The sequence below is a fragment of the Prionailurus viverrinus genome, chromosome B1 (genome assembly GCF_022837055.1).
Source record: "Prionailurus viverrinus isolate Anna chromosome B1, UM_Priviv_1.0, whole genome shotgun sequence".
In the NCBI taxonomy this organism is placed as follows: Eukaryota; Metazoa; Chordata; class Mammalia; order Carnivora; family Felidae; genus Prionailurus; species Prionailurus viverrinus.
This window is the reverse complement of record NC_062564.1, coordinates 60,187,119-60,331,297: the sequence shown is the minus strand read 5'-3', so window position 1 is coordinate 60,331,297 and position 144,179 is coordinate 60,187,119. Positions and strand designations below refer to the sequence as shown.

Here is a 144,179-nt window from a genome sequence, read left to right as displayed (position 1 = left end):
GGCTGCCCACGTTCTACCCGTGGCTCTGTCACTTAACATTGTATGAGTTTGGGAAAGTTCATCTCTCTTTGCCTCAATTCAGTAGGTAAAATAATACTACTTACATCACAGGATTTTTCTGAAGAGTCAATAGCTTTATAGCTGGAAATTGTTTAGAACAACTGCCCATAGTAAACATTAAAATAGCAATAGATGTTATAATTTTATGTATAGCGATCTGTCCAATGTAATTATTCATATCTAAGATTGATACCAATTTCGTATTCTTTTTTAATCTTTGCTTTATTATAAAATATAACATTCAATAAACTGTAGAAAATATAGACTCTCGTATTAACAAAGTGATATTCAGATTAACAAAGCAACATCCCCATAAATCAAGATAAATGTTCCCAGCACCTCAGAAATCTATATTATAATAGCCCCCTTCTTTGAAATTTGTGTTGCTTTAAAAAAATTATGTCTCGGGCCGCCTGGGTGGCTCAGTCGGTTGAGCGTCCGACTTTGGCTCAGGTCATGATCTCACAGCTTGTGGGTTCAAGCCCTGCGTCAGGCTAGGTGCTGACAGCTCGGAGCCGGGAGCCTGCTTCAGATGCTGTGTCTCCCTCTCTCTCGCCGCCCCTAACCCACTCGCATCCTGTCTCTGCCTCTCTCAAAAATAAATAAACTTAAAAAAAAAATTATGTCTCCTTTTTCATTACATTTCTCTCCATATACGTATGTGTGTGTGTATGCAGAAAAAAAACCACAAGTTGATTTTGCCAGTTTTGTAAGTTTTTTATAATTGGAATTGCATAGAATGTGTTCTTTTGTGTCTAGCTTCCTTTGCTCAATATAATGTTACAATTATTCTGTGTTGTTGGGGCGACTGAGTGGCTCAGTTGGCTGAGACTGTGACTCTTGATTTCAGCTCAGGTCATGATCGCTGGGTAGTGGGATCCCAGGCCCACGTTGGGCCCCATGCTGAGCATGGAGCCTGCTTAAGATTCTCTCCCTCTCCCTGTGCCTCTTTTCCCCACTTGTTCTCTCTCTCTTTCTTTCTAAATAAATAAATAATTCATTAATTAAAACCACAATTATTCTATGCTGTGCTAATTTAATTGTCTTACTCGTCTCATTTTTGAAGATCTTAAATCTTATTGTTCTGGTCCTAGGGTACATAATCAGAACTGGAATTCCTTGTTCATCAAATATCGCCATCTTCATCAGATTTTGTCAGAACGATTTCCAAAGCAGCACCCGCCGGCAGCCGAGGAGTTTTCCTGCTGCTTTCCTTCCTCTGTAACACCCGATACTGTCAGATTCTAATTTTTACTGATCTGGTGGAGGTATCTCATTGTGATTTTAATTTGTATTTCAGGAGAATTCCTTTTCAGAAATGTATTGGACACTTGGAAATCTTTTGTGAGTAACTTTTCCCTTCATTATTTGAAGGAAATTTTTACATACTTTGAATGAGAGTTCTTGGACCGTTATAAGTTACAAATACCTTCCACTCGGTGCCTTGTCATTTCATGATCTTAATGAAATATTTTTTTTTTAATTTTTTTTTTCAACATTTTTATTTATTTTTGGGACAGAGAGAGACAGAGCATGAACGGGGGAGGGGCAGAGAGAGAGGGAGACCCAGAATCGGAAACAGGCTCCAGGCTCTGAGCCATCAGCCCAGAGCCTGACGCGGGGCTCGAACTCCCAGACCGTGAGATCGTGACCTGGCTGAAGTCGGACGCTTAACCGACTGCGCCACCCAGGCGCCCCTTAATGAAATATTTTGATGAATAAAAATTCTGAATTCTAATATAGTCAAATTGGCTAACCTATTTTTCATAGTTTGTGCTTTACAGGTCTTGTTTAAGAGATCTTTCCTGGGGCGCCTGGGTGGCTCAGCAGGTTAAGTGTCCAACTCTTGATACAGGCGAGGTCATGATCTCACAGTTTGTGAGATGGAGCTCCTATGTCAGGCTCTGCACTGACAACACAGAATCTGCTTGGGATTCTCTCTCCCTCTCTCTCTGTCTCTCTGCCCCTCCCCCATGATGTCTTTCAAAAACAAAGAGATCTTTACTCCTAAGAAGTGACGATTTCTCTTCAGATATTATATTCTAATTTTTAATGCTTTTTTTTTTAAGAAAGAGAAAAGAGTGGGGGCGGGGGGAGGGCAGAGAGAAAGGGCGACATAGAATCTGAAGCAGGTCCAGGCTCTGAGCTGTTAGCACAGAAAGCAACGCAGGGCTCAAATCACAAACAGTGAGATCATAACCTGAGCCAAAGTTGGACGCGTAACCAACTGAGCCACCCAGGTACCCCCAGATATTGTATTCTAGAGTTTCATTCACTTATTTTTCACATTTATGCTTTTCAACCATGTAGGTTTGATTTTTGTATATGATGTGAAGAAGTGATCTAATTTTATTTGTTTTTCATATGGATTCCCAATTTTTCCAATACCCTTTGCAATGTCACTTTTGTCTTAAATAAAATGTGTGGTTCTGTTTCTGGGTTCTCTGGCTCATTTTGTCTATATGTTTATCTCTGGTTTCAGTAGACACTGTCTTGATTATCACAGGTCTATAATAAATCCTGATACCTGATACAGCAAGTTTGTTCAACCTGATCTTCTTTTTCAAAGAGTATCTTCGCTACTTTGGTTCTTTCGTGTTTTTAGGTAAATTTCAGAATCAGGTAATCAACTTCTCCCTCCCATCGGGCCTACCCACCCCCACCCACAACATGGAAAGACAAGGGAAAAAAATGTGGAAGATTTTATTGTTATTGTACTGAATCTATACAACAATTTGGGGGCCTAATATGTGTGTCTAAACTGAGCTAAAAATTCAGGCAACTATAATCATAATATTGAATTTTCCAATAGAAAAACATGGACTATTCCTCTCTGTATCTGTATTTAAATACTTTTATTCTTTTTAAAAATATATATATTTAAATATCACTTGGTAAAGTTTAAAGATGTCTTTATAAAAGGCTTGCACATGTTTTGAAAGATTTATTCCAGACTACTTCATATATTTTATGCTATTATAAGTGCTACTGAGAATGCTTGCTTATCTCATTGCCTCAACATGTATTGCAACCATGAAAATCCCTTATTAATTTGAACTGCACAGGATAAAAAATATAAGACTAATTCTTGACCTAATGCAACTATGCTAGAAATACAAAATCAAAAGATAGTTTAAAGAAAAAGTAACTTTGGAAATTAGGAAATATAGTTCTTAAATACACAGTGGACCAAAAATAAATCATGATAGAAATTAAAAGACATTTTAAACTGAATGATTAAAAAATTAAATACTTCAAGTGTGGCTAATGCAGTAATTGAATATTAATAGATAACCTTCAACACCTGTATTAGAAAAGAACTAAGAAGTAATATTCAAATTACATATCATCTTTCTAAATTTGCAACCTGCCTATTTGTTTACTTGTTTAGTCTATTTTTTGTTTGTTTGCTTCTTTCTATTTTGTTTTTTTTAATTACTTCCTAATAGAATTAATCAAACTAATGCAGACTGAGAGTATAACGCATCTTAAACCAACAAACAGAAAAAACATGTCTAATTATAGCTGGTAATAAGTAAATATCAATATACCTGTTAATATACCTGGTAATAAGTAAAGAGGAAAGTATCCCTTAAAAGATAGCCAGTTCAGTGTGATAAAAGTTCTCTAGCTGAAAGAAAGAAAGAAAAAAATTTATATTTGCTAATTGGTCATTGGTGCGTCCACTGATTTCTGGGATCCTTTTTTTCTGCTCCTGTTACTCTTAATCTAGAATTTTCTCTCTCACCCTGATTCCCAACTGCTTCCAGACTTACCTTTTACCACCAGTATATAGAGACAGTCCCTCCATAATTAAATTAATATTTATTTTAATTGCCATCCATAGGAATGCCATCTTTATTTAAATATATAAGCTACAGGAGCGCCTGGGTGGCTCAGTTGGTTAAGCGACCGACTTCGGCTCAGGTCATGATCTCACGGTCCGTGAGTTCAAGCCCCTTGTTGGGCTCTGTGCTGACAGCTCAGAGCCTGGAGCCTGTTTCAGATTCTGTGTCTCCCTCTCTCTGACCCTCCCCCGTTCATGCTCTGTCTCTCTCTGTCTCAAAAATAAACATTAAAAAAAATTTTTTTTAAAAGTTTAAAAAACAAATATATAAGCTACATATTTTTATATACAAAAAAAATCTTTAGCTGGGGTAATGGCATTGAAAGGTAGCATACCCCATAAAATATGATGTATCTCATTCTTTTTGCCAGTTTTGTTTACTCTTGTGATAACAAGAGTATTTCCAAAACTGAGGCACTGTCACCAATAGCTGTTTTTAAAGAATAGAGAAATATTGGTTTGTTTTAAAAAAAAAATTAAAAATAAAAAACTTAAGTTTTCTAAACACTAAACATTTAAACATTAATAAAATACTTTAGACAGAACATGCATATTGACATTTCCATTAAAACAACCATCTCCTTTGTGAGAAAATGTAATGAATTTGTGTAATAGATGCATGTTGCCACTGATACATTCAAAAGGAGTTAAGCTTATTTCATTAATAAATATTCTTGCACATAGGACATTGGGAATATTAGATCATCACAATTTGAAACCGTCACCATTAGAGGAAGCTGCTTACTCGTGTTGAAACGTCAGATAAGGAAAACATTCTACTTTGTATAGAAAATATAATTATTTGAAGGGTACCTAGGTGGCTCAGTCTGTTAAGGATCCAGCTCTGGCTCAGGTCATGATCTCACTGTTCGTGGGTTCAAGTCCCGCATCAGGCTCTGTGCTGACAGCTCTGTGTTTCTCTCTTGGTCTGCCCCTGCCACACTCACATTCTCTCTCTCTCTCTCTCTCTCTCTCTCTCAAAAATAAATAAAACATTAAAAGAAAATATAATTACTTGAAAGTTGACCAAATTATTAAGAAAAATCTTATAAATAATCCATTCAAATATAATTGTCAGGGTGATTGTGAATTTAATTTATCCCTATAGTAAAGCCTTTAAGTGTATAATGGAGTGCGATAATATGTGTTATTATCCATTACATGTACATGTCTGTGACGTACCTGACAACTCAAGGTGTCATGACACTAATCTTTTGTAGAAACTCCACACACCACTAATCCTTTGCGTAGCCCTTTGGTAAATAAATTACAGACAGTTTCTACCACTTGATTAACAAGAGCCTTAAGTCCTAAAATATACAATCTGCTCTTCAATAATTATTGACAAGACTGCAAAACATTGCTTAAAGTGAACTAATGTCTGGAACAATTTTCATGCAAAAACAGTGCAGTACCAAGTTTATATAACTCTTTCCTAATAAAAGAATTACAGTTGACCTTTGAACAACATAGGTTTGTGCAGGTCCACTTATAGGCAGAGTTTTTTTTTTTAGTAAATACAGTGCCATATTGTAAATGTGCTACCTTTTCCTCATGATTTTCTTAATAACACTTTTCTCTCTAGCTTACTTTATTATAGGAGCATAGTATTTAATAAGTTTAACATACAAAATATGTATTAATCAATGGTTTATGTTATCTGTCAACATTATGCTATCAGCAGTTAAGGTTTGGGGAGTCAAAACTTATATTTGGATTTTTGACTGCACAGAGTGGTGGGGGTGACAGTGCACCTAATCCCTGTGTTGTTCAAGGGTCAACTGTATTTTTCACCTAAATGGTTCCCACTGGTTCCATTTTAAAGTTTTCCTAATGTATAATATATCACCCAATGCTTATTGATGTTATAGCCAGAAACAATGAACAAACAATCTATGCCATATAAATGTGATATATTTGTACAGGTGAAATCAGATGATTATTTTTTATTAAAAAATCAAATAAGCCATCCAGCGATGGACACATTACTTAATTTCACTAAGCCTCAGTTTCCTCATCTGTAAAGTGAGAAAAATGGGTCATACAATAGAGATGACCCTTTCCGACATTAGCAATCTGAATCTGTCTTCTCAGTGCATCTCTAAGGCCTGCAGTTCAGGGTTCTCATATGGAAAGAGAGAAGAAAGAACACCCTGAGTCCCTTCTAGATGAAGAGAAAAGTTCTGATTTAGCCAAGAGCTTCCAGACTCTTTTATACAGTAGCCGCAAAGGAAGAAACCTATTGCAATAATCAGGGGCAATTTCACAGAGCATATCGAACCCCAGCAAGGGCAAAACTGAGACAGGCTTCTGCCTCTCCCTCTTTCTCTCATGAACTTGTCTATGCTCTCTTAAGTCATGTAATCCTGGCACAGACATCGAATGGTTTCCTTTAGCATAATTGTCAAAAGTGTCAAATCTTGTCTTTTAATAACTTGGACCTAGAGAGTTTTAAGCAATAAAATGAATATAAGGTAAGTGTGAATGGTTCCAATTATTGATCATTGTTTACATCCAGACAATGTATTAGATGCTTTACATACATTTCACTTAATGATTAGAAAACAGCATAGAGTAAATATTCTTATCCCCTTTTGCAGGTGAAGAAACTAAGGTAAGACACTGGCTCGAGGTCCCAAGCACATAAGCACTCACATCCATGACAGCAATGCCGGAGCCTATAGACTGTGGTACCTCCCTATGACTGAGGACACAAACTACAGTTGAGGAAAATTACTGTGAGATATGCAGTGTCACACGGACACAACGCCTCCGTAGGGGCAACATAAACAACTACCCCTTCGCCGCCCTCTCTCACGATTTTCTCCATGCAGTAGTATGAAGCAGAAAGCTTTCCCTGATGAAGTCAGAACAACAATCACAGCCGATTCATTTTTTTTAATGTTTATTTATTTTGAGAAAGAGAGGGAGAACACACATGCATGAGCAGAGGAGGGTCAGAGAGACAGACAGAAAGAGAATCCAAAGCAGGCCCCATGCTATCAGCACAGAGCCCAATGCAGGGCTTGAACTCACAAACCATGAGATCATGACCTGAGCCAAAATCAAGAGTTGCATGCTCAACTGACTGAGCTACCCAGTCACCCCACAGCGGATTCATTATTATCTACAATGTCGAGAAGCTCCCTCTAGATAAGAAAAAAAATCACAATTTTTTTGAAAATACATATTTAATGTCAAATTTAGTTTGACATCAACTGTATTTAAGGTAAATTAGTGTTCAAGGTTCGTTCTGAGGGGCGCCTGGGTGGCGCAGTCGGTTAAGCGTCCGACTTCAGCCAGGTCACGATCTCGCGGTCCGTGAGTTCGAGCCCCCCGTCGGGCTCTGGGCTGATGGCTCAGAGCCTGGAGCCTGTTTCCGATTCTGTGTCTCCCTCTCTCTCTGCCCCTTCCCCATTCATGCTCTGTCTCTCTCTGTCCCAAAAATAAGTAAACCTTGAAAAAAAAATTTTTTTAATTTAGGAAACAATGTGCTATTATAGAAGTATACTTAATAGCACAGAAAAAGAGTGCTCATTATATATTGATAGGTGGAGAAACAGGTTAAAATATAGAAAGGGATTTTCATAATTTTAAAAAATATTTTAAAGTTTATTTATTTATTTTGAGAGAGACAAAGACAGTTTGAGTGGGAGAGGGGCAGAAAGAGGAGAGAGAGGATCCCAAGCCCACAGCACAGAGCCCAATGGGGCTCAGATTCATGAAACCAGGAGATCATAACCTGAGCTGAAACCAAGAGTCAGACGCCTAACTGACTGAGCCACCCAGGCGCCTCTAGAAAAGGATTTTCTTGTAAAAAAAAATACACTATATGAACAAAAATGACTGAAAGATTATATGCCAAAATTTTAATAGTGATTATCTGTGGGAGGTGAGTATAGACTTTTCTTCTTTGTCTTATCTATTTTTCCATATTTCAAAAGGAAATAAGCAAATAATAGCATGGCCAGATGATAGATTACACAGTTACAAAATTGTTTTAAGAGATTTTTTTTTTTTTTTAATTTTTGGGACAGAGAGAGACAGAGCATGAATGGGGGAGGGGCAGAGAGAGAGGGAGACACAGAATCGGAAACAGGCTCCAGGCTCTGAGCCATCAGCCCAGAGCCCGACGCGGGGCTCGAACTCACGGACCGCGAGATCGTGACCTGGCTGAAGTCGGACGCTTAACCGACTGCGCCACCCAGGGGCCCCTAAGAGATTTTTAATAATACAAAAGGGAAAATGACTACAAAGAAATGCACCAATATGTTAACAGCACTTAACTCTGTGAAGATCCTATTAGTAGGTTTTTCCTCATTACACATTTATTCATTTTACAATTATTCCAAAAGGAGAATAAATTATTTTATCTTTGTAATTCATGGATGGTATTTAGAGCATACTTGATTTGTAGCTATTAATTTTTTTAGGAAAATTAGTTTTTCCTTCTCTGAACACAAGATTATCAATGTGTACAATGCTGGATATTGTTAAGGAAGATCTTGCAGGGAAAGGGTCTTAGGACCCCCACCTGACTAAGCCCTGCTAATCAAGAATGTACCTGGTATTTTCTCGTCTTCCGCACAGAATTTTCTGGAGGTGGCAGACTTCTTTCTCTTAAAATCCTTACTGATCTGTTACCTCCTATCAAAGAGTTTCCAAAGATGTAATAGAAATGATGTAATTTCTGGATTTCTCGTCGTCCTCTGGCATCTTAGGATTTAGCTGTAGGAAATAAATAAATAATTAAAATATGCTGACAATGCTATTTATGAGTCTCATTCAGAGAACATTCATAAAAAAGATTTTGCAGATACCCTTACAACTCATATTACCCTAATTATAAACATGTTAGAGATTGAGATATAGAAACTGAAATTATTTGAGCCATATTTAAATATCTTGGAAGGATCTAAATCAGCATCTGTTATTTGTATTTTCACTTTATTACAATCAGCAGGGCATTATGGGTACATCCCATAGAATAAGTCCGTGGTGAGCTTATGCCCTTCTTTTCTTCCAGGGCATCAAAACCACCAGAGAAAACACCAGCTAGCTTCTTGGCATTGTTGATGACAAGTGGCATAAACTCAAGAACAAAGTACATGAACAGTCTGTTAAGACCATTGGATTTAGAAACAGAATCTCTGGGGTGCCTGGGTGGCGCAGTCGGTTAAGCATCCGACTTCAGCCAGGTCACGATCTCACGGTCCGTGAGTTCGAGCCCCGCGTCGGGCTCTGGGCTGATGGCTCAGAGCCTGGAGCCTGTTTCCGATTCTGTGTCTCCCTCTCTCTCTGCCCCTCCCCCGTTCATGCTCTGTCTCTCTCTGTCGCAAAAATAAATAAACGTTGAAAAAAAAAAATTTAGAAACAGAATCTCTGAAAACCACCCCAGAATTAAGGCAGAAATAACTGTCTAAAAGAATTTAATCAAATTCCAGTTATTATCATAGAATGGACTCTGGAAACAAGGCATTATCAATTTTCAGAACCACTCTTAGTCTGCAGCAATACTGTACACAACCAAAAGGACTATATCCTTTTTCCACATTGATGTCAAAGCAGTTCTTTAAAAATGTAAACCTGATCATGTCTCTCATGTGGTTTGAACATTTCAGTGGCTTCCTGTTGCTCTTCGGTTATTCAAAATCCTCACTAAGGCCTACAGAAACCTGCATGATCCAGACTCATCTCACATCACTCTCTGTACCCCAAGCTCGTTGACCACTTCCTGTCATGGTGTCCCTCTCCTGCCCCACCCCTCGCTACCACACACCCAACTAATCAGCTTCATCTTTCAGATGTGGCTTGAAAATGCCCCAGTCCTTCTAGCCAACCCTTTTCACACCCTTTGCATTAAATTGTAGTATTCATAATTTTAAAGAAGTATCTCTGTATTGGTTTGTTTAATATCTGCTTTGCTAGACTGTGAGCATTGCAAGAGCAAGAATGTATCTTTCATGTTCCCTGTTGTATTCCCAGAACCCAACACAAAGCTGGGCACATAGTAGGTCTCAATGTCTGGGTTAGATGTTGAATGAGTGTGTCAGAGACCTGCAATACCAAGCTGGCTGCCACTTGCCAAGCTATAAGAAATCCTAATTGGGTGCAACTGATTTTTAATTTTTCCTACACTGATTTTCCTGCACCAGTTTGAAATCCAAGAAGATAACAAGATGACACAACTATACTGGCCCATGATAACTTACTGACAAAATAATTATTAGATTATTTGAACATTTGAAACTTATTTCACTTAATAAATACCATTACTAGACAATATTTTAGAGCAAATAACTAATGTAATTAGAAATTGGGGCAAACAATGAAGGTGTTGGTCTTATATAGTAATACAACAGGAATTTTTCGCCAAGAAAAACAAAGAACTAAAAGGAACTTTAGTTCTAACATGTAAAGTAATTTGTTGTAGCAATCTAAGAAAAAAAAAGCTAACGATCTCACCTAGGCAAAACAGTTTTTACTCTAATAGATCGATTGAAATTTCATTTTTCGTACTATAGAAACTAGGTTCTCCCCAGTTCTGCTGTGAAAGGTGTTGGGACTGTGTATGGTGGCAGAGAGAGAGAAGAGTATAAATTAGACTTCATTAATGTCAGATGAGTCATTCTTTTCTTATACATATAATTCTATAATAAATAAGAATGGTGAAAATGTTTACTAGAAATTAGTTATATTTACCACCACTGTTGTGCTTAGTCCTTTCAAAATCATCACTGAGAGGTCTAGAGGAATTCCAGTGTGCAAGTTAACCAAATTCTTCCTTCTTAAAAAAAGATAGAGGCACCTGGGTGCCTTAGTCAGGTAAGCACCTGGCTCTTGATACAGGTTCAGGTCATGATCTCACGATCATGAGATCAGGCCTGCATTGGGCTCCACAGTGAGCATAGAGCCTGCTTGTGATTCTCTCTCCTTCTCTATCTGCCCCTCCCCCCCCTCCGAAATAAATAAATAAAAACTTTAAAAGAAAAAGAGAATAAAATTAGCTGGGTCATCACTGAGGGAAAAAAACCAAAAAGCATACAGTATAACACACATGTAATTTTTTTTAGTCTAATCTATGAACTTATTTAATGGGTCTCTATCCTTAATTTTATAATTATGAATAATTTATAATTATTAAAAAGCAAAACATGTTTTTAAAAAACTTAATGCACCTCTTGAAGAAATAAGAAGTGGCCGGAATATCTGTAGAATTGTCTCTGTGGTAAAAAAAAGCGCGTATTAAGAATTTATTTGTGTGTGGGACTGAAGTAGGTACCAAATAATGTTGAAGAGTATATAGCCCCACCCATAAAATATCATATTTCTGACACTGAGAGACCCTTCTTGATTATTTTAGCTTGCTTATTGGTGGGAGTTTGTGTGTGTGTGTTTGTAAAATATTTCAAGCACAGAGAAAAGATTAGAGAATAAATGATACCTGTGAACCTACTATTCACTCATTCCAAGCTATTTATTGAATGCCCGCTATGTGCCACGTACTCTTCCAGACTCCGAATACGTCAGTGAACAAAACAGATTAAAAAAATTTTTTAATGTCTTTGTGAAGTTTATTTACTAACAAAAACTTACAGAAGACAAAGAAATATAAAGACAAATATATTCTATTCCAGATGATAAAGCATGAAGGAAAAAAAATAAAGCAGGGAGATAGGATAGTGAGTTCTGGGATGCACAGATGGTATCATTCTAAGCAAGATGGTCAGGAAAAGCCTTGCTAAGAAAGTATTTGAGCAATGGGTTAAAGGTTGTTTGAGTCAGAACGTTTCGGACAAATATAGCAGCAAGTAGAAAGGTTGAGAGGTAGGAGAGCAACTGTTGTTTTCAAGAAATGCAACGGCCAAGAGATGGAAAAAACTTAAGTGTCCATCAACAGATGAATGAAAAAGAAAATGCAGCGCATACATACAGTAGAATATTATTCAGTCATAAAAAAGAAGGAAATCCTGCCATTTGTGACAACATGGTTAGACCTTGAGACTAATATGATCAGTGAAATAAGCCAAAGACAAAAACAAAAAACAAACAAAAAACAAGCTCATAGAAACAGAGCAGAATGGTGGTTGCTGGGGGTGGCTAAGGGATGGAAAAAGTGGAAAGATGTTGGTCAAAGTGTACAAACTTCTAGATTTAAGATGAATATGTTCTGGGGATCTAACATACGTCTTGGTAACTACAGTTAACAATACTGTATTGTATACTCGAAAGTGGTTAGAAGAGTGGGTCTTAAAGACTCTCACCACAAAAGGTAATTACGAGGTAATAGATGTGTTAACTAACTTATTACAGTGATCCTTTTGCAGTATATACGTGCATCCCATCATCAGGTTTTACACCTAAAACTTGTACAAAGTCATATGTCAATTATATCCTAAGAAGCGTGGGAGTGGGGGTGGAGGTGGGGACAAAACAGAAAGGAGGCCAGCATGGACAGAGCCAGAGACCTTGGGAGAGATTAGTAGGAAATGAGGCCTAAGAAGTAAAGGAGAGTAGGTTGGAGCATAGAGAGCAAAAGATCCCAGTGGTCCTTTTGTTCTGACTGACTTGAAACTCCTTGGAAGGCTTTGAGCAAAGGAGAGAAATAATCTGAATTTCCTTCTATGGCATTACTCTGGCTGCTGTGTTGAGAGCATAGGAAGGAGACCAAGGCAGAAGTTAAAAAGCCAATTAGGGGCTACTGCAATAATCGAGAAATGATGGTAGATTGTACAGGATATGAAGGGTAGGCAAAAGCAAGAAAAGGAAATACTCTGTGTGAATTTTGGAGGAGGAGAAATGAGGTTGGCTGAAAGACTGGGTGTGGTATGCGAAATATAAAAAGGATTCAAGGATGATTCCAAGAATTCAGGCCTGAGAAACTGGAAGAAAAGAGAAGATGAAGATAGAAAACACTGAGGGATGACCAGGTTCCCACAAGAAGTTCACGAGTTTGGCATTTACACATTGAGTTTGGGATGTCTATGAGATATCCAATTAAAATCAGGAGTTCAAGGGGTGCCTGGGGAGATTTTGACTCCGGTCATGAGTGAGCAGTTCATGGGTTCGAGCCCCGTGCCGGTTCAGTGCTGGCAGTGCAGAGCCTGCTTTGGATTCTCTCTCTCTGCCCCTTCCAAGCTCACGCTCTCTTGCTCTCTCTAAAAATAAATAAATAAACTTAAAAAAAAATTAAAAGAATCAGGAGTTCAAAAGTCTGAGTCAACAATTTGGGGAATTTACAGCAAAAAATCTGGAGATATGAATTCAAGACTTGCTGATATGACAGCAAAAAAAAAAAAAAAGATACTTAAACCATGACATTAGGTGACCCATGGGATGACCACTGGCTTTGTCAAATGTTAATAGTTTTCTAGGTTTACTTCAGATCTTCTTTGTTTTAAAGAAATAAATATTGCAGATATATTTTAAGCCTCCTAGCTACCTCTGAGAAACCCTTTCTTCTCTCTTCTAAAAAGGAATAGCCATCTTGTATTTATCATGTCCGTGCATATTTACATATCGCTGCTAAATAGACTGCACATAAATGGCATCATAACAGGTACATTATTCTCTAAATTTCCGTGTGGCATTAACCATATGATTTTGAGATTCATACATTTGATATCTGTGTGCAGTTATTTATTTTACTGTGCAGTGTTTCACTGTATTAATTTCCCACAATTTTCTTCTCATTACCCTCCTGCTGGATATCTAGTTTACTTCAACAAAGAATGCTGCAACGATTATTAGTGCAACTTTTCCTTATTTAAATATACAAGAGTTTCTCTAGTTAAACTGCAGGTTGTAGAGAATGCACATCTTTAACTACACTAAGTTTTACCAATTTCTATTCCCAGGTCAATGTTTAAACAATGTTTCTATTGCTTCCCTACATTGTTTCCATTGCCACACATCCTTGGCATCACTAAGTCAGAACTTTTACCAAAATGAAGGATGTTGAATAACAACCAAATGTAACTGTAATCTTAATTAAATTTAATTTCCTTGATTAACAATGAAGCTAAACATCTTTTCACAGTTTTACTGGCTATTACCACACTTGCTTTTCTATTAGTTAATTGTTTCTATTCTTTTGCCCTTTTTCTTCTGTCTCATTCATCATTTTCTTATGAATTTTAGGAATTCTTTGCACTAAGTCCTTTATAGTAATCTCATGCTGACTATATACAATTTTAATATCTCCTAATTTTTTGTATTAAAGTATTTAATATTAATAATGTCAAATGTATCACATTTTTCTTAATGATGAAAATTTTATATAGCATTTGAATGCTGTGAATACCTCTACCCTGAGGTCATAAAAATATTTTCCTATATTTTCTTCCACTAATGCAACTATTGTCTTTCACACTTAGATTTCTATCAACTTAAAACTTATGTTGTTACATGGTGTCATGTAGGAATATACTTTCATTTTTAAAAAGAAAAGATGTAATATTTGCAAAATAATGTGTTATTTTCACAGTGATTAATTTTGTCATGTCTGCCATATATATGCAACTGATAGGATTGAGTTTGCTTACAAATGCACCAATCTCCTTGTGAGACCACTAATGTCCACACTGTCTCTGCACGATGCACATTTCAGCCTTCCTTGTCTCATCACCATCAACTGCTTGAAAGACCCATTCCCTAGAATAATGGTTAATATTTGGACTACCTAAACCACCTTTAAAACTAGTTCCATGAGGACGGACTTCTCTGTTCATCTCATTCTTCACCCAACACTTACACTTACAAGGTTACCATCCATTATTACCAGACTCTAATGTTCCTATGACTCTACTTCTATAACCTCACTAAACCTTTCACCGTATCTTCTAGACTTTGGAGACTGCCATCAGTAATTCCTTCTATGCATAAATTATTCTTTGAATATTCCCTTTGCCCAACTTTTCTTGACTAAAATCTGACTCTTGGGGCACCTGTGTGGCTCACTTCGTTAAGCATCAACTTTGGCTCAGGTCATGGTTTCATGGTTCATGGGTTTGAGCCCTGTGTTGGGCTCTGTGCTGACAGCTCAGAGCTTGGAGCCTGCTTCAGATTCTGTGTCTCCCTCTCTCTCTGCCTCTTCCCTGCTCACTCTCTGTGTCTCTCTCTCTCACGCTCCCCAAAATAAATAAACATTAATTTTTTTTTAAACCTGACTCTTTCCTGGGGAACTGCTTGCTTCCTTTGCTTCTTCTTCAAGTCTGGCTAGTTTTTCTTCATTTCCTCCCTTACTATTGGGCCCAGAGGCAATTTAATCCACTCCTTTCTCCTCCTTTCTGTTTTAGGACTGCTATTTCCCTTTCCATTTCATTGAAATATATGCCTCTGATAATTCCCAATACGTTTGGCAAATAAAAATGTAGGACACATTTGAATTTCAGATAAAGAGTGGATACATTTTAGCATAAATATCTCTCATACAGCCTTACTCCAGTGTGGACTCCAACAACTCTTCCTTGCTGAATTATCCTCCTCACTACTCCCTTTCTTTCACTAAAGATATAAACCTAACTTAATGTCTTTCTCTTATTTTCTTCTCTCATTGTTCCTGATGATTTTAGATGCACATTGATGATTCATTTCACATCTAGCTTTTAAATTCTATATCTTGGCTACCACCATGCCTCAGCCACTCACTCCCTTTAATTATTCCCTTAACTTCTCATACCCATTATTGAGAATAAAGGTAAAAGAAATATCTCTATATGTGAGGGATAACAGAAAGTTGTTTAAAGAAATCTTTAATGTTTTTAAAATCATAATAATCAATTTTGTATAAAGTAAAATTCACCAAAATTGTGATTAAAACTTATCTTCCAATGTGAATTTTAATCATGCATGTACAATATATACAAGAAATCCAGCTCATTATACCCAGTGATATATAAGATAAATATCACAAACAAGGCAGTTTTTCTACAAAACTTGCTTAGAAAAGGTAGTTCTGACAAAATATCTCCAGCATAATCTTGTATAATTTCACCTTTCAGGGAAATGAGTTCTGATTAATCATTTTCTTGATTTTATACTGGTAGTACTTAGAAATACAATTAATATTTGAACACAAAACTCTAATAATAATTTACCATTGTGATGCAAATGTTTCTTAGATTTTTTTTAAATGTTTGGTTTTTTTTAATTTATTTTGAGATATAGAGCAAGCACAGGGCAAGGGCAGAGAGAGAAAAGGGAGAGAAAGTCCCAAGCAGGCTCCATGTTATCAGTGTACAGCCCAACACAGGGTTTGATCTCACAAAGGTGCCCCACGATGCAAGTGTTTCTAAAAGAACAAAGTTGGGGTTCCTGGGTGGCTCAGTCAGTTAAGCGTCCGACTTCAGCCTAGGTCATGATCTCTCGGTTTGTGGGTTTGAGCCCTGCGTCGGGCTCTGTGCTGAGAGTTCAGAGCCTGGAGCCTGCTTCTGATTCTGTCTCCCTCTCTCTCTCCCCCTCCCCCACTCATGCTCTGTCTCTCTCTGTCTCAAAAATAAATAAACGTTAAAAAAAATTTTTTAATAAATAAATAAATAAAATGGTGGAGGATGGTTACCCATCGAAGGCATGTCTACTATGTATTTATTTATTCATTTATTTACAGTCTATGTATTTATTATGATGTATTTATTTACAATCTCAAAGCAGCAATAAAAGGAGGGTGATAAAGCTTCGTATTGTCACAACTGTTTCAATATGGAAGACTAGGACTGAGTAGGAGATATAATCTGTATACTAGCAGAAACAAACAAAAAAACAAACAAAAATTTGGGTTTGTATCCCAACTCTGCCATCAATTAGCTGTTTGACTCCTATTCATCTATAAAGCAGAACAACAAGACCATCTAACGTGCCAAATGGCCGTAAAGATTAATGATAATGTGAATAAAGTATCTGGTATTAACATATAATAAAGACTCAATAAAAGTTAAGGTTATTAATAGTAACATCCCCATTATAATTGGTCTTCTTAACAGAAAAAAATGGGTTCTGAGCAACAGAGTACATGTATCTTAATCACCACCATAATTGCTGCCTCCAGTAACACTCCTCCCCAACAGCTTTTATAAAAGCTAAATCTCCTGTGGGATGTTACCACCTATGTCTTGAAACTGGCCTATGAAATTTCAGCATCAATGATAATCAGCTGACTCAAGAATAAAATGATATTTATTGTTTGGTCAGGGAATAAAGAGGTGACAAGATCACCACAGGAAAAAAATCTTAACTTGTTTTGAAAAGAGCCCTACATGCTTTCATTAGAATATGATCAATATAGTTACCTCAATGCTTATTGATCAAACATGTAACAAACACATATTATCTGTTTAATGATGAGAGTACACCTATGGCTCATATTCATAAGCACTGTCACATGTTTAAAAGTAAAATTAGATACTAATTTTTGAAAAAATGAAAGAAGAAAGAAAGAAAGAAAGAAAGAAAGAAGAAAGAAAAGAAAAGGAGGGCTGGAAGGAGGGAGGAAGGAAGGAAAGAAGGAAGGAAGAAAAAGAATCTCACCTGTGTGTTATGATTTTTGGTGCATGTATTTAAGCTTTCATGGTCTTGTGCATCATATAACATTTTTTTACACAGTTTTGGTATCACAAGAGCATGAAACAGCATGACATTTATGTCAGCTCCTTCTGGCCAGAGACTCTGAAGCAAGGAAAAAGTTTGATATATCTGCAATAAAATATATCTTAAAGTCCTAGTGATTATAAGACATGGTATTCAAAGCTTAAGTGATATTTAATCCTAGAAAAAGGAGTTTTTTCCCAGTAAAAATATCAATATTAAAATTTAATCTTTAAAAAATTTTAAAGAAAATTTTGAAGAAATGCCTAAGAAGTGAACAGTTGGAAAATGTTAATGGAAATGAGAATGCACTGCATTTAACTAGATTCTAAGTGCCATTTTAATATTAACAATTTCTCCTCCTGATCTGTATACTCACTAACAAATCTGGATAAGCCATGCCCAGTTTGCAAGTCTCTGAATGATTAACCTATAAATTCTTTAGTGCTATCAGGTCAGACATTTTTCAGTGGCCACTGAAGCAAATGAGATAAATACCATGTATTTAGCCAATGTTCAACAGCTATCTTCTTGTGGGTTGGTAATTATGAACTACTACTACTAAAAATTATTATCACTACAATGTCTGTACTTTGGGGAAAGTTGGGAAAGAGCAAGAAATTGAAAAGTTCAGCAAGATAATGAGACAATAGAGGGAGGTAGCCATACAGACTTAAGACAGTTTGCTCAGTCTTTGGCAGGGTATCACAGTCTCAGACAAAAACTTTGCTTCTCCTAAAAACTTAAGATGTCAATTAGACATATCACTTAACATCATTCATTCATTATAAAATGGTTTTTTAGTGTCTACATATTATGTAGGGTTTATATGAATTTTATTCTAAGCTTGATTAACACATTTCCATAGAGTTTTGAGTAGAGTGGTAACAAGACATTATATTTATGCTTTAAAAGATCACTCTGATTACTGTCTAGAAAGTAAATCATAGGAGATCAAGAACAGAAGCAGAAATACAAGTAGGTTAATGTATGTTAGCCTATTGCATTTTTCCATGCATGAGATGACAGAGTCTTAAAGTCACAGTAATGGAGATGGTGAAAAGGTGGCAGGTGCAAGATACATAGTGACAGGATTTACTGGTGGATGGCATGTGGGGTATGAGGAAAAGAGTGAAGTCAAGGACACCTCCAAGGTGTTTGTCTAGATAGCTATAAGAATAGAGATGCCATTAACTGACATGGGGAACACTTCAATGGAATCGGTTTTGGGTAAGGGTCTGTTTAAGCCACAGTAAGCTTGTAGTGCCTATTAAAATCCACATGGAGATGTCTGATATAGGAGAAACTAAGTATGTTGCTTGTAAGCATATTGACTCCAGAGTCATATGACCCTGACTGCATCATCCCATCATACCTACTCTTCCAAAAAGAATGATCTGTTGAAAGGAAAACAATGTCAGATAGTATGTTTCAAGAAACCGGAAGGGTAAAATAACCATTGACTTAGGTCATATTCTTCATGAGAGATTACCAAAGAATCAATTGTTTAAGTTCAATTTACTAGCTGCATAGATATTTTTCCTCTTCAGAATACTGGAAAAGTCCTGTCTTCTTGGGATAAAATTCCTTGTGGTCATCCATATATTTTGAGATCTTATAATTATCATAGTCATTGTCTTCAATTTTACTGTGTATTTTATACTAAGTGGTTTTTTGGGATTTTTTTGTTTGTTTGTTTTTTGCAGAAAATGATTAGGGTCTTGTAATCAATAAATTTAGCAAGATTCTTTCTACCACAGAGCTATGCGCCTTGATGGAGAACACATCCCAAAGATGTAAGTTTATGTAATCAGTAAGAACATGAAAGCCAGGAAGGAAATGTCTGTCTTCTAGATGGAACAAATCATTAAAAGTACATTACCAAATGCTGAACTTTAGTAATTCAAAATAAATGTGTTATTACCTGTTTCTGCGTGTCTCCCAAGTTTAGTTTCAAATAACCATACAGAACTATTTCTATTTCCTGTGACTTCTGGAAGTAATCTATTATGTAGGCAAACAAGGCATGTTGCAGTTGTTTCTCATTCTCAAAAATGATACACACAAGTAAATCTTCTGGTTCAACTAAAAATGCATATTACAAACCTCTAGTTAAAATAAATACGAGGTGGAAAGTAATGTTCATGGTCATTTGGCTGCAGAAAAAAGAATCAGTTAATTCAAGTTAAAATAGACTTTCACCCCTTTTGCTTGGACTGTTCGTTGCTGGGATTATTCACATATAAGAAGAAAATTTTAAATGCATTTATTTCTAACAAAACCAGCCATTAAGAAATTACTGGTCTTAGTAGTAGTATAATTGCTTTGTATTTCCCCACACTGGCCTCTTATGTATTAAGAAAGAAAAGGGAGATGGTGAAGAAAGGAGAGACTGAAGACTTAAACTATTGGTTCTCTGGTTAATTTTTCACATATTATATCTTTCATCTCTTCTGGGAGATTTACCCTAACTTAACCATTTCAAAAAAACGTTGGTGAACATAACAACTTGAGGCACAGTATCCATGAATTGGGTTTTTTCCCCATAGTATCCATGAATTCTAAGGACATCTGACTCTATTCCCAAAGGCTGTAGAATATTTATTTTCTTCTAAAAAGCATGAATGATAAAAACATTTAAAAAGTCTGTTTGACAAGGTGTTATACCCCTTTCAGAGACAATTAAGAAATAAGGATAATATTCTGTAAGAAATATCTCCCATTCTGGTGACAGACAATTGGAAAATTCTGTATGAATACTGACATCAGTGCTGTGTCCTAAATGTTGAATCAACGTAGTACCAAGTGCCAGAAGTTCAGGGTAATTAAAATATATATTTTCTGCATCCTGCAGGAAAAGAAAGTCAATGTTAATCTTAGAGATAAAAATACAGTAATCAGTGATTTTTCTAAAGATTACAATTGTGTACAATTGTCATATTAAAATAATACAAACAGTTAAGAATTTCAATATGTTAAAATATATTTTTCTGCTATATATATTTTTCTATAGAAATGTTAGATAAATACTCATTAGCTAATTTCCTATTGATAATACTTGTTATTATTCCTATTAGTAGAGATTTTAATTGTAATCTAAAGAAGCAAAATATCTAGAAAAGCAATAATTGATGAAATTTTAAAATTATTGAATATTTTTTCTCACGTTCTACGAGAGGAGAATTTCATAGGCTTTACAAAATAAATTTAATTGTTACCTTAAAAAGTCTATTATAAATTTGGCTTCTTTTGAATGAAATCATGCAATAATTTTCCACAATATAGAAATAAAGATTTTGCCCTTTCTAGAAGTTGACATTGAAAGCACAAGTGATGAATAATGAATTTCCATCAATCAAAAAAATTCAAGACTCAACAAACTTTAAGCAAATCTTACTATGATGAATAAAAATACAAAATACATAACACAATTATAAAACTAATAGCAGCTTAAAAGAAATTCCACAGTTCAATTGGTTATACAAACTTTCTTCTAACCTAAGAAAAAAATGTAAAGAACTAACCACAGTCAAGGAGCCAAGATGGCAGAGCAACATGAATATTCTCTGCTTCTCTCATCCCTGAAATGTGACTACATTAACAACAATTTTCCACACCTAGAAAATTTATCTGAGGATTAACACAAAAATCTGCATAACTTGAGCCATAGAACTCTACAGGTATGTGCCATGGAGAGATGAACTGGGGGAGAGAGAAGCCGTGGAGGGTAGGGAGTTGTTTTTGTTTGCAGATAGAGGACAGAGATGGGGAGAGAGTACAGGAAAAGCACTCCCCCTGAAAGCAGCTAGAGAGAAAGAGAAAGAGTGGACAGGGTTTCAATACCATTAGGACTCTATAAACAGGGGAGTGCAGAGTAAGAAATTCTGCAGCTTGATACCAGGCAGTCCTCCGGTGGGAAGAGCAAATCCCCAGGAGCAGATAGCAAGGTCCAAGGGGTCCTCCGGTCACGTGGGGAGAGGCAGTTCCCCTGATGGGAGGCCATTTGGTAGAGACCCTGAGGCCTTCCCATGGGAAAAGGTCCCATGGACACTGGAGAGCAGCCATGTTTGCTGGTGTTGGAACAAGGACTCTAGGGTGTGGTGAAACATGGCACCAGTTGTGTGTTGTGATTTGCCATCATGATCACATGAATTTTTCTGGGGTGGGCTGGCACCCAGACACAGTCTCTGAGCCTCTGCAGCAGTGTGGTCATGCAAATGTTCCCCAGGAGCAAGCCAGCACCTGGACATTGCTCAGGAAGACCCTCCCCCAGAAGTCAGAGTGGGCCCAAGCCACAGGCCCTAAGAAGTGAATGGTTTGGAAACACAGCCCCATCTGAGATAAAATTCAGGAGAGAGGTGATGACTAGCAGGCTTACAGCTTGGTCATGGACATTGTAGAAACAGGGAGTGGATGGAGGCCAGGGACAAAGAAGGGGTGCCTGATGGCCAGCTGGTGAGAGCACAGAGTTCAGATGCTAGAGACTGGGAAGCTGGGTGACACCATTTTTGCCTCTCCCACACCTGCATGTACACGCACATGAAGACCACACTGATCCACCCCAATAAACTGAGCAGCACCATCTAGTGCAGAACAGAGCCATTATACCAAGCCCCATCCAACTGTGCCAACCAAGCACTGGAGAATGACCACATGTCTCTCCACCTGCTTAGTATATGGACTATAAAGTGCTTCACAGTTTGACTTCTAGAGGAAACAATGTAATTGCATTCAGATTTCATTCTGTTCTCTGGTCCATCTACTCATTTTTTTTCTTTTTCTTTTCTTATTCGTGGATACAGAAAGAGAAAACAAAATATTTTTATTTTCTGCTTGTATAAAAAATTTAATTCTTTTACTATAGTTTTTATGTTTTTATAAATTTTTATTCTATTTTACTTCATATTATTTTATTCTATTTTTAGTATACCTTTTTAAATTTTTTAATGTTTTTTTACTTTCTTTTTCTATTTTTTCTTTTCTTTTCTTTCCCTTTTTTCTCTATTCTATCAAGCTTCTTTCAACAACCAGACCAAAACATGCCTAGGATCTAGCTTCTTTTATTTGATTGTTTGTGTTGTTCTTAATTTTTCAATTTTTATTTTTATTTTATTTCATCCAAAATGACAAAAAGAAGGAATTCACCCCAAAAGAAAGAACAGGAAGAATGACAGTCAATGATTTAATCAACACAGATATAAGCAAGATGTCTGGACTAGAATATAGAATCACGATGATAAGAATACTAGCTGGGGTGGAAAGAAGAATAGAATCCCTTTCTGCAGAGATAAAAGAAGTAAAATCTACCCAGGATGAAATTAAAAATGCTATAACTGAGATGAAGGCTTGAATGCTTGCCATGGTAGTAAGGATGGAAAAAGCAGAGCAGTGAGTCAGTGATATAGAAGACAAAATTTTGGACAAAAAAATGAAGCAGAAAAAAAGAGGGAGACTAAGGCAAAAGAGCACGATATAAGAATTAGAGAACTCAATTACTCATTAAAAATGAATAACATCCAAATCATAGGAGGACTCAGAAGATGAAGAGAGAGAAAAAGGGGTAGCAGGTTTATGAGAGGAAATCATAACAGAAACCTTTCCTAACCTGGGGGAAAACACAGACATTAAAATCCAAGAGGCACAGAGAACTCCCATTAGATTCAACAAAAACTGACAATCAACAAGGCATATCATACCCAAATTCACAAACTACACAGGCAAGGAAAGCATTATGAAAGCAGGAAGGGGAAAAAAGTCCTTAACCTGTAAGGAAAGGCAGATCAAGTTTGCAGCAGACCTATCCACAGAAACTTGGCAGGTCAGAAAGGAGTGGCAGGATATATTCAACATGCTGAATTAGAAAAATATGCAGCCAAGAATTCTTTATCCAGCAAGGCTGTCATTCAAAATAGAAGGAGAGACAAAGAGTTTCCCAGCCAAACAAAAACTAAAGGAGTTTGTGACCACTAAACCAGCCCTGTAAGAAATTTTAAAGGGGACTCTGAGGGGAGAAATGATGAAATAAAACAAAAACAACCAAAAGCGACAAAGACTAGAAAGGACCAGAGAACACCACCAGACACTCCAACTCTCCAGGCAACACAATGGCAATAAATTCATATCTTTCAGTACTCATTCTAAATGTCAATGGACTAACGCTCCAATCAAAAGACATAGGGTAACAGAATGGATAAGAAAACAATATCTATCTATATGCTGTTTACAAGAGAACCATTTTAGACCTAAAGACACCTTCAGATTGAAAGTAAGGGGATGGAGAAACATCTGTCATGCTAATGGTCACCAGAAGAAAGCCAGAGTAGCCATACTTATATCAGAAAACCTAGATTTTAAAATAAGGACTGTGACAAGAAATGAATAAGGGCATTGTATCATAATTAAGGGGTCTATCCACCAAGATCTAACAATTGTAAACATTTACACCCCCAGGGAACTCCAAAATATATAAATCAATTAATCACAAACATAAAGAAACTCATTGACAATAATAACATAATAGTAGGGGACTTCAACACCCCACTTACAGCAATAGACATATCATCTAAACAGAAAATCAACAAGGAAACAATGACTTTGAATGACACACTGGACCAGATGGACTTAACAGATATATTCAGAACATTTCATCCTAAAGCAACAGAATACATATTCTTCCCAAGTGCACATGAAACATTCTCCAGAACACATCATGTATTGGGACACAAATCAGCCCTCAACAAGTACAAAATGATTGAGATCATACCGTGCATATTTTCAGACCACAATGCTATGAAACTTGAAATCAGCTGTAAGAAAAAATTTGGAAAGAAAACAAATACTTGGAGATTAAAGTACATCTTACTAAAGAATGAATGGGTTAACTGACAAGTTAAAGAGGAAATTAAAAAGTACATGGAAGCCAATGAAAATGATAACACCACAAACGAAAACCTCTGGGATGCAGCAAAGGTAGTTACAAGAGGGAAGTATACAACAATCCAAGCCTTCCGAAAAAAGGAAGAAAGGTCTAAGATATACAACCTAATCTTACACCTTAAAGAGCAAGAAAAAGAAGAGCAAATAAAATCCAAAATGAGCAGAAGACGGGAAATCAATGCTATTGAAACCAAAAACAACAATAACAACAACAAAAAGAGCAAAAACAACAACAACAACACAACAACAACAACAACAACAACAACAACAAACCAGTAGAACAGATCAATGAAACCAGAAGCTGGTTTTTTGAAAGAATTAACAAAATTGATAAACCCTAGCCAGTTTAATCAAAAAGAAAAAGGCAAGGACCCAAATAAAATCAAGAAGGAAAGAGGAGAAACCACAACCAACACTGCAGAAATATAAACAATAATAAGAGAATATTATGAAAAATTATAGGCCAACAAATTGGTCAATCTGGAAGAAATGGACAAATTCCTAGAAACATATACACGACCAAAATTGAAACAGGAAGAAATAGAAAATTTGAACAGACCCATAACCAGTAAAGACATTGAATTAGTAACCAAAAATCTCCCAACAAACAAGAGTGCAGGGCCAGATGGCTTTCTAGGGGAATTCTATCAAGCATTTAAAAAATAGTTAACACATATCCTTGTGAAGCTATTCTAAAAAATAGAAATGGAAGGAAAACTTCCAAACTCATTCTATGAAGCCATCATTATCTTGATTCCAAAAAGAACTACAGATCAATTTCCTTGATTAACATGGATGCAAAAATTCCCAAGATACCAGCGAACTGGATTCAACTATACATTAAAAGAATTATTCACCATGATCAAGAGAGATTTATACCTGGGATGAAAGGCTGGTTCAAGATCCACAAATCAATGAATGTGATACATCATATTAATAAAAGATAAGAATAAATAAATAAATAAATAAATAAACAAAAGGACAAGAACCACATGATCTTCTCAATAGATGCAGAGAAAGTATTTGATAAAATACAGCATCTTTCTTGATACAAACCCTCTAGAAAGTAGGAATAGAAGGATAATACCTCAAGATCATAAAAGACATATACAAAAGACCCACTGCTAATATCCTCAATGGGGAAAACCTGAGAGCTTTCCCCCTAAGGTCAGGAACACAACAGGGATGTCCACTCTTGCCACTGTTATTCAACAAAGTATTGGAAATCCTAGCCTCAACAATAAGACAACACAAAGAAATAAAAGGCATCCAAATTGGCAAGGAGGAAGTCAAACTTTCTCTCTCTGCAGACGACATTATCCTCTATATGGAAAACCCAAAGGATTCCACCAAAAAACCATTAGAACTGATCCATGAATTCAGCAAAGTCTCAGGATATAAAATCAATGCCCAGAAATTGGTTGCATTTCTATAAACCAATAATCAAGCAGCAGAAAAAGACATCAATGGTGCAATGGTGCAAGAAATTGCACCCAAAGCCATAAAATACTTAGGAATAAACCTAACCAAAGAGGTGAAAGTCTATACAATGGAAACTATAGAAAGCTTATGGCAGAAAAATTTTTAATGTTTACTTTTGAGAGAGAGAGAGAAACAGAATACAAGTGGGGGAGGGGCAGAAAGAGAGGGAAACACAAAATCTAAAGCAGGCTGCAGGCTCTGAGCTGTCAGCACAGAGCCTGACGCGGGGCTTGAACTCATGAATCACGAGATCATGACCTGAGCACATGCTGGACACTTAAGCAACTGAGCCACCCAAGCTCCCCTCATGAAAGAAATTGAAGAAGACACACACAAAAAAAAGGAAAACTATTCCATGCTCATGGATTGGAAGAGCAAATATTGTTAAAATGTCCATACTACCCAAAGCAATCTACATATTCAATGCAATCATTATCAAAATAACATCAGCATTCTTCACAGAGCTAGAAAAAAATATCCTACAACTTTTATGGAACCAGAAAAGACCTTGAATAGCCAAAGCAATCCTGAAAAAAGATCAAAGCCAGAGGCATCACAATTCCAGACTTCAAAACAGTATGGTACTGGCACAAAAGCAGACACTTATATCAATGGAATAGCATACAGAACCCAGAAATGGGCCTACAAATGTATGCCAATTAATCTTTGACAAAACAGGAAAGAATATCCAATGGAATACAGTCTCTTCAGCAAATGACGTTGACAAAACTGGACAACAACATGCAGAATATTGAATCTGGACGACTTTCTTACACCATACACAAAAATAAACTCAAAATTGATGAATGTCCTAAATGTAAGACAGGATGCCATCAAAATCCTAGAGGAGAAAGCAGGCAGAAACCTCTTTGACCTTGACCTCAGCAACTTCTTACCCAAAACATCTCTGGAGGCAAGGGAAACAAAAGCAAAAATGAAATATTGGGACCTCACCAAGATTAAAAGCTTCTGCACAGTGAAGGAAACAATCAGCAAAACTAAAAGGCAACTGACAGAATGGGAGAAGATATTTGCAAAGGACATATCAGATAAAGGGTTAGTATCCAAAATCTATAAAGAACTTATCAAACTCAACACCTAAAAAATAAATAATCCAGTGAAGAAATGGGCAAAAGACATGGATAGACACTTTTTCAAAGAACACATCCAGATGGCTAACAGACACATGAAAAAATGATCAACATCACTCATCATCAGGGAAATACAAATCAAAATCATGAGATACTACCTCACCCCTGTAAGCCACCCAGGCACCCCTACATTACATTTTTTTAAAATAACCAAACTGGTACTGGGAAGTCTTAACATGTTTAAAATATATGAATTCAATCTAAAGGCACCATTTTGACATTAACCTCTAATGGGTCTTAATTTGTTTTCTAATAAAATATTTTCTCTGCAGACACAAACCACCACCACTATTCTGCCCTAAGTCTAACCTTCAAGTTTAACTTAGCTCTTTGTAGTCAGTTTTTTTTTCTTACATGGTCCCTAAACATATGCACTCATGTTTTTTTTTCCTCATCACTTCATCTCTGTACAAGTACAAGACCGTCTTCTACTTATGATCTGTGGTTTCTTTTTACAATCTAGCCCCCAGCAACAGTCACAAGATGGTAGAGTGAGAAGACCTAGAAAGGCAGACAGGTACACTACTCCCCTGATGGAACCACTGGTAGCAGCCTCTCTACACGTCTGATTCCTACCAGAAATGTTGCTGAAACAACTGTTTCAATATACTCCAAATTAAATCAATAACTTTAGTTCCTCAAATATTTGTCTGATATATCTGACATAGTTTAATGGCATCCTAATCCATTCGGCCAACCAGATGAGAAGCCTACCTCCTCTCCTACAAGATTCATACTGAATTCATTATCGGGTCTTGTCAATTGTATCTCCTAAATATCGTTCATATCCATCTCTTCTTTCTACACTTAGCATCCCTGCCTTTGTTAAGGATTTTGTTTTATCACTTCTGACTTGACTATTTTCAGGGGCTCCCAACTAGTCTGTGTCTCCAGTATTACTTTTTACTCCAGCCACTACATAATTGAAAGTTTCATTCCAAAAGAGAAATCTAGACTTTTTACCCACTTGCTTTACTGCTTCTGATGGATCTCCACTAAGTAGTTGATAAAGTTCAACTGCCTATGTGGTATCTTCCTCAATAATTCTAAATACATATAACTGCCACCTCCATGTTCACAAAGACTATTGTATTATATATATTTATCTCACAAGGATGCTTTAAGAATTAAATGATATATTACCTGTAAGACATTTAGCACAGTACCTAGCATATTATAAGTTCCCAATAAAAATTGTTATTATTATTGTCAGTTGGAAGTATAGTATGGCAGTTAAGAGAGTGCCTTTTCAAGAGAGACTGCTTGAGTTCAAATTCCTCAAAAAAAAAAAAAAAAGAGCTTTATACTTAGTAGCTGAATGATCTTGGGCAACTTATCTAATTTCTCTGGGTCTAATTTCTACATCTATACAATGCAAATAACAATGACATCTATCTCAGAGGCTTATTTTAGTAATTAAAGGAAATAATTTCTATAAAGTACTTAGCACACACCAAGGATAAACTTGTAACTAGTTTTTACTGTACTCCTCCTTTAATGTAAATATCTACTTATCTCAATCTTCCCACTTGACCAGTGCTTCCTGCTGTGCATGGCATATAGTGAGCATTCAACCAGGATGTACTGAGTTGAAGTATGAATATATGAGAGAATGAATGCAGGAAGGAAGAAAGGAAGGAAGTATTTAGGAGCTTAATTGGACAGTTACATATACGTTTGTCCATTAGACAAGAACTTGGAATGTAAATTTTTAAATGTATTCAAATAGGGGCATCTGGGTGGCTCAGTTGGTTGAGCATCCAACTCTTAATTTCAGCTCAGGTCAGGATACCAGGGTTGTGGGATAGAGCCCTGCATCAGGTTCCGCACTGGAGTCTGCTTAAGATTCTCTCTCTCCCTCTACCCTTCTCCCCCTACACGTGCTCTCTCTCTGTCTCTCTAAAATAAAATAAAATAAAATAAAATAAAATAAAATAAAATAAAATAAAAGCATTCTAATAATCCAATAGCATAGACCCGGGCAAGTATGGTAGATAGAAAAATAAAATAAATTTGAGAGACCCTGTGAAGGCTACATCAATAATATGTTAGTATTGTTTGTATAAAGAGGTGGAAAATTCACTGAAACATATCATAACAAAGTGAAAGATATAAAAGCTCTACAGAAAATCTCATGTTGTAATTTCCTTCTATTGTTATATCATACATGATTTGAAAAAAAATGGAACAGCTCCGGCCTTTCAGTACTATGCTGTAGAAACACTAGTGGCAGTTTACTTATAAAACTCATATTTTCTAGTGAAGGTAGAATTGTTACACGGTACAGAGCTAAGAATGCACCACATGCATGCACACACACACACACATTCTCTCTCTCTGTAATGTACTAAGGCAATACTTCCTCATATTTTCTTTTTCCCTTATGCTTTATATTCATCAATTCACTTCATAACAAACCTGAAAAGTTATGTAGAGATTTCTTTCATGGAAAAATATCAGAAGCCATGGAGGCTAAGGAGAAAAGAAGCCAGAGCTGATGACTGTAACAACTTATGGTTCAGAAGCTAGGAGAAAAACAATAAAAATCTGAAATATTTAATATATGAACCCAGCAAAAAGAGCCAACACTAGCTAAATATATCATTTGTTAAACTGAGTTTTATTTTTTCTTCAGTGTTCATTGACTGCATATCCAAACCGCATAAAATCAGCTAAGGTCAGGGCATGATCATACATTCTTTTATAGGGGACTAAATATGTATGTAGAATTTTGTGAAGAAGGCAAGTCATTACAATGAAATTCTGCCTTCTTTGGTTTCTAGGACACTGTTCATCTGCACTAGCTACAATAAAGGCTTGTTATCAACTCCAGCATCACAAGGGTATGTGGTACAAGCATTATCGATCTATTTGTTAAGTAGGAAGTTAGATTTGGTTTCATATTGGTACATGCACATAAATAAGAACTCATTTGGCTTTACAACCTAATAAGGACTTTGACCCTTTGCAATATTATGAAGATGATAGAGTTAGAGCCTTCATTCAACAGGAAGATATAACAAAGATCAAGATGGATATTGAGAAAAGCAAAAACTGGCTTTCAGAAAATTCTCAGGCTACGGAAGCCTTGCCCACCTGCCATGAGACTTCCTGAACCACACACAAATCACTGTTGAAATCATAACGTTAAGTTATGAAGAGGTGAACATTTCCCTTAACCCAGTTACTGATTCAAGTAAAAATTACAGACCCAAACATTTCCCAAGATGTCCGTATCTTCCTTTCTTTTAATAAAAATCCAAGACAGGGTAGCCCCATTCCTCCCAGGTCTTCCTTTTTGCAACAAAAACACCTAGACATAACACAAAAAACAAGAATAGGAAACTTGAGACTTGAGAAATGACATGACAATGAGTTCCCTGAGTTTTCTTGTTGTCTCTTTTCTATTCAAAGGAGATGAGGAGGGGCTAATCACCACTGCACTTCACCCTCTCCAGGTGTCATTGGGCTTCTAACTGCCCTCTGACCTAGTGTCAATAAGAATAAATAAGGCAGTGTGTGAGATGGAGCTGATCAGAACCCTGCCTTCACCCCCTTCCCTGGTGTGTGTGTATCAGGGAGCCGGGGGTGCTGAATCTCTACCCTCAACCCACATTAGTAAGAAGGAATTAATTGGGGCAAGAGAGAACTAATCACCTCTGTCTACAAACATTTCCCGTGACAGCTGAGCTTCCATCCTCACCCTAAAACAACAGAACAGTGTGAATCAGCCCTGTTTCTCTTCTCCCTGGTATCAACATGGCCCAGCGGGAAGCTCAGTATACACCCCCATTCAAAGGTAAGGAACAAGACCATGAAGGCACAGTTCCACTTTTACCAGGAAGACGTCACAACGACTGCTGCCAGGGAAGCTGAACTTCAACAATGTTGCTACCTGCATGGAGGCAATGTCAGCTTGTGCTCCTTTAGCTAGAGTGATGCCAACAGGTCTAAAAGAAAGCTGAACCCCCACCCACCTCATCATGCTCTACACTTCAACTCATCGTCTAAAAAAGATTAAACAGGATCTAGAGTCTCATAGCAAATTATATAAAATGTCCAAATGTCCAAAGGATACAATAAAAAATCATTGATCATATCAATAATTAGGGAAATCAAAACTTGAATGAGAAAAAAACACTGATGCCAATACCAAAGTAAAGCTGATGTTGAAATTAAGTGACAAGGATTTTAAAGCATCTGTCATTAAAATTTTCCAACAAGCAAATGCACATCCTCTTGAAACAAATAAAAAATGGAAAATCCCAACAGAGACATAGAAGTTACAAAAAATGAAATGGGAATTATAGAATGGAAAAATTCAATAAAAGAAACTTTTAAAAATTGCTGGATGAGTTTAATGGTAGAGCAGAGATGACATATGATGGAATCAGTGAACTTTACAACAGATAAATAGAATTTATGAATCTGGGGGCGCCTGGGTGGCGCAGTCGGTTAAGCGTCCGACTTCAGCCAGGTCACGATCTCGCGGTCCGTGAGTTCGAGCCCTGCGTCAGGCTCTGGGCTGATGGCTCAGAGCCTGGAGCCTGTTTCCGATTCTGTGTCTCCTTCTCTCTCTGCCCCTCCCCCGTTCATGCTCTGTCTCTCTCTGTCCCAAAAATAAATAAACGTTGAAAAAAAAAATTTTTTTTTAAATAAAAAAAAAAAAAAGAATTTATGAATCTGAAAAACAAAAAGAAAGTAGTCTGAAAAAAAAATGAACAGAGTTTTAGGGACCTGTGAAGCAATGCAAAAAAGTTAACATTCATATAATTGGAGTCTCAAAGGAGAGGAAACCTGGGTAGGGCTGAGAATATACTCAAAGAAATAATGGCTGAAACCTTCCCAAATTTAGAGAAAGGGTATACCTACAGAGTGAAAAACGTAAGTGGACCCTAAATTTTAAAAAACATGCAAAGAAAACACCATAATTAAATTCCTAAAAACTAAAGACAAAGAAAAAAAATCTTGAAAGCAAACAGAAAGAAACAACACATAACCAATAGCAGAATACCAATTCAAATTACACTGGGTTTCTCATCTGAAACCATGAAGGCCAGAAGTGGCACACTTTTCAAGAACTGACAATTTTAAAAACCTGCCAATCATAAATTCTACATCTAGTGAAGATATTTTTTAGAAATGAGGAGAAAATAAAAACTGTCCACTGAAGCAAAATTAAGATAATTTTCACTAGCAAATCTATCCTTCAAGAATGGGTAAAGGAAGAGGCACCTGGGTGGCTCAGTCGGTTAAGTGTCTGACTTTGGCTCAGGTCATGATCTCACAGTTCATGAGTTCAAATCCCACATCAGGCTCTGTGCTCTCCACACAGAGCTTGAAGCCTGCTTTGAGTTCTGTGTCTCCCTCTCTCTCTGCCCCTCTGCATGCTCATGCATGTTCTCTCTCAAAAATAAACATTAAAAAAATTAGAAAAAGAAAAGAATGGTAAAGAAAGTCTTTTTTAAACAGAAAGGAAAGGATTATAAAAGAAAGCCTGCACCTTCAAAAAAGAAAAAAATAAAATCAGAATGGGTAAAAATAGAGTTAAATATAATAATTCTTCTCATGAGATTCTTACATCATATTTAATGATTAAAACAGAAATTTTAACATTCTGATGTGGTGCTCGATGTATGTAGACAAACATCTAAGATAGCTATATTCAAAAAGGAGGAAGACTAAAAGGGATCTAGGTAAAAGTAGCATAGTAAAATTTGATACCAGTAGACTGTGATAAGTCATCCACGTATATTGCAACCGCTAAGAAAATTGTGCAAAGTGATATACTCAAAACCACTATAAGTAAATCAATATGGAATCCAAAGATTTTTAGGTAATTCACAGGAAGGAAAAAAAAAAGAGAGAAACAGAACAAGAAACAGAGGAAATATAAATATTAATAGCAGCTTTACTTCTAATAGCCAAAAGCTGGAAACAACCCAAATGTCCTTCAGTGGGTTAAATGGTTAAACAAACTGGTACAACCAACCATACTATGGAATACTATTCAGCAATGAAAAGGAACACACTATCGACACATGTAACAACCTGGATTAATCTCAAGGTAATTATGCTGAGTGAAAAAAGCCAATCTCAAAAGGTTACGTTGTAAGATTCCACTTCTACAGGTCTTGAAATACAAAAATTATGGAATTAGAGAACAGTTGGAGGTTGGTGGAGGTTACAGTTGGGGGCAGGAGTGTGGAATTAGATGGGACTCAGGGAGAAGCAGGAGGGAGTTGAGAGGGGAGTGGTTTTGATTATAAAAGAGCAGGAAGATTCCTTTTGGTAACGGAAGTGTTCTGTATCTCGCTGTAATGCTGGTCACACAAAACTACACATGCAATAAAACTGCTTAGAACTAAATACACAGGAATGAGTGCATGTAAAACTGATGTAATCTGAATAATGGGTTATATTTATATCAGTTTCCTAATTTTGATATTGTACTATAATTATGCAAAATGTTACCATTTAGGAAACTAGGTAAAGGCTGCATAGGATCTCTCTGTATTATTTCTTTTTTTATTGAGATATAATTGACACAATATATTAGTATACCTAAATGTTTTGGTATTTGTATATTTTGTGTGTATTTGTATATTTGTGAAATGATCACAATAAATCTAGTTAACATCCATCACCATACATAATTACAAATTTCTTTCTTGTGATGAGAACTTTTAAGATTTACTCTCTTGGCAACTTTCAAATATACAATATAGCATTATTAACTATAATCGCCATGCTTTACATTATATCCTATGATTTATTTTTTTTAATGTTTATTTATTTTTGGAGAGACAGAGCGTGAGCAGGGGAGGAGCAGAGAGAGGGAGGCAGACACAGAGTCTGAAGCAAGCTCCAGGCTCCAAGCTGTCAGCACAGAGCCTGACACAAGGATCAAACTCACAAACTGCAAGATCATGACCTGAGCTGAAGTCAGATGCCTAACCAACTGAGCCACCCAGGCACCCCTATCCTATAACTTACTTATTCTACAAGTGAAAGTTTGTAACTTTTTACCCCCTTTACCCATTTTACCCACCCCACCTCCCACTTCTGGTAACAACCAATCTCTTCACTGCTATGAGTTCAATTTTTGTTTTATTTTATAGATTCAACGTATAAGTGAGATCATATGGTCTTTGTTTTTCTCCGACTTATTTGACTTAGCATAATGACTGACCTGAAGTTCCATCCGTGTTGTGGCCAATGACAAAATCTCATTCATTTTTATAGCTGAATAATATTCATATATATATCTCACATTTTTACTTATCCATCAACGGACACTTAGATTCCATCCATGTCTTGGTTATTGTAAATAATGCTTCAGTGAACATCAGAGTGCATATATCTTCTTCAGTTAGCATTTTCATTTCCTTCAGATAAATGTTCAGAAATGAGATTCCTGGGTCATATGGTAGTTCTATTTTTTATTTTGTGAGGGACTCCCATAGTATTTTCCACAGTGGCTGCACCATTCCCAAAATAGTGCACAGGGGTTCCTTATTCTCCACATCTGCCAACACTTGAATAACCATTTTCCCAGACATGAGGTGATACCTCTTGTAGTTTTGATTTGCATTTCCCTGCTGATAAGTGATGTTTAGCATCTTCTCATGTGTCTGTTGACCATCTGTATGTGTTCTTTGGATAAATGTCTATTCAGGTCATCTGCCCATTTTAATTGGATTATTTGGAGGGTTTTGGGTGTTGAGTTGCATGAATTCCTTATACATTTTGGATATTAACCCCTTACCTGATTTATCCTTTGCAAATATTTTTTCTTCATTGGCATGTTGCCTTTTTATTTTGTTGATGGTCTACATTGCTGTGCAGAAGCTTTTTAACTTTATATAGTCCCACCTGTTTATTTTGCTTTTGTTGCCTTTGCTCTTGGTGTCAAATCCAAAATATCATTGTCAATATCAATGTTGTCAAGGAACTCGCCTAGTTTTCTTCAAGGATTTTTATGGGTTCATCTTATTGTTATGTCTTTACTCCATTTTGAATTAATTTTTGTGTATGGTGTCAGATATTGGTCCAGTTTCATTCTTTGGCATGATGCTGTCCATTTTTCCCAGCAACATTTATTGTAGAGATATTCCCTTCACCATTGTCTATTCTTGGCTCCTTTGTCATAAATGAATTAACCATATATGCACAGGTATATACATATATTTTTAATATGGAATAGTTCACAAATTTGCATGTTATCCAGGAGCATGTGCTAATCTTCTCTGTATCCTTCCTGTTTCAGTGTATGTGCTGCTGAAGTGAGCATGGTATATTATTTCCAGCATTTGCATCTTTTTCTCAACATAAAAATTTTTACAAGTGGCTCTTCCAGAAGACCCTTTATAGACCTAATGCCAATATGTTTTCCTCTCATGGGATAAAAATGGGAATAAATTACGGTGGTAATAATGATTCTCCAGTAAATCTTATCAGGGTGTCTATACATATTTCTCAGAAAGAAAAATTTCACATTATCACAAGAAATGGAACATAAAATGTTTTCAGAGTTCCTATATAAATTCTCTTTTCAAAAGTTGCTCCACGTTACTTTTTAGAGTTATTGCTAAAAGTCAAAAAGGAAGCAAAGGAAGCTGACCATTAGACCTACCTTAAAGGGGTTAGGTATAACTTCCTCTTTTACTAGAATGCCAGTTTATAGGAAATAATCTTAGTCTATCCCTAAAACTTAGGGAGCCAGTTTGGTTCAGTCATGGAAAAAAAATCTTCATGTATTCATCAGACTTATGAAACCACAAGTGAGAGGTGGAAACCAATGTGACAATTTATTAATATTGTGTATCAGTGTTTCTAGGAGAGATCAGTAGTGGTCTACTGACCATTGAGTGGTCAATAGAAACGGCTTTGGTTCCTATGTATGTTGGTGTCCAGAAATTGTTACATTGCAAGTTTTAAATAATGTGAATGGGTCTAAACCAAGGAAACTAGAGACCCCTAACATGGCACATGCAATAATGGGACATGTCCAGGTAACAGAGTATTCTTTTATCTCCAGACAAAATGAAGCACAGGTGTTTTTCTAAACCAATGTAATATATGTATAAATAATTTCATACAAAAGATCATCTTCAGTAAGACATCTGGATAGAAGGAGAGAACAGACCTTTTGCTCTGAGGATAAAATACTCAAGTTTAGGGTCTAAAATAGTTTCTAAAACTGTGATCTGAGGCTTAAGGCTAGGAAGTGAAAGTGATTATATGTGAACTATTTATTATATACAAAATGTATATGTGTGTGCAAATAGTTTGAAAGATGCATAGACTTAACACAAAGAGACCAATGGTAAGTTGACTACACCCATTTTATTTCTTTGTGGTTTTTCAGTCATTTATATACAATTAAAATCAAGCCAAATCACAAGCTAAGTTTGTTTTAAAACATCACAGGATTCATGCCAGAACTCTCATTTATATTTTTTAAAAAAGTAGTTCAAGTTTACTACAAGCCACCATTTTAAAGACCATATATATAAGTCATGTAATCACATTTAAATTAATTAAAGAAAATATATTTCAACTTCAGTGTACTGTAGTAGCTTATTCTAGCCTTAATAGACTTTTATAAACTATGACATTGAGGCAAAAAATGTTGAGAACGTAATATTTGTTTAGGCCTCACAGAGTAAAAATTGTTCTTCAGTCACAAACAAAATGTACGCATTTTCTCAATCAATCCACAAACTAGCTGAAACATAGGCATTATTATTCAACTATATAAAGAAGCCAAGAGTCAAAGACATTAAATAACTTTTCCAAGGGTACTCATGAAAGACATGCCGAGTTTGATTGTAATTCTGACTCCAAATTGTTACTTCCACTTCATTATATATGTATTTATGACCAAAAATATGAGGATCACAAAATATGACTTGAAAAATGCTCACGGAAATATTTTAAGTGATCTGGATAGTCTTTGTTTTTAAACTTGGTTAAGTTTTTCAAAAAAGGTTTCACTCAATTGTTCAAATGCTAAGACCACATTGTCATCTTCATTTTCACATAGTTCACGCAAGGAAACACTGTAAATGGAAATACACAGCATTTTAGTGAGAGTCAGTACTATAAGAAGGACTTTCTCCATGTGGGAAGAATTAAGAAAATCCCATTACATGATGAAATGTTAGAAAAATATGAAGAATGATGATAAAAAACATGTTTATCTTAAAAAAAAACTTGAATGGAAAAAATAACAAAATAAAGATAACAAAACAGTTCCCGTACAGTTCCTCTTCACGTCAATTACCAAGAGGATTTTAAAGGCCAACAAATTTCATGTAAACCTATCCCTCTTCCCTTCAAAAGCAACAACACAAATTCCCCTCCTTTCTCCATACACCTCTTTAGAGGCTATCTTGTGATTTTTTTTTTTTGGCTACCGTGTCCAATATATACTGAAACCCACAAGTAACTACCGCTAAGAAGGGCAAAATATTACTTCCTTTACCTAGATATGTAAGAAAATTAAAAAGAAAAAAATAATGGTCTTCCAGAGATATTTATGTTCTAATCCTCAGAAATCTAGGACCATGTTAGTTTACATGGCAATGGAGAATTAAGGTTGCAGATGGAATTGAAGTTGCTGATCAGGTGACTTTGAGATAGAAAAATTATTCTGGATTTTCTGGGTTAGCCCATTATAGTCTCAAAGGTTCTTGTAAGCGGGAGAGGGAGGCAAGAGAGAGCTCATCTCAATGTAAGACTTTCCCCACCATTGCTGGCTTTGAAGAGGGAAGGGGACCATGATAAAAATAATGCCAGCAGCCTCTGGAGCCCGGAAAAGACAATAGAGCAGATTGTCCTAAAACCTCCAGAAAGAAATGAGCTTTGCCAACATCTTGATTTTAACCCAGTTAGACCCATTTTGGATTTCAGGCTTCCAGAACTGTAAGATAATAAATTTGTGCTGGTTTAAACCACTAAATTTGTGGTAATTTGTTATAGCAGCAATAAGAAATGAATATGCAGGTGAAAAGAAAGGAGAGAGGAAATCCACAAATGAACCGTGCAGCTGCAGTGATAAAGTACTGAACACAATCAGGATCTTTTTATCAACCTATTGTAATTCCTATTACCTTGGTTTCACTAGAGTTCCAGAATTTTTCCTAGTGTCTTCATTGACCTACTACAAATGATGACCAGATCTGTATCTGTAACACTGAATTTCCTCCTAGTTACAGACCTATAATTATGACACCGACCATTTCCTCTTGAATGATTTCCCACAGATATTATGTGACATATATAAATTCTAACTCACTATTTTTGGTTCTTATTCCTCCTCCAACCTCATCCTCACTTTTATGTTTCTTATGTATCATTAACTAAAATAGAAACCTTGTTATCTTCACCAACTACATGGCCTTTATTGACAGTTTCTTTGAATACTATCTCATAAATACTTCTCTAATCATCATTAGTTCTATTTCCTTAATTCAGACCCACACCCACTCTCACCTGCATGGCTGTTATAGCCTTTGAGTTTCTGCCACATATATAAGCCATACACATCTCTGTCACACATATAAACCATAGACCCATATCATACTCATGTCTATGCACTGTCTACACATTATTCAAAATATTAAGCCCAAACTCCATAATATGAGAATTAAGACCCTTCTCAAGGTATCCAAATTGTCTTTAAAGCTCCTTTAAGCAACTCAGCATCTTCCCCCATCCCTATCACAACTCCCATATTCCCCATGCCACTATAGTGAGATCGAAGCCAATACCTGACATATCAGGCCCTTTCTCATTTCTGTACTTTGAAAACACTATTTCCTCCACCCCCTTAATACACCTTAAGACTTAGTGAAAAAAATTACTTCATTTGAAAATCTTTCTCTGAATCCAAGGTCAAGTTAGTTGCCCCCTTATCTGTCACCCTAGCACTTATTACCTTTTTAATATCTACAAGTAAGTTTCCTCACACTACACTGTAAGATTATGTTTAAAGAAGGGATAGATTTAATGATTATCTGTATCTTAAATGCTTAAACATATTCCTCAAATCAGTAATGTTTCAATAATTTTTAAAGAAAAAAATGAATGATATTTCTAGGATCAGATTTTGAGACAGCTCCAAAGTCTCTGGAGTTTCTTGAGATGCTCTTGAATAACTATGAGCTACTCAAGAAATACACTACATAGAGATACCCAAGAAACTAGAGCAGTTCCCTCTGCTCTAGCATCCTCATAGTTTCATTCTCTGTATAAAACATCCAAACAGGTCTGACTAGTCTTGTATCAAAAAAATAAAAAAAAAACAATGACCTCATTAGCAACAACTTCATGAAGATGAAGAGATTCATGGCAAATTACATGTATTCATATATGTGAAGAAATATAATTTTTAAAGCAAGTGATAGAAAAGGGAAAACCCATAAAGTATTAAGGTACATGCAGAACAGAGGCTTTAGGAAGATGTATATTTAACCAGGAAATACATGATGGGCTTAAGGATGGATCTTCTAATAGAGCCTTAGGATGGGGGTATCCATATAAAGTTTGGAATTGTTTGGGTCCCCACAGAGCTCTGTTAAAGATGAAAACAGGAAGCCAATATGAGAGATTAGTGTCAGATGAAGCCTGGGCAAAACACTGTATAAAGCAAGAGAATCCAGAATATGTAAATTGATATATAACCAGGGACCAATGGAGCCCTAAGGGGCCCTGTGAAGTATCATGTATCTGACAAACACTGGTTATGAAAACAGAATACTAGCATCTAGGAATTCCTGAGGTTTTGGAATATCATCCTATTATGCAGTGCCTGAGGCTAGGGTTCTGGTCTGAATTAAACCTTATGTCAAATGGGCTTTGGAATTAATTCTATTATAGAACCAGTGCAACAGGGTGTTGAAGAGAAGCTCTGCAAATTGTTTGGGGAATTGAAAGGCATGACATCTAAGAAGCTCAGTGTCACTTCTAAGTATAAGGTCAACAGGGGTGCCTGGGTGGCTCAGTCAGTTAAGGATCTGACTCTTGATTTCAGCTCAGATGGCGATCTCATGGTTCATGAGTCTGAGCCCTGCATGGGCTCTGCACTGACAATGCAAAGCCTGCTTGGGATTCTCTCTCTCCTTCTCTCTCTGCTCCTCCCCTACTCATGCTCAAGCACTCTCTCTCTCAAATTAAATAAATTTAAAAAAAAAGTATGAGGTCAACAAACTCAATTTAATTACCATTAAAATTTTGGAAAATATGAAATCAATACTTAAAGTATATAACATACCTGATAGATCGAATGGTGAGTGCAAAATCTTTCAACAACTCATAAGCAGTTCCTTCATTCATCCTAAACAAAATATCATTTTGAAAATTAATAGTATAAAAACATTAAAGAACTTATTTGATACTGAAATTTTGGCTTTGTCAATAAGAGATTACTTTCATCTGTCAAGACATGTTTATTAGAATGCCACAATCCTAAAGGATAATTCAATCAACAGGAGTGATAATTATGAATTCAAATATCACAAGTACAATACACATAGGAGACTGACCATTTCAGGAGAAAACCAAAGTAGGAAAGTTAAGCTCAGAAGAGTGAATGGGGGCTGCAGAATCAAAAGGGAAGAATCAGACTATTTACTAATGTCACAACTACTTTTATTCATGACAATGAGTCATATTTTTAAAAATATTTAAATATTTAAAAATATTTTTAAAAATGACCAGAAATACATCCGAGGGGGAAGAAGGCAGCAGGGTAGGAAGACCCGAAGCCTGCTTCATCCCATGAATACACCTAGATAACTATCAAAACATCCTAAATACACCAGAATAAACCTGAAGACTGACAAAACAAATTCCACAACTAAAGGTAGACAAGAGGCCACATCAAAAAAGGTAAGAAGCACAGAGACATGGTTTGGGAGAGAAACATACTGTGGCTGCTGCAATGGGGAGGGAGCCACAGGCATGGAGAAGGGCAAGAGACAGACTAGCACATAGGGGATTGTACAAGGAGATGTTTCCCCATACCAACTGGCTTGGAAAAAGAGATGGTCCAAATTTCATGAGTTCTTACAACCAGCAGGGCCTAAATAAAGCCTGAAGTTTTTTAAAGGTCAGTAGGTGTGGCTCAGATAGAGCCCAAAAGCATCGAGGCTGCTCTTGGAGAGAAGACAGGGCAAACAGCCCACAGATGCACAGCATGAAAAGAACTACCTGAAGAGTGGCTGCGGCACACAGTGGGGAGGTTATTTGCTCTTCTCAGAGTATGTTTCAGAGAGGCAGTGTTCACAAGAGACCCCTCTGGGAACAAAGAAACTGGCCAGCATAATTTCCTCCCCCATCCCTCAGCATACGCACAGGGCCACCTGCAGGAACCAGCACCATGCTAACAGCTGACAATTGCTACCTAACTTGCTCACACCAAGCCTCATTCCCACACACACTCTGTTGGAACCACCCTTCCCAGTCATTCTTGCCTCAGTCCCAGTGCTGCAGGTACCCTCCCAAAGAAAACCAGCCCAAACCTGTGCCTATACCATGTCTACCAACATAGGAGCTCTTCTACATAAGGCCATTACCGTAAAAAACAGGGGAAGTAGCTGAGTTTCCTAACATAGAGCAGGCACAGAGACTTAGACAAAATGAGAAGAGAGAGGAATTTGTCCCAAATTAAAGAACAGGACAAGGCCATGGCCTTGAAACAGATATAAGTAACATGTCTGATAGAGAATTTAAAGAAATGATCCTAAAGATACCCATTGGACTTAAGAATGGAAGACGTGAGTGAGAACCTTAACACAGAGATAAGTTATAATATATCAGAGATAAAGGGCTCAATAAACAAAAACACAAACATGCATGATGGAATGAACAGCAGGATGGAAGAAGCAGAGGAACAAATTAATGACCTAGAAAACACAGTGTTAGGGGCGCCTGGGTGGCGCAGTCGGTTGAGCGTCCGACTTCAGCCAGGTCACGATCTCGCGGTCCGTGAGTTCGAGCCCCGCGTCGGGCTCTGGGCTGATGGCTCAGAGCCTGGAGCCTGTTTCCGATTCTGTGTCTCCCTGTCTCTCTGCCCCTCCCCCGTTCATGCTCTGTCTCTCTCTGTCCCAAAAATAAATAAATGTTGAAAAAAAAAATTAAAAAAAAAAAAAGAAAACACAGTATTAGAAAGTAATCAAGCTGAACAAAAGAAAAAAAAAGAATTATGCAAAACAAGAACAGACTTGGGGAACTCAGTGACTCTATAAAACATAAAAACATTCATATTATAGAAGTCCCAGGAGAAAGAAAAGGAGACAAATGATTTATTTAAAGAAATAATAGCTGAAAACCTCCCTAATCAGGGGAATTAAATAGATATCCAGATCCAAGAGGCACAAAGAACTCCCAACAAAATCAACAAAAGCAGATAAACACCAAGACACAACTAAAATGGCAAAATATAGTGATAAGGAAAACAATTTAAAAGCAGCAAAACAAGACAGTTACATACAAGGGAAATCCCATTAGGCTATCAGTGTCTTTTTCAGCAGAAACTTTCCAAGCAAGAAGGGAGTGGCATGATATATTCAAAATGCTGAATAGGAAAAATCTGTAGTCAAGGATACTCTATCCAGCAAGTCTATCATTCAAAATAGAAGAAGAAATAAAGAGTTTCCTAGACAAAAACTAAAGCAGTTCATGACCATTAAACCAGCCCTCCAAGAAATATTAAAGAGGATGCTAAGGAAAAATGAAACACCAAAATTGACAGTATGAAGGTGGGAAACACAAAATCAGTATAAATGAATCTTTTTTGTAAAATACCAGCCAAAGAACTCACAAAATTAAAGTACGAAAATAAGACACCATGTACCTAAAACATGGGGAGGAGAGGAGTAAAGAATGGGTTCAAATTAACTGACCGTCTACTTAAGATAGATGGCTATATTCAGAAGATATAACCTAATGGTAACCAAAAATCAAAACCACTAATTAATATGCAAATAATAAAGAGAAAGAAAGCCAAATATATCACTAAAGAAATCCATCAAATCATGAAAAAGAAAATGACAAGAAAGAACCAGAGAAAATTTTCAGAAAGAACCACAAAACAAGTAATACAATATCAATAAATATATATCTATCAATAATTACACTGAATGTAAATGGACTAAATACTTGAATCAATGACACAGGGTGACAGAATGGATTTTTCTTAGAAAAAGACTCATCTATACACTGCTTATAAGAGCATTTTTAGTCCTGAAGATACCTGCAGATTGAAAGTGAGAAGATGGACATTTATCATACAAATGAATATCAAAAGAAAGCCAGAGTAGCAATACTTATAATGAATAAACTCAACTTTAAAACAAAGACTGAGCCTGTTTCCGATTCTGTGTCTCCCTCTCTCTCTGCCCCTCGCCCGTTCATGCTCTGTCTCTCTCTGTCCCAAAAATAAATAAACGCTGAAAAAAAAATTAAAAAAAAAAAGGGAGCGCCTGGGTGGCACAGTCGGTTGAGCGTCCGACTTCAGCCAGGTCACGATCTCGCGGTCCGTGAGTTCAAGCCCCGCGTCAGGCTCTGGGCTGATGGCTCAGAGCCTGGAGCCTGTTTCCCATTCTGTGTCTCCCTCTCTCTCTGCCCCTCCCCCGTTCATGCTCTGTCTCTCTCTGTCCCAAAAATAAATAAACGTTGAAAAAAAATTAAAACAAAGACTGTAACAAGAAGTAAAGCACCCAAATACATAAAACAGTTAATAATGAACATAAAGGAATTAATTGATAACAACACAATAAGAGTAGGGGGCATTAACACACCCACTTACATCAATGGACAGATCAACTAAACAGAAAATTGGCAAGGAAATAATGGCTTTGAATTACGCACTGGATCAGCTGAACTTAACAGATATATCTAGAACATTCTATCCTAAAACATCAGAATACACATTCCTTTCAAGTACACATGGAACATTCTGGAGAATAGATCATGTATTAGGCCATAAAACAAGCCTCAACTAATTAAAAAAAGATTAAATCGTACCATACATCTTTTCTGACCTCAATGTTATGAAACTAGAAATAAACCACAAGAAAAAATTTGCAATGACCGCAAAGAGATGGAGGTTAAGTAACATACTACTACACACTGAATGTGTCAAATAGGAAATCAAAGAAGAAATAAAAAATACATGGAAACAAATGAAAATGAAAATACAAAGGTCTAAAACCTTTGGGATGCAGCTAAAGCAGTCCTAAGAGGGAAGTTTATAGAAAAACAGGCCTACTCAAGAAGAAAGAAAAATCTAAATAAAAAACCCAAAAAACAAAAAACTAATCTTACACTCAAGGGAGTTAAAAAAAAAAAAAGAACAATAAGCAAAACCTAAAGCCAGCAGAAGGAAGGATATAATAAAGATTAGAGCATAAATAGATGATATAGAAACTAAAAAAAAAAAAAAATAGGTCGATGAAATCAGAAGCTGGGTCTTTGAAAAAGACTTATCAAAAAAAGGAGAAAGGACACAACTGATAAAAATCACAAATGAGCGGGGAGAAATAAAAACCAACACTAACAAAAATACAAATAATTATAACAGTATATTATGAAAAACTATATGCCAGCAAATTAGACAACCTAGAGGAAATGAATAAATTCCTAGAAACATGAAACCTACCAAAACCAAAACAGGAAGAAACAGAAAATATGAGCAGACTGACTACCAGTAACAAAATTAAATCAGTGATCAAAAAACTCCCAACAAACCAAAGTCCAATACCAGATGTCTTCACAGGCAAATTGTACCAAAAATTTGAAGAAGAGTTAAAACCTATTCATCTCAAACTATTCCAAAAAAATGCAAGAGTAAGGAAAACTCCTAAATTCACTCTATGAGGCCAGCATTACTGTCATACCAAAAACAAGTAGAGACACCACAAAAAAAAGGCCAATATCTCTAATGAATATGGATCAAAAAAACCTTCAACAAACTACCAGCAAACTAAATCCAACAATACATTTAAAATAAATTTCATATTAAAAATAAATAAAATAAAATTTTAAGATTAAAAAAAAATAAATAAATGTAAAAAAATATATAAAAAAAGCAATACATTAAAGAATTTTTCACCATGAAAAAAAATAAAAAATAAAAAACCATTAACCACAATCAAGTGTGATTTATTCCTGAGTTGCAAGTGTGGTTCAATATTTATAAATCAACCATATGACATATCACATCAATAAGAGAAAGAATAAGAACCATATGATCATTTCAATAGACACACAAAAAAAGCATTTGACAAAGTACAACATCCATTCATAATAAAAACCCTGAACAAAGTAGGTTTAGAGGGAACGTACCTCAACATAATAAAGTCTATTTAGGAAAAACCCACAGCTAACATCCTCAAAAGGGAAAAACTGAGAGCTTGTCCTCTATGGTCAGGAACAAGACAGAATGCCCACTTTCACCGCTTTTATTCAATATAGTCCTGGAAGTCCTATCCACAGCAGACAACGAAAATAAACAAAAGGCATACAAATTGGTATGGAAGGAGTAAAACTTTCACTATTTGTATATCGTATGACACTATATATAGAAAACCAGAAAGATTCCACTAAAAATCAGCTAGAGCTGATAAATGAATTCAGTAAAGTCACAAGATACAAAAATCACCATACAGAAATCTGTTGCATTTCTATACACAGGGAGGAAGCAGCAGACAGAGAAATTAATAAATCAACCCCATTTAGAATTGCACCAGAAAACAATAAGATACCTAGAAATAAACATAACCAAAGAGGTAAAAGACCTATATTCTGAAAACTATAAAATGTTAATGAAAGAAATTGAAGACGACACAAAGAAGTGGAAAGACATTCCATACTTGTGGACTGGAAAAACACATATAGTTAAAATGTCTTTACTACCCAAAGTAAGCTAAACATTTAAAGAAATCCCTATCAAAATACCACCAGCATTTTAACGGAGTTAGAACAGACAATCCTAAAATTAGTATGGAACCATGAGAGACCCTGAATAGCCAAAGCAAACTTGAAAAAGAAAAGCAAAACTAGAGGCATCATAATTCCAGACTTCAGGTTATATTACAAAGCTGTGGTAATCAACACAGTATGGTACTGGTACAAAAGTAGATCAATAGAACAGAATAGAAATCCCATCAACAAATCCATAATTGTATGATCAATTAGTCTTCAACAAAGCAGGAAAGAATATCCAATGGAAAAACAATGGTCTCCTCAACAAATGGATAACAAATGATGTTGGGAAAACTAGACAGCAATATGCAGAAGAACGAAACTGGAAAACTTTATTACACCATATACAAAAGTAAATTCAAGATGGATTAAAGACCTAAATATGAGACCTGAAACCATAAAAATCCTAGAAGAGAACACAAGCAATAACTTCTTTGACATTGGCCATAGCAACTTTTTTCTAGATAGGTCCCCTGAGGCAAGGGAAACAAAAACAAACATAAATCATTAGGACTACATCAAAAATAAGTAGCTTCAGGGTGTCTGGATGGCTCAGTCAGTAGAGTGTGAGACTTTTGGTCTCAGGGTCATGAGATCAAGCCCCACACTGGACATGAAGCCTACTTCAAAAAAAAAAGTAGTTTTTGCACAGTGAAGGAATCAACAAAACTGAAAGGCAACCTATAAAATGGGAGAAGATATTTGCAGATGACATATCCCATAATGGATTGTATCCAAAATATATAAAGAACTTACAAAAATCAACACACACACACACACACACACACACACACACACACACACAAATCCAATTAAAAATGGCAGAAGACATAACGGACATTTCTCCAAGGAGGACATACAGATGGCCAAAAGACAAACGAGGAGATGCTCATCATCCCTTGCCATCAGGGAAATGCAAATCAAAACTACAATGGGATATAACCTCACACCTGTCAGAATGGCTACAATCAAAAGCACAAAAAACAAGTGTTGTCAAGGATGTGAAAAAAGGGGAAGCTTCTTACACTGTTGGTGGGAATATGAACTGATGCAGCCACTGTGAAAAACTGTATGGAAGCTCCTCAAAACGTTAAAAGTAGAACTACGCTGCAATGCAGCAATTGCTTTACTGGGTATTTATCCAAAGCATACAAAAACACTAATTCAAAGGGATACATGCACTCCTATGTTTATAGCAGTATTATTTACAATAGCCAAGATATGGAAACAGCCCAGGTGTCCATCAATTGATGCATGGATAAAGAAGTGGTTTATATATATATATATATATATATATATATATATATATATATAATGGAACATTATTCAGCCATAAAAAAGAATTAAAAATGACATTTGTGATGACATGGGTGGAGCTCAAGAGTAGAATACTAAGTGAAATAAGTCATCCAGAGAAAGACAAATACCACATGATTTTACTCATCTGAGTAATTTAATAACAAAACAAATAAGCATAGGGAAAAAGAGAGAGGCAAATCAAGAAGCAGACTCTTAACTACAGAGAACAAGCAGATGTTATCAGAGGGGGTGGGGGTGCAGGGATGGGTGAAATAAGTGATGGGATTAAGGAGTGCACCTGTTATGATAAGCACCAAGTGATCAAAATAAAAACTTTAAAAATATAATAAAATACATCTGCATGAGTGATCTATGAAATATAAAAAAGTTGATCAACATTTCTCAAGTGTCTGGAGTTTTAAATACTTTAATTCAATAAATACTGTTCAGAATTTTATATAAAATGCCTATTGAATTACTGACTGGTATGACAGAATGCTCCTCCCACATCCACCTGCTCAATGTCTGGGCCAATTTTTCTTCTCCCAGGTAAATCCAAGATGGTTTACCCCTCCTTACTGTTTTTGAAAATGTATTCCCTGCCAAAGAGCTAACACAACTGTCATATGCTCAGTCCTCAGATGTGTGAGTTACATACCTTTTTATATACTTCTCTCAGATAATGGTGAGCCTGGCACTGTTTCTTATTATTTTTCAGTTTTTAAATATCTCATGATGAATAAAATAGGATAGTAATAAATAAAAACACATCTGTGAGTATGCACAAATATTTATATCTGTAGTGTACATCCTTAGGTCAAGTGAGTCAGCCTAAGTCCCAAAAGTATGTTGGTAAACCACAAAAATAACACAGAGTTTGTTATTCCCTCTTGCCATTAATCTACAGGGGAAAAATTCCAGTATATTTAGTATGATTAACCTATACTTAAAATTGTAAAAGGTTTTGCCTAAAATTCATTAGGTTCATCCGTTAGATAGCAATGCAAAGATGGATACATAAATAGAACCAAAGGTAGAGGTAGAAATGAAAGAGAAAGATGTAGACACAGACATGAATGCAGACATGGAGACAGAAATAAAGGTAGAAGTAGAAATGATTAAAGAGCAAGAGAGAGTGGGGGGATAGGTGAGGATAGACAAAACATACCTGTTGTCCTGAACTAGTCCTGTCAAGGAACCATGTTTATAGAAATCAAGTGCATAAGCATTAAGTGGCATTCTTCTTCCTTGGTTATCAAATATCTTTGACCACAGCACAGGAGCCTGAGTGTGATTGATACCAATTGTGCGCAGAATGACCTAAAGAAATACAACTTTTACTGTTATTTATGTATAAAGGAAGGTAATGCTTTCTTATATTGTGCTTTGTAGTTCTTTTCCTTAATCAACATTTTTGAAGCATACTCTTCATGGTGAAGGAAGAGGGTGTCTTTCATACACACTGGTTTGTTGCTGTCCTAAGTACACCTAGATAATAGTACCTATGAACACTGTTAACCTCACAGCATACTCTTGGCAATTTCAACCTTCCAACCAGTAGAATAATAACAAGACTCACTAGGAAATAAAAGCTAATTAAAATTTTTTTCATTATCCTAATTTGTATAGGAGATACCTTGTAAAAAGAGTATCAGAGAACTGGTGCCTTGTTTAAGAGAAGAGTTCAATTGAACAACTCTAACAATTGTTAGAACACAATTACCAGAATTAAAAGGAAAGGGAGAAAGATGTAGGGGGATAAGAGAAGAAAGAGGAGAAGGAAAAGGAGAAGGAGAAGGAGGAGAAAGAGAAGGAAAAGAAGGAGGAGGGGGAGGAGAAGGAGGAGGAGGATGAAGAAAGAAAGAAAGAAAGAAAGAAAGAAAGAAAGAAAGAAAGAGAAGATGACAATGAGGAGAAGGAGCAGGAGGGGAGGAAGGAGATGAAGAAGAAGGAAAAATAAAGAAGAAGGAGGAGGAGGAAAGGGAGGAGGAGGAAGAAGAAAGGAGAGGAGAAGAAACAGAAGAAAGGGAATGAAGAGAAGGAAGAGGAGGAGGTGGAGGGAAAGGAGGAGGAGAAGGAAGAAGAAGAAGAAGAAGAAGAAGAAGAAGAAGAAGAGGAGAAGTAAGAGAAAGAGGAAGAGGATGAGGAAGGGGAGGAGAAGGAGGAAGGGGAGGAAGGGGAGGAAGAGGAGGGTGAGGAGGAGGGTGAGGAGGATGAGGAAGAAGAGGAGACAGAGGAGGAGGAAGTAAACAAGCCAACAGCTTTTGATGTCTGCTCATTTTTTGAAAACTGTATGGGGTCAACAGGAAATCTAATATATTAATCAGTAAAACTACTTTCTAAAATAATATGGTAATAGCTTGGGAAGCTCTTTTATTATTAAGAGTTTTGGAATATTCTTGGGGCACCTGGGTGGCTCAGTCGGTTAAGCATCAGATTCTTGATTTTAGCCCAGGTCATGATTTCATGGTTCATGAATTTGAGCCCGCCATCAGGCTCTGTGGTGATGGTTCAGAGCCTGTTTGGGATTCTCTCTTACCCTCTCTCTCAGCCTTCCCCCAACTTGTTCTCTATCTCTCTCCCAAAATAAATAAATAATTTTAAAAAAAGAGTTCTTGGATATTCTTATTCCATTATGATCCAGAAGACAGTTTTGACTGCAAAAATCCAGAAGATTTACATTCAAGGGAAAATGCTGCATATGTATACCAGAAATTTGCAGCAGCCCTGTTTGTAACAGTAAAGACTAGAAAAAAACACAAACAGTTTTTAATAGGAAAATAGATCAATGGGTTTTTTATATTCACACTCTGAAATATTATGAAGTAATAAAAATAAAATTGAGTTTCACATGACAACATGAATGAAACTTAGGGGCAACAGCGTTGAGTGCAAAAAAGAAAACGAAACAGCAAAAAACAACATTCTGGAAACTATGGAAACCTTTCATAAAATCAAAAGCAGCAAATATAAAAAGTGACTTTACAATATTATATTTTTAAAAGGAGCATTAAAAACACAAAATTTTGGATAACTGCCACCGGGGGAAAGGGGAGAAGCAAGGGAATAAAATAGAAGAGGAGCACATAGATCCTGAGTCCATGGGTGTTCATTTTAGTTTTATGCTTTATACCTTATCTCTATGCTATTTAAAAACATTGAACATAAATATTTAGTATTAAACTAAAATCTAACAAACAATAAAAGCTAAATATGCTTTGAGAGGTTATAACTTACACTAGGAAAGTAAATTTGCATAAAGTGAGTTGGGGAAGGCGAAGAGCATGTTGCCATCATGGAATACTCTGAAAATATCCATCAGTTCAAGATGCTACAAAATAGAAGAAATAAAACTGGCCTCCTCTCTCTAGTACACCACCAGGAACAACAATGAGTCTGAATTAGTTCATGTTCTGTACCTTAAAGATCTCTTCTAATTGACGGTGACTGTGTGGCAATAAGACACAGACATTGTACCCTATTATAACTGTATTCATGCCCTCCAAAACCCCAAGGAAAATTTTGCATATGGCAAGGAAACAGAAGTTAATGGTACATACTGACCGTAAGTTAAATTAATCATAAAATAGAGAAAAGGGAAAATTATGTCTTGTTAAAATGTCTGGTTTTCAATGTTATTAGCTATAAACTTCTTACGGAAGTAATCAATTGTTTATGATTCTAGAAATAAAATACAGGGAAAAAAAGCTTCATAAAATCTTATAAGCTAAAGTTCAATCCTCTATTATTTCCATGCCAGAGTTTCACATTCCTCCACAATCTGTAAGACACCACTCACATGAGGGTAAAGCCCTATAGCACTAGCCTCAAAGAGCTTCACATAATATCAAGAGCAGTAGTTTCTAATTCATTTTTGAACTATATACCTTTTCGGTAAAAAAAAAAAAATCCTTTCCCATCTCTTCTTTCATTAATGTTTTTCTCTCATCTTATAAAACACAAAGTCTCCTCAAACTTACTATGGTACATTTCCTTGGGGTTTGAAAACGTACAGACTACCAACAAAGAGCAATACGGCTTTCTCATCAAGAAAATGGATGACTTTACAGACTACGTTAAAAACACTTTTTTTCTTTTAAATTAGGTTGTTTCCAACTATTTGAATTCAACAAAATTAAAGTGGATCTAATTAAGCTATTCATTAAGAGCACATACAAAACATATTTGTGATAATAGATTGCTAGGTGATTTGGCACAAACTCGGAAGGAATTAGAAGAATTGTATACCACTGTTATAACAAAAGTTGCTCCGTTCTGAGCTACTTATCTATTTGAATAAGGTTTCTCAGAATTCAAATTAAGATTTAATTCTGGAACTCTGTCTCATTCTAAAAATAAGTAAATATTCATCCTCAGTTGTATGGACTAATTTTAAAAGAAATAGCTTCGTCCATCCCATTCGTATATACATTTCTAATACAATATTAATTTATTCTTAGCAATGCTTCTCAAAATTTGTATTATATTTAAGTTTCTGTAATAAACAGGAAATAACCATTAAACTGTAACTGCAAACTATTTAAGCTAAGAAATGTGTCAGGTAGAGTGACTTCATGTTTAAAAATATATTACATTAAGGTAAAATTATGTAGGGGAAGGTACAATCTAAATACAAGAGAAAAGAACTATGCCATATTTGAGATTGTTAAAAATTTTATTCTTGACTGCCTTTAGCTTTATAATTATGGTTATTCAAATGCTTCAGTATTCATATTCTTTTTTATGTATTAAAATGATCTGATGGCTTTATTTTAATTTAGCAACATTTATCTAAAGCTGGAAATTGTATCATCAGAAATTATTTGAATTTATGATTAAAATGCATGTGTCGACTTAAAATGCACAAGGGTCTATTTAGGTTTTCAAAATTCTTTTAAGTGATACTGGACTATTTTACATAATAGGGGACTATCTGATTTTGGACTAGGATGGAGTTTTGACACTAGCGTTAAACCATAATATCAAATGTGACAAAAGTTTTTTTCTTCTCAAACCTTGTGTTAAAATATAAATTAAATTTCTACGAGTTTATTCCAACATTCAGTGGGTTGTCCAGCATATTCCCAAGGTGTCTAGTTCTTTACACTGCATTTTGGACACTAGTGATCCTGAATATATATGGCATTGACAGCATCTATAACAATACTGGGAAAGCTTGAAGATAGTTTTATATGCTCTTTTCATGGCAAACTTGCACCAATCTACAAAGAGAGAAGGGAAGTGGTATTACTGGGAATTCTGCATAATGGAGCAGGGTCCCTCAGGCCAACATTGAAAAGCTGAAATCATCCTGGCCTCAAGAGTGACATTTCCTGGATAATTCTGATCATACACCTGAAATTTTTTTTCAATTTGAGAAATTTGAATCCCTTCTAAATAGCCTAGAAGTATAAGTCCAATTCTTTCTCCTTTTTAAAAACATTTTTAAATGTTTGTTTATTTTTGAGACAGAGAGAGAGAGAAAGTGCAGGGGAGGGGCACAGACAGAAGGAGACACAGAATCCGAAGCAGGCTCCAGGCCCTGAGCTGTCAGCACAGAGCCCTATGCCGGGCTCGAACTCACGCACTGGAAGATCGTGACCTGAGCTGAAGTCAGATGCTTAACCGACCGAGCCACCCAGGTGCTCCAATCCAACTCTTTCTTAAGGATCTTTTATTTATAAACCCCATTTCCACTTACATGGTTTGGAGTATTTGGCTGAAACAAATCACCATCAGAGTTTCCAGAGAGGCAAGCAAATGGAGAAATAGCTACTCTTCCTTCTTTGCAGTTCATCAAGTGAGACACAAGTTGGGAATCCTCACATTCTTTTCCTGTGAAATCTTGCCATAACAGGTTGGGATAGATTAATTTTTAAAAATCAGACAAACTGTTGAGCTTTATGCACCTATACTAGACCATGCTGCATAGGGAGTCCTTCAACTTTCCAGGACCGACATCAGACTGAGATACATCACATAAAGTGAGTGGTACATCTGACATAAAGTGAACAGCAGAGAATTCATTCAATAAATGTTAGCTATCAATATAATTATCAATGTAACATTTTGCATACTTCAGTTTCTTGACCACCAAGTAATGAAAGACTACATTTAAATTGCATAATCTTTTAATAGAGAATTACTGTTATTACCTTGGTGCTTTTTCCTATTGAACTCAGATCTGGCCTCAGAATCCTTCCAAGAGTGGGTGTTCCAAGAGACCACGATTAGTAGGTTTGAGAATGGCATGCGAGAAGAAATATTCTTTCCATTCTTACTCTTAAAAAGCACCAGATTATGCATTCAGTGTTCACTCTAATTTGCAATGAAGGCAGAATATTCATGCACTCCTATTTTGTCTCCTCTGGGATGCTTACAATGCTTCACTGTTGTCTGCTTTTGTTCATGCTGCTCCCACTTTAATAGGGCCCAGGAAGCTATGGGCCCTGCTTCCTTAACTTTTTCCCAGTTGAGGAGTTAGGGTATAGTGAAACTAGGAAATTACTACTCATGGCTCAACTCTTTTCCTTTATCCCAGTCAGTTTTTCCTGTTTACTTTCCCCTAGAAGATTTCTATCCAATAGCTTATGAAAAATAACAGCAAAGATTAATGTGTATACTATGTGCTTAGCACTGTTTTAAGGTATTCACATATATTAACTGAATTACTTAAAGATCACCCAGACAAGGTAGGTAATGTTATTTTCTTTTTTATATATTTTTTGAGAAAATGGAGGCATGAATATGAATTCATTTGCCCAAGGTCTCACTGCTAATAGCAGCAGAGCCAGAGTTTGGACCCAGGCAATCTGCCAAGAGTCTGTGTTCATGAATACTACCCATATTTCCTCTCAAGAAAACAAGTGACAGAATAGCCTCTTGTTTCTCTTCATCTTACAGATGTCCTTAATGCATGTGCCAGGCTTGCCCCAAAAGCAACCTTTAATCAAGATGGGTTTACAAATGACTCTATTTAATTTTATTCTCCATTACCCTTCTGACTTCTAATAATCAAGAGTTTCTTTCTTTGGAAAGTAGAAAGAATCCCCTTATTTTAAGGCAGACTGATGTTTCCCAGTCTCTACCCTTCCTCTGGGAAAAATATTCTTAGAAAAATTACTTTTTCTTTCTAATCCACAATGGGGCTAGGATATACTTACTTATTTTTGACAATGGGAGTTGATATTCCTGTTTCATATCAGCCAATTTAGAAACACTTAGTAGGAAGGAGGCGAAGTCTTTTGTAACGTTCATGTTATACTCATGTAAGGCATCATTAAAATCCTCAGGAAGATCCTCAAGGAACACCTAAGTCAGCAAGAAGACCATTAAGAACACCTAAAGGCCAACTATTTTTCAGAAAGATCTATATATCTTTCTCAAAAACTGAAACTTTGGAAGAATGGCAAAGAACACCGCAATATAATTCTGTAGTTACCTATTTATTCAACAATGTAACTGCTTCATTCCTTCATCTGTGAAATTAAGGTAAAGTTCATTTTTTGTTTCTATATGCATTTATAAAAACCAATACCCTCACTCTCAAAAATTTGCTTTCACACTACTTCATCGACACCCTCTTTTTAAAAATTTTTTAAGTTTTTATTTAAATTCTAGTTAGCTAACATAAAGTGTTATATTAGTTTCAGGTGTGCAATTTAGTAATTCAACTCTTTTGTAAAACACCGGGTGTTAATCACAAGTGCAGTCCCTAGTCCCCATCATCTGTTGCACCCATCCCTCCACACACCTGCCCTCTGGTAACCATCAGTGTGTTCTGTATAGTTTGAAGTCTGTTTCTTGGTTTGTCTCGCTCTCTTTCCCCCTTTGACACTTCTTTTACATTACACTTCTGAATATTTCAAAGAATCTAGTAACATGTTTCGAGAGCAAACAACAATAAAAAGTAGTACACTTGCATGCCTGGAATAACTCTCACTTGGTTGGGAAGGTTTTCAAAACCTCACCGGATTCATTTTGTCAATATTTTGCTAATTATTCTTGCACCTACATTCATAAAAGAGATGCATCTATAGTTTTCCTTGTTATAATGTCCTTGTAGGGTTTTGGTATGAATTTTAGGTTTTTCTCCAAAAAGAGTTTGTATCCTCTAGAAGAGTTTGTGAAAAATTGGTGGTATTCATTGAATGTTTGAAAGAATTCTCCAATGAAATCATCTGGGCCTGTTTTTGTTTGTTCATTTGTTTTGTTTTCATGGAGATTTTTAAAAACAATTGATCACACTTCTTTGATACCAGACACTGAGGACTTTTTATATCTTCCTTGGTTAGTTTGGGAAAGTTGCATTTTCTAGGAATTTTCCCTTTCTGTACAAATAGCCAGATGTCTTGGCATAAATCATTCATAATATCCCCCTTTTGTTCTTTTTGATGACCAAAGTAAGATCTGTAGTAATGTCCCATTTTCCTTCCTGATATTTGTAAAATTTACCTTAAGTTAGATTTTCTATTTCATTTGTTTGGTTTCCCAGCTTCTTAAGTTGAAAATTAAATCATTGATTTTTTTTTCAGCTTCTATTCTTTCCTACAATATGATTATAAGGCTATAAATTTCCCTACAATCACTGAATGAATTGCATCTTGTATGTGTATGCTTCTTTCACTATTTAATTAAAATATTTTATAATTTCCATTTTTTGTCCTATATGTATTTTTCTTATTTTAATTTTTTAATTTTCTTTTTTAAGGAATTTAATTTATGCCCAAAATGTATTTTATCATAGTAAACATTACAAGTACAAATTTTTTTTAAATCAAATAGTGTTAAAAGGCTTACAACTACATGAGGTCTCTGTATTATACCCATGCTTTCAGTCTCAGAACAATGTTAACTCTTTTGCTATTTCTTCTGATGTCCTACATGTATTTGGAAATGAATCTGTTAATTTTCAGACACTTAAGGTGTTTCTGATTCTTCTGGTATTGATCTGGCATTTTCTGACCTGGCATTTACTTTCAAACTTTCTTGGACTGTATAGCTAAGATGTGATTTGTGTAAACAGCATATAATTGTGGGGTTTTTTTCCTTAATACAATCTAAAAATGTTAGTATTTTACGTGATGCATTTAGCACATATATATTCAATGTAGTTACTTACACAGTTGAGTTTATATATACTATTTTAGTATTTGGTTTCTATCTTGACTATATATTATATATTATTTTCTCTGTTCTTCTCTTTTTTTTATCAGTTTGTCTTCTATCATCACTTATTTGTGCATTATTTTGCTAATCTTTACCCCCAGAGATTACAAAATACATCTTTAATTTACATGACTCTTAATACTGCAAGAACCTTAAAATATTCAAATATATTTACTCTTCCCAACACCTGCATTATAAATGTCATGCATTTTAGTTATGTATATATATTATAAATTTATTATAATACATTACAATTATTTTTAGGTACAGTAGGTATTATCTACCCACACATTATCCTTTCTAGTGCACTTCATGCCCTGTTATATTTTCAAGTTTCCCAAGTTTAGATTTTTTTGTTTGCCTAAGGCATATATTTCTTCTAGCACATACACAAAAACTATTAGAACTGATTAGCAATATTAGCAAAGTTGCAGGATACAAAATCAACATAAAAAATTTGTGTTTCTGTACATTAAGTATTTGAAAAGGAAATTAGGACAATCTCATTTACAATAGCATCAAAGGAATAAAATATTTAGGAATAAGCTTAACCAAGGAGGTGAAAGGTCTCTACACTAAAAGCTATAAAACACTGCAAGAAATTATAGGGGACACAAATAATGGAAAGGCATGCCATGTTCATAAATTGAAAGAATAATTACTATTAAGATGACAAAACTATCCAAAGTGACCTACAGATTCATTATAATTCTTACCAAAATCCCATGGCATTTTTTACAGAAATAGAAAAATAATCCCAAAATTCATATAGAATCACAAAACACCCTGAATAGTCAAAATGACCTTGAGGGGAAAATAAAACAAAACCAGAGGCATCACCATTCCTAATTTCAGAATATATATCAAAGCCACAGTATCAAAACAGTATGGTACCAGCATAATGAAAGACATATAGACTAATGGAACAGAATAGAGTCCAGAAGTAAATCCATGTATATGGTCAGCAGCTCTTTGACAAGGGTGCCAAGAACACACAGTGGGGAAAGGATAGTTTCTTCAGGCAAAATTTGATATACACATATAAAAGAATGAAACTGACCCTTACCATACACTGTACATAAAAATAAACTCAAATGGATTAAAGGCTTAAAGAAGACCTGAAACTATAAAATTCATAGAAGAAAATATAAGGACATGGGTCTTGGAATTTTTTGTTTGTTTTTTTTTGTTTTTTATGACACAAAAAGCATAGGCAACAAAAATGAGAATAAACAAGTAGGATTATATCAAACTAAAAAGCTTCTGTACAGCAAATAATAATAATAATAATAATAATAATAATAATAAAGCAAAAAGGAATTTCCAGAATGAGAGAAAATATTTCTAAGCTATCTATCCGATAAGGGGATAATATCCAAAATATATAAGAATATTCTATAACTTAAGAGCAAAAAAAAAAGGGGGGGGTAAAGGACATGAACAGACACTTCCCCAAAGAAAACATGCAAATGGCCACCATATATATTAAGTCACTCAACTTTTAATGATGGGTATTATCAAAAAATCAAAAGATAAGTGTTGAGGGGAATATAGAAAAATTAGAATTCCTATACACTCTTGGTGGAAATGTAAAGTGGTACAGCCACTATGGAAAAAATTTGAAGGTTTCTTCAAAAATTAAAAATAGAACCATATGATCCAGTAATCCCATTGTGAAGTATATATCCAAAATAATTGACATAAAGCTCTTGAAGAGATGTATGTACCCCCATGTTCACTGCATCATTATTCACAATAGGCAAGATATGGAAACAACCCAATGTCCATCAACCGATGAGTGGATAAGATAATATGGAATATACCTACAGTAGAATATTATTCCATCTTAAAAAGGGAGGAAATCTGGGGCACCTGGGCGGCTCAGTCAGTTAAACATTCAACCCTTGATTTCGACTCAGGTCATGATCTTATGGTTTGTGGAACTGAGCCCCAAGTCATGCTCTGTGCTGAGAGTACAAAGCCTACTTGGGCTCCCTCTCTCTGCCCCTCCCCTGCTCTCTCTCTCTCAAAATAAATAAAAAACATTAAAAAAAAAAGAAGGAAAATTTTCTATTTGCAATAACATGGATGAACCTAGAGGATATTATGCCAAGTAAAATAAGCCAGTTGTAGAAGGACAAATACTTCATGATTTCACGTATTTGGAAATTATATCTTATAAATTTTTATATTCCACTTATATCTTAAATACTCAAACTCACAGAAGCAGAGAACAGAACGGTGATTGCAAGGGCCTAAAGAAATGGGGAATTGTTTTTCATTGGATATGACATTTCTGTTATACAAGATAAGTAAATTCTAGAGATCTGCTGTACAACAAACTACCTATAGTTAACAATACAATACTGTGCACTTTAAAATACAAGAGGATAAACATCATGTTAAGTGTTCCTACCAAACAAACAAACAAACAAACAAACAATAAACACCCCACACACTAGGAAGTTTGGGGATGTGATCAATATATTTAGTACTTTGGTTATAGTGATGATATCATGGGTATATGCTATGTCCAAACACATTAAGATGTATACGTTAATCATGTGCAATTCTTTGTATATCAATTATACTTCAATAACAATAAAGCTAAAAAAATAAGGTAGATATATGCATATCTTCCTGATATGTTATTAATTCAATCACAATATATTTACCCTATTTTAAATTATATTTAAGATATATGCAAAATATATATACATATTTCTGTATGAAAATAGAGTAGGATGAAATTTTTGCCCATCTTCTTCTAGCTTCCATTATTTTGGTTAAAAAGTCGGCCTTCAATCTTATTATTGTTTTTTTTCAAGGAAATGTCTATTTCAGCTCTAGCCAGTTTATGATTTTCTCTCTTTTTTTGACTTTGAGTAGTTTTTGTTTAATATTTCTTTATATTTACCCTTCTTGAATTTGACTTATAAGCTTTTGAAACTATGGAGTGCTATCTTTTATCAGCTTTGGAAAACTCCAAGTTATTAGTTTTCAATACTCTTCTGCCATTTTTCTCCCTCCTCTTCTTAGGGGACTCCCATTACATAACATTAAACATTTTGAATGTGATCCATAATTCTCTTATGCTATCTGCCTTTATTTTAATTTTTTCTCTTTGTTACCATTTGGATACTTTCTACTGAGCTGTCAGCTCATTGATTCTTTCTTCTGATATATATATTCTGATCAGATATATTTTCAATTCTTAAGTCTCCATTTAATTTCTGAGAAAGGGTGCCTGGGTGGCTCAGTTGGTTAAGCATCCAGCTCTTGACTTCAGCTCGGGTCCTTATCTCACAGTTGTGAGATCGAGTTCGGCATCAGACTCTACACAGAGCGTGAAGCCTGCTTGGGATTCTCTCTCTTCCTCTCTCTCTGCCCCTCCCCAGCTCATGCACTCTCTAAACAAATAAATAAATAAACATTAAAAAATTATCAGATAAAATTCTAATTATGTGCTGAAAATCTCCATCTTTCTGAATTTTGTCTATCACTTCTCCTATTTTCTTTAACATATTGACCATACTTATATTCTTTGTCTCTTAACTCCAGTATCTGAATCATCTCTGTGTGTACTACTATTGCCTGCTTTTCTTCCTGCCATCTGGTCATATGTTCTTGCTTATTCACTTTTTTAGTTTTGTAGCTTTCTTTTCACCAGAAATTGTTTATAAAAGGACCTGGTAGGCTGATGTCATCTTCCACCAGAGTGAGTTCTCCCCTTTTTGTATTTGGTTAAATGAGTGAAGATGTGATCACTTTGATCCAAGTAGAGATTAAAGTCGTATTGTTGGTATTGCTAATATTGTTTCCCAGTTTTATTAAGTTTCAGTCTATATCCATTTTATCTCTGTTCCTGAGTCATGACCCTCTTGGAACTTTGAGTATGAGACTGGTGGGCCTAGTTTTCTCAGTCCTAAGACTGCCAAAGATTTACCTCTTTCCTACAGAACTTCCTAACCTTTTACATCCTTCAGCTCTAAAAGCTTTCAAAATGTTTTGAGGGGGATACAAGCCTATGAATAAATGCAGAACCTTCCTTTTCGTGGATTTTCTTTAATAAATTCCATAAGACTGCAAAAATTTTGTGTAGTAACCCAACATTTCATGCAGATCTGGGACTCAGTATAAACATCCTCAGTACACTCACAGAAATACTATGTCTCTCAAGTTTTTGTCAATTTAGCCCCATGTGATCACTAAAAGCTTTCATAATTTTTTTTAATCTCACAGAAGAGGCTCTGTATATGCTAAGAACATTTTCAAACCATGTCCAGAATCAACAAATTCTTTGGGAGAAAAACCATGGTTAGAGATTCCTATCACACCTTGAATAAGTTCTTGCCGTTGTATAATTTTAGCCAATAATTGTTTCCACAGCTCTCTGTTGCAATACAAATGATGACCATTTACTATACCCTACCTGGAAGTGCACAAATTTCCAATAAACTTTAAGAAAAGCGAGAGAGAGTGACAGTGAGAGAGAGAGGAGGTCTTCATGCAAAACCTTCTTTTATTGTGTATTTTTATGATGTCTTTGTGAGAATTTAGATATTGACTTTCCCAAGTTTAATATAAATCATTTAAACAAAGCGAGCAATACTTCAAGCATATACATGTGATGAAAAAATGTGAAGATCACAGATCAATAACTAAAGATGTGTTCACTGATCAAGATAACATTGTGTGAGGCCTAAGATTTGTATTTGTGGAATTAGACAATATAGATTAACTCATCTCTTTTTGTTCCTTGTCACCTTTTACTAAGATTATGTAGTACAACCGGACTATCCCACTTTCTCAGATTCTTATGGAGTAAATTGGTAATAGTATTTGATGTTGATTTAAAAATAGCAAATCATGATCAAAGAATATTTTGCAAATAAAATCGGCAAACAGTTTTTTGTTTCTATTCTGTATGAGTCAAGGAATGATTTCTTCAATGACTATTCTAATATTTTTTTCAATGAGGACATTAGAGTTCACAACATATACTTCCTACCATAGCCCTATCTCAACATAAAAAGACCCTATGAGAACTGCAGATTCAATGATAGGGACTTTTCTTTAAGTTCATTAAAGTTTCTTCAATGTATAATTATCTACATGGTTTCTTTAGCTGCTGAATGCTGTAATTTGATACAATCATACAAGCAAATGGAAAACATGAACAAAATTCTTGATCTTATTTTTCTTAAGGCAAGTGATCTTTTGATAGGTTTACAAGGGAGAAGCTTATGAATTTGAGGTTAAATGTAACAGTCATTACAGAAAGAAAAATTATTATTCCACAAAACAAATGAAACCTATGTTGATAAAAATCCTACTGCTGCTGAATCACTTATGATAGGCTCTATTTAATTATACTAATTATTTAATGTTATCAGAAGCATACATTTTACCTTTGATTGATAAAACTTGAGAGTGGTATCTTGGAACTTCGCTGGAAGCAGTCTTCTTCCAAATAGATTTGCCAATACTAACACTAGCTTTTCCATAACATCTTGAGAAAAATGTTTTGAGCCTATATAAAACAAAGTGTCTTGTTACAAATGTAAAAACCGGTATCAATCCCATTTTTAACATTTAAATTGTATGTTCTATTGCATTTCATTTCATGAAAACTGAAAATTTGTGACAAATATAGCAACCAAGGAATGACTCCATCTGCTGACAGTTTACATCTGTGCCTTCTTTTTCACTCTTGCTACTCCCACTCTAATTCATACCCTAGCCATTCCAACCACAAATTGCCTCATCTCCTTACCTGGATTCTACTCCCCAAATTCGGGCTATGATCAGTTTTCCTGAAGCATTTTATGATCATGTCTCTCACCTATTCAAAAATCTCTGATTGTATCTAATGCCTCATAAACAAAATCCAGTCTCCTTAGTCTAGCATTTAAGGCTTTCCAAAGTACAGCCCACAAATCACCTCCCAGCTTTACCCCCCTGTCTTACCTTCTCGCCACTCATACTAAGATACCATCAACTTGACTTGCGTTCTATTCTTCACAACACATGAGCACTATACAGTAGTGATTAAAAAGGTGCTACATTTAATAACTTGGGCTCCAGAGTCAGACTCTTCCTATTTCAATCTTGGCTCTGACACTTAGTAATTTGTGTGACCATGGCAATTTATTTAACTTCCCTGTGTCTGAGTTTCCTCATTTACAAAATAGTGATAGCCACATTATGTGCCTCATAATGTTATCAAATTTTCTATCTCCATGTTTATAATAGCATACACCCTCATACCCCACCCCACCCACACACACATAGCAATAAACACAACTGTATTTCCGCTTGCAGGAAATTATTTCTCCTGTTGCAGAGCTTTTGAGGGGACAGAACTTCCTGAGTATCCTTGTTTCACAGAACAATCCATGGTCAGAGCATAGTAACTAAACCTGCACAAAGTAAACTGCTGTTATCAATTCATGATAGAAGATAAAGAAACGCTCTGAAAGGCACTGCATTTGCCAGGCATTAGGAACTATAACAAATGTAAGCACAAAAAGGAAAATATTTCTCTTAGGGACACTGTTTAAAGGTCCATGGTTTAATTATTAAAATCAAAAAGGTTTTAATAAAAAATGTGTTAAGTGGAGTATTAGGTGGACATTAAAATGGAATTCACAAAAAATTTACATGATATTGGCAAAAATATATTTTGGGGAAAGCAAGATTCTAGATTATGCAATTAAAGTAATATCAGTTATTTAAATATACTATATAGTTACAGTCTAAGAAAATACAATTGGAAGAAAATATACACAAACACTGATGGTGAATTTCCTATTTAACATAATGCTTTCCTATATCCTTTTTCTATGATGAGCATGTGTAACATTTAATTAGAAAAAATATTTATTAAAAGACCATACATTATTTAATAAGTTCTGAATCCTGGAGTCCAGAAATCATTAAAGTTCATAAGAAATTGACATTTTAAAATAGGTGTCACAAAATATGGCTGTCTTCCATACAACTAGTAGGTATATAAAACTTCATTTTATCTAGTTTGGCATCTCTAAATTATCTAAATATTTGTAGAAAAAAATACTCCTCAAGTGTTGGCTTCATATAGTCTCTGTTACTATTTTTAGATTATATACCCAAAACATCAAGCTTACCTTTCTTAGTTGGCTGACAAAGATTACGGAAAAGGCCTTTTACAAGAAAACTGACAAACACAAGATTAGAAGGCTCATGATAATGCAAATGTGATACAAGTCCAGCAAACCCCATCAGTTTACCTTCTTGATCTAAATAGCCCTAAAGAACAAAAATAATTTATTAGTTTGAGCCAACTCACCACAGACATGAATTAATAACGAACTGATTGTCAGTTTAAAATAGTACTTAATGCCAATGTAAGAGAGATTGGTAATCATTACCTCGCCAAGTTTTGGTAATTATATCAAGTGTAAGAAATATCGGTCAACGGATAGGACCTTCTAAAGACTATAACTAATTTGGCATGATAAAAAGTAAAGATAGTTCCATTCCTTTTCAAAAAAATAAAACAAACAAAAACAAAAACAAAAAAACAAAAACAAAGGACAGCCATACCTGTTTCATAAGAAACTGCAAAGAAAACAAGAAGTAAAGTTTTAACATCTCCGTGACTCTGGGTTGTTTGAAGGACAACAATGAATGCTTTAGCACTGACAGCACCTTGAAAGAATAATTTACACCATGTTAGTTCTATGAAATTCATTTGTAAATAATAATATGGGTATACTGTAATTCAATTTTTTTTTCCTGTATATTAGGATGTTTTGACATCTTAAAAAAACTTCTCTGGCTGATGAGAAACTGCTCCTCCCAGTGCTGGCTAATTTCTAAACATAATAACAATTCGCCTAAAAGCATGCCTATCATAGGCAAACCAACCAATCCCGAGCATATACCCTTAACTACTTCCTTCAGTGACTCGCATCCACAGAGTCAAAATTTCTTGTATCCTAAATCATCCCAGGGCCAGGTACCAGGCCACAAGAGGCCACCTGTACCGCCCACACAAAGCTCACTAGAATTATTCAAACCAGCCAATGCTAAACTGCTTATCCTGCCCTGTCTTGCTTTTCCTATAGAAACTCTAATAAAAGCAGGCACCCAAACCTTCCCGCTGCTCTTATCCTCTGCCTCCTGACCAGCCTGCTGTCTTTTGTACAGATTCCTGCATAGAGTGCCGTGGTTCCTGTCGTTAACACACAGTACTTTATTTTCCTGAGCTCCACCTCTGACTCCTCTTGTGGCTGCACCTGACTGACCATCACACAAAAGAATACAAAACAACAGGATAGGTATTACCCAAGACTCAGTCACATTTCATATTGTTTGCTTTGCCATCTTCTGGCATGGTACATCCTTCTTTTAACAACCAGAACGTATCAAACAGAATCATCAGAAATGAAATGTATTGCCAAATAATCTGACAATAAATGTGAATCCAGTTTAAGAGTTTACAGCTCTTGGTTTGTTCTGCGAGAAAACAAGATATGCTGTGGCACATCCTGCAGTATTGTTGCAAAAATAATGGAACTATCTTGATTAGAACCGAAGTAGTAAAAAGATTGCTTGGTTTCCAATATAAAACAACATTGAGGTAGCAGTTCAGATATCTTTTATGCGCCCACTAAAATGTCTATGAGGTTCCAACAAAAGGAAAACTTCCCAACATCACCAAAATTTAAGCCTGGCCACCATTAAGCTTATAGAACCTAGGAAGAATCTGCAATCATTTTAAGGCCAGTGGATTCTGTGAAAAGAAGCGGGGGGAGGAACGTAGAGAGCAGAGAAAGAAGGGAGAAAGGAAGGGAGGTATAGTGGACATCACCTTTACTCTAGGATGATTCTTTCTCAGGGTGCCATAAGTGCCCTTCCTGCTACCTCTTCTCTCTGTTGCTCTACATTTAGAATTAGATGGCAATAGCAAGAAAACAGCAGACGACTAAGAGGGTGAACAATTCATGGTGGTTCACTGTAATCTTAGAGATGTAGACACATAACTAAAGTCTGACTAGGACAGTAAGGACTCTGACAGCAATGCATAATGTAGTTTGTAGTGGTGAATGACATCCACGTGATCAATGTGGCAGCGAGACTGGCAGGAATAGATCAATAAGCTTTCAGTCCAGAAAAGATACATAAGTTATAAATGTACTAAATACTGACATTTGGGCCAAAAGCCATTCATCTAGCTTCAGATTTAAAAGGGTATTTGGGGGTGCGTGGGTGGCTGAGTTGGTGAAGCAGCCAACTCTTGATTTCGGTTCAGGTCATGATCTCACAGTGGTGAGATCGAGCCCCACATTGGGCTCTGTGCTGGGCATGGAGCCTGCTTAAGATTCTCTTCTCCCTCTTCTTCTGCCCCTCCCCTGCCAACACTCTAAATAAATAAATAAATAATAAATAGGTATTTGAATAGCAATTAGGTGGTGAGAGAGAAGCCAGAGTAAAATCATGTATTTTATTCCTTGGCAATCCATAAGATTTATTTCTTTTTTCTTTTCCTGAAATTTATTGTCAAATTGGTTTCCATACAACACCCAGTGCTCATCCCAACAGGTGGCCTCCTCAATGCCCATCACCCACTTTCCCCTCCCTCCCACCCCCCCCATCAACCCTCAGTTTATTCTCAGTTTTTAAGAGTCTCTTATGGTTTGCCTCCCTCCCTAACTTTTTTTTCCCTTCCCCTCCCCCATGGTCTTCTGTTAAGTTTCTCAGGATCCACATAAGAGTGAAAACATATGGTATCTGTCTTTCTCTGTATGACTTATTTCACTTAGCATAACACTCTCCAGTTCCAACCACGTTGCTACAAAAGGCTCTATTTCATTCCTTCTCATTGCCAAGTAGTATTCCATTGTACGTATAAACCACAATTTCCTTTATCCATTCATCAGTTGATGGACATTTAGGCTCTTTCCATAAGATTGAAACAAACATACCTGCATTCAAAAGTGACCAAAACCCACAATAGATCAACTCTTTATAAGAAAATTGATCATCTTTCTAAAATTATTGTCATGCTAACAATACTTATTAAATGTGTGCACAAGCCGGGGTGCCTGGGTGGCTCAGGCAGTTAAGCCTCTGACTTTGGCTCAGGTCATGATGTCACAGCTCGTGGGTTCAAGCCCCACATTGGGCTCTGTGCTGACAGCTCAGAGCCTGGAGTCTGCTTCGGATTCTGTGTCTCCCTCTGTCTCTACCCCTCCCCTGCTCTCAAAAATAAATAAGCATTTATGTTCTGTCTCTCAAAAATAAATAAGCATTAAAAAATAAAATAAATAAATAAATAAATAAATAAATAAATGTCTGCACAGAAATTAGGACAAACGTCTTTAGCCACAGGGTAAATGAGAAAATTTCAATGAGAAATATAGAGAAAACAAATAAAAACATGAGAGAGAGAGAGAGAGAGAGAGAGAGAGAGAGAAAGAGAGAGAGAGATTTGATGCTATATAAAAAGAGATATATGCTATATATAAATGAGTAAGGATCACAGTGGAGCAGACAGGAGATAACATTTACAATTTAGAAGGCGTGGTAACAGTAGTCTTCACTGAGAGTAATGTTAGAACAAAACTTGAATAAAGTAAAGCAGGGAGACTATGCACGCAAAGTCGTGGTCCTCAGACTGTAATGTGCCTGAAGTATCTATGGAGCAGTAGTGGGCTCATGGGGGGGGGGGGAAGAGAAGGGTGAGGTCAACAAGAAAATCAGGGACCAGGTTCTGTAGAACCATCAGGAAAACACTGGTTGTTACTCTTAAACAAAACCAAACAACAACAAAAAGGTACCATAAAGAAAAAAAAGGTCGACCTATAAAAATTGTTTTCTTCATGCAGCAACAAAATTTTTTGAAAAATTATTTGGCATCCTCGGATGTCCTAAGACAAGACCTCTACAAGACAAGGCACAACAGCATAAGGTAAGTGGACAATTATAAACTGACATTTAAAAAAATAATATTTTATTAAGATGTGAAAGAGTTCACATAAGAAATAGTGAAGAATTTCAGGAGAACTAAAATTCCATAGCAGACTTAATATCCACATATGTATTACTAAAGAGCAGAACTGAAACTCTGGAGAGCAGCATTATCAATGTGAAAGATAAATTTCACATGATTTATCATAATGAAGAAAAACATAGCATTAGAGAACCAAAAAAGGATTTTTGATTTAAAAATTAAACCTTTTCCTGAAAAAGTTGAACAAATTAAAACAGAAGCAAATATCAAAGATCTAATTTAAGAAACCTCTTTTGCATTCCAAAACTACTTGAGCATTGCACAATGCAAATACATTTAGCAATACTGAATTGCACACTTAAAAATGGGTAAGATGATACATTTTATGTTATTTGTATTTTACCACAATTTTAAAAATCTGAACATGAAGGGGAGCCTGGGTTGCTCAGTCAATTAAGCGTCTGACTCTTGTTTTCGGCTCAGGTCATGATTTTGGGGTTCGTGAGTTTGTGCCCCTCATTAAGCTCCATGCTGACAATGCAGAGCCTGCTTGGGATTCTGTCTCCCTCTCTCTCTCTCTGCCCGTCCCCTGGTCGCTCTCTATCCTTCTTTCTCAAAATAAATAGATAAACATTAAAATTGTTTTTTAAATCTGAACATAAAGTTTCAAAGCTCTTAACATTTAATAACAAAAACATCAATTTAAAAACTGATTCACAGAACAGAAAATCCTGAGGAAAAGAATTTGAAACCTAAGGATTTTTTTTAATATTCATATAATTACATAGACAGAAAAAAATCAAACTACAAGAAAACGGGAATTAGCATGGCTCCACTAGGGGAGACTAAAAAAATCTACTCCTCTGTAACAGTAAATGCCAGAAGAAAAGAAGCTATCTTAGTTTGATGTGATGAGTAAAGAGAATATTCTAAGAATTTTATGTCCACATTTGAGCCTTTTATGTATAAAGATTAGATAGATCTTCTCAAATATGCCAAGGCAAAGAAAATAAACCAATTCAATAAACTTTCTAAAAAATATTTTTAAAAGCTTACTAAAAATGTGTTTTTCTTTCCTACACAGAAGTAACAATTAAGAATGCAGAAATGGGGAAGTTTTGGTCTAAAATGATATGTGCCTGCTTTGTAAGACCATCAACAACACAAGAGCCAACTCATCACAGAAGTCCTAAAAGAACCCTCACATTGACAAACACATTGACAAACACTGATTTCATTGGGCATATATAAAAACAGGGAAGAATGGGTGTCTTTAACAATGCATCTTCATATGGATGAAAATCAAATTGGTTTAATTATGAATTTTAAACCTCTCATTGTGGGACCGGACTTAAAATATTTACCTGAGCAAATAAACTTCAGGAAAAGTTTACAACCATATTCTGAAGTCCAATGAAATATATCAGTATTTGAAACCAAATGCATACCTATGCCAAAATACCAAAATGCTAATATCACTCACTGTCTTTGGATGATAAAACCTTTTCCTTCTTTCAACCTTTTGCATTATCTAAATATTCTTTGATGACTTTGGGTTACTACTTTTTTTACAAAAAAATATAAACTTTTATTATGAAATAACAACGAATCCTGTTCCTTTTGAAAACCAGAATCTAACCCACATCTTTTAAAATCTATAGCCTGCACGCTTAGCCCTGTAGGATAATGCTGATCACACATGAAAAAGGTAATCTTTAATTCCATATGTCCATCCAGCCATGAATTCTATAATTGATAGAGGAGACAAATAAAACTAATTATTATTCTCCCATTCCACTCCCAACCTTATACTATTTAAGACATTGCAAAACATAAAAAAAACCCTGATGAAACAGAAGAGTTACTGCTACAGACTTCTAATCAAGAGCAAACCCAATCACAGCGCAGCTAGTAATGAAGACAATACCTCAGAAAATGTCAAGCACGGTACCTTTGCCTTAGCATCTTCTGGGTCATCTCCCTTGGAAGCCAGCAGCATGAGTCGCAGGACCAGGGTTATGCTGAGAGGAAACTGTCCTCTCAGTTCAGGAACATTGGATTTAATGAGTTTTCCTATTTTGGGCAATGGAATATCAAAGAAATATACATCTCCCATCAGGTCTTGACCTCGTCTTCCAGCACGTCCAGACATCTGGAAACAAAATTACAAAGTAAAACCTCCCTGAAAGATGGCAGAGTAGGAGGAGGACCCTGGCCTTGTCTCATCTCTTAAACACAGCTAGATCAACATCAAATCATCTGAACACCTAGGAAATCTATCTGAGGATTTAGAGATCAATCTCCATAATTTGAGGGAGAGGACATGGCAGGTACGCAACATGGAGAAGTGAATTGGGGGAGAGAAAAGCCGCCGTGCCCCAGAGGAGGGAGCCCTTTTCACAGACGAGAAAGAGAAGGAGACAGGGAGCAGAGAGTATCAGGTTCACAAAAGAAAATCACTACCCCTGAAAAGTAGCCAGAGAGAAAGAGTGGGGGAAAAAAGGAGTGAAAACATACACACAGGAGTGCACAAGAAAATTGTTCCCCAAAACCACTGACAGAGAAAAAGGAGAGGGTTTCAATACCACCGTTTTTTTTTTTTATAAACAGCAGAGTAGAGAGTCTGAAGTTCTGGAGGTCAGCACCTGCTGGTGCTCCAGCGAGGAAGCAGGGGGGAGCCCAGGGAGAAGGGAGAAGTGATTTCCTTATACGGAGTGCATTTGGTAGAGGTGATACAGCCTCTCCATGGGCAAAAGATCTGGTGGGCGCCACTGAGCTGCCCCATGGCCTGTATAGGAACAAAGACTCTGGCTGAGGACAACAAACCCTGGCATCAGCTGTGTGTTGTGATTTACCATAAACTTCAAGCTGCTACTGCTGTGTGGTTATGCGACTGTTTTATGGGGTAAGCCAGGCCTGGCCATAGCACAGTGCGACCCTCTCCTACAGTATAAGCATAGGTTGAGCCCCAGAAGTCTCTGAAGTGTATGATTTTGAAACACAGCCACAGCTGAGACAAAACAGAGGAGAGCTATACCACCTGACAGGTGGACAGCTCAGACACAGACAGGGTGAAGGTAGGGATCTGACAGAAGCTGGAGACACAGGAGGAATGATTATTTCTGTGTCTGGGAGGGTGTGAACTTCACACTCCAGAGACTAGAGAATGGGGCAAAGCCATTTTCACAAATAGCCCACCAGCATTGACTGATTTCAGTGAGCTAAACTGTGCCACTGGGTAGAGAATGGAGGTGTTACACCAAGCCCCACCCCCGCACCCTCCAGGCACATCTCCATTTAGGCAAATCCGCCTAAGAATTAGAGCAGCAGGCCCTTCCCCAAGAAGACCAATAATGATCCAATAAAAAGATGTATAGTATAAGAATGGATAAAAATAAAGAAGACCCATCTATATGCTGCCTACAGGAGACTCATTTTAGACTAAAGACATTGGCAGATTGAAAGTGAGGGTATGGAGAACCATATATCAGGCTAATGGATGCCAAAATAAAGCTAGAGTAGCCATACTTATATCAGACAAATTAAATTTTAAAACAGACTGTAACAAGAGATGAAGAAGGGCATTATATCATAATTAAGGGGTCTATACACCAAGAAGATCTAACAATTGTAAATTTTGTGCTCTCAAAATGAAAGTACCCAAATATACCAATCAATTAATCACAAACATAAAGAAACACATTGACAATAATATGATAACAGTAGGGAACTTTAACACCCCACTTATAGCAATAGACAGATTACCTAGGCAGAAGATCAACAAGGAAACAATGGCTTTGGATGATTCACTGAACCAGATGGATTTAACAGATATATCCAGAACATTCCATCCTAAAACAGAATACAAATTCTTTTCGAGTGCACATGGAACATTCTCCAGAACAGATCACATACTAGGTCACAAATCAGCCTCAACAAGTACAAAAAAACTGAGATCATACCATGCATATTTTCAGACCACAACGCTTTGAAACTGGAAGTCAACCACAAGAAAAAATTTGGGAAGACCACAAATACATGGAGATTAAAGAACATCCAACTAAACAATGAATGGGTTAACCAGAAAATTAAAGAGGAAATTATAAAGTACATGGAAGCAAATGAAAATAAAACCATGACAGTCTAAAAACTTTGGGATACAGCAAAGGCATTCCTGTGAGGGAAGTATACTGCAATATGGGTCTACCACAAGAAGTAAGAAGGTCTCAAACACACAACCTAAACTTACATCTAATGGAGCTAGAAAAGGAACAGCAAATAAAGCAATAAAGCGTAAAGTTAGCAGAAGAATGGAAATAATAAAGACTAGAGCAAAAATAAATGATATGGAAACAAACAAAAAGAACACCCAGTAGAACAGACCAATGAAACTAAGAGCTAATTCTTCAAAAGAATTAGTAAAACTGACAAGCCCCTAGCTAGACTTATCAGAAAGAAGAGAGAAAGGACCCAAATAAATAAAATCATAAATGAAAGGTGAGAGATCACAATCAACACCACAGAAATACAAACAATGATAAGAGAATACTATGAAAAAATTATATGCCAACAAACGGGGCAATCTAGAAGAAATGGGTAAATTCCTAGAAACATACAAACTACAAAATCTGAAACAGAAAGAAATAGAACAGACCCATAACAGCAAAGAAATTGAAATAGCAATCAAAAAATCCAAACAAAAGTCTAGGGCCAGATGGCTTCCCTGGGGAATTCTACCAGCAGACATTTAAAGCAGAGTTAATACCTGTTTTTCTCAAACTGTTCCAAAAAACTGAAATGGAAGGAAAACTTCCACACTCATTCTATGAGGCCAGTATTAACTCGATTCCAAAAACCAGACAAAAACCCCACTGAAAAGGAGAATTATAAGCCAATATCCCTGGTGAAAATGGATGCAGAAATTCTCAGCAAGATGCTAGCAAATTAAATCCAACAGCTCACAAAAAGAATTATTCACCACGGTCAAGTGGGATTTATTTCTGGGCTGCAGGGGTGGTTCAATATTTGCAAATCAATCAATATGATACACCACATTAATAAAAGAAAGGATAAGAACCATATGATCCTTTCAATAGATGTAGAAAAAACATTTGACAAAATACTACATCCATTCTTTTTTTTCTTTTTTTACAGCATCCATTCTTGATAAATACACTTAGCAAAGTAGGTATAGATGTAACATATATCAACATCATAAAGGACATAAATGAAAGACCCATGCGTAATATCCTCAATGGGGAAAAACTGAGAGCCTTTCTCCTATAGTCAGGAACAAGACAAGGATGTCCACTCTCACCATTACAATTTAACATAGTACTGGAAGTCTTAGCCTCAGCAATCAGACAACAAAAAGAAATAAAAGGCATCCAAACTGGCAGGGAAGAAGTCAAACTTTCACTATTTGCAAATGACATGATACTCTATGTAGAAAGCTGAAAGTCTCCACCAAAAAAATTGCTATAACTAATACGTGAATTCAGCAAAGTCACAGGATATAAAACCAACATACAGAATTATTTTGCATTTCTATACACCAATAACAAAGCAACAGAAAAATAAATCAAGGAATTTATCCCATTTGCAATTACACCAAAAACAGTGAGATACCTAGGAATAAACCCAACCAAAGAGGTAAAAGATCTATACTCCGAGAACTATGCAACACTTATGAAAGACATTGAAGAGGATATAAAGAAATGGGAAAGCATTCCATGCTTATGGACTGGAAAAACATTGTTAAAATGTTTTTATGCAGTCTACATATTTAATCCAATCTCCATCAAAATAGTGCCAGCATTTTTCACAGAGCTAGAACAATCCTAAAATTTGTATGGAACCACAAATGACCCTGAATAGCCAAAGCAATCCTGAAAAAGAAAACCAAAACTGAAGGCATCACAAATCTGGATTTTAAGCTATCTTATAAAGCTGTAGTCATTAAGACAATATGATCATTAACTCCATTTTACAATGTAGAAATAAGGACATGGGGAGTAGAAGAAACTTGTCTATAGTTAAACACCAGAAAGTGAAAGGTCCTGAATTCACACCCTGGTAATTTGATCCCCAAGTTCAATTTTTGAAATATTATAACACCCTTGCTCCAGAACCCTAACTCTGTGATTCCCAAAGATGATGTGGGAGAGGAGAGCTCATGCAGACACAGGAGCAGGAGAAGAAATCAGGAGAACGGGGGCAGAGGTTGGTAAAGTGGTGGGAAATAACAGGGGTGTTATATTGAGTAGGAACAAAGTCTACAAGGGAATAGAAAGTAAGTGTTTAGAAGGGAAAAACTTGAATATTGGCTGATATATCTAAATTTGATGCCACTGGCAGAAAGAATCATCAAATGTTCCTGAGTATGGAATCCTATAAAGACAAACCATACTGCGTGCGGGGCATAGGAGAGTAAGGAGAATCGAAAATCTAGAGAACTGTTTTAATAATACAAGGCCAAGTGCCTGGGTGGCTCAGTCAGTTAAGCATCTGACTCTTGATTTCAGCTCAGTTCGTGATCTCATGGTTTGTGATATTGAGCCCTCTGTCACTCTATGGAGCCCTGTGTCAGGCTCTGCACTATAGCGAGGAGCCTGCTTGGGATTCTCTCTCCCCTCTCTGTCTGTCCCTTCCCCACTCTTTCTCTCTCTCTCAAAATAAATAAATAAATATTTTAAAAAATAATAATACAAGGCCAAGAATATATGATGAGAGATACTGAAAGCAGAAATTGCAAGGCAAAAATCGAATACCACTACATGTAGGTGAAAGCAGAAATTGCAAGGCAAAAATCAAATACCACTACATGTAGGAGAATAATGAAATGGGCTTGGTAAAAGATTGTGTATTGGGAGCAAAAAAGAGAGAAGTGTTAGCTCCAGAGGCAAAATCATGTGCACAGGAAATGAATGAGTAAATGTTTATCTGGCACCTTTGATGTGTATCTTTTGTAGAAATTACTTCATTTAATTTTTACAAATGCTATGGGATAATAATTATTACCCCTATTTTGGAGATAGGAAAAAAGGATCAGGCAGGTCAGATATCTCACCTAAGGTCACATATCTGGTTAGTGATGGCCACACCATTCCAAGCTCACATGCTTTCCCCTATACCACAGCTAAAAATGACAGTCATGCATGAATGAATGTCAAGGTGTGCTAGCACACAAATTGCAATAGGTTTGAAAACTAACAGCTCACATTTTTTACTATTTTATGGTCCTATTTTCATGATGCAATAGTGAGTGTATGCATATTGAAATACCTGTCTGTAATTTAAAGCATCCAGGTAGACTGAGTTTTGAGCAAAAACCACAGATTTACAAGGCATGTTGATGCCTAAAGCAAGTGTCCCAGTAGCTGTCACCACCTAGAGAGAGAAAAAAAATTATGTCATAAAATAGCATTTCACTAGAATGCCATATAGTTACTAAAACTCTTTGAAGTTCAGTTGAACCACAGTGGGAAAATGGTATTTTCCCAAGTGAACCAAGTGGCTACAGATACTAGCCACGTTGGTAATCTTGTTATTTCACAAACACATCCAGTACATTCTCAGCCCAGGACCATACCAGTCACTGCTCTGCACGTAATATTCTTCTCCCAAATATTCGCCTGGCTTGTTCAGTTCTATGCTCAAATGTCAAAGAGAAATTTCTGGTCTACCACACCCAAAATAACCACCCACACTATCCTACACTATTTCTCCTCATAGCATTAATGACTACTAGTATAATAGTGATAGTATTTGTTTATTTCTCCTATACCAGACTCCAAGCCCTATTCACCATTGTATCTCCACACTGAGAAGAATAAATGACAGGTGTTCAGTAACTATTTCTTAATAATAACTAAAAAGGGAATTTCCTTATGACACAGTAATAATACTTTTATAAAGCCACTTCTGGGCAATTGCCTACTTCATCCACTATAACTTATTTGTGAAGTTTATTTCTTTGGAAAGAACATATTTTATCATAATACTAAAACAAAGTTTCATTTTTCCCTCTGAATTGCCTTGATAACTGGCCAAACAAAGGGGTAGGATAAACTTTAAAGTTTTTTAAATGATCAACTTTTGCTCATTTTCTCATATAATGTTGGGTATTTTAAATGGCTTTCTTTTTCTCTTTACATTGACTGTCATATATGCTACAGTTTATTTTTAATATTTAAGTATTTGGAATAATTTTCTCTATTTATTCTGTAACTGAATACATCTGTGACAATGAAAAACACATTTATTAAGAATTTTTCTAAAGTTCTTCAATTAAAAAAAGTGGGCAGAGTAAAAACATTACATTTATGCTGTAACTAGAAAAAAACACCTTTTTAAAAATGTGTTCTTTATAACAAAGCTATCACTATTTCCATAGTGTCTTTTCTACAGTGATCCAATTATTCATTTATTAAAATAATAGTAATTAAGACACTACCACTTAACATATAGTATTTTAGACACAAGACATACTGATCAAAATAAGTGTGCCTATTCTCCTGAATTTATAATCCTGGAGAAAATTTTGTGTCCAGTTATTAGCTTTTAAAGCAAATAAATAGCTTATTATTAGTTAAGAGAGAAATTAAGCAGTGTTGTTAATGACATAGTTTTGTTTTTATCCAGATTAAAAAAATTACCCTTGAATTTTTCTCAACATCTAGTTCAAGATTAAAAGATACTCCTTACTGTAGTACTCTCTCACTCTCTCCTCTCAACCCTCCTCCTCTTGCTCTGTCTCCCTCCCTCTCTCTCACTGTGTCTCTGTATCTCTGTATCTCTGTCTTTCTCTCTCTCACACACACAAATGTAATATCCATCATACAAAAATTTTAATATGGATAATTTTTAAAACTCACAGGCTATTTTTAAATATTACTCAAGACGTAAACAAAGAAATTATATAAATCCTCCTTGTGGATTTATCCAGATTATCCCCATGCACCCTCATGGAACATACTAAGTAAAACATAATAAGGGTTGGTTTTCAAGCTATTTAAAGTAATCTTCCTCTTGTCCATTATTAGTGATAGGAGAGAGAGCATTTAGAAGTGACTCATTTAGGAATGATTCATTGCCAAGTTATGCAATAGGGCACTGAGGAAGCAATGCATTCTTGCTCTTATTTCAGCTATTAAATTGCGAAAAGATTTGGTCAAAATCCTATCATAAGCGTCCTCCAAGCCCAGGAAAGAATGTCTGTAGCCAAAATTATATGAACAGCTGACAAAATTCCCTAGATATTATAAATGAAACAGAAAGGGGTTGTTCCAAGATCATAATAGGTATGCTTCATTACAGAAATATTTAGAAAAGTATCTGTTTAGAGAATATTTTAATCTCTTGAAAAAGAGAAAAGCTAAATGATAAACTTCAAACCTCCTCCCTCAATTAAATGAGATGGAAGAATATGCAGTGACATTATGGGCTATTTAAAAAAAGATATAATTAGATGAGAAAAAAGTGGTCCATTTTTCATGGACATTCACTTTCCCACACACATAGCTTCACTTTTTGGAATGAAAACATTTACCTACCCTAATAAATCCTTTCCTAAAAAGAATCTCAACTAACTGTTTTTCTTTGAAGTTTAAAGAGCTGTGATGATATCCAATACCCCTTCTTGCCAAAGCCTTCAGTTGTTCACCTTTTCTTGTGGATTTTACTCGATCAAACACCATCTGCAAAGTCTGAAAGAAGCAAGAGTGTTAGGGATTTTGATCATTTCTTATCTAAGTTTAATTTAAATGAAAATAAAATAGTTAAATGAAAATAACAGTCATACTATGCAGTCGTTTGACAAAACGAAGCAAGTGCTTGAAATGGACTCTACGTGAGTACAAACAACATTTTATGGCAGCAGCAGTAACTATAGGAAATATTCCAAAATCTTGAACAGACTGTCTCACACTTTCTCACCCCACTACTCAGGTGAAAAGTCCTGACGACACAGTAGATAAAACACCCAGAGGAAGTGTGAGTGCATGACCTGAGGGAGCCTTGCAAGCTCTCCCCAGGGAGAAACAGAAACTTCTCCAGAATGGCCGGGCAGGTTCCTCACCCTATATGGTGGGGGAGTGCTTACTTCTCACTGCAAATCCATCACAAATGGCCTTAAAAATGTCAATTCCCTGGGGCGCCTGGGTGGTGCAGTCGGTTAAGCATCCGACTTCAGCCAGGTCACGATCTCGCGGTCCGTGAGTTCGAGCCCCGTGTCAGGCTCTGGGCTGATGGCTCAGAGCCTGGAGCCTGTTTCCGATTCTGTGTCTCCCTCTCTCTCTGCCCCTCCCCCATTCATGCTCTGTCTCTCTCTGTCCCAAAAATAAAAATAAAACGTTGAAAAAAAAAATGTCAATTCCCTAAGAAGGAAATCCACTTGTGTAGAGTTATATGTACAAAGATAAATACAGCTTATGAGAGGGAGAAAAAGAAAAACAAAAAACAAAACAAAAAAAAAAAAAACAAAAACAACCTAAGTGTCCAAAAGCCAAAGACACTTCAGTTGTATAGTCATCCATGCAATGGAATATTGAGAAGGAATTCAAATGATGATGTAAATTCATGGTTATTAAAAAAAGAGAGAGACCATGAAGTTTACAAAAAAAAAAGAAAAAAAAAGGTATATAATAGAACTGTGTGTGTAGGCGCCTGGGTGGCTCAGCCAGTTAAGCATCCACAACTCTTGGTTTTGGCTCAGGTCACGATCTCACGGTTTCATGGGTACAAGCCCCACGTTGGGCTCTGCACTGACAGTGCGCAGCCTGCTTGGGATTCTCTCTCTCCCCCTCTCACTGCTCCTCCCCACTCACCCTGTCTTTGTCTCTCTCAAAATAAATAAACTTTAAAAGAAAAAAAAGACCTGTGTGTGTGTGTGTGTGTGTGTGTGTGTGTAGTCACAAATGAAAGGTTCATCCAGAAGATAAGTGATTACCTCTGATTGATGGCATTGCTTTGTTATATTAATTTGTATTTTCAAATTCATCTACCTTAAGCATGAATTATTTGCATTAAAAAAGGATTTTTTTGTTAATATATATTTTTATTATTTTTTTATTTTTATTTTTTTCAATATGTGAAATTTATCGTCAAATTGGTTTCCATACAACACCCAATGCTCATCCCAAAAGATGCCCTCTTCAATACCCACAACCCCCCCTCCACTCCCTCCCACCCCCCATCAACCCTCAGTTTGTTCTCAGTTTTTAAGAGTCTCTTATGCTTTGGCTCTGTCCCACTCTAACCTCTTTTTTTTTTCCTTCCCCTCCCCCCATGGGTTTCTGTTAAGTTTCTCAGGATCCACATAAGAGTGAAAACATATGGTATCTGTCTTTCTCTGTATGGCTTATTTCACTTAGCATCACACTCTCCAGTTCCATCCACGTAGCTACAAAGGGCCATATTTCATTCTTTCTCATTGCCACATAGTACTCCATTGTGTATATAAACCACAATTTCTTTATCCATTCATTAGTTGATGGACATTTAGGCTCTTTCCATAATTTGGCTATTGTTGAGAGTGCTGCTATAAACATTGGGGTACAAGTGGCCCTATGCATCAGTGCTCCTGTATCCCTTGGGTCAATTCCCAGCAGTAGCACTTGTACCCCAATGTTTATAAAAAAAGTTTTAATGAAAAAATTGACATACCACTTTTAGATATAACAATGTCTTTTTAGTGGTATGTTTTAACTACAATATACAAAGCTTCTGATTTTGACAAATTCTGTGTACATTATTTAAAGAGCATTGAACCATATGTACCCAAACATTCAAATGAAGCATGTGGGATTGAAGTCTAGAATTCAGGCTGCGAAAACCCTTTTTGTGAAAGAAAAAATAATAAAAGGGTAGACCCTCTCAGGGACTAATTGTTAACAAACAAGAAATAATCTATAAATCCTGATCTTATCCTTTTTATACATGCTCTGCAGATCCCTCAAGAGTTATGTGTAACTAGAAGTTCACACACAGAGATTTCTATTCTCGTAGAGATTGCATTTAGTTATTGCATTCAGTACTGTCTATAACTGAGAAATAACAGCTGATGAGCGAAATCATTTGCTGGAGGAGCATTTCATTCTAAGAGCTGACCTCTGTGTCTATTGCTTTTTGGTTAGCATAGGTACACTCCTGAGGGATTTCCAGGTTCTTCTCTAAAGTCCTGAGTAGATTAGTATGTTCAGCTTCGTGTATTAGTCTTTGATCCATTTTTCTGGGATTTTTCTGGCTTTTCTCATCTCTGTGCATAAAAATAAATTTTAATCAATGAATAGTCAGATTTGCTTACCATAGTGAGCCCATGACTTCCCAGACCCCCTCATCACCCAGTCACTCTTATATACATCTGTACTATTTTGACTCAAACTTCCTCCTCTAATGCACTTCCTCATTAGCTTCTGGGCCTTGCGATCCCATAGCAAAAAAATTTCCCTGTACACCCATATTTTCCCTGAGTGTTTCCTTACCTTCTTGCTGCAAGTAGCCTTCTTACCACATCCAGTTCTCCCCAGAGGACTTTGATTCCTCTTGCTAAATTGGTGATCATTTTCTCTTTCTCATCTTTCATTACTCTAGGCTTGGAGGTAACGTGGGCATACCCCTTGCTCCACATTGCCAATTTCAGGCCATTCTCCTTTCCTTCTTGTGGTAGAGGCTACAAGCTCTCTGAGTTTGGTTGGTAAGGAAGGGCTCTCAGTTACACTGTTCCCTGGAGAATTGTTCTCAACTGACAAGAGCTTCCTGGACAAGAGCTTACAACCTCTCCTTAGAGTGAGGAAGTTGCCCACAGCCAGTAATTGACTGACATGAAGTACAAAAATCAGCCACCTTGACCCAAGTTGGGCAATTTTGTGATGCTCTCAGATCTCCCTGTTGGATCAGGCTCAGGCAATGTTGCAGCAAGACCCATATCTATGCATATTTTCTTCACTTTCCCTTTTTATGCTTCCTTCACTTTCTTACAGGGCCCTCATGAGCTCAACCTTTCAATAAATCACTTACACCGATACCCTCCTTTCAGGGTGTGCTACTAGGGAATCTTGCCTAAGATATGGCCGCATAAACCTCTGCCATGTCATCAGACTGTATTATCCATTACCTCTCAATGTAACAGCCTTTTACAGATACCCAGATCACTTACCCTTTCTTTGATTTTTTTTTTCAGTTTTCCCCTTAACTGTGAATATAAGATAACTCCAAATATGAGAAGATGAGCTCACGTGTAACCCATCACTAAGAGGTCTCACCTCCAGCTAACATAACCCTTAACTCAAGGATATAACTATGGAAAGGCCTGGCCCTAATGTTTGCAGAGCATGAGGCAGAGTACTAGTGGAGGCCCACATATTGTGGTTTAAATATTTATAAGTTTTAAATCAAGGTAACAAACTATCAAATAAAATATATTCTCTTCTCCTACCTTGACAAATATAACTCCATAACAATGCAGAATTTAAAAGGGTGAGAATGAGCTCCAGGTGGCCAAGTCCCCTAAGATCCACTGACACCTAATATTATTGGAATAGATACAAAGAGAGGAGGACCAGAGTAGTACTCTCCAAAACACAAGGACCAAGGCAGAGGCCCCCTCTCACTCTCTGTATAATGATGGTGCTGAACAAAGTGTTAAAACATTCTTTGTATTTTTATAGTGTGAATTGTTGGTCACTAATCCAATTTGAAATGATGTCTCCTAGTGCCCTGAAGAAAAGTTGTCTAAAGATCAGTACTAAAAAGGCTTATACTTCCTACACTGTCTCTGGGCTCTTCACCTTCCATTACTTCCAAGAAAATAATACAACAGGCAGAAATAAGAGAGGCAGAAAGTTCAGCAGCGAATTATAGCTTGCCCTAGAATTTGAGAACTCTGAATCAGAGAAGCTCTAAAATCTGTGTCAGCTTTGAAGAAGTATCTGCGTTTGATTGCTCAGACTTATTTAAAAATATTTATGAAATGATTATCACCTGTCAAACAACATGCTGAGCACTAGAGATAAAAAGAGGGAAATACTAATAATGTAGGAAAAAGAAAGACAAGTAAAAATAACAGCAATACACTATAATAATTGATCTACTAATTATTAAAAGTGTAGCAAGAACACAGAAAAAAGAACACTAAATTCAACTGGAGAATTAGGGAAAGATTCAGAGAAGAGATAGCAAAATTATGAGTGTAAGCTTTGGGGGCAATCACAAAGGAGTGCAATTAGGCAGATGGGTCAGATCATGGAAAAACACAGATGCAGAAGAACAGGTCATGTAAGGAGAACCATACATACTGAATATTGCTGGAGGGGAGTGGTAGAAAGTAAAGCTGAAAAAGGGCAAAACCTAAAACCTGTTGGCATACCAACAACAGTCAAAAAATTTAGACTTTATCATCTAAGCAAGGAAAAAAGAATATTGAACATGGAATAATTTAACCAATTTGAATGTTAGCAAGGGCCATTGTTAGCTATACTGGAGAGTAGTGACTTCTAAGGCTCTGGAGTCTAAAAAGAAGACCTCTATCGTCATTCAAGGAAGACATAATGAGCATCTAAACCAGGCAGCAAGTAAAGCAGAGAGAATAATAGGGAGAGAATCTTGGACCTAGAGTTGTCAGGATTAGACATGAGAACAAGAAAGAGGAGTCAAAAATAAATTTCTACCAGGGCACCTGGGTGGCTTAGTCAGTTAAACACCAACTTCAGCTCAGATCATGATCTCATGGTCTGTGAGTTTGAGCCCCATGTCAGGCTCTGTGCCGACAGCTCAGAGCCTGGAGCCTGCTTCAGATTTTGTGTTTCCCCCCCTCTCTCTGCCCCGCCCCCTGCCCCCCTCCCCCACTCATGCTCTGTCTCTCTCTGTCTCTGAAAAATGAATAAACCTTAAAAAAATTTTTTAAAAAATTCTACCAAGCATAAAATTGGGATTTCAATGCATTCTAAAATTCATCCTATATTCACTTATGTGACTGTGATGGTAAATCAGTGACACCTCCATGTTGTGACCCAAGACAACATGTGTTAATTTTGTTCTGAGAACTGAGAGTTGTAGTCACATATGCTTAGTTTGAGAGATGATTATGTCAGGTACATAATCCACCTATGCTCATAGGCTGTGGTCCTACCTCTCTGAAGTCCTAAATGAGACTCATCTACGCAACTGAGGAATACATATATAAATATTATGGCCACTTATCTTCACCTGATTCTCCCACCCAAATTTACACAATTGGCAAATAAGTCCAAGCAACAATTAGAACTACTTTGTTGCACGTTCAAAGTATGTTTCCGACTGGACTTATGAAGTATTTTAACCTTTTTAGCCACTAATTTGTTTAGTTAAATACTTACATTGTCTTTTGTTTCTCGATGGATTTTTTAACTTTTCGAAGTTTGTTGGTCACATCATGGGCTTCTTTATCAGCTTTGAGAGACCTTTTTTCCGCTTGCTTTTGCTCCAGGGAAGTTCTCACACTTAAAGCCCTCTCTTCTACATCTCCTAAATTAAATCTGCAAACAAATGAAAAGACTCCTTGCCTTGAAAACAATATCACTATCAAGATTCAAATAAATTTCCATCTACTGTTAACATCCTGACATATACTTGTCAAGTTTTTAATTCCACTAATCTTTAGGTCTACCTCCTAAACAGAATCAAAGGCCCTTAGCATTCTGTAAATATATGTAAGTTCAGATCTCACAAATCTTCTGTGAATTTTAGAGACTCCTTTATTTTTCTCTTTGTTTTTTCCCCCAGTTTTATTGCAGTAAAATTGGCATGTAACATTGTATAAGTTTAAGGTGTTCAGTAGGATGATTTCATACACGTGGATATCACAAAGTAATTACCATAATAAGGTTTGGTAACACATCCATCACTTCACATAGTTACTTTTTGTGTGTTAGTGTGGTGAGAAGATTTAAGATCTACTCGTTTAGCTATTCAAAAGTACACAATACAGTATTGTTAGCTATAGTCACCATGTTGTACATTAGATTCCCAGAACTTAATCATATTATAAAAGTTAATTTATACCCTTTAACCAACATGTCTTCATTTCTGTCACCCGCTGTGTGCCCCCAGTCCGTGGCAACCACCAATCTACTCTGTTTGTATGGGTTCAGCTTTTTTAGATTCTATATATACAGTGAGATCATACAGTAAAACTTTGCTCTTAGGCAGTAATGGAGATAATCTCGGGCTCTCACCCTAACCTTCTGGATTGTAGTTACTTCTTTCCAGAAACCAGATAAACCTCAGGTGTTGCTGGCCTTTACAATCCAGAAATGTTTCCAGGCTCTGGGCTTTATACCTTTTGAAACGTAAATACCTAGGGACCTACTGGTCCAGACTTCCTGCTACTGTAGGACTTAAACTAGCAACCTAGTGCAGGTTGTAATGATTTGGCCTTTTCAGACCTGATATATTAACTAGGAAAATAGGTAAAAGACCAAATTCACATGGTATGTGAAGAGTAATATGTTTCTAGGGGAAGTAAAATTAAAAAAAAAAAATTCCTTATCTTTACATCACATGCATTTCCCTGAGTCAGGAAGCTAGGACCTTTGATAAGAAGACTGAAATGTCCATGGAAGTTTTAATCTCCTCTCAATATTTTATTGGCAAAATGCTGCGGCTGGCAGTAGCCAATAGCCATCATTACTATACTAACCACAGCTTCTTACAGCAAATCATAGGTTGACTCTCATCAATAAAGCTTTCTAAATGTGAGGCAAAGAGTTTTTGTAAAGTCTTTAAAGAGCTAGCATGAAGAGAAAATCTTGTTAGCTACTGAAAAGTAAATAAATTGGCATACTGGTAAAGTAAGGATTTAAACAAAGGCAGTCTATACAACATGGCAGGAAATTTTATACAGTAGACAATGAAACAATAAAGTTAGTAAACACTTAGACCTGCTATTTTCAGACACTACTCTAACTGCCTTATATATATTTACTCATTTTGTATTCACAATGATCCTATGAGGAAAGCACTGTTACTATCCCGGTTTCACTACTGAAAAAATGGACACATAAGTGATCTGCCCAAGACTCCACATTTGTATGTGGCTGAGTCTGGCCTCCAAGTCCATGTTCTTAACTATGCAATCATGTTGTTTCTCTTTTATATTAATGCAACTTACATGATCTAGGTGAACATCTGTATGAAATGACATCATTTCCATCACAGTATTTCACTGTTAAAAATCTAAATCACATGGAAATAATTTTTTCCTCTCAAATCTCTCTGATAACCTATTTGAAATGAATGTGCTCACGACTGGACTTCAGCCAATAATACTGTGTAGTGCTACACTTAGGACTTTCATAATTTATTTGTATTTAATTCTCACCCCAACCCTATGCATTACTATTTTTCTCACCTTATTTTGCAAATGAGGAAACTAAGTTTGAAAGTCATCAGGTAGCTGTTTCGAAGTGCCATACTAATTGACAACAGAGGTAGGATCCAGACTTGAGCCTGACTGTGAAATGCATGTTTTTAAGCACACTGATACTGTCATTAACATTAAACATGCTTCACACTTTTTTTTTTTCTAGAGACCAGACTGGAGACGTTGACAGGTACAACTATTACTTGAAAAGCTCTCAGATGCACAGATTGAGCCCTAAAGTATCCTGATTTGTTGATGATCTGGAGTTACTTATGAGTAAATTAAACTGCATAAGACCAAGGATTTTCATAGTACATTTTCTAAAGAGCCCAAAACTCCAAAGACATGCCAAGATTCAATTCCTCAAGCAAAATTAAATCCATGATATTTTTGTGAAATATGTTCCTTTTCTTTAAACATTGATGGATTTTAATGAATCAAAATTAAACAGAATTATTTAACAAAAAATAGCATAGGCAAAGTTAATGGGCAGGTGCTAGACTCAGAGAAGATAACTGCCAAATTAGTAACTGACAATGAATTAATTAGAATTCCTGAAAATAATACTCTGGTTTCTCTTCAGATCGTATAAATCTTTCGCCTTTTAGAATTCCTGAAAATAGTAAAAAAAAAAAAAAAAAAAAAAAAGCTACAAAACCCAAAAGAAAAATTACTTGAATAGCACAGGAGCAAAAACTTGAAAGACTACTTACTTGAAAGAAATCTTCAAAGTCAATCCCGATCAGAGTAATGCAAATTACAACAGTAGCAAGACATGATTTTACACAATCAGAATGGCAACAATTAGAAAAACCGATCCCACAAGCTTGTGACGATAGGTCACAATAGAACCTCATGAACTACTGATGGGACATAAGCTAAGAAACCACATTAGGGGTAAGTCAACTTACCCCATTAGTTTGTCCACACTACAAAATATGGTGATTGTGCTCCTAGGTATAGGTTCCAAAGAAGCTTTTACAGGTGCATAAAACACTATATATTCTATTATACACTGCCCTTTGTTTCTTTTAATTGTGGTACAATTAATATACAAGATTATATTAGTTTCAGATGGGCAACAAAATGATTCAATATTTGCATATATTATAAAATGATTGCAATAATTCTAGTTAATATCTGTTACCATACATAGTTACAGAATTTGTTCACTTGTGATAAGAGCTTTTAACAACTAATCTCTTATCAACATATGCAATACAATATTCTTAATATAGTAGCTTTGCTGTACATTACATCTCCATGATTTATTTATTTTATATATGGAAGTAAGTCTTGACTCCCTTCACACATTAGGTGAAAATATTTTACTTTTTAAATATTTTAAGCATGTATGTGTACATGAACAATAAATATAGTTATTTTTGGATTTCTATTTTACAGTTAGGCTTCCAGAAATATCCCAGATGCACAGAATTGTGTTTGTTTCTAACTGAAATCTATAGCCACACTCTAAAGTAAAGTAGGTGAGCTGTGTAACTTCTTAGTAGTTTGAAAATTTATTTTCCTTGTCCCAATAACAAAGGTCAAAGGAACCACTGTACTGTAATCTCCAAAAGTTCCAAACACAACAATACATTTAATTATCATTATTATTTTAAATATATATCACCAGTAATGATTAATTACTATATGTCTATTTAGGTGTAAACAATTTCATTAAACTTTGCCACTTAAGCGAGATTATGTTGCCTTATTTTTTATTTATTTATTTATTTATTTATTTATATCTGTGGCTTCTTTAAAGCTTCCATGGCTTAAAATAGTCTGAAATTATCTAAAGTAAATAAAGCATTTTTTCTGATCCCAAACTATGTGATCCAACTTAATATCCAATTAATAAATATATTTTCATATAATTTATACTTCACCAAAACTGGATGATTACATTCAATTTTAAGCTATTTCATGCTACAGCACATAAAATTTAGCAAGATAGCAGTGTCTCAAAGTTACAGTTCCCATAACCATAAATTAAAAACAATAAAATACCCCGTGAATAAAGATGCTAACATATAGTAAGGATACTTTAATTTTGTATGGGATACTTGTGTGCATAAACATTCAATTTATTTTGCAAAGAACCTCATTATTTACTGGAAATGTATAAGACCAAAATAAAAATATAATAGTTTACAATAAAAATATAACAAAAAAAGGAGTAGAAAACTATTTAAAGATGGCAATTTGTAACAACACAAGTAAAAAAATTTTTTCAAGACCTGAACTAGAAAGATGCTAAATATGCATTCTGCTAACAAATGAGCACCAAAAACAGTAATGAATAGCTTATTACAACAGTGGATTTTGTAACTTTCCTCACCTTAAAAGAATAAGCCTGATACAAATTATAAAAAAAAAAAATTAAATTAGATGACTTACAAAAAAAATAATGCCGGTAACTTTTCCATTTTCCTTAGCTTCTCAACGAGCAGTGGAAACATTTTTACTGTGTTTCCTGAACTAAATACTGAATCAGGACTAAGATTCCTCAGAACCATTTTGGCCTGTAGCAATGAATAAAAAATTTTATTAGTTTTAAATGCTGCATAATAAAAAAAGGAATTACTACTTTTGGCTAAAATATTTTCATGGTCACCTAATCTATGTTTCTGAGCTTTTTAAAATAAAATATAATAACAAAGTAAGTATAAAAATATAAAATTTTGTAAAGAAACCATCAAAGAAATATGTAAATCAATGCACTAAAAGAACAACGACAAAAAGAGGAATATATATATATATACATGCACACATATATGCAATTTAACATGCAATTATTTAAGTCGACACAAATCAGTCAGAAAGAGGTTGTTGAGTAAATGCTGCTGGTTATACTGTGGCTGAAGGTAGGGTAAATCAGTTTCTCTCCAGGTCATGTATAAAAATCACTTTCAAATACATTCTGAATGTTTTTAAATGACAAAATAAATGGAAGGAAATGGAAGTTAATTATGTTTCTGAATGGGAGATGATCTAACTCAAAACGTAATGTAAAAAACTCACATGGGAAAAGTCTAATATATGTCACTCCCCAAAAATCAAAAACCACAATGTGTGACAATAAGACAAACTTCAAAATATAAAAACCATCATCAACTTACTTAATATAAATATGTAAAACTTACATGATCCCAAGTTAAGGTTTTAATATACAAATAGTTCTTACAAGTTGAAATAAAAATCATGAAAGAAAAAAATTACAATTGGAATGCCTGGGTGGTTCAGTCAGTTAAGCATCCAACTCTTGATTCTGGCTCAGGTCATGATCTCACAGTTCATGAGATCAAGCCACCCATCAGGCTCTGTGCTGACAGCATGGAGCCTGCTTGGTATTCTCCTCCTGTCTCTCTGCTCCTCTCTCTCTCTCTCTCTCTCTCTCTCTCTCTCTCTCTCTCTCAAAATAAATAAACTTAAAAAAAAAAAATCCCAAGACAGCCGAAGATAGAGGAGTAAAGAATCTTTTCATTTACTGGTACTGTGATTTCAATCTCTCTGCTTTCATCAAGAACACTGACTCTGTGGATAGTGACCCCTCTGTTCTTATCTATTATAACACCAAACAGGAATTCCTGGCTTCTGGTACATGTTTTAGAAAGCACCAAGTATTAAACAAAGACCAATTTCCTTTTCCTCTTTCTATTCTATCTCCGAATCACTAGACTTCCAGTTCAACTTACAATCCTAAAATGAAAATTGAAGACTAAAATAATAACAATAATAGTAGTGGTGATAATGACACCAAGGTAACTCAAGAAAACAAGGAACATATTGTTTTGCCAAAAAACATGTGAAAATTACCTCCTCAGTATGGCCATTTTTAATCCAACTTGTTAATTCTGCCTTTAAGCTCTCTTCGTATTTTCTAGCATCCAACTTTTTAATGACTATTTTATTCTTACAATGAATGGATTTCTCTGGATCCAACTCCTTGAAAAGAAATGCCACAAAGTTAAATAAAATCATGCAAGAAAATCCAAAGATGTTTCTCAATTATACATTTCACTAAAAGAATTACAAGCTTCTTGAGAGTATAAACTATTAAATGTCTTTTTATCCCCCCAAAGTTTCCAGTACATAAACCTAATAGGACACATGAACTCTTCAAAGGAAAGAATGCAGAGCAAAACCAAGTGGAAGATGAAAACAGACAGCAATTAGGGCATAAAGAGAGAAGGGGAGCACAATGAAAGAAGATGAAGGAAAATGAATCCAAGAAGTAAAAGGAGACTAAGATATTGTAGCATCCCAGAAATTGAAAGAAGAAATATTTTCAAGAATTCAATGGCATTGCACCCCTGTTAAAGTAACACACACAATATTAGGAAGAAGAATGTCTGGGAAGGGGCAGTTGTATTTTGGAGAGTGTATGTATGATTTTAAAAGATTAGATGCACATGATCAGAAAGGGTGAGAATTTGTCTTTATGAACAGCAATGTTACCATCCACTATAATAAAATTAATTCAGATTAATTGTGTAATTATTACTTACTTGGGCCCTGGGCCAGCTTTCCCAGAATTGAAACATGGTATCATAAAGCTGGATGGTTTCTCGAGGAGAAAGGGTAAGGTCAGAAGGAAATCCATACTTTTCAATCTACATTTAAAATAAAATTAACAATTTTAATATTCTTGTATTTTATCTTATGTTCTGTCCTTTGCCTCATGAACCTGGGTAAAACCTCCGAACATGAGAGACCCTATTTTGGAACTAAAACTTTATTCTGTTTTTGAAACAGTAACTACAACGGACTATTGAACTGGGCAAAGGAATAGGACTGAAAACAGGACTGTTGCATGGGCATTCTTGATAAAAACTAGACACTCTGAAAAAGATATTTTCCTAGTAACTGACATAATGTACTCAGAAAGCCAATAAATTATAAAATGTCATCACATCTTCCAATCATAATTTCGGAAAACAACTTGTGTAAGTTTCCTGATAGGGAAAGATAGGATAAAATAGGCAGAGAGGGAATGATTAGGACCTGAGGTACCAGGGTAGGAAAAGACACATATTTTGGAACAATACTAGGAGGGTCTGACCACAGCAAACCCCCCTCAGGGGTAAGTGTCCTCTTAAGAATGTAATAAACACCACCCACTCCCCCTCAGGTTTCCCTCAGGAATTTGACAAAAGACCTAACTAAAAATAAGTAGTAAACCATAAAATGCATAACCCAAAAGGAATGATATGGCCATAGACCACCCCTCATACAATGGAAATGAGCCAATCACGAAGGGACAAGCCAGCACCTAGACTTATCAAGCCAATGAGGGTAGGACCTGAGAAGGAACTAGGGGTAAGGGAAGGGAGGGCTGACCCGAACCCTATAAAACAAGGACTCTAGCCTATAGTTCGCAGGCATTCACTTTCAAATGTCCCCTCTCTGTAGAGAGCTTTCCTACTATTCCTCCTTTCTGATCTTATACTCTAATAAACTTTTGCCTGCTGCTCATTTTGTGCCCACCTCTTCATTCTTCGAAGCCACAAGACAAGGAACCTGGGGAGTTGAAGCAAAAACTCCTGCAACACCAGGTCTTGCTAATAAAGACCTTTGGCATTTACTTTTCAATGGGACAAAATTTGGGTTGCTACCCAAATCTGTGCTTCCCAGTTTGCAATTCTAAGACCCCAAATAAATACTTTTGTTTCAGTTCAGTTCTTCCTCTTTTTTTCAGTCAGCAGCCTCAGAGTCACTATCATGAACGCAAAGACTTTCAAAACAGCACTAAACTAAAAAGTTCAAATGATGGTCAGTGCTACATGCAAACAAAATACTAACCAAGAGTGTGCTTGATTTAGCAAAATTGGGGGAAAAAAAAACTTCAAAAAGTGGGTTTATTGTTTCCCAAACCTTTTAATTGGGCTAATTCTCTATAGATGCTTCCACATTTCAAATCAAGAGTACTGGGAAGCTAAAAAATTGGTGGACTATTTAGACAAGAAAACACAACCGGTACCCTGCAGGTTGAAATTAATTCAATTAGTAACATGATTCTTTGCTTTAGAGTACCAACCCAGGCTAAAGGGGACAAGTCTTACTTGCTTAAGTTCTAAGATAAGAACTTGGTCAACTTTAACACGAAGACTTTCAGATCACCTTCAGGACAGTCAAGAAAGCTTCTTCCCCAGCTCAGTCCCTTGGTTCTGCTTTAAGCCTTTTGGATAATGCAGGGCATTAATTTTTCCACAAGTATTTTAAAGCATAAATTAAAAATTCCTGTTTCTGGGGCGCCTGGGTGGCGCAGTCGGTTAAGCGTCCGACTTCAGCCAGGTCACGATCTCGCGGTCCGTGAGTTCGAGCCCCGCGTCGGGCTCTGGGCTGATGGCTCGGAGCCTGGAGCCTGTTTCCGATTCTGTGTCTCCCTCTCTCTCTGCCCCTCCCCCGTACATGCTCTGTCTCTCTCTGTCCCAAAAATAAATAAACGTTGAAAAAAAAATTAAAAAAAAAAATTCCTGTTTCTGAAAAAGCTTGCATTGTAGTATTTTCTGCTGATGTCAGCCACTATTGCTAAAAAAATTGCCTGTCAAACCATGATCCCTGAAATGCCAGTAGGTATTCTTTAAAAGAAAGGGGAGTGTCTTTTCACGGGTGTTCTATTAAATAGGCTTCTAGAAGGTTTGCCATTGGAAATGTCAAATCTCAAAGAAGGGACAATCATATACAGATTTCTCCAAACTTATGTGACGATAGGGCATTTGTTTTAGTAAATAGCTGTTAAGTTTTAAAAGCTAGGTTTGGAAATTCTGGGCAATAAAGCCATGCCAAACACACACATTTGGAAAACAACAACAACAACAACAACAACAACAACAACAACTGGTAGAATGGAAAGTACAGTAGAGTTTGAATTAGAAGATTTAGTTTCAATTCTACTTAAAAAGGCCAGTTTAGGTCTTCATCCATAATATAGGAATTAAAATATCTGTACTTCTGCCTGATAGAGTGGTAAAATCAAATAAGATACACATATCGGCATGATTTTTAAACTTTAAAAAAAAAATTTTTTTTTTCAACGTTTATTTATTTTTGGGACAGAGAGAGACAGAGCATGAACGGGGGAGGGGCAGAGAGAGAGGGAGACACAGAATCGGAAACAGGCTCCAGGCTCTGAGCCATCAGCGCAGAGCCTGACGCGGGGCTTGAACTCACGGACCGCGAGATCGTGACCTGGTTGAAGTCGGACGCTTAACCGACTGCGCCACCCAGGCGCCCCTAAACTTTTAAAACTAGTAGATACGTAAGTCCTGAAGATCTAATGCACAGTATAGTCATTATAGATAACAATACTGTATTATAAACATGTAACATGCTAAGAGACTAGATCTTAATTACTGCCACCACAAAATAAAATCTTAATTATGTGACCTGACAGGGGTGTTAGCTAAAGCTACAAGGGCAATCATATTGCAACATATAAATGTGTCCAATCAGCATGTTGTACACCTTAAGCTTTCACAATGGTACATGTCAAATATATTTGTTAAAAAATCAATTAGTCTTGAATTAAGCTTGTGAAAAAACTGTAGGATGCAAATCATTCCATGAATTATCATTTAGCATCTCTCAGTTGGACTATTAAAAGCTAGCTAGATAGTAACGACTGCATTATGTTATTTTGGAATGTTAGCATTTTGTTCTTTTATTAACACTACTTGAAGGTGGTGGGGTACCTGAATGGCTCATTTGGTTTAAGCATTGGACTTTTGATTTTAGCTCAGGCATGATCTCACCGTTTGGTTTATGGAATCGAGCCCTGTGTCACGCTCTATGCTGACAGCACAAAGCCTGCTTGGGATTCTCTCTCCACCCCTTTCTCTCTGCTCCTTTCCTGCTCTCTCTCTCTCTCTCTCTCTCTGTCTCAAAATAAATAAACTTAAAAAAAATTCTACTTGAAAATGGCAAACTTTTTGCCTACTAAAATACATATATGTAAAATAAATTCAAAATGTGTCACAATTTTTAAGATATAAATCTTATTTCTGTCACTAGAATGTTTATGATTTCTTAAGTCTCTTATTTAACCTTTGTACAGAGCGTGGCTTTCTTCATTTCCAAAATGGATGATAATTCTGTCTATGCCATAGATTTGTTGTAAGAATTAAGTTAGGGGCGCCTGGGTGGCTCAGTCAGTTAAGCAGCCGACTTCGGCTCAGGTCATGATCTCGCGGTCAGTGAGTTCAAGCCCCGCGTCGGGCTCTGTGCTGACAGCTCAGAGCCCGGAGCCTGTTTCAGATTCTGTGTCTCCCTCTCTCTGACCCTCCCCCATTCATGCTCTGTCTCTCTCTGTCTCAAAAATAAATAAACGGTAAAAAAAATTCTGTGTCTCCCTCTCTCTGACCCTCCCCCGTTCATGCTCTGTCTCTCTCTGTTTCAAAAATAAATAAACGTTAAAAAAAAATTAAAAGAATTAAGTTAGATTACATAATAGGTCTAGTGAAATACTTGGCACGTGGTTGATGCCTCAACTGTCAATGATCAACTTATAAGTCTTAATTTTTTAAAACTAGCTTAATATCTCTGTGGCTTAATAACTCTGTGGCTAGAAGCTGGGAATTCAATTCAATTTTTCTCCACTACACAGTGAAAGAACTGGCAAAACCTGAGCCAGCCTAGACACAGAAGGAAGAAAACTAAAGGGTCACAGATTTGTCCCATCCTTCCTTTGTAAATACAATAGTATTTATACCATGATGTTATTTTTGCAAACTACATTGTCCCTAATGCCACAGGTGATGGTAGGCATTGATCTGTACTGAGCAAAAAGAGGCAACGGTTCTTTCAAGGACTTCCTGGGGCTGACAGCTCTCCAGGAGTGAGCAGCTGTTCCTGTGTGACATGGTAATTGGTGGCAAAGGCCAAGCTCTGCTTTTTGCCAGAAATAAGCCTCACATGGATGGAAGGGCAATCCTTCACCTCAGTTGGATTAAGGCCAGTTTACTCATCCTGTTCCACCCCTTCCCTTCTGAAATGATTTCTATGATAGAGATGTAGGGGCGACAATCAAGGTGGATGGCTCTTCTCTTTATGTTGCCGCAATTTATTATGCTTTTTCTCACCACTCAGTTCTTTCATATTAATCTGAAGTTTACTATACAAGATCAGGAATTCTTTACTTGTTTGGAAAAATCTACCTGTTTTTCATTGATGCTCCTTTAAGGAAACATACTATAAAACATATGCTGCACACACAGCTGTCAACACACATTTAATAATGCTCGGGCCTTTTGAGTACATCCTCCACGACTGCTACAAAAGTCCTGAAGTCAAGAAGACTCATACAACAGCATGACCTTTCCAGAAGTCACACAGGGTCAGAGCACACTGTAGCAGTTCTGTTGCTTTCCAGTTACTCCATTAATAGCTACTGACAATAGAGGAAAGGCACTTGGACCAAAATGCCATTCTTGCTAGGTACTCCAAATCACTGTGCTCATTGCTACTTAAAGATAACCTGCCTTGAACCACCCTACACAAAATAAATAATTTTTTAAATACTATGCTGTTATAAAAATGCCAAGTGATGACAGGGAAAGAAAAAAGGAGACAGAGAGAAAGAGAAAAGGAGAGAGAGGCAGAGACAGAAAAAGAAGTCTATTATTTATGTGTGGGTTATCATCCATATTCTAAGTCTGGGGTGTGAGTTAAGTCACAGGAATTTTGTCCATAGTTCAGTTTTATTTAGAGTTTGGATTGGGCCATTGCCACACAAAAGAGAAACTTTTGTAATAAAATTTATAAGAAAATTACCAGGATTAGGATTCATTCAGTTGCTTTTAGAAGCCATTGCAATATTGCCCAAAAGCTATAGTGATTCTCATGCATTCACTCATTCAAGGATTTATTCAACAGATTACTCAGAATACTGTGATGACAGGGCAAACTCTGTACTCTATCTTGATTGCAATCTGCCCCCAACACTTATTCATGGGGCAAGAATGAGTTAGCTGAATTATCTATGCCTCACCTTCCTCATTTGTAAATGGGAATATTAACAAAACATCCATCCTAAAACTATTGTGATGTTTCCTAGACACAAAATATGGACAATTATTAGAACACAAATTCAATGCTCAATTTAGGTTGGCTGTCTTTATGTACCATACATTTATTAAGCACCTTTTATATACAGTTTGTTAGGAACTCATAAGGACACAAAATTTGTCTTCAAGGAGTTATTCTAGTAAGATAAAGGACACATGTATAGAAGTAACTTTAGCAGTAAGCTGATCATGACTTCTGTCATAAAAGAAATACAGACAAGATGCTATAGAAGTAGAAGATTACATCCACCTAAGGAGGTCACAGAAGGACTCTGAAGATGTTTCACATTAGAAGAGTCATAAAAGATGAACAGGATCTGGACAACTGGCATTTAGCATCTAGAGTGAAACACTCCAGGAACAATATAAATTATGAGGTAAAATATAAATCTTACCTCCAGGTAAGATACATCAGATTTTGGGGTGAGGTCAGAGAAGCCATAGGAAGTCAAGCTAAGGAGCTGTGCATTCAGTAACTTCCAAAGGAAACTCATTAAAGCTTGGCAAGATCATAATTATGTTTTAGGAGGCTTAACTGACAACTTGGATTTTGGAAGGAAGACAGATTTTGGAAGGAAGACAAACTACTAATTATCACTCTGAGAGGCAATTAAGCTTGAATGGGCCATTCCTAAGAATAGAATGAGAAAGGAAGAGAATTATGAAAGGAAAATTAAGAAATCTTCCTCCACAGACACCCCAATACCCCAAATGATGTCCCCAAACCTCTACTTTATTAATTTGCTACCAAAAAAATCATGTTGTGACTGGTATGTGAGCAAAACATCCTTTCCTTATTTAACCTAACTCAGTGATCAGATTCTCACATATACTAGGAACTGTCCACATATAGTTGTACACTAAGAGTCAGTGTCACAGAAGTGGATGGAGAGACATGCATGTTGAGAAGAAGGAAAATGAACAAAGAAAATCTCTAAGAATAAATAAAATTAACCAAAAAACTTCAGGTTAAAATTTTTCATCATTTTCAAGCGTTGTGAATCCAGACACCACTGAGGGTTCATTGAAGACTACAAAGTTATTTTTGTGACTTTTTAAAAAACTAAGGTTAGAAATATTATTCAACCCTGAGAAAGGAGGATATCCTGCTGTTTGAAACAACACGATACACCTTGATCACATTATAAGTTATACAGAGATAAGTCAGAGAAAGACAAGTAACTGCGTGGTATCACTTACATGTGGAATCTGAAAAAGTCAAACTCGTAAAAAACACAGTAAAATGATGGTTATCAGGGGATGTACGGTAGGCTGGGTGGTAAGATCAGTGTTGTTTAATGGTACAAACTTGCAATGAGTAAATAAGACATAGAAATCTAATGTACAATATAATAAATATGGATAATAATATTGTACTATAATTATGTAATGTGATAGAGATGCTAAATATTGTTATAACAATTATTTTACAATATATAACTACATCAAAATAACATGTTATACACCTTAAATTTATGCTACATGTCAAATACATACAATAAACAAAGTAAAAAAGAAAACTAAGGTAAAATATCTGATATAAAGTATGTAGTCTATAATTCTGATAAGAATCATGTAGGTAGCTTTTCAATTATAATATATATACAAGTAATTTATATTACTCATAACATATATGGCTAAAGTATTACTTACATGATCTGTTGTTAGTGCAGCACATGGGTGAAAATGATCAAAATAGATGTCATCATGTGTTATTGAACATATATGCTTCTCTAAATCATTGTATCTCTCTCCATAGAGCACTAACAATGAAGAACAAGAATTTCCAAATCAATGGACACATAAGGACTGAACTGATTTTAGAGCAAAAGAAAAATTCCAAACATACCAAGTCTAACTTTATATGATTCCTTCATTCGAAAGTGATCTTTGTGAGAACTGGCACAATAGCCAGCATTTCTATTTTTTCCCATTGTATTGTCTTCTTGTTTCCAGTAGTGTTTTACTGATTGTAGCCACCTTAAAAGATAAATTTACATATCATGTAAGCAGTAATATAGTAGTACTTCTTGTGACATTAAATATTTTAAATAAAGAAAATCTCATATGCCGGGGTGCCTGAGTGGCTCAGTCGGTTAAGCATCAGACTTCGGCTCAGGTCATGATCTCACAGTTTGTGAGTTCGAGCCCCGCGTCGGGCTCTGTGCTGACAGCTCAGAGCCTGGAGCCTGCTTTCGATTCTGGGTCTCCCCTTCTCTCTGCCCCTCCCATGCTCATAATCTTTCTCTGTTTCTCAATAATAAAAAACCATTTTTAAAATTTTCATATGCCTTAAAAATTGTACTTAAAGGAATAGGCCCTGGAGGTATACTACCTGAGACTGAATCCCAGCCTCCTTACTGCTATCTGTGGTTCTTGGTTGAATCACTGACACTCTCTGTGCCTCATTTTCCACATTTTCCACAAAGAACACAGATCTATCACTTAAAGTGAACTTTTTTAGGGATATGAAAGAAATTTTCTACTCAATTGCAGATCTGCCTGGGACATTCCTTGATTTTCTTTTATTAAGTGTGGCCTTTCTCAGCACCTGCTAGGAGGTGCTATTGATGTTCTGTTCCTTAAATAGTCGGAGATAAGTTAATAAACTCACCAGAATGTTATGAAACTCATCAGAACCCATATAGAAAGTATAAAATTTTAAATACAAAAGCATTTATATAAGTTGGAACATAAGACCTACTCAGTAAGATGTTCAGGGTTACTTATGGTAGCTGAAAGAGCCAAAAAGGGACATCGGATCATGACAAGGAGATGCTCCCAGACTTCTGCTCCAATTTCTCCACCAAGACAATGGACCTATTAAAGCAAAAAATTTCTCCTTTGAAAAGCTTACTTAAAAATAGCAAATTAAAACAGGATGTAAGAGCTTGGATCATCATAAACACTTTCCTGTTACCTTTAACTGCCCATACGAAGTTTTTACAAATATCCCCAAATCCAGATAATAGAAAAATTTGACATGTATTTTCTTGGTTTTTTAAAATATTTATTTACTTACTTTTGAGAGAGAGGGAGAAAGAAAGAGAGAGAGAGGTAGGGAGGAGGAGAGAAAGAGAGGGAGAGACAGAGAGAGAGAGAGAGAGAGAGAGAGAGAGAGAGAATTCCAATCAGGCTCCACACTGTTAGTGCCATCAGCACAGAGTACAACAGGGGGCTCCATCCCACGAAACGTGAGATCATGACCAGAGCCGAAATCAAGAGTCCGACGTTTAACCAACTGAGCTACCCACGCACCCCTACACAAATTTTCTTTAATCCTCATAACCAATCCATCAATAATTCCTCTTTCTCTTACTTCTGGAAATTTCTTTCAATTCTACGCATTTCTCTGCATGTCTACTGCCAGCCAAGTCATCATCACATCTCAGTGCACTACCACAATATCCTCCTGACTATTATCCTAGCTTCCCTTAATGCCCCCAGCATTCTTCATATCATTAGCCAGAATGATAGGTCTAAAAGATAAATTCGATCAGGCCATGTCTCTAATTAAATTTCTTCAGTATCTTCCTTTACACATGGAACAAGATACTAATTCCTATTATAAAAATGTAAATATCTTCTATTTGCCCCTATAAATCTCCATTGTTTTGCATCCTGCTCTCCTTGGCCAAAAAAAATGACCTACAGAGATTGCTTTAAAAGAACTCCAATATCCTCAGTTTCCACTGGATTCAGCCAATGGACAGCCTTGGCAAAGGATCAGAAGAAGGGAGGAGAATGAGCATGAGGTCTTTGTTCCACTGGATACTTTCCTTAATGGTTACCTTGAACTACCTATGTCCCTCAACTAAGATAAGTACTCACAGTGTGGCTAGCTCCATCAGAATCTCCTTCTGAGTCTAAGTAACTGCTTCTTTGCCTTGCCCCTTAAAGCACAGGGGTAAGTTACTGGCCTAGGTTACTGTATTAATCTTTATAGTTTCCCTCACACACATTTTTGGAAAACTCTCTTCTTGAATTGTTGTGTTTTTACTGTGCCATTTGTTTCCTGTTGGGTCCATGACTGATAAAATAACTTACATAACTGTCATTATTATTAGAGACCAAAATTCTTTGCTTTAGAGATCAAAGTTTGGATTTTGAAATCTCTATCCAGGAAAACTTATGCCATGGTGGTTAATTGTGCTCCCCTGAAACAGTAGTCACCAATAGCAGGTATCTTTGCCACATAGAGTTCCGCAGCATATACTAATAACCCCTATTGAATCACAACAGGAAAACAGAGCCAAAAGACATATGATTCACTGGGGAAACCATTTAAAAGGCAGCCCCTCCCCCACCCCCGCCACCACCAAACCTGAACTCTACACAAAGGGACAGATGTCTTGAAGCACCAAATATCTTCATTATAACACTTATGCACACTAGGAAAACAACCTAGAGAAATAATACCAAACCTACCTCATCAAATATAACATATCTGATCCTTTTCACCCATGCTTGGCGATGAGGAGATAACAGCAGAATTTCAAAGCAGGCAGGCACTGTAATAAGTACCTAAAAATAACATTGTGTAAACAAACATTTTGAGTACTTACTATGTGCAGACTTTGTTATAAGAATATAAAGATAGAGTTATAACTCCTAAATGTACCTGCTAATAACTAGGATATAGTATTACTTTCGAGAATGTTTCTTTAAAATTGTGATATATTAGGTTGAACCTTATGAAACTATAATTCTTATGCATCAAAGTGGCAAAATATCAGTTTGAAGTTTAAAATTCTTATGTATAAGCATTCAAAGCAATACAAACAGAGTTAATCATCACAGGTTTATTTCCTCAAAATCGGACCCTGAGATAGTTTTGTTTGAAGAATTTCTATTTTCAAACATGGGGAGAAGCAGGATTGAGCTAACCTTCAAAACAAGCCTGAAGAAACCCTGGCCAACCTGGCTCAGAATTCTGGAGTGAATACTGGTTGTCAGAAATAGTCCACATCAGGCCAAAATGTCCCAGTGTTCATACTCTAGCCTAACTCAGCCACAGGACACAGACTGTGGAGGCAGAACTGGAGGAACTGACAGCTAGTATTTGTCTTGACCACCCTCGCCACATTTGGGCAGCAAAACTGTCCTTGAGAGGCAATCTGGGTAGCATATCTTCATGCCTGCTCTGCTGTGTTCTACGATCATCTTTTCACTTTTTGTTCAGTCTTACTTGTTTAGTTATGAATTCGTTAAGGAGGAAAACTATCTATGATTTACTTAGTGTCAGGTATTCTATCAATAACACAACATTTTTGAAATTATGATGAGTATCCTACTCATCAAGAACAGTAAGAGTTTCCTAATTAGCAAGACAAAGTAATTCTTGTTAGAAATCGGTGTTTGTGAATTTTTAATAACACTGGATTCTTCAGATCATTTTGAATCCATTTATAAATCAAGATGATGCAGTAAACAATAACTGAAATATGAAATCAAAATTTAAGCGTCCTCAGAGAAAGACGAGTGCTAGTTCTCACTCTTTGGAATATAACAATATTAAATTTTCTGTTAAAGTCATTCATCTCTTGTAAATTCAAAAAAAATATTTCCACAAGGCTTTGTGCAGATGTGGAATCTCTAGTGTAAGAAACATATATTAGTACTATTAAGTAATTTAATAACAAATGCATTAATTAACATATCCTACCTGACAGTTTAGGGCATCATGACGATAATCCCTTGTAAAAACACCACATAGAGCTTCACCATTTGGCAGATTTTTGGTAAAGCGACTGTGAACAGTTGCTGCCACTTGATTAACAAGGGCCTGATTGATAAAGGATTGATAAAGGAAGAGATTCAATAATCACATAATAAAGCACAGGTGAAACCTCAGAGAACAACAGGAACAGTCTAAAAATATGTATGACTACAAGTACAGAAGCTTAACAGCCCCTTTCTTATACCCATCTACTCTAAATACACTCACATATTCTCTTTGAGATATTTGACTAAGCATGTGAACCTCATTGATAAACCTCAACTTAAAGTAAAATGGGAAAAAAATGGCTTAATCAGAAAAAACAGGAAATGTTGCTCACACATAGGAAAGAAAATATCTGAATACCTTTGACAAAGGCTTAGAAAGAAGCTGTGAGTCTACTATAAAAGAAAGATCAAGTGAAGGATAGTCAGATTTCTAGTTCTCATATTTGGGGACTTCCTTCAGATACCTAAAGTTTAAATATAGATACACGAGGGGCGCCTGGGTGGCGCAGTCGGTTAAGCATCCGACTTCAGCCAGGTCACGATCTCGTGGTCCGTGAGTTCGAGCCCCGTGTCAGGCTCTGGGCTGATGGCTCAGAGCCTGGAGCCTGTTTCTGATTCTGTGTCTCCCTCTCTCTCTGCCCCTCCCCCGTTCATGCTCTGTCTCTCTCTGTCCCCCAAAAAATAAATAAACGTTGAAAAAAAAATTTTTTTTAAATATAGATACATGAATACTTTGGATCAAGTAGGTAGCCTGGCTAGTGGAACTGAGTATGTGGAAATCTATGAACATCTATTTCACACTTATGCACACGCCACCCCCACCCCAAAATCCACATAGATTAAAACATAAAGGTTAAAACATACAACTATTTTCATATATTTTCATATATCTGGGCACACACATGGAAATACTAAATGAAAACATTGATAAGCCTGACTACACAAAGATATGAACAGATTATTATCATTTATATGACCCAATATAGTAAAAAGCCAAAATAAAAGTATATTTATTATAACATATAAAGAATAATATACTTAATATACAAAACTCTAACAACTCAATAAAAAGAAAAGCCCACTTCTTCCTTAAAAATCAAAACATGGGCAAATGCATCCACAAGTAGTTCATGAATAAAGAAATGTCAATGTCCAGGGGCACCTGGGTGGCTCAGTTGGTTGAACGTCCAATTTCTGCTCAGGTCATGATCTCACAGTTCGTGAGCTCGAGCCCCACATCGGGCTCTGTGCTGACAGCTCAGAGCCTGGAGCCTGCTTGGGATTCTCTGTCTCCCTCTCTCTCTGCCCCTCCCCTGCCCGCACTCTGTCTCTCTCTCTGTCTCTCTGTCAAGAGTAAGTAAACATTAAAAAAATTACAAAAACAAAATGTCAATGTCCAAAAAAAATCACATAAAGATGCCCAAAGGACTAGTGATCACAGAAACGCAAATTGAAATCTGAGAGAAGTTTTCACCTGTCAGTATCGCAGAAACTTTATTTTTATGGCAGAAACTTTTCAAGTGATAATAGAAATGTTGGAGAAGAAAAGAGACTATACACTGCCATACGTGCCAGTGGAAATAAAAATGGATTTAAACTTTTAAGAGAGTAATTTGGCAATATGTACAGTGTTGACTTACTAAAATTCCATCTCTGGTTAGCTTAATTTTTCTTGATAAATATTATTAATTCCTGCAATGAACACTTAATGTTTTAATAGCCATGAAAAACCAAAAAGCTACAATAAAAAATAAAGTGCCAATTTCAATTAACCGTATTGATCAATCTCGTTCTCAGGCTGACCACAAGTCACTAAACTTTACACATTTTCCTAGAAACTGAAATGGAATTTGAATTCATTTTAATCTATAGAATTAAAGTTATCTCAACTAAATTTGTCTTTCCTAAGAGTAATCACATTACAAGCAAAGGGTCATGAATGAGGAAATGCAAACATACTTTCCATAAATCAAACTTTCTCCTAAACGACAAAGATCATACTTTCTGTTTTTAAGCTCAACATTAGGCAGTAATAGACATAAAAGAAAAATGGCAAAACAATCTGGCTTGAGAAACAGGCCAGTCACAAATGCCCAACAGCAGATTAGATCAATCTCATAAATTCTGGAAAGGCAGTATTAGATTCCTAAGAGACTCAACATTGCCCAGCAAAGTGTGGGTGCTTCTCTCGATTCAAATATAATGCTGAATGACAAAATCCCAAGACCAGACTTTTTCCTCACAATGGCTCTAAGAAAAGTGTTATTTTGGCCTCTGAAACTGGCAGGGGAAAATGCGGGTCAAAAAACAAAGTGAAAGTTCTGGAAACAGAGAATAAATTGGTGGGTATCAGAGGGTAGGGGTAAGAGGGGATGGATGAAATGAGTGAAGGTGGACAAAAGGTATGAACTTCCAGTTTTAAAATAAGTAGTAGATATGTAATGTAGAGCATGTGACTATGTTGAACAATACTGTACTGCATAGTTGAATGTTACTAAGAGTATATATAGATCTTAAAAGTTCTCATCACTAAAAGAGTTTGTAGCTATATGAGGTGATGGGCGTTAACTAAGCTCAGAGTGGCAATCATTTCACAATATACACATACCAAATTATGTTTGGTACACCTTAAATAACACAATAATGTTATATGCCAATTATAGATTAAGAAGACTGGAAAATAAATAAATAACAAAAAGTGAAATAGATTCACCGCGTGACTAGATGCATTATTTTAAAAGAGGAGGTTCAGGAATGAAAGAGAAAATTCAAGTCACGTGAGCACTACCTTTGTTGGTGCAACATACACGACCACCCCTTCATTGCTCTCCTTCAGCACTTTTTCCATGCAGTAGTAGGAAGCATAGGTTTTGCCCGAGGACGTTGGGGCAACAATCACTGCTGACTCATTATTATCCACAACATCCAGGAGTTCACGCTGCAGGGTTCAGAACACCATTCATGTGGATAACAGGAACAGCATGTTACCAAAACAAATATATGAATACACTTCCAATATTTTTCTGAACTTCAAATGGAATAACTGGGAGTTGAAAACACATGAAGAAACATAACAGGAAAGTCTGAAGAACTCGCGGCATTCTCTCAGAAGAGAGAATTGTTATGCTTTTGAGCATCCGGAGGTAGGTTTGTGTGTGAAAAATGGAGACTGAGACTGAAGAAAGTATCTTGTCATTGGGAAGATTTTTTTTTTCTAAGTATTTGTCATTGACTAAATACAGCTCTTCTCCAAAGGCTTTGAAAAATGAAGCTCTAAGAACTAACCAGTATGTATTTTTTATGATGGTGAAAAGGTAGCTGAGGAGAAAAAAATCAACCATTCATAATTTTACCAGTTATCTTTTACTTTGTATATAGAAGAATACCAGATCCCTCCTTTGGAGGGCATGTGAAATTTTCATCCCCTCAGTTTATGCTTTTATTCATCAAAATGATGAATAATCAAAAAATCATATGATTTGGCAGAAGATGGAAAAACATCCCAAACCTCACTCAGTCCGCACATTCTTCATCTAGGTCCACTCTGGGCCACACCTCAAAGTGTACATCAAAAGAATTGAAATGTGCAGGGGATTAATGGAGAGCATCTGGCTGCTTTGTGTCCTGCACTAAAGTAAGGAACTAGTCCTCTCATTACTGAAAAGGAGGGGGGAGTTTTTTAAGATATCCCACCATCATCAATATAAGATAAAGTCATATTCTGTTTTTTTAATATGATTATTTATTGTCAAATTGGTTTCCATACAACACCCAGTGCCCATCCCAACAAGTGCCCTCCACAATGCCCATCACCCACTTTCCCCTTCCGCCCCACCCCCCATCAACCCTCAGTTTGTTCTCAGTATTTAAGAGTCTTTTATGGTTTGCCTCCTTCCCTCTCTGTAACATTTTTTTTTCCCCTTCCCTTCCCCCACCGTCTTCTGTTAAGTTTCTCAGGATCCACATAAGGGTGAATACATATGGTATCTGTCTTTCTCTGTATGACTTATTTCACTTAGCATAACACTCTCCAGTTCCACCCATGTTGCTACAAAAGGCCATATTTCATTCTTTCTCACTGCCAAGCAGTATTCCATTGTATATATAAACCACAACTTCTTAAGATAAAGTCATATTCTGAACTGGAAGTCTGTTTGATTGAACCTATGAAATTGCACTTTTATAGGTAAACATGTTCAATTTATCAGCAATTTTTTTAGTCCAATCTATGCAGAACCACACCATTTAATTCTAAGTTTTATATCCATCAATTTTACATTTATTTATAGAAGAATGACTACTATGGTGACATGTGTAGCATGTAAATATCTAAACAATTGCTGTACTATTTAAACTACCAAAATTCTGCACATTTACATGTGAAATCCTATTGACACAGGGAAAACACAGAGATTGCTCCTCAATGATACAACTGGATGACACACAGACAACTTTAAAAATATATATGTGAATTCATCAAAGTACCTCCTAGGCAATGGTCAATATACAAAAAAATGAATGAAAAGAAAATTTCCCTTTAAGCGAAAAAGAATTTACCAATGACATTTTCAATGACGAAATAATTTTAAATGACAGGACTCAATATTAAGTTCATGCCAAATATAAGATGTAAAGCCACAATAATGAAAAGTTTCTGAGATAACATTTAATAATAAAATACAAATAAAATAAAATTTTTGTTTCATTCAATTATTACCTGCCACGTGTCAGGAATAAAATCCTGAACTCTGGGATCTGGATCTTTTCTCTCATCTCGTATCAAATAATGGCCCATGTATTGTAGTTGAAACCGAACTGGTCCCATGCCAACTGAATATTTATCCATTTTCTTCTCCTTTATGTCATCTCCTACAACCTATATTAATTCAAAAGTCCATTTGGAAAGTGATTTTAAACTATAACATTGTTTAAATAATTAAAATATTTATTACTGAGCACTTTTTATGAGAAAAGTATTTTACCACATTTTCAGTTTTGTAATATTTATTGAACAAGTTCTTTACCACCTAAATCATTATCTTAACTGTGAGTATATTGATAAACATCAAGATTTTCAAATATCCATTATGGTATTTATAGCTACAATCTAATATATTTAAAGACAATTAAATAATTACTATATAGTTTTTAAACTGTTTGCTAGAATTAAACACAGGATTAGTTTTAAGGCTTTGCAGAAATTACCTGGCAGTTAGTCTGTTTGTCCAGACAAGCATTTGTATCAATTTTCTAATTCTAGATTATCTCAAGTACAGGCAGCTGAATCACTAGTAAATGACTTTGAACTTGGAGGAAATACTGTCAGTATAAAAAAAAAATCTAGAAGAGGTGACTTAATTTGCAAGATACTTTATGTATACCCAATAATTATTCTATTAAAATGGAGCTATTCTGAAAATTACCTGGGTTGGATATAAAGAACTTGTCAATTCATCAAATCCTAAGTACTTCAGACATCTGGCTATGAGTTGCTGATCTGCCTCCTGCAAAAGTTCTGGGTATCTTTCCATCAAGGAGTGGATCCTTTTCATCATTTGAACAGCTATACTTAAATCTTTTGTGCTTTCACCTTAGCAAACAATAAACAACATACAAAGATCATCAAAAGTAATGTTTGATTATCCAAGATTAGTCATCCAGGCTATCAATCTGACCTAGTTAAATTCACTATCTTAACATTAACAAAGGTTTTGGAATAAAGAGGACTAGGAAAAATGTAATAAAAGTGCAGCTATACCCACTTCATCATCTCCATGGGTAACCGGGAAATAGCTATGCAAGTAACAGAGACAAAGAAAAATCTTATAGTTCATGATAGAAAGAAGATTGTTAAAGTTCAAGGTTGTATAAGAGTTCTGGGGAACAACAAATCTTTTCTCCACCTATTATTTTCATGTGAGCTCTACCGTGGTCAAAGAAAAATATTTAGATGACTTTAAAGATCTGGTTAAAAACTGCAACATTTATTGAATTCTATTATTGACCACAGATAACTATTTGGTGTAATCATTGGAGGCTGTCAATTCAATCAGTCTGTTACAACTGCCAGATACAGACTTTGCTAATTCTTCTTCATTTCTTTATAGTTATAAATATCCTTTTTATTCCTCCACACTTCTAATCTTTCCATACTTACCATGTTAGGGCTGTTTTTAATTTCGCCTTTTCTCCAATAAGCTTATATTTTAGCTATCTAACAAATATTACCAAACACCCACTGAATACTGTAAGAGACTACAAAACAAATTCAATATAGAATTCTTACCCTCAGGAGAGTAAGCCACTGAATTCTGATCTTTCTTAGTAGCAATCAACTGCAAATTCTGATACAACATGTTGTTTAGGGAGAAATATATAAGCCAAATCTTATGCTTCTCACTGTGACAGAATCCACAATGAAAGGCTGACTATGTTAAAGGAGATTGAAGTTAGCAGAACAAGAGTAGAAGGAAAAAAAAAAAAAAAGAACCTGGCAACCATGTGTTAAATGGATTCAAGTGTGGAGATGCTCAAACCGGACAGATCACGTAGGTTTACTAGGAAGAATTGTCAGTTTGGAGCTATTATGGCACATGATCATTCACCTGTTATCAATTTATATGTCTCTACCCAGTTTTATTTCTCCTTTATCTTCCTCTTCTTGTCTCTTCTTTTTTATTCTACCACATTCTACAGAAATCGCAAAGTAGAGCACATGCAAGCAATAGCAACATTTGGAAGAATTCAAACATGCTCAGCAAACATAATCCTTAGTTTTACCTAGCAAGAAAATGCTTGCACTTCAGATATCAAAGATGAGTGACAGATTCTCCCAGGGAGCCTCACCGTCATTGTTGGTTCCCTTGACTATGCGCACAATTTTGGAAGTAGTTACTCTTAAGCCTATCTTTGACTGATTTGATTTGATTTTGTTTAGGAATGTGCTCTATATTTGCTACTTAGACTCTCTCTGAGATTTCACTGCTCACTGATAAAAGAAGTAATAAGACTTAGAGGAATTTTGTAAGGATAAAATCACATAATGCATCTAAGGCTTCTAACACAAATTTCCAGTTAATAAATGACATCCATTATCATTACCTTATTTTATTAATTCTCCAGTTATCAAAGCAAAAAATATAGAGTCACATACCTTTACCGCGACACTGTTCTTTCCACGCTTTCAAGCAGGCAGTTAACGCAACCATTTCAACTCGAAATTTCACAGAGTTACTTTTACATGATTTTAAAAAATCTTCCAGGTTCTTTATTCCAGAGTTTAAGTTCTCTTTCATTTCCTCTTCAATGGAAAATGACAGAGCATTCCATTTTTCCTCCTCTTTTTGTTCTTCCTTAGCAAATAACCTCTTCTTATTCTCTCTAGTAATTATTTCAGCCTTGGTCTCCTGACCAAAAAGGAAAACAAAAAACCAACATACCATAAAAGAAGTTGGAAATATCCCAAGATTAAATTTCACATATGGGAGAATATTTTTAAGTCTATATTGATTATTTTGACAACCATCCCATTCTTGAATAGGAACAACTTTAATTTCAGTATCTGTTTCCTTTTTTTTCCTAGTATCTGTTTCTTAAAGCCTCTGTTAATTGAAAATTTATGACAATTAAATTTAAGACTAAAAAGCCTCTCCACAAATAATTTTGCAGATTTCAAGTGGTGTAGATCAGAAACATCAGGCCATTGTTTTTTCATGTTTCCTGCATTTGTTCCTGCTGCTCTCCCTGTAATGGATTAAATACAATATGGACCCACTTTACTATACTTTCACCAACCCAATTTATTAATCTGCAAAAAACAAATTGGAGAATTGTAGGGGCACCTGGGTGGCTCAGTCGGTTAAGCATCCGACTTCAGCTCAGATCATGATGATCTAAGGGTTCATGAGTTTCAGCCCCGCGTCGGGCTCTGTGCTGACAGCTGAGAGCCTGGAGCCTGGTTCAGATTATGTGTCTCCCTCTCTCTGCCCCTTCCCTGCTCTTGTGTTCTCTCTCTCTCTCTTCTCTCTCTCAAAAATAAATAAATATTTTTAAAAATTCAAATTGGAGAATGTATTGACAAGAAAATTCTGATAAACCTCCCACTACTCAGGTTAGTCATGAAACTAATATCTAAACTTTGCCTATAATAAAGTCAATATTAGTTGCCACACTTCTCAATACTTAATTCTAATCAATATTATTTGAGGTGTCCCAATGTTTTCATCTACCAAGTGGGTTAACTCAGCATGGTTCTTTCTCAATAAGAGTGACCTTTGGCCCTTTGCCATACACAATGCTTATTATATCTTGAATATGCAGACTTACTGAACAGTTGCTACAAAAGCACATTTACACAATGTTGAGGGTGTTTAGTCCCAATGAGAGAATTTATTTAATTACTAATGACATAAAAGAAAAAAATGGGATTTTTTTCCAGTCTTCATATCTTATAGTATGTAATAAGAATTTTTGCAAACTCTCTACTTTATAACATCTCTCAAAAAAACAAAACAAAAAACACAGAACCTTCTTGCTAGCCCTAAATGAGAGAGAAAAAGTCGTAATTGGATGATCTCACTAACAATAAAATTGGCTATGAAAATAAAAACTCTTCTATAGTCTGTTTTCATTTCCTATGATATATACCCAGAAGTGGATTGGTACTTCCTATGTAGTTCTATTTTTAATTTAGTAACCTCCATATTGTTTTCATAGTAGCTGTACCATTTACATTTCCACACACAGTACACAAGAGTTCTCCCTTCTCCAAATCCTTGCCAACACTTGTTACCTCCTTTTTCATGACAGCCATTCCGATAGGTCTGAGATGACATCTCGTTGTGGTTTTGACTTGCATTTCCCTGATGATTGGTAATGTTGAGCACCTTTTCATGTACCTGTTGGCTATTCATATATCTTCTTTGAAAAAAAAATTCTTTTCAGTACTCAGCCCATTTTTAATCAGATTGTTTGTTTTGCTATTAATATGTTCTTTAGATATTTTAGATATTAACCCCTTATTAGAGATAGATTTTGCAAATATCTTCTCATAGAGTAGACTGCCTTTTCATTTCAGTGATGGTTTCCTTTGGCATACAGAAGCTTTTAGTTTGATGTAACCTCAGTTATTTTTTTTTTGCTTTTGTTCCCTTTGCTTTTGATGTCAAATACAAAAAAAAAAAAAAAATCATTGCTAAGAACAATGCCAAGGCAGTTACCCCATTTTCTTCTAGGAGTTTCATGGTTTTAGGTCTTTTATTCAAGTCTTTATTTTGAGTTGATTTTTGTGCATGTTATATGGTAGGAGTCTACTTTCATTCTTTTGCAGGCAGATGTCCAATTTTCCCAGCACCATTTATTAAACTGTCTTTCCCCCCATTATATATTCTTGCCTCCTTTTTCCTGAAACAACCATATATGTGTGGGTTTCTTTCTGGGCTCTCTATTCTGTTCTATTGATCTATGTGTCTGTTTTTGTGCCAATATCTTGCTGTTTTGTAGTATATCTTGTGTATATATTGTGATACTTCCAGTTTTGTTCTTTTTTCAAAATTACTTTGACTATTTGCGGTCTTTTATGGTTCCATACAAATTTTAGGATTATTTGTTCTAGTTCTGTGAAAAATGTTGTTGGTAGTTTGATAGGGAATGCATTAAATCTGTATATTGTTTTGAGTAGTATGGACATTTTGACAACAATAATTCTTCTAATAGAAGAGCATGGAGTATCTTTCCATTTTTTTGTCACTTTCAATTTCTTTCATTGATGTTTTATAGTTTTCAGAGCACAGGTGTTTTACTTCCTTGGTAAAATTTATGTCTAGATATTTTGATGCAATTATAAATGAAATATTAATATTAGTATTAGTATTAGTGTGCATTCAGCCATTCTATGTCTTTTGATTGGAGAATTTAGGCCATTTATATTTAAATTAACTGTTAATAGGTATTGACTTACTATTGCCACTAATTTTTTTCTGACTTTATTCTTCTCTTCTCTTTTTCTCTTCCTTTGTGATTTGATAGTTTTCTCTAGAACAATGCTTATAGTCCTCTTTCCCTGCTTTTAAAGTATGCAAATCAGCCTCTTTCGGAGAAAGATAGGGAATAAGCAGTTTGGTATGCTGCCTCTGTGCTGAGCCCTGGGGAGATAGCCAGGCTAAAGTCTTGTGGGTCTTGTGGATGCAAGCTTTGTTGGCATTTCAAAGCTAGATGTTTTAGGGAGGCTCATTCCTCAGGTGGAACTAAAATGTTGGGGTGCTAGACCCAAAATTTTGGTCCCAATCCTTTCCTCCTGAGGGAAAAACTGAAGACTTGTGAGTTCTCTCCCAATTGTGTCTCTGCACCAGTGGTGGTGTTTTTGGCGACAATGTGTCTCAGCCTCTTCTACCTGTTTCATTGTGGGTTTTTTCTCATTTGTTCAATGTGTAGGAGTTCTTTCTCTAGTTTCTGGATTGTCTTCATGGAGAATTCTTCTGTATGTCTCTGTAAATTCATTATGTCTATAGGAGGAGGTGACTTCAGGAAATTCCTATATTGTCATCATAGACCAGAACTCCCAAAGAACTATATTTTTTATTTTACTTCAACATTTCTAAATCCAAGCCTTTAGTAACTTAATATCTTATATTCTTTTCCAAATACATATATATATTTTATTATGCACAATGCACCATATATAACCTTTTATATGGAGGTTAGACTTTCTTAGCAAATAAATAATAAATAATCCAATGATCATATATAAAAAGAAAAAGCATAGCATGGAAAGAAACTACCAAAGGAATTGAACAAATATCAACTTAAGAAAAGGAAAAAAAAAGTTTTAAATGTGATAGAATTAATAGAACCTACATGTGCCTTTTTGTTCTTGGGTACACTGAAATTACTCTTTGGCTTGACAGCTTGAGTTACAACAACTTTTGGAGAGACTGATTCTAATGAGCTCCCATAAAATCGTTGAAAAACATGATACTTCTGCACAGACCTAAGAAAACGAGGATCTCTAGATTTTTCTGAAAAAGAAAAGACTTGAAATGTAAAACTATTATTTTTTTTCAGTAACATTCTCACTAATTCTTCATACCATCCCATGCACACATGTACTTTTTAGTTTGGAATAGTAATTTAGTCTGATTTAGTTTTGTTAAAGCGGGAATCTTAAGTCAGGCTAAATCTTGTCTATGGAATAATTCCTTACTTTATTTAAAGGACAGAAGTGACAAAACACTCTTTCACTGTCTACTTCCCAAAGCAAATATTAGGATGCTACAAAGAATGACAGATTCTAGGTATTACCTCTGTTATGTGCCCTGTGAATGAGTTTAAGAAGAAGGTAGGGGCAAAATCTAGAATATATCCATCTTAGATATTCTGGCTTCTGGCATCACTTGATAGGAAAATCCTTACTCCAACCATAGCTGCAGAGCCAACAGTTTAGCAGTTGAAGAATACTTTCACTATGGAAAAATCCAATGACACAGGAAATCCCAACAATCAAGGTATGACTTGCTCCCACACCCAAAACAAGCTACAATTTAGACAATAATTAAGCTGGTTAATTTTTCTGTGTCTATATCTACATATATCAAATTAAACCACTTTGAAGGATATTAATGGTTAATCTAAAAGACCCCCCCCCACATCTTTCAGGATCTTAGTAGCCATTTATAAACGCAGACTGACAAGTATTTCATATGAGCGAGCTTACTATGCACACTCCTCAATTCTTCTGTAAGTTTTGTCAACTTGAAGAAGGGTGGAGGTTAAGCATCAGGATAGACAAAAGTGAGATGAAGACAAGGGAACCAATGAGACAAGATCCCTAATTCGATCTCTATGGATCTACTGTTAGTGATCTCATGGGCCTCTTTTTGCAGTTCTAACCGTCCTCAGCAGGAAGGTACATAAAATGCTAGAACATGGTACACAGAATCAACTGGGTGATGTAAAAGCAGCTGAAATTGCTTGAAAGACTATGGCCTTGGTGTTTTGAACTTCAAGGAATACACAGGCATTTTAACTATAAACCATATTTCTTTAAAACAGCTTCTAATTTTTATGGGGACAAATGCAGGATTGGTTCACTTCCTAGGACATCTGCATACCTGTGTACCTATGACTATCAGTAAACGAAGTGGGACTTCTTCATTACCATCTTTACTGTCATACATCTAAATACCTTGTAGACTATCATTATTCAAGAAATATAACTTATAGGGTGCCTGGGTAGCTCAGTCAGTTAAGTATCTGACTCTTGATTTCAGCTCAGGTCATGATCTCACACTTGTGAAATCAAACCCTGAGTCCGCTTAAGATTCTCTCTCTGCCTCTCACTCTGTCTTTCTCCCAGTTGCGTGCACATGCATATGAGCTCTCTCTCAAAAAAAATTAAAGAAAAAAAAAGAAGTATAACTGTGGCTCCTAACCTGATAATTTTTCATTACAAAATAAAAAGCAGAAACTGAAATTGATTTTAATTTATTTCACCAGAGTCACAGTACTCACCATCAAATTGACACTTTGTCCTGTCATAATCATCACTAAGCGGTCTGTGAGAATGCCAATGCACAAGTTCATCAAATTCCTTTTGTTTAACCAGTGAAGTTACAACAGGATCATCGCTATGATACAAAAAGAAATATATGCATATTTTAAATTTCATGCTTCCAAACAGAACACAGCACAGATTTCATTTTTTTAGATTTCATTTTTTAATATTTTTAAAAAATCACAGCCACCTTTCCTCTTTCTGTAAGATGATGTGGGTGTTAGAATCCAAAAAGCAGTTTATTAGGTGCCTAAGAACCCAGAATCTAGCCAACATGTCTAACAGTACCGTCAACATCAACAAATATTCATTATTGATCCATTAATTAAAAACATCCAGCTGGAGTACTTTTTAAAAAATGTTTATTTATTTATTTTGAGAGAGAAAAAGAGAGCTGCACATGTGCACATGCATTGACAGGGGAAGGCAGAGAGAGGGAGATAAAGAATCCCAAGCAGACTCTGCACAGCCCGCATAGCCAGTTGCAAGGCTTGATCTCACCAACTGTGAGATCATGATCTGAGCCAAAGTCAGGAGTCAAACACCTGACCGACTGGGCCACCCAGGCAACCCCAGCTGGAGTAATTTTACTCTAAGATTAAAACCATGTTGATTTGGGGGCACCTGGGTGGCTGAGTGTGACCGACTTCAGCTCAGGTCATGATCTCGTGGTTCGTGAGTTCAAGCCCTGCGTTGGGCTCTGTGCTGACGGCACAGAGCCTAGACTCTGCTTCGGATCCTCTGACTCCCTCCTTCTCTGCCCCTTCCCTGTTCATGCTCTGTCTCTCTTTCTCTCTCAAAAAGAAATAAACATTAAAAAAATTTTTTTAAACCATGTTGATTTTAACCTAGTTAAGATCAAAGACACTGATAAATTTGCTATTAAACTCATTCGGTATTACAAACACATATTGCATCTAATATATTCCATTTAATCTGTTGCACTTCATAGAATTGCAACATTTGTTGTAAATCATTTGTCCACCCAATCATTTATTGAGACATTTCTGTTCTTATACCTCTTTAAGAAAGGCAAATCTTTCAAAATGTCACCAACAAACTTATCAACCAATTCACATGACATTGGAATAAAACCCAAGTTAGGAATATTTTCCTTGGAAGTATCTGTAAAGAAGTAAAAAAAAAAAATGAAGACATTGTAAAATGTGAAACTTTCATACAGGAATATTATACATCATTTTGTAAAGTTTTACATTAAAAACCATTTTTCATTTATTTTATTTACATTTATCAATTCCAGACCTTCCCATACAGCTATTACCCACATTAAAACATTTTGGAACATAGCAGAGTATAACGAAATAGGCAGCATTTAGGCACATAGGTAAGTAAGTAGAAAAATACCTGTGTCCTTTTTATTCCTTTTATTTTCCCCCATTATAAGGAATTTGAATATGGAACTCTTACTCAGATATCTACCCTATAAATACTTTTAAGAAAATGAAATAAAAAAGAAGTTAGGGGAAATGAAATTTGGTATCATTACAGTATTTTCTTACATGCTCTTTGATATCCATGTATAGATATATATGTGTATATGTATTTCTATATATACACATAAACTTGATAGATACCGTACATAACACACATATATCCTATATATAATATTTGGCTAATAAATGCTTTTTTATTACTATCTGGTTCATAATTCTAGGTAAGCTGCTATTGCTGTGCCTGTTAATCCCTTGGTGTTCACTGTTCTGTGTTTGCCTGACATCTTCCTCCTCCAAGTCTCTGCCAGAGCACTTTTCTTCTTACAGCCATGTGAAGAAGGCCAGAAGTGCTGGGTCTCCACTGCTCCAGAGATAACCCTCAGCCAAAAACATGACAAGAATTTCACAGTAAATGCCCCAGTCTCTTCAGGTGAGACATCTCTGAGGTGGTTTGTACACCATTCTAAGATTCTCAGTGAAATCTACCTGTAGTTACCCACAGTGGAAACCAGTAGCCTGTCCTACATTGGTTTTGTTCTCTTCCCGATCTTACCTAACCACTTCCTTATTTGCTCTTCCTGGGATCAATAAATTACTTGCACTCAATAGTCTGTGTCTGGTGAGGGGTGCCTGGGTAGCTCAGTTGGTTGAGCGTCTGACTTCAGCTCAGGTCATGATCCCACAGTTCATGGGTTTGAGCCCTGCTTTGGGCTCTCTGCTGACAGCTCAGATCCTGGAGCCTTCTTGGGACTCTTTGTCTCCTGCTCTCTCTGCCCCTTCCCCACACGCACTCTGTTTCTCTCTCTCTCGAAAATAATAAACACTTAAAAATTTTTTTTTTAATTTTAAGTCTTGGGGCGCCTGGGTGGCTTGGTCGGTTAAGCGTCCGACTTTGGCTCAGGTCATGATCTCACGGTCCGTGAGTTTGAGCCCTGCGTCGGGCTCTGTGCTGACAGCTCAGAGCCTGGAGCCTGTTTCAGATTGTGTGTCTCCCTCTGTCTCTGCCCCTCCCCTGTTCATACTCTGTCTCTCTCTGTCTCAAAAATAAATAAACGTTAAAAAAAATTTTTTTAAAGATAAAAAAAAAATTTTAAGTCCTGGTGAAACTCATCTGGATATAAAAGTATATATATTCTTCCCCCATATTTGGAAATATATCAACACATCCCAAATTCCCATTAGCTTTCCTTCTCATATTCCTTAGGGGGACATTTTATTCTTCCTGAAATTCAATCGTATGGAAACATCTTCTGTGATGCTATGATGATGGATAAATTCGTTTTTGTATTTCTTACAATGGTGAATTATTTCTTCATTCTTAAATGATATTTTAAGAATTATATGTAATTTCACTATATTCTGATTTCTATCATTGTTATAGGGTAGTGTATCATAGACTAATTTTTGTTCTTTAACTCTTGTTAAGATATTTATTTTTTTGTATTCTACAGCGTTACTATATTGTATCCAGTGTGTGTTTTTATCTATGAGTATATACGTGCTTATGTTTAATTTAGCCCACTTGGGATTCATCATACATCCTTATATGTGCAATTCTTGTCTTTCATCAATCCAGGCAATACCCAGCCACGATCTCCTCAAATATTGTCTAACCCACATTGGTTCATTCTTTCCTTGTGAATCTCCAAATGAATGAAAGGCTTGACTTCTTCATTATATCTTCTTTTTTGACATATCTTTTTTTATTGTTTCATCTCTTATTTCTTTTTTTCTTCTTAAGTTCTTTCCAGCTTTATTGAGATGTAACTGACATATAATATTGTATAAGCTTAAGGTATATAACATGGTCATCTCTATTTTGAAGTGTAATTCTTTTGATCTATTTCTAGTTCACACATTCTCTTTAGCAATATCCAATCAGCTTTTTAACCTATCTATTGACAATATTTTCATTTCTACAACTTTGGTTACTTTATTTCTCATGTTTCAAATTTCATATTTTATTTTTTTAAGCATTTTAAGTATGTATATAGTATATTCTACTTTTGATAATTACAAAATTATTCTAGTTCCATAGCTTATTGTTTCTCTTAGCAGTTTATTTCCTCTGTTGTTTTATAAATTTGTATTTGTACTCAAATTTGTCAGAGTATGAGTAAAACATGTATCCTGTAAAACCAGGCCTTATGATGTTTTTCCCCTACAGAGAATGTACCAGATTCTTCTGATCACCTTATTTATCTGGCTTAGTGTTATCTTGACCCTACTTACAATGTAATTGAAACCACAGATTCTTGGGAAGATGGACTTATAATTAAAAATTATCAGAGTAATTCATTTTGAATTACCCAGAGATCAGCCTCTCCCTTTATTTTTGACTCCTGGAATTTCCCTTCTATTTTTTTGAGTTTAGCTGTGATAATACAAAAAGATGTTTGGTGTGTCTGACCAGCATTTCGATTGTTTCCCGAAAGAGATTTTTTTACCTGATTTATACCGCCATATTGATAGAAATGAAACTCACATATAACTGGCATTTTTTTTTAACTGGCAACAATTAGTTACGAGCAAAACATATATACACACACACACACACACACACACACACACAAAACATATATATATATAACCCCAATGATAGAGTGAGAGGTAACTTATTATTAAAATGCATAGTGTCAGAAAATAATTTAGACCTGTAGCATTTAGTTAGTGGTGCATTCAAAACATTTTCAGAGACTTGAACTGTCATTTCAAATTAATTTATAGATTTATTACCTTTGATTGGTGATGGACTCTTTTCAAGAAAAGAAAGTTTTGTTGTTCTCAGAGGAAATGGCTTTCCAACAGAAAACTTTCTGACCAACTTTGACACAGTATTCCAGAGATGTTCATAATCCTTCATAATGACATCTCCCAAATTCAAATGTAGGCCTATATAATATTTAAAAGTACTAAACATTAAAAGTCATTCCTATATATAGAGAAGGACACATTTTTACTAAATTCATAGAGTTCTGAAATATTTCTCAAACAGTGAAATTTTCAGTGAGTTCCACACGATACCTAAATGAATATGGTCCCTAATGTGACTATAGATTTTCAAATTATCTTGTTTTCCTATTTGATAGCTAAGTATTAAGATTACAACTGTCTTAGCTAACAATAACTGTGGATATCAATTTTATAAGGTTAAAAAAGGTTATGCCACATATAACTTCTACAACCAATAAAACTGAATAAAGCTCATTTTTCAGAGATGAGAAAATTTGCAGAGGGTTGCTAAACTTAAATGCAGTTAACTCATTCCAATGTTTGCTATGTGTAGGAACCAAATTCTAGAGGTCAAATAAGTTTCAATAGTGTACAATAGGCTATAGCTCTCTTAAAACATGTTTTTTTCCCCCTTTTGGCTATTAAGAAACAGCAGAAAATTTATTCTAAGAAAATAATTCAAAGAAAGAAAAATAAATTTTAATTTTTTATTTTTTTCCAAATATATAAATCAGCTTTATCTTTGGGAAAAAATTAAAATTCCCTAAATATCTCATAGTAATAGGTTGGTTATATTAATTAAAGTAAATATTTTTTTAAATGTTATGCATATATTTAAATGAAAAATTCAACTGTTAAAATGATCCAGAAATGCTAAATACCCAAACACATATTTTTTCTAAGAATACTTGTGGAGTATATTAAGTTAAAAATTTTTAAAATATAACATTCACTCTGATTGCAACTAAATAAAACTTATATACATGTATAAACAAAGATTGGGAGGAAAATAATTGTTATGTTATATGTTGGACATATAGGAAAATTATTTTGAAATTTTAAGTTCTTTATAATGTTTATCTCTGGGTGAAAGTACAATTATTATAATATATTAAGATGGTACCTTCAACATTTTCATTTTCATAGTAAAAAGCAATATTCTTCAACAAAAGCTCATCACTTAAGTCGCAAAGGTGAATTAAATTCAGATTCCAAAATTGAAAAATGTTTATATTACTTAGGATGAAATATTCACACCACTTTTTCTGAAAATTAGAAATAAAACCAAGTCACTGACAATTGCTATACTAGCAATAAACTATTATACGACTTCAAACACATCAATAATCCAATGAAAGGCAAGTTGGCAAGGTTCCTCCAATTCTTATAAATGTAAGACCTTTTGAGCTGGATAATGATGAATGCTTTATATCTAAAAAGACTGGATCATAAAATAAAACCAAACTGACCAAAAAATTAATTCAACATCGTTCCTTATTCTGAATCACAGAAACCTGTGTTGGACTCAATACAATTTTTTTCCTCACACTAATGCACAGATATAGTTCCAATGCTACAGAAATACTTCTGCTTTCAAATGCGCCTCTGTTCTTTACTGAGGTTTTAATGTTTTCTGGTTTTACTTTCAGGTCAAAAGAGGATTTAAAATATGGCATTTGTTCAGGGGAAGGAAGATGCTGAATCCTCAAACTCAAAGATTCCGCTCCATCTACTTTGGTGTGCTCTTGTGGAGTTTATGACAGTGAGGTTATCTTCATGTCTAACACAGGCAGAATGTCTTCACTGGCCACACTTAGTTCAGAGCTGAGTAGACATGAGTAGACAACCTCAGCGAGTAAAAGCCTAGTCATCTTTTCAGCCAAAGATAGCGTTTGGGGAATAAAGTTCAGTAGGGGGAAAACCGAGTGTTCTCTGCTCCACAATCCCTCAATGATAAAACCACTTTCCGAACATGAACAATTTATTTATCTGTGTTGATGTGGAAACTGACCCCAGAAGTATCCAATAGAAACATAACATGGGCAAGCAGCATATATCTCATTCTAAATTTTCTAGAAGTCACATTTTAAAAAAAAAGCAAAATTAATTTATTGATCTAACATGACATATCCAAAATGTTATCATTTCAATGTGTAATCCATGTAAAAATATCAACAAAATAGTTTATGTGTTTTTCATACTAAATTCTTTTGAAATCTGGTGTTTCTTTTAAACTTAGAGCACACCTCAATTCAGACTACCCACATTTCAAACACTCAATATCCACTTGTGGCTATGGGCTACTGCTTTGAAAACCTAGTTTTGACCAAATAAGTTAGGGAGACTGCCCAAGGTTCATGAGAAATCATAAATATCAAAGTAGGAGCCTCCTGCCTATAGTGTAATTTAAACAATAATAAAATACTAAAAAGACCTCCACAGAGTCATAGAGCAGTGGTTCTCAAACTTCAGCATAAGCCTCACATGGAAAGATTTTCAGATAAAACACAGACTACTAGGCATCATCCCCAGAGATTGATTCAATAGGTTTGGGGTAGAGCCTAAGAATTTGCATTTCTAAGAAGTTCCCAGGTGATGCTGATGCTGTTGGTCAAGGGAACCATACTTGGAAAACCACTGTCATGTAAGGTTCTCTCCACCTAATCCTTTCACAAAATACTACTAAGTACACAGTAACGTGTGAAAATAGTATAGCAAATATTCCTCATTTTATACACTTCCTACAAGAGGTGCCTCCATGTGGTCTCCAAGTGTCAAGATGTGAGTAAACATTAAACTCTCCCTTCAGTTTGCTTAGCTGCTTTCTCCAGAGGCCTCAGAACATGCCTTTCTTTGTGAACATTTCAGAGGCTACCTGAATTTACACTTCCAGTCACTGGGTGCTACCAAAATGAAGCATGGAGAATAGAAAGGAACAGAGGGATGCTTGACTGTGGGATAATCAGTTGTTTCCCCGCATTAAGAGAGCAGAGGATGGTGGGAAGGGCACAGATTTGGAGGCTGGAGAGAAATGAAGTTAGCTCCAACTCGATCACTCAGTTGTGCTAATGGGCCACTTAACCTTTCTGAGCCCAAGTTTTTCATTTGTAAAATGAAGATATAAGAGTAGTAGTATTATATGTTAATAGGCTAGGTAAAGTACACACATAAATCCGGTGCAAAATAACTGGTAGCTATTCCTATCTTGCCCAGAAGTCCATGCCATCCTAATTAAAGAATGACGGTTTCTATCAGGTACAACCACAATGTCTTGCAGAGCCATCTTAGAACATTCCACAATTTAGACAGACTTTATAATATCCTTTTCACCTAATGACCATTGTCCATAAAGAAAATTGCTTATAAAACTCTATAAATGAGGGGCACCTGGGTGGCTCAGTCGGATAAGTATCCAACACTTGATTTCGGCTCAGGCCATGATATCACAGTCCTTGAGATCGAGTTCCCTGTGGGGCTGTGCGCTGACAGCGTGGAACCTTCTTGGGATTCTCTCTCTCTCTCTCTCTCTCTCTCAAAATAAATACGTAAACATTTAAAACTTACCTAGAGAAAAATTCCCCAATGGGATTTGGGATATAGGAAAATATTTTCTCCCCAAAGCATCAGCAGAACCACATGATCTTGTGTTCACCACAACACAAAACCTTGTAACACTTCTGTTAGAACAGTTGCAAATGCCCATAAACACAAACCTAGATAAACAATCATGAATATTTGTCTCTTAACTTTAATTGTTGATCCTACATCCCTATTATGCTATTTCAATAAATATAATCTAAGCACTACAAAGTAAAATCCAATTCAATTACTTCCTAGTCACACTCAGATCAATTCCCTTCATGAGTCTCAGCTGCATCTCCCATGCCAGACGTTGACAGAAGTGTTACCTAAGTGTCATCCTCATTTCAGTAAAAAAAAAAAAAAAAAAAAGTGCCTACCACTCAGTATGGCTGTCTCCAGTTATACCTCACTCTTTAGTATTCTATACAGGCAATAGTCCCAGATCTCTTCCATAGAGATTAAATGGTCAAATGGCCATGGATTGGCCTCTAGTTGGTTCCATGGAATTCCTAGTCTACTGAAATATAGTCTTCAAATTTAGAGGGTTTTTTTCCATCTCATTTCCCACTTAAATCCCCTCATCTGGCTTCTGAGAACTCTGTGAAGAATCACAGGTTCTCCTTCCCTCTCGATCAACTACCATGACTCATTTAGAGCCTACAGGAATTTTCAGATGCCTTCCCTCAGGAAGCATAGGGAAGATTTCCCACACTTTCATGCCTAGACAACACACTGCATTTTCCAGACAAGTTCCCTGGCATACATAGCCACAGGTATCCTAGGTGAGGCTAGCTTTCTCCCAGTCTTTTTCCTGGGAACTAAATCACAGCTTCTTTTTATACACAGACCCCTGAAACTTTAGGAAGATTCTATCATGCCCTTCCCACCCCGCTTATGGTGATTCTATTCATTTATTCCCCAACTCTCTCCCCCTCCTCAACTCATGGACACTTTATGAGGGAGATATAGTGGGGGCAGAAGATGGTAATTGTCTTTTTCAATAATATTTGTTATACATAGACCAACAATTATTATTTTTCCCCAATCCCTAAAGAATCCCTAACTACATTTCAGAGTTATCTCAACCTGGATACAAGGAAGCTGGGGTCTTCATCCACCAACTCCTCATCTGTCATTGGTGGAAGGCATGAGAAACATGAACACCCCAGCATTTCAGATCAAGAAGACAAAACCTTCAGGCAGAGAGTTGCACTTACAATAAGACGGAAAAATAAGTAAGTGGGAGACATAGATAAGGAAACAACAATAGCGTCTGCCACACTCCCTGATGAATACTTCCTCACTCCCACCTGTTGACCCATGCCTTTAACTTTGTCTAATGATCATTCACAATTCTTTATTGATCATATCAGGACCTCCAGTTCTACAGCTCCTCTACTTTCTCCTTATCCAATAGAGTCCATTTGGTTTGTCTCCAGGAAACTTTGTTTCCTAGTCTATCATTTTTACTACCCTCTTGCAAAGATACTAAAGTCTCTTTTCCTTTTTTATTTTCCATCAAACCGTATAGATCCACTAATAGCATTTTTGTGCCTAAATTATCTTGTCCCTTTTTTCCATACCATCCAATTAGTTGCTTTCCTTGTGCCCGTGGCCCTGTTGTTGCGACTTCAGAAAAACAAAATCATACAATAATACAAAGTGATGCCACTATAATTGTTTTGTCAAAAACTTCAAATAAGCATTCAAAAGTGCTAGGCAGGACAGAATGGTATCTCTGTTTCTCAGTATAGTTTACTCCCCTAAGTTCCCCAATAAATATTTCCAAAATATTTCCTGGTTCTAAACTTCTGGGCTTGCTTCCTTGCCACAACATTCAGCATATGACTTTGTCTCCTACTTCACAAAGAAAATTGAACCAGCACATAGGAACAAAGTTATCCTACAACTTCTATCACAGCCAATGTTGCACTGTTCTTTCTTTATTGCCTCCTATAAAAATGGCAACATTGCTCCCTCTGTATAAGAATATACTCTAGATCCTATCCCCTCTCACCTTATTTTCCTTGTATTTTCATCCTATTCTCTTAATTTTATGATCAGCATTTAAACATGCTCTGTCTTTGCCATTTTAAAAACATTCCTAATAGACACACTTTCCTATCCCATTTTATCCTGTGTCACTTTCCTTAATCTCAACCTGTTACATATAAACTTATTTTCACCTTTATTTTCTCCTTTCCATTCACCACTGAACCCACTCTACCATAGATTTTTGCTTCTAGACTCTCCATTAATATGTCTCTTCATTAAAATCAACAGTGAGTCCTATGTCATTAAACCCAAAGTAGTATTTTTGGTCCTCAACCTCCATAGCATTTGGTACTATTAACCACAACCACCTTTTGAAAATCCCAGTTCCTTTGACCTTCACAACAATCTATTGTCTTAGCTTTCTGCTCTATTCATCTAAGCAGCTCCTTCTCAGTGTCTTTTGCTAGTGTCAATCTATCCCTAACCATTTAATATTGGAGTATCTCAGGTCTCTGTCCTAGGCCCTCTTGTCTTTCCTAAAATAAGTTTATCCACCGCCATGGCATTAATTAACATCCATAGGCTAGTGATTCCCAATTCTTTACCACCAACTTATTCCACTCCACTAAGCTCCAAACCAGTATTTCAAATTGTCTACTAGATATCTCCATTTGGATATTTCACTGGCAACATAAACTCAATATTCCCAAAACTGAATTCATAATCTTTCTTCGCAATTATACTTCATACAATGATACTGTCCCCACAAATGCTCTAGCCAGAGATCTAGAGTCATTTGACTCCTCCCTTTTCCTCATGCCCACACTAAACTTAATTTTATACTTTAAATAATTCTTGAAATTGCCTACTGCTATTCATCCCTACTTACCATTTCCTTAGTCCCTAATATCATTAGCACATATATCAACTGAGGTAACAATCACCCAAATGGTTTCCCCAAATCCATTTTTACCTCTACAATGAACTCTCTGCATTGTAAGCCACAGAAATTTTTTTTTAATGTTTTGTTTTGTGACAGAGAGAGAGCATGAGCAGGGGAAGGGGCAGAGAGAGGGAGACACAGAATCAGAAGCAGGCTCCAGGCTCTGAGGTTTCAGTACAGCGTCCCACGCAGGGCTCTAATTCACAGACTGTGAGATCATGCCGAGCTGAAGTCAGACGCCTAACCGACTGAGCCACCCAGGCGCCCAGAAGAAATTTTTTTTTAATGAAAGTGCCATTCATCTCTTTGCAATCATTCAGTTGGTTCTCATTGTGCTTATGATAAAGTTAAATCTCCACATTCTCTTCACAGGACCTATACAGACCTATATGATTTGTCTCTTACCCATCTCTTCAGCTTTATCACTTTCTCTTTCTATTCTAGTTCTACAAGTTGTATTCCAGTTCCTTGATCATGCCATTGTCAGGATGATCCCGCATGCTGTTTCATCTCCTAGAATCCAGTGTCCTTCCTCTCACCAACTTGCCAATCCCTACTCATCCTTCAATATTTGCATTACTTCACATCTCTTCAATTCTTGGAAGAAGCCATCCTTTTCTAACTGAACTGAGACTTTTTATCACCAGACTCTAAAGTATCCTGTAATTCTTCCTTCATATTAATTTTAAAAAATCAGTATCTGTCTTCCTGCAAAATGTAGCTCTATGAAAGTGGTAGGAGGAGATGGGTAAATATAGTCTTATTTTTCTCACTGTATCCCCATTGAGTCACACAATGCATATACATTAGATAAATATTTTGGGGCTAGCTTACTAATTGATTGGTTCTAAAATATTTTTCTTGAATATTTTGACTAAAAGTGTCAAGATTCTCTAAAATTTTCCATTTAGGGGCGCCTGGGTGGCTCAGTTGGTTGAATGTCCAACTTTGGCTCAAGTTATGATCTCATGGTTTGTGAGTTTGAGCCCCACATTGGGCTCTGTGCTGACAGCTCGGAGCCTGGAGCTGCTTTGGATTCTGTGTCTTCCTCTCTCTCTCTGCCCCTCCCTTGCTTGCAGTCTGTCTCTCTCTCAAAAATAAATAAACATTAAAAAAAAATTTTTTTTTAATTTTCCATTTAAATTGATCCACTAATCCCACTTCTGGGCATGAAGTCTAAGTCAACATCCCCAAATCAAAGGAAAAGGCTTACACTCAAAAACCAGGAGAATAGCAGCAGCATTTATAACAATTAAAACCCTCTTAATATTCCACAATATAAGAATGGGTGAGTAAACCATGGTACATCCATTACAAAAATAGTGGCCACTAAAAAATTATGCTAACCAAGAGTATGAAAGAAAATTTCTAAAAATATTTGAGAAGAAAATGTCATATATGAATATGAATATATATATTCATTCCAATGTCTCAAACAATAACAAAAAATAACAGAAAGACTTATTCATTTAAAATTAAGAGAATAAACCAAAATATTAATAGTTATTGACTTGAATAGTGGGTACCTGGGTAAGTTTTTCTTTTGTTTTTGCTATTTTCCTACAGTCTACAAATATTCTCTAAGTAATATCTGTAATGGACAAAAATAACTATTACATTTATATCTTTAATTCCTCTCAAGAGCAGAATACAATGGTTACCAATCTCACATAATTAAGAACACAAAAACCTGATCTTGACAGAAACTGGAAGAAGGAAAATAGAGAGTTTTTTCCTTAGACTGGATATATAGCATGCTGTTTGTTATTATTACCAAACAGAGTTGTTGAAATTAGCAAGAAAATGACTTGGGCCATTAAACCTTTAAAGTCCCCAAAGGGCTGCCATTATTCCTTTTTAAATCTGTTTTGAAGATGACTGTGGTTTCTTTATATCACACAATTGAAACAAAAAATAAACAAACTAATACAGAGCATATTTACCATTTTCAAGAAAGTCTGAATGTTCTTAGCCCAATGGGAAGTGATGAATCTAGCACAGGCCCTTTGAGAAAGAGGTGAGTGGAGTAGAAAAACCACACTGAGACAATGCAGTTTACACAAATCTTCCATTTCTTGCATCATGTTTAAGCAATTACTTTCCATCTGAATAAAATAAAGAAGGCAAAATAGAGACCACCAGGCTATGAATTGCATGTAGTACCACAACAGTCAGCAGCCACATTTTCCTGTGTAGGAATCACACTTTATTACATTCGTAATTCTATGCTTTTGAGTTTTTTTCTTCATACATAAATTTGAATGCATATAAAATACAGAATTCAGGTAAGGGGACAGGGAACTGCCAGCTGAAGAGCAGTTTACATAAAGCATTCGTTAGTATTTTTAGTTAAGCCTAACTTTAGGTGAGCTGGTCCACCATCTAAAGAAGCCATGATCCCACAGCGCTTTGCACTGATGGAGCCATACTTAAAATGCCCTATTCTGTCTAAAGCATCATACTTTAAATTTTTTTCATCTTTTTATTTATTTTTGAGAGAGACAGAGCGAGCGAGGAGGGGCAGAGAGAGAGAGGGAGACACAGAATCTGAAGCCGGCTCCAAGCTCTGAACTCTCAGCACAGAGCCTGATGTGGGGCTCGAACCCTCAAGCCATGAGATCACGACCTCAGCCAAAGTTGGATGCTCAACCGACTGAGCCACCCAGGTGTCCCTAAAGCATCAACTTAAAATTTTTTTTTTCAATGTTTATTTATTTTTGAGACAGAGAGAGACAGAGCGTGGGCAGGGGAGGGGCAGACAGAGGGAGACACAGAATCTGAAACAGGCTCCAGACTCTGAGTTATCAGCACAGAGCCCAACACGGGGCTCGAACCCACAAACCGTGAGATCATGACCTGGGCCGAAGTCGGACGCTTAACTGACTAGCCACTCAGGAGCCACTAAAGCTTCATACTTTAAAAGTAACACTGATGGGGCGCCTGGGTGGCACAGTCGATTAAGCGTCTGACTTCAGCCAGGTCACGATCTCACGGTCCGTGAGTTCGAGCCCCGCGTTGGGCTCTGGGCTGATGGCTCGGAGCCTGGAGCCTGTTTCTAATTCTGTGTCTCCCTCTCTCTCTGCCCCTCCCCTGTTCATGCTCTGTCTCTCTCTGTCCCAAAAATAAATAAAAAACGTTGAAAAAAAAATGTAAAAAAAAAAAAAAGTAACACTGAACGTTACCACAGTGAATAAACCAGGACACATCTAAAAAACTTACCCAATTAGAAAAAGTGTGAAGAAATGGGCATATTTAACATAATGGGACAAGGGTCTCCAAGCCATCTTCAAATGTTCGCAGGGTTGTCAGTAAAACAAAACTAAGACTTATTTCAGAATGCCCCCAGAAGGCCAAATAGTCTAATAGTTAGAGAAGTTCCAGAGATACACTCGGTCTGGTATCATTTTTGTGATAATAATTTAAAATGTCGTGCCTAATCATGTAAAAAATATTTTACTAAAAATATATTCAAGTAGATATTGGAAAACCAAATATAAAGGATGTTAGGTAAAATGCTATAAGTCCTGTTCATTTCTCTGAGAATGTACAAAAATGCTACAAAATGTTTCATTTTTCTTTAATAAAAACTTTCAAGCAAGAATGCCCTCGCAGTCAGGTTGTATATAAAATAATGTGTGTACACACATGTGTGTGTACATGTGCATATGTACACATATATATATAAGGAGGACTATTTACTGGAGAGCAAATCCATACTGGCCAGCAGATTCTTAGGGGACTCTATCAACCATAAAGAAGTTTAACACCTTCGGTGGAGGTGAGGGGGGCGTACCTGGGTGACTCAGTCCATTAAGCCTCCAACTTCGGCTCAGGTCATGATCTCACAGTTAGTGAGTTTGAGCCCCTCATTGGGCTCTGTGCTGACAGCTCAGAGCCTGGAGCCTGCTTCGGATTCTGTGTCTCCCTCTCTCTCTGTCTATCCCCCACTTGTACCCTCTCTCTCTCTCTCTCCCTCTCTCAAAAATAAACATTAAAAAACAGTTTTTAATAAATTAAAGTAAAATTTTAAAAAAGTTTAAGACCTTTAGTACTTCTCTAGGAAGGACGGCACTAAGACACTACAATGAGGATGTTCTTTCTAAAGACAGTTTGGTATTATGGAATTTGAACAAAACAGACATGGGTTCAATTCACACTGCTATTTAATTGAGGAATGTTTCCTGGACTATCTGAACCTCAGGTGTTCCCATATGTGAAGTGGGAATAACAATACCTCCCTTAAAATGCAGTTGTGAGTATGTAAAGGCACAAGGCATAGAGCCCAGAACATGATAATGTAAGCTCTCACCATGTGCTAATTTCCTTTCTTATTCCTCCTTCTTCTGGATGATTGGACAAATGTGACTTGAATGGGTACTAAGAAGTACAAAAATCTGTACAGTAAAACACTAGATCATATAACAATATAATAGATATTTCCTGTAAACAAATTCCAGTTTTTCCCTCTTGGGGGGAAATTTATATGAATAAACTAGGGAAATAAATAAAATACCAAAAGGAAGAAAAGGCAGATAGAAATCAATAAAATTTCAAAAGTGGACAGCAATGACATTTCACAGGAAAATTATAATAATCACACCTCTTGGATGTCAGTGTTCTGATCAGAGATAGTCTTGTTCCTGTTTTCTAAAAAGTGATGGTACATTCTCAAAGACAACGAGCATGAAGTAACGCAAAGAACACGCCGAATGTCAGATCCTTCTGGCCAGAGTTGCTTAAGCAGAGAAATAGTTTCACATGCCTGTCACAGAAGAAAACTGTAAACATCATGACATCTAAAAAAGTATTTTTATTCAAGTGATCTTACCAGAAAAAAATCATACAAAGACAGATATAGGAATTACATAAAACTATAAATATTTGTTAAAAACAATAAATAAAATTTTAAGATGAGAGTGCTCGTATCTGTAATATACAGAGAAGTATTAAAAACTGAAAGACAAAAAAAAGTGATATAATCCTTTTAGAAAGACAATTGATAAGACCTAAGTAAGCGACATATACACTTACCTTTTGACACATCAATTCCATTTTTAAAATCTACTCTGAAGGTATACCTCTAATAATACAAAATTGCACATACATATCATTAGTCATTACAGCATTCATATTTGTATAAATATAAATTTAAATATATAAAACATATTTATATAAATAAATATAAATTCCAGAGTAGGAAATTGGTTAAATAAATTACAGTATATCCACACAAGGGAGTGTTATGCAGCTATATAACATAATGAGACAGATTTTTAAAATCTCTTTAAAATGATTTCTAGAACATGCTAAATCTGAAAAGAAAGTCACTAAACAATATCTACATTATGTGATCCTTTATTTAAGAAAGAAGAGGATATAAGAAAATACACATGTCTGCTTTTTTGTGCAAAAATTACTTAATTAATTTTTAAAAGGAAAGAAAAGAAACAACACCAGAAGGATAAACCTGTACCTAAAGAGACAAGTTACCTACAGAAGTATTTGGGAGTGTGGTGAACAGTAGAAAACAGGATCAGAGTAGCAGGGATAAGAGTAAAGTGTCACTTTTTAGAGTATATCCTTTTGTATATCTCTGATTCTTAGAATCATAAGTATATTTCACATACCTTTCACATACCTTCCAAAATAAACAGGTTAATTTTTAAAAATCTGGATATGGTTGGGGTACCTGGGTGGCTCAGTTGGTTGAGTGTCCAACTTCGGCTCAGGTCATGATCTCACAGTTTGTGAGTTCAAGCCCCGCGTCTGGCTCTGTGCTGACAGCTCAGAGCCTGGAGCCTGCTTCGGATTCTGTGTCTCCCTCTCTCTCTCTCTGCCCCTCCCCTGCTTGTGTTCTCTCTCTCTCAAAAATAAATAAACATTTTTTTTTTTTTTTACTTTAAGGATCTGAATATGGGTGGGAGGGACCCAAAATGAAATACAAATATTAACCAACAAACCTAACTGTATTAATAATGAATAACATAACCAAACTGAATGGGGTGAGCAAGAAAAGAACTAACCTAAAAAACTTTGGAAAGCAGTATTTTAACATATTCTATGACTAAGGCTAAAAAGAACTGCACATAAATCCCGTAATCCACCTAGGGAATATGTTTCTCACATGATATGGTTAGCAATTCTAAAACTATATGTATACATTAGAATTGATGAAAAATAAGTAAATATATTTGTATGTAATGAGAGAGCTGAATTTCTCACAGTTGGAGAAAGAAATAACAAATAAAGAAATGGGAGGGGTAAAATGAAGGATGTGAAGTTGAACTGGAGTAAAAGTCATTGGTGTGAAAGCATGATATTTAAGATAGATGATAGATACATGATAGATAAATACATAGATACATAGATAGATTTTAAAAAATAGACAGATGTGTATGCATGGCTTAGCATATATACATATATTTCCTAGCTGTGTCTGCTGAAAAGTCCTTATAGTAATGACATCCCAGTGGAAATGAACAAACATTAATTCCCAGATCTTGGCTTCTAAATTCTACTTTCCAATAAAAGCAACCAGAACTGCTTAGAGAAGTAGTTGATTTCAAGGCTGGGATAGAAAAAATACAAGATAAGAATGGTACATCTTATGGTTTCAAAAAGTGTAAAACAGTGCTCAGAAAGACCAGGCTTGATGAGTTTGAAGATAAATATACATCCATGTAGCCATCACCACCATGTATATCATCATCAAGGTCATGAAAGACATCAAGGTCATGAAAGATAAGGAAACACTGAGAAACTACTACAGATTGGATGAGACTAGATAGAAATAACTAAATGGATGTGGAGCCCTAGACAGAATCTTGGAACAGAAAAAGGACATTCAGGGAAAAGTAAGTGAACCTCAAATAATGTCTGAAGCTTAGTTAATAGTATTACACTGATGTTAATTTCCTGGTTTTGAAAAATGCACTATGGTTACATAAGATGCTAACATTAGGGAAAGCTGAGTGAGAAGTCTATGGGAACTCAGTACTATTTTTGCAACTTTTTTTTATAACTAAAAAATTAGTTCAAATAAAAAGTTTTTAAAAGTTTCAGTACCTCGTCCATCATATGTTTCCATTTTAAATTTCCAAAAAGAGATTCTAGTGCTAAAATTCTACATTCTTGCAATTGTTTAATCAGGATTTTATAAGCATTCTCAATCTTCTTTTTATTCTGTAAAAGAAAAGCAAGTCACATAAATTGTCATAAATAAAATATCTAATCACTTTCCAACTACAGAAAATCATATTGTGAAAATATATTTCCAAGTTAAAAAAATTACACTAATGTAATTACAGATCATCAACAATACTTTTAAAGCCTGTCAAGCAGCACTATGTTGTCTTTGCTGAATTAATTTTTGTCTGGGAACTTAGTGCATTTTATTTTTTTAAAAACTTTGTAAAAAGTATAATTAGCATAACATAAAATTCACGTAAAGGGGACAATTCAATGTCTTTTGGTAAAGTTACAGAGTTGTGTAACCATCACCATAATCTAATTTCAGAACATTTCCAACATCTCAAAAAAAAAAAAGTGTGCCCATTTAATGCATTATATTTTATTGTGAAAATTTTAAACATACATGTAAATAAGCAATAGCATAATCTCCCCTCAGGTACCTATCATCCAGCCATTATCATCATACACTGTTTTTATTATTTATATTTTAGTTAGTTAATATACAGTGTAATACTGGCTTCAGAATTCAGTGATTCATCACTTATTACACTGGATTTTTATTTGCATTTCATATAGTCCTCAAATAGATAAGTGAAACAACCTCTTTAAAATGAGTACTCACTAACCTAGGAAACATATTATTATACTAGAAATAAAACCTAAAATTAAAAAAAAAATCTTCTTTTTCAATTTTTTTAATGTTTATTTATTTTTGAGAGAGAGACAGAGTGCAAGCAGGGGAGGGACAGAGAGAAGGAGACACAGAATCCGAAGTAGGCTCCAGGCTCTGAGCTATCAGCACAGAGCTCGGCGGGGCTCAAACTCATGAGTTTTGAGATCATGACCTGAACTGAAGTCAGTCACCCAACTGCTGATCCATCCAGGGACCTTTAAAAAAATCTTCTTAAGGACGGACTGGGAAGGATGTTTGTAGAGCACTCTTCAAGCTCAGATTCAGAAACTGTTTTCACAGAATGAAATGAGATCAATTGATTACAGTTCCTCTTCCCAATATAAAAATCAACTCCAGGGCTGATCCTACCCACAGCAGGCAACTAGAGTTGGAAATAGTTTAATGACTGGGATTCTAACTATAGCAAAACAAACTATCTTATCAGATTTCATGACAACCATCTGGATGTTTCCAAATACCAGAAGGAGTATGACAGTATTGTCAAAGAGTAAAAAATGTTAATTGACGCACAAATTATTTTGATGAAATACAGAATTAATATCTCCATATGAGGATTTACTATAAGTAGTGAAAATTAACCAGAAACTAGATTCATTTATAAAATTAGTATTTTTAACTCCCCAAATTTCAATGTAGTAATTGTCAAATATACCAATGCAGCAAAATAACAAGATCAAGCAAAGGATTAAAATCTAAATACTCTGAAAATTCTATTAATGCCTTAATATTATGAAATAAGCATTTTGCTTATTTCCCATCCTCATCACCCTTCTCCATTGTTTTCTCATTAAAACTACCGTATTAACAAGTATTTCACCAGTATGTCTTAGCAACAAAGGCATGAGTTTTTACCTCCAAATGAGTGCATTTCTGACCTTCATTAACTTGGAGGCAGTATACCACACAGTAGTTATGCACATAAGGGCTAAAGTCAGACTGCTCCTTTTCAATCCATGCTTTATTATTCATTTACTATTGATAATGAGCAAATTACTTCCTCAAGTATCTATTTCCTCATCTGCAAAACACGGATGATACTTACACCTAACTAAAGGGCTGTTGACAAGATTTAAAAAATGACTCATGAGAAGTACCAATCATTGTTGTTATTACAAGTTCTGAACATATGATTGCATTTGTATTATCATTATTGTTAATTTTCTATACCTCTCTGTGAAACCTATGATAATTTCCATAGAAGTGGTAGAAATAAAAGTCAAGTAACTTGGAAAATTCTGTAAAAGTCTAGAAGAAATTTATAATTAGATATCAATTACCTCTTTGAAAAAAGTTTGGTTCGTGCACGTGCTTGGCATAAGGTACGCATAAAGTCGAAGAATATTGGATGTTTGCCCTGAGGAAAGCACTACATTGACCTTGATTGACCAAGACTGAATAATTAAAAAGTTGAAAAGTTGCGTTTGCAGATGGTTCAGGCCTTCATCTGCAACCATCAGGTAATATGGGTAACTGTCTTCTAAGAAACTTTTCCATCCTTGTGATAAGCATCCAGAAAATTCTGTTTGAACATCAATGGTGGTATTATGCTGAAGATGAAGAATGAAAGCAGTTCTCAAAGGAAGAAGTTCAGGGAAGCTGAAATATGCATACTCAGCATCCTGTAAGAATGGGATAAAGTATATATTTTTTTAAATTACCCTTTAGTTGGTTTACACGTATCATTAAAGTCATTAGAAGAAAAGGTTCCGATACAGTTTTGTTCTGCGTTATAGTCAGACCTTGACTGTCATTTCACAAATACGTGCCATAAATCACAGTTTGGATTTAAATACAGGCGTCCCCATTAAGCAAGCACATAATGCTCAGGGTTTATCATACTTTCCCTTCGTAGTCTAATTCTTTTCCTCTCCAATTTCACTTCAAAAAGAAAAAGGAGAGAAAAAATATGCAAAAGCAAATGGCGGATATAAATTATCCAGAACAGGAAGCTGAGGTGAACCACTTGGAGAGGACGATCCCAATTTAGTATGATTGTCCTGAAGCAGCAGAGGTTTTTCTCAACAGATCAAAATTAGTGCAGTAAACTGGACTGGAAACATTAGGTTAGAATACCGGCTCTGTATTCAAAACATCACTTGCAAGAAGTCAGCAATGTTTAAAAATCTAACAATAGTGTTGACTGCAAAATGACTGAACAGACACATTCCAAAACCCTTAAGGGTAATACCTTGGTTACCTTCAGGGATAGGATAAGGAAAGGGTGGTAGTGGTTATACTTCTGTATTTGATACTGTTAATATTTTATTAATTATATTCATAATCAGAAAAGGAAGACCAAATACCTTCCCTCAGAGGTATTTACTATGGAACAAAGAATAAAATGAAGTAGTATCAATGAGTTTGACATTTTTCCAGGCTCAAAGAAACTAACTACAGAGTTCTGAAAACAGAAGCGCTTCTCCGAGTTGGAAAAGTTGAATCCAACTGAGCTTCTGTAGAGACTGCTCATCCTCCTTCATGAGCGTGTGTGTCTTTATATAAAGTTTAATGGTTACAAATAAAATATAGCCTTAAATGTGGTAACTTCTGAATACGGGGACTATGGGTATTTTTTTCTGTTCTTCCCTTTAAACTATGAATTCTTATAGATGTATTTAACGTGTTAATAAGAAAAAAATATAAAATAGTAGGGAATTTTAGGTTCAGGTCTTAAATCACATGTTACCTTGAAGAAAACTATGGCAAATTGTCCTCCTTTACTGATAAGATCCATAAGATAGCATTCAATTACATAAAAGAAGTGGAGCTGCTGCCCCTGCTTTAATGATTTCTCACATATGCATGTAGCAAGTAATGAATCGCCATCAATCAGAAAAAATTCAGATTCAACAAAATCATTGAATAAACTGGAATGTCTAAAATGAAAACAGTTAAAACAAAAATTACATATTGATTAAATAAGGCCCCCAAAAGACAGTAGCATTGTCATTATTCTCCCATTATCACTATCATCAGTAGGTGAATTTGCCAAGGAATTATTTTATGTCCGTCTCTACACTAAGACTTTTCAAATATATCCATATGTATGACTATCCCTCATAGGAAGAAGGTGGGATCATTCCCATTCTATAGACATAGAAAAAGAGGCTCAAAGAGACAGAGCAAATTATGTAAAACCACATGGCAGAATCTGGATTGGAATCGGGAATTTAACACCTCTATTCTGAATATAGACCTGTGTTAAATTTCCTTCCTGTTTAATAAATACTATTTCTTTATAAAACAATAGGTTCATTGATAGCTGTGTACAAATAATGCAAGACAAAACTGTTTCCATTCACTATCAAACAGCTCTCAAAGTTCTATGTTAAACAATCATATATGTATTTATATATGTATGTGCATATATAATTGTATATATAATATACTATAATATATATACTGAGATAGATACATATTACTTTCATGTCAAATAGATATACAGGAAATATGGTATCCAAATGTACACCTCTTTTTTAATTTATTTATTTAAATTCAAGTTAGTTAACATACAGTGTAGTACTGGTTTCAGAAGTAGAACCCCGTGATTCATCTCTCACATAGGACACCTGGTGCTCCTAAAAGTGCCCTCCTTAATGCCCATTAATGCCTTAATCCCTCCATTTAGCCCATCCCCCCACCAGCAACCCTCAGTTTGTTCTCTGTATTTAAGAATCTCTTGTTCTTTGCCTCCCTGTCTCTTTTTATCTTATTTTTCTCTCCTTTCCCCTATGTTCATTTGTTTTGTGTCTTAAACTCCACATAGTGAAATCTTTATTACAATACTCACTTGGCTTTTGGCAATGCACTCATAATTAACTGTGACATTTTTTCTAAAAACATCATGTGTTCTTCTAAACCTAAAAAATAAATTATTTACTTATTATTTGAAAAAGAAGAAATAACAATAAAGTTATGTTAATTCTATTAAATCCATGTAGCTTAAAGAATCATTATTTTGTAATTTATAAATATTTTAAATTGAAAATTACCCATTCTTGCCGCTCTCTGGACCTCGAACCTGAACTGGAAAACATTAAATATGGCAAATTTCCTTTACTTTGGTACCTCTAAGTGGCAGTTATTAATGAAAATGACAGACCTACAAAGAAAGAAGAAAAATTAGAAATTCATTTATTCCATCAACAAATAGTATTAAATGACTACTGTGTGTTAAGCAAAACATCAGGCAATGGGAATATATGAACAAAGAGCAACATGCTGTTAGTTCTCATGGAGCTTAAAATCCATCAGGAAAGACAAATATTAATCAGATAATCATATGGACAATGGAAAATTTAAACTGTGACAAAGAGGATAGAGGAAGCATCCTAATGAAGTAATGCTTGAGTTGATTTCTGAAGGATGAAACAAAATTTAATTAAATACAGGGATGGGGGGAGTAGCATTCCAGGCAGAAAAGACCGTGTACAAAAAATACCAGAAAATACCATGTACAAAAGTCTTGTGTCATGAATGAGCGTGGGTGGTTCTAGATCCAGAACAGAAGTCAACGAGGTTGGAATGGAGAGAGTGAGGAAAGAGTTAGCTGTACTAGAGCGTTACAGAAATATAAGAGCAGGCAGAGCCTTTGAGGGCATGTTTTCATCCTAAAATCCACTGACGGATTTTAAGCACATAGTGTTATGAGCGGCTTTACATTTTGAAAGATTACTCTGGCTGCAGTAGAGAGAATAGATAAGATGGGATCAAAGTTCCTGTTAGTAAAGCAGAGAGAAAACCACAGTTTCGAAGGGTAATGAGAGTAGTTTGATGTAATACAGTTTGATGGTAGTTTGGGGCCCCTATGGATATTAAATATTTGAAAGGTTAGTTTAACATAATTTTGTAATGAATCTGATATGGATGGAGAAGAGGGAAGAGTGAAGGTTGTCAAGGATGATTTTAAGATTCTACCTGATGCAACAGGATGGAGGACGAGGCCATTCCCTGGGCAGGAAACCTTGGAACAAGTCTACATTTCAGGGAAGGATCATGAGTTCATTTGTGGTCACTCTGAGTTTGACTTGAGTTCAAGACTGTAGGACATGTCACGTGAGTAATTAAATATGTAGGTCTAGAGGTCAAATTAAATATGTAGGTCTAAAGGCCTACAAAGAGGCCTTATTGTAAATAAGGCCACTGAGGTAGAGGAACTTGCTTGGACAGACAGACACAGTATCATGAAAGAAGAAAGGACTGAAAATACAGTTTTGCAGATCACTAATATTTAATAAATGCCAACAGAGAAGAGGAAGAGTCTGCAAAGGTAATTGAGAAAGAACTGTCAAAGAGGCAGAAGAAAATGCCCTTGAGCATTCTGTTACAAAAAACAAATATTGAGACATTCTTCAAATACGCCATATAGTGTGTTAGGGCAGTGGAACTTGATAGATAGATGATAGACAGATAATAGATAGATTAGATAGATAGATAGATAGATAGATAGATAGATATTCATATTATATGACATTAAAGAACATATAATGATGAGGCACACATTGATATTAAATATTAGGGACGCCTGGGTGGCTTAGTTGGTTGAGTGTCCAGCTTCAGCTCAGGTCATGATCTCGCCGTTCCCAAGTTAGAGCCCTGCGTCGGGCTCTGTGCTGACAGCTCAGAGCCTGGAGCCTGCTTTGGATTCTGTGTCTCCCTCTCTCTCTGCCCCTCCCCCACTCGTGCTCTGTCTCTCTCTGTCTCTCAAAAATAAATAAACATAATAAATATTAAAATAACAATGCATCGAGGTTCATGACTGCAAAAAATGAGTACACTTGAAGAAAAAAGAAATTACTGTGGCTGGAATGGAATGTTTAAGAAACACTTAATAGAGACAGGCAAAAGCATGGTCTCTCGCTTACCTAGTTATTCCCCCTTTTATCAGACCTAAAGAGCATCTACTCCTTACCAAGCATTGCACTTGCTGCCACATATGCATATATGCATAAAACATGGTCCTCTCCCCTCACAATCTGGTAAGGGTTTAAAGAGAATTAAATCAAAAAGTGTAACGTGCTTAGTGACCTAGCAGAAATGGTACAGAAAGCCATTAGAGAATTAAAAGAGTTCTTCAATCAACTGGAGTAGTCAGGCTCTTGTGTTCTGAGGTTTTGAGGACACACTTAAAATATGAGAAAGAATTATGGAAGCATCTTAGAGAAGGTTAAGAGATACAGAGGATCACATCTCAAAGAGCAAAACAATACTGGTTTAATGCACAGAGATGTGAAACCACATGACAAGTTTGATTCCACAGGTTGTTCCACATGGCATAAAACAGAATGATTTGATTGGAAATGAAATAGGAAAAGTGGCTATAGCTCACATTATAAGGGGCTTTTGCCCAGGGAAGAATTTTAGAGAATTTCCCCCAAAACTCTCTGCCATCCAATTCATACAATTCCCAACCTTACTAACTGCACATTAGCCATACTGTTTTACTTCAGTTCTCCAAATTGTACCAAGTTCAAATATAAAAGATGATTCCATGAGAACTGAGTAAATGGGAGAATATTAACCCCAAGTATCTTACAGAAGGGATAGATCCAGAAAAGTTAGGGTCAGATTGAATGAAATAAGGTAATTCATAGGTTCCCGGATGTTCTTAATGTCTCAAGAATTTTTCTTATGGTACTCCTAGGACAAAATAAATACCTAACAGTTTATTTATTAAGGAGTTAGCTCCAAACAAATTAATAAGTCCTAACATAATCATTTGAAAATAAAATACACATAAACAGAAAGAAATAACATCATTTTTAAATTAAATAACAAAAATTACTAATGAGATATGCGTGCCTATTGGACACTACAACTTTTCAACAAAAGCCATGGTGGGAGAATAAAACCCTTCTCAATTTGATAATTAAGGGGTTCCATAGCTTGCCTGCCTACCTCCTTTCATATATCATATAGGAAACTTTTCCTATTAAACTTCATCCTGAACTCATGCCAACCTTACACAAAATGTACATAGAATTTGTATCACTATGCCCAGTTCTCTCTCATTTAAGGGAGAGTCATGGTAGGGAAAATAAAGCCTGCTACCCACCACAAAAACCACTGAATAAATGTATATTTAAAAATCTGAATTATTAGACATGGGGGGTGGTATTAAGAAGAAGCTGGATGAATAAACATGATTCAAGGCCAGAATAGTCCTTTAAAAAGTTTGAATTAGCATTCTCAATAATCACAATATTATCTAATACAATAATAACAGGCTGCTACAGAAAAAACAAAAGTAAACCCTCAAAAAAAATATATACTTTCAGGAAAAAGTCACATGCAGAGCAATAAAATGGACATGATGAAATCTCAAGTTACAGATCGGAAATCCAGGAAATTTCTTAGAAGGCATGAGAAAAAAACAAAGAGGGGCACCTGGGTGGCTCAGCCAGTTAAGTGTCTGACTTCCGCTCAGGTCGTGATCTCATGGCTTGTGACTTCAAGCCCCACAAACAGGCTCTGTGCTGACAGCTCAAAGCCTGGAGTCAGCAATAGCACTGCTAGGAATTTACCCAAGGGATACAGGAGTGATGATGCATGGGGCACTTGTACCCCAATTTTTACAGCAGCACTTTCAACAATAGCCAAATTATGGAAAGAGCCTAAACATCCATCAACTGATGAACAGATAAAGAAGTTGTGGTTTATATACACAATGGAATACTACTTGGCAATGAGAAAGAATGAAATATGGCCTTTTGTAGCAACATGGATGGAAGTGGACAGTGTTATGCTAAGTGAAATAAGTCATACAGGGAGACAGATACTATATGTTTTCATTCTTATGTGGACCCTGAGAAACTTAACAGAAGACCATGGGGGAGGAGAAGGGGAAAAAAGAAAGAGAGGAAGGGAGGCAAACCATAGGAGACTCTTAAAAACTGAGAATAAACTGAGGGTTTGGGGAGCCCGGGTGGCTCAGTCGGTTGAGCAACCGGTTTCAGCTCAGGTCATGATCTCGCCATCTGTGAGTTTGAGCCCTATGTTGGGCTCTGTGCTGACAGCTCAGAGCCTGGAGCCTGCTTCGGATTCTGTGTCCCCCTCTCTCTCTGCCCCTCCCCCACTCCCCTCCCTCATGCTCTGTCTCTTTCTGTCTCAGAAATAAATAAACATTAAAAAAATATATTTAAAAAAATAAACAGGGTTGATGGGGGTGGGAGGGAGGGGAAAGTGGGTGATGGGCATTGAGGAGGGCACCTGTTGGGATGAGCACTGGGTGTTGTGTGGAAACCAATTTGACAATAAATTTCATATTAAATAAATAAATAAGTAAAACATTAAAAACTTAAAAAAAAAAAAAAAGCCTGGAGTCTGCTTCGGATTCTATGTCTCCCTCTCTCTCTGCTCCTCCCCTGTTCATGCTCTGTCTCTCTCTCTCTCTCTCCTTCAAGAATAAATAAAAACATTAAAAAAAATTTTTTTAATTGATTAAAATTGTACCTGGCACACAGTTAGAACTGAATAAAATGAGGAGCGTTATTGGATGTTTTGGTAAAAGAAAATATAATGTTTTCAAAGTTCCAAGGGGAAAATATTTTGAACTTATAATTCCGTACCCAGTCATTCAATCCATTAGGAGGGCAGAAAGACAATATTACTAGATATTTAAGAAGTCACCAACCACCTAGCCTGAATGATAATGTTATTTAAAGAAACAGTTCAGAAAATTAGTGGGTAGATATCAAGCAGAAGGACAATCAAGAAACAGTATAACTACATATGATGCAGGAAAATTAAAGGAAGCTATAAAGAAAAATAGGAGGATCCATGATACTCTGAATTTAGAAAAGTATCGATTTCAAACAGCGGTCTTAATGATAACTACATTTCCAAGTCAACCATATAGATTGCTTCTACAATAAATAACATAATAAATAATTTTGTGACTTGTTTACTTGACTTCCCATTTTTTACTCAACCAGAAACAAATCACAAAAATTAAAGTCATAAACGGGCACCTGGGTGACTGTCGCTTAAGTGGCCAACTCTTGATCTTGGCTCCGGTCAAGTTTATGGGATAGAGCCCTGGTGGGTCTCTGCACTAACAGCAGGAAGCCTCTTGGAATTCTCTCTCTCCCTCTCTCTCTGTCCCTTGCCTGCGCGCTCTCTCTCTCTCTCTCTCTCTCTCTCTCTCTCTCTCTCTCAAAATAAATAAAACATTTTTAAAAATAAAGTCAAAAATACTGTAAACTATGATAAACCATTATAATATAAAAATAATATAATTAACCAAATTGGGAAGTTCAGAAAGGGATGAATAGTGGAAAAAGAAGAGCGTATATTAAGTTCCTCATTTTTCATAGCAGAAAGTCCAGAAAGAGCAGGTAAAGATAATATATCAAAAATTAAGGGCTTCTGGAATCAAGAAGTTAAATTGCCTTTCTCATATAAGTACTGAACCACTGTGTTGCCAAATAAATATAAATAGGGAAACTTCATTTATACTTATATTACAACTTCTAATGAATTAATAGATCTTGTTATTTTTAGGTGCTAGAACAACAAAAATACAGGCAAATAGCTACTTCCATGTAGAAGTGCATCATTGTTGAAATATTCCAGCAAAGACTAGCCTGGGTGCCTCAGTCAATTGAGCATCTGACTTCGGCTCAGGTCATGATCTCCTGGTTCATGAGTTCAAGCTCCACATCTGGCTCTGTGCTGACAGCTCAGAGACTGGAGCCTGCTTTGGATTCTGTGTCTCCCTCTCTCTCTGCCCCTCCCTCACTAGTTCTCTGTCTCTGTCTCTCTCTCTCTCTCTCTCTCTCAAAAATAAACATTAAAAAAAAAAAAGAAATACTCCACCAAAAATTTTGACCTGAATTTGATCAAAACTCTAGTAGCAACAATTAATTAACGAGACATTTATAAGATAGAAGAACCTGTTAAATGATACCAGGAAGATTAGAATCTCTACAAGGCCAAAAAAAAAAAAAAAAGGAAAGGGAAGGGAAGGGACTCCAATTTATTAACAAATTACAAGAGGATGAAAGAGACCACAACAAGCCTAAAGACATATTATCCAATCACAGTAGTGCCAAAACCTTATCTGGGTTCTGATTTAAACAATCTTTAAAAGAAAAAAGAGAAGGGATGGGAAAAAAGAGAAATCATAGATTATTAGAGACAGCCCAATTCAGAAAATAAGGCCCAGGGAATGATGGAACCTCTTGATGGAAAGAGTCATTTTCCTGAAACACTGGAGAAAAGCTGACCAGCAATGGACAGAATTCTAGATGCCCTCCAAGACTCCAGCCACCCTGGTGCACTGCCCTGTATAATATCCTCTCCTTGGGTGTGGGCAGGACGGGAAGATTGAATGGGATAATCTCTCCCATGATTAGGTCACATTACATAAGACTCCAACATTCCAGGAGACAGATTCTCCTGATAGCTTTGAAGACATAAGCCACAATGCTTTGAGAGGACCACCTGGCCGGGAGCTGAGGGTGGAATCTAAAGGCTGAGAATAACCCGCAGCCAACAGCCAACAAGAAAACAGGGAACCTCACAATCCCACACCTGCAAGGAACTGGATTCTTCCAACAACTGGAAAGAACCTGGACAAGATGGCAGCTCCAGTAGGCACCTTCATTTTAGTCTGGTGAGATGCTGAGTAAAAGCATTCAGTTACTCTGTGTCTAGACTTCTGATTCACGGAAATTTATAAAATAATACATTTTTATTGACTTAACCTCCCAAATTTGCGGTAATTTGTCATGCAGCAATAGAAAACAAATACATGCCCCTTGACCATTTTTACATTCTTTTAACTGTTATAGAAGAAATAAATGATTATTGCATGAAGCCACTGAAATGTAGGGGTAGGTAGGAATCGCCTGTAAGTTATTCGAATGCAGATTCTGATTCTGCAAGTTTGTAGTTGAGCCCCGATTGTGCGTGGGGTGGGAATGCTAGCTGCCTGCCGCTACCGATGTCTAGGTCATATTGGTTATGCTCAGATCTGACCTCCCTTAGTTTCCCTAAGGCCCAGATCCCAGCATTCTTTCTTTGAAGAGGTCCCCTTAAAAGCCTGAACGCTCGCCCCTCTCCTTCGGATTCCAGACCCCGCGCTCCCCACCTGCGTCCCTTTCCTCTGCCTCTCCCCACGCCTTGCCTCCCGGCGCCAACGGGAGACCCGTCCGCCACCATTTTCGGGGGGCGCAGCGGGGCGCGTCCGGAGCCGCTCCCGGGCCACCTCCCGCCTGGACCAGAGAGCTGGAACCGCGAGCGACATCTCCACTCCGGGTTTCTCCCTGCAGTGACCCCGGTCGCCTCGGAGCCCGCTCCACACGCCTCCGCCCCCACCCCGGTTCGCTCCCCGGAGCAACTCCCCCTGCTCCTGCCAACCTCCACCCCGGCGTCCGCACCGGACCTGTGGCGTCGGTGGAGCAGCTGCCGGGCACCTGCAGGGAAGGAAGCGACCGACAGGGGCTCAGAGCGCGGAGCCCTGAGTGGTAACTCGAGGGGGCGCCTGAACCTGGGCTTCTGACCTGCCGAGCCGCCTCGGCCAGTCTTTTGTACCCGGAAAGGAAGTTTTGGTTTCGTTTCTCACATCGGGCACGTTTGAGTTTCGTTTTCCTTTATCACGAAATAGGTCCGACGGGTTCCAGAAGAGTGAGTCTGAACATCCTTCCCTTCAGTGGGGACCTTAAGACATAGTAGAAACGGTAACCTGGGCTTCGGAATTCGGACAGGAAACAGAGCGGAGTGAGGCCAAGAGATCTGGGACAGCTGGAAGATAAAAATCAAGGAGGGGCAGAGTTTAGAAATAGATCAAGTAGAACACTGTGGAATCTGAAGTTCCACCGTGGGTTTTGCTGCTCCCCTTTGATTCAAAAACAAAAACTGTGGGAAGGAACACCTGAACGTGGAGTTCTAGTAGGAGAAGATAATGATGACTGCTCTGTGCAAACTATATGTGGAGCCAAGAAACACCATTAAAAAATCGAAAGCGCAGCCCGCTCGCTTTTTACTTCTGCCTTCATGTTATTTTCACTAAATGTCTGCCCGTCGTGGCAGAAACTACTGTCAATTTGGGTTTTAACCCTAGCCTCTCTTTCCTTCTAGTCTCTTAATGTGCTTAGATTCATATGCAAATATACTCGAATTCTAGGAAGAGGCAAGTAAGTGGAGGTGACAGTGGTTTTGGGTAATATTAGCAACAATGGAGAGCCACAGCTACTTTGTCTGCAAGGCAGGTAAAGAACAGATGGGCAGACACTGTCCCATAGAAAACAGAGCAGTGCGTGATATATTTTCTTGTCATAAATTGAAGAGTCAAGTTGTTAAAGAAAAAGGTAGGGACAGAGAGA

At 36.1% G+C, this 144,179-nt stretch overlaps 1 protein-coding gene and 1 non-coding gene across 4 annotated transcripts; both read right to left on the bottom strand.

Moving 5' to 3' along the window:
* Positions 1–35,248: 35,248 nt before the first annotated feature.
* On the bottom strand, positions 35,249–35,350 carry LOC125165065 (U6 spliceosomal RNA). Its single transcript, XR_007151954.1, has one exon. It is a non-coding gene; the product is annotated as a U6 spliceosomal RNA (small nuclear RNA).
* Positions 35,351–36,386: 1,036 nt separating this feature from the next.
* LOC125164137 (probable ATP-dependent RNA helicase DDX60) lies at positions 36,387–143,448 on the bottom strand. Of its 3 annotated transcripts, none has more exons than XM_047856645.1 (38): positions 143,240–143,448; positions 135,846–135,955; positions 135,644–135,713; positions 134,540–134,729; positions 133,131–133,472; positions 131,034–131,150; positions 128,569–128,730; positions 125,912–126,073; positions 118,572–118,713; positions 117,452–117,607; positions 114,281–114,386; positions 113,219–113,334; positions 111,566–111,726; positions 107,865–108,117; positions 106,135–106,301; positions 105,429–105,587; positions 103,500–103,649; positions 100,650–100,769; positions 99,413–99,508; positions 97,689–97,804; positions 96,834–96,964; positions 96,638–96,747; positions 89,429–89,533; positions 88,737–88,865; positions 87,318–87,442; positions 82,870–83,028; positions 79,625–79,772; positions 77,071–77,223; positions 74,801–74,905; positions 69,468–69,668; positions 64,105–64,209; positions 63,666–63,807; positions 61,929–62,050; positions 54,513–54,660; positions 53,051–53,193; positions 48,518–48,669; positions 40,337–40,399; positions 36,387–37,121 (listed from the first exon to the last, which is right to left on the bottom strand). In XM_047856645.1, exons 2-38 carry the CDS (start codon positions 135,847–135,849, stop codon positions 37,022–37,024), a joined length of 5,130 nt encoding a protein of 1,709 aa, XP_047712601.1. In that variant the 5' UTR covers positions 135,850–135,955; positions 143,240–143,448; the 3' UTR covers positions 36,387–37,021. The 3 variants fall into 3 exon arrangements, with proteins under 3 accessions (XP_047712601.1, XP_047712602.1, XP_047712603.1); XM_047856646.1 differs by lacking the exon at positions 143,240–143,448 and adding an exon at positions 136,771–136,900; XM_047856647.1 differs by lacking the exon at positions 134,540–134,729 and having other exon boundaries at positions 143,240–143,447.
* Positions 143,449–144,179: the final 731 nt, after the last annotated feature.

Excerpts from the sequence above, each read along its gene's own strand:
- LOC125164137 (XM_047856645.1), bottom strand. Across the intron at positions 89,534-96,637 it reads CTGCACTAACAACAGATCAT|ATTGAAAAGTATGGATTTCC; the intron begins GTAAGTAATACT and ends TTTTAAATGTAG. Across the intron at positions 53,194-54,512 it reads ACTCCCATTGTCAAAAATAA|ATTTCACAGGAAAAGAATGT; the intron begins GTAAGTATATCC and ends TGTTATGGCAAG.